This window comes from Pelmatolapia mariae, linkage group LG7 (assembly GCF_036321145.2).
Source record: "Pelmatolapia mariae isolate MD_Pm_ZW linkage group LG7, Pm_UMD_F_2, whole genome shotgun sequence".
NCBI classification, from domain to species: Eukaryota; Metazoa; Chordata; class Actinopteri; order Cichliformes; family Cichlidae; genus Pelmatolapia; species Pelmatolapia mariae.
This window is the reverse complement of record NC_086233.1, coordinates 40,777,949-40,918,545: the sequence shown is the minus strand read 5'-3', so window position 1 is coordinate 40,918,545 and position 140,597 is coordinate 40,777,949. Positions and strand designations below refer to the sequence as shown.

Here is a 140,597-nt window from a genome sequence, read left to right as displayed (position 1 = left end):
TGAAAAGGTTATGACAAGAGAGCAAAATGTCATTATGAAGTCGTGTCCTAAAATGTGTAAATGAGTTTAAGAAATGGTAGTGATGACAGAGGTCAAGGTAATGTCTGAAAGACCAAGAAAAGCCTCAGAAAGAACTGATCAAAGGATTTCTACAAAGGCACGTTGAAACATTTTGTCTGGAAAAGATGTTCAGGATGATTCAGTAGAGTGAAGGTGGACTGTTTTACTGTCATTATAAATAATAATGAAATCTCATGGGGGTAGGATGGAGACAGTTTCATAATGGTGAGTAGTGAAAGTGTGTGTCCATATATATTTTTGTATTCTGTTAAAGAAGAAGAGGGAAAATAATCTCAAAAAGAAGACCAATAACTGACCCTCCAAAACTCGCAAAAATATGGAAAGATGTGCATGTTTTTATTTTAATGGCATTATTACGCACTTTCTAATATTTGTAAGGATGATCAAATTCTCAAATTTTCCAAGAGCCTTTTATCCACCAAGCTTGATTTTTTATTTTACTTTATATTCATGGGGTGATTATTGACTTAATCTTTTTTTTTCTTTTTCTTTTTTTTTTACGTCACTGTGAATTTTTTCATATTTAAAGTTTAACATTAAGTCTCCGCTGTGATATTTTTGCAGCTGACACTGTTATGGCACATAAACACAACAGTAATGCCGGTTTCATCTCACAACACTGACAGCTGTCCAGCAGTAAACACGTCATGTTTACTGCTGCACCAGCACCAAGCTCTAGTATATTTTGGTAACAGAAGCATATCAACTGTTGCCGTCACAGAGAGGTAATGTAAAACACAAAAAGGATGTTTACAATGTCAACAACGATCCTCCTGAGTTATGTAATATCACTAGTGTAGTATAGTATGTAACCTTTGAGGAGTGAAATTACACTATGTTTACCAAGAGCACATAATAGAAAAACCTGTGTTTAGGTGCCAGCGTACTATGTATCTACTGCCGTGCATTCTTTAATTCTGTGTTCTAGTGAAAACAGGAAGAGTCACACTAAAGGGAGTCCTTCGAGAGCATGTGTGCAAACAAACAGACTTGCTGGAAGCAGACAGTCATGAGGAAAACAGGAAACACACATGGGGAGGGTACGGAGACTCAATACTGAGCTGTGAAAGTGTGTTCTTTGTTTTGGTAGCATTTCCATATAATTCCATATATTTTGTGATTCCGTTAAAGAGAATGAAAGACAAGAATCTGGAAAACAGAGAAAAAGCAAAGACAAAAGCAGAAGGAACGATTCTGACAGAATAAATGAAACAGTATGGGAGAAAAACTATGCACTCGAATAACAATTTTTCCAAAAAAAAGGCTATCACTCCTGCATGGATCCACTTTTTGTCTCTTAAATATCACTCACATTCTTTTTTTGGCCCACTTGAAGGAAGAGGGTCTGTTTTACTTTCTAAGCAGTTGGATAGGCATTTAAAGTATAGCTGTAAGCAGTCTACCATCAAAACACCTTTATGCGGTCAGCCTATGGGCAAGTAAAAGCTCTAAAACTTCTTCTACAGTCACCTGGTCCCCTGGTCCCCTGGGTAGGAAAGCATTAACTAGCAATCTGTAACATTTGCTCCACAATGCTTCACAGTTGTTATGAGTTTCCTCTTCTGAAAAAGTGTCCTTATATGTACTATGTACAAGGATGTGGGTAAATTCCTTTCTGAAACAACTTCACTCCTGATTCCAACCACTCCTAAACACCTGGGATATCATTCATAAAACAGACTCATGAAAACCACCTATAACTACGTATTTACTTTTTAAAAAAGCAAACAAATAAATAAATAATTGGCTTTAAAATGTTATAATCAGTGTTAACACAACTGACTGTCATGTTCATTATGTTGGGGGACTGCAGCTATGGAACCACATATCTCCAAGTCTGCTGTGATCATTTGGTTGCTGCACATAGGGAGCACAAATAAAACAGAATGCACTGTTCTACAAAGAGCATTTAAGAAAAAATGAGGCAATCGTCCCTATTCTTGTTTCAGTCTTCCTTTACATTGCTGTGTTATTGTCTTTAAAAAACAAAATATCTATACTAGTGTTGCAAAGATTTTGGTCAAATCCCCTTTTAGATGATCTGAAATCAAATAATAAAATAATTTTATTAAATTATACTATATGCTATAGAACCAAAGAGAACACCAGGCCATCCATGCAGATATCTGCAGATATCTAATGTTATGTATAATGTCTACATGTGATCTACAGGTTAACTTAACTTTTTTTTTAAATTGCAAAACATAAATACAAAATGACAATTTTATATGTTAAAATATTAAGTGCAAAAAAAAAGCCAAAAAGCCAGCAACTATCATGGGAGGCATTGCTATACGGCTATACATACAAACAGTTAAACTCCACATGACAGCAGTTGAGGAGATCTGAGCTTCTTGGTATCCAGCACCACATGGCCTCCTCTCGCCTTTCACAGTATCCCAGAAATCTCTCCCCACAAAGGAAAGCAACCGCACGTCAGGAAATGAGTTGAGACACACAAGTTCAGACAGGACCTTTCAGTCTGTAACAGCTGTTTCAGTCCTATATACAAACATAGACAGATACTGTCGCGTTGGTTTGGAGCTTCCCATGCAAGTAAGGCTAAAGTATGGGAGGAATGTGGTAAACACTGAGAAAGGAAGAGGCCCTGAAGCACCGTCAGTAATGACCCTACAGAGCAGAGGATGATGGGATGGCGAGCAGGATAAGAGTAATTATGTGGTTGTTTGTTGGTAATTTGCTGGTTGCTGTGTGACCTTAAGTGAGGAGGCCCCTGTAATTGGGCTCCCATTACAGTTATTACTATCAGAGTCAGGGAAACCTGCGTGAGGACTTTGTGCATTTAGAAGTAAGCTCATATGGATTTGAAAAGAAGTCAGAGTTGGAATTTGAAAGCAGATGTTGTGCTAGTATGAAATATGCACCTTCAAATTCAACTTTCATTTTAGTTTCTCTTTTTTGCTTATCATATAGGGTTTCCCCAAGCAGCACTCTGAAGACTGTTAGGGTTTGGGCACACCTGTAAGCCTCCATGCACAGCATAAATAAATTCTGTCTCACTTCCTCCTAAGATCAACACTTTTAATATTTCAGTCAGCTTGGGATTTTTCAAATCCTATAATTATCATAAACCAGGTGTAACCTTGTTTTTAATTTTGGTCTAATTTAATTTTGTTACAATATGAATTAATGTTGAATTTTTAATTTTTTTTTAAAATATTGTTTTATGACTTTCCACAACTGAGTTTGTTACTCAGTTAATTACTTCAACATACTTCTTTCTAATTTTATATGTAACATTTAGGTTACTTAACATAGCCCTTATAGCTGCTACCTGCAAGCTTTAATGGTGGTTAATGTTCTGAGTAACATGTGCATTAAGGAAAGCTGAGCACACACTCAGTGCACACGCACTGTCCTGTCGTGTTGGTGTTTTATTGACCCTTCTATTGTGTTGGACTCATTTTCAGTGTTTATCAAAAGATTTTTTTTTTGTTGAAGATTTATTATTATTTCAGCCTGAGACTCCTTGTCTGTGGCTCTTAAAATAACATGTTGTCACTGACTTCAACCTGTAATGACACTTACCATCTATGAGCTCCAAAACAAATCCTTAGAGGACAAAAAAAGAGAAAAAAACACTATCACCCAGCATCCATAACCAACCACTAGTGACTGGATGTAATCTCCTGGAGCCAGATTAAGTTAGATGTTCAGCAGTTGAATATGGGTGTAATATTCAGGTGTCCACATATTTTGTGTCATGTAGCTTTCACAGAATGTGGATTTGACTTGCAAATCTGTAGTTTTGATTTCATTTTCAGCTCAGGCTCTGAGAAGAATAGTAGGTCTTTCAAAGCTGCATAATGTAAAATTTTCCCATGGCCAGGTTTTTTTTTTTTTTTTAAATTCCTTTTCAGCACTCACCGTATGCCTGTCAGCTACAGGCGAGTGATGTCAAATTATACACAACGTAGCCATTTGTTATAGTTTGATTTGCACAAGATCAATAACAAAAATTATGGCCTATTAATACTGGTTCATTGGGCTAAAGTAAGAGAATCACCACAACTCTAGAACAGAGCTGTCAGAATATGTATGCAAGATATGCAAGATATAAAGATCATTAGGAGTGGTGAACTAAACCTCTTTCAACACTACGTCATATCCAACTTAAAACTAATTTTTTGGACCTTTTGTGTATATGTGTACTCCCCTCTCAACCCTGCGAGCGGTCTATCCTTCAAGCTCAGGTCCTCTACCAGAGGCCTGGGAGCCTGAGGGTCCTGCGCAGTATTTTAGCTGTTCCTAGGACTGCACTCTTCTGGACAGAGATCTCCGATGTTGTTCCTGGGATCTGCTGGAGCCACTCACCTATCTTGGGAGTCACCGCACCTAGTGCTCCGATTACCACGGGGACCACTGTTACCTTCACCCTCCACATCTTCTCCAGCTCTTCTCTGAGCCCTTGGTATTTCTCAAGTTTCTTGTGTTCCTTCTTCCTGATGTTGCTGTCATTTGGAACTGCTACATCTATCACTACGGCCGTCTTCTTCTGTTTGTCTTCCACCACTATGTCCGGTTGGTTAGCCACCACCATTTTGTCCGTCTGTATCTGGAAGTCCCACAGGATCTCCCATTTTGACCTCGGGACTTCCACGCCATACTCGGCACAGATGTTTCTGTATACTATGCCGGCCACTTGGTTATGGCGTTCAATTTATGCCCTGCCAGCTAGTATCTTGCACCCTGCTGTTATGTGCTGGATTGTCTCAGGGGCATCTTTACACAGCCTGCACCTGGGGTCTTGCCTGGTCTGATAGACTTCTTTCTTGGGTTTCTGCTGCCTGGGGTATTCACTGAGCATGTGGTCAGTTGGGGCCATTTTCCTGATGTATTCGTGGATGTTCGCTGCCTCATCCTGGACTGTGGTGCTGACACTCACCAGTCTCCAGCCTCCTTCCTTCTGCTTAGCATACAGCCTCAGGGTGCTGGATTTGGGGTGAAACCCTCCATGCATGATCAGGAGCTTCTTGGTCTTGATGTCAGTGGCTTCTATCTCCTCCTTTGGCCAACTTATTATCCAAGCAGGGTACCTGATCACAGGCAGGGTGTAGGTGTTGATAGCCCGGATCTTGTTCTTACCAAGGCTGTGAGTCTTTGCTTGGGGGTTTCCAGGGCCTCAGGTATGTACAGCTTGCTATACTTGTTAGGCACCTTCTTTGTCGCAACTTTCTGCAGCTCCAATAGTTGGCTAACCTCCCTCCGTGCTACTTTGATCTTGGTCTCTAGTCTCCTTGTGGCTGTTCAACTTGTTCACAAAAACTGTAACTATTAGAGAATCAGATATTCACAACCTCAGATGTGCCATTAAATACAGCAACTTTAATAACTGCTGTTATTTACCAAATTTACCAAAATCATTTGTCAATGTGCCTTTTAGACCCACTTAACAAGGATTGCTTAAAGAAGTTAAAACATTAATTAATGCATCACATTTAAATATGATGAATCTCTCTTCAAACCACATACCACAGGCTTTTAAGGTGCTCATGATTAACCATTACTTTAAAAGCTCTTACTTGATCAGGCTGTCTTTCTAAATATAAATCAATTTATTCAATTAAAAACTTTCAGTCAGGATTAAGAGTGCATCATTGCACAGAAACAACACCAGTAAAGGTTACAAGTGATCATCTTATGGCCTCTGACTGTGAACTGATCTCTGTGCTTGTCCTGTTACACCTCAGGGCACCATTTGATACCAGTGACCATTTTACTACAGACATTAGAACGCACTTTGGTATTAAAGTAACTGCACTGCAGTGGATTGAGTCATATCTATCTGATAGACTCTGATTTATGCATTTAAATGGTGAGTCTTCCTCAAACGCAAAAGTTAATCACAGAGTTCAACGTGCTCAGACAAATACTTTTAAATAATATAATGATAATTTTTGATCATGATATATTCATCAACATATTAAATAAATATGTTGGACTGCTGTCTTGCAATTATGCAATATCTCTAAAAATTGTGATAATGATAATGTGATAAAGAAAATCTAGTTCATGCATTTATTACTTCATTATTATTATTATTTATTTATTTATTTCTAGGCTGGACTATTAAATGTAATTCTTATCAAGTTGCTCTGTATGCTCCCTGAAAAGCCTTGACCCAAAATACATGACTGTTGGAATTTGTTTCTAATATGACTGCTGTTGTGAATTCGTGTATATAAATAAAATTAATAGAATAGAATTGAACTGTATTGAATTACAGAGTTGAGTTTATCAATAATGCAGCATGGATCAAACTATTTATTAATAAATTCCTAAAGAAGGAAAAACAGAAAGAGAGAGAGAGAGAGAGAGAGAGAGCAAGTACGCGAATATCTTAAGGCAGAGAGAGCAGGTGGCATGAAGGTGAGTGAGAAAAGGAGATCATTGTTAAAAGCTGCATACAGTAAAACAAGAAGAGATCAGTTAGTCAAGGGCAACCCCAAAGCCCAGACACTCAAATATATGGTCTTGGTAGATCATACCAAGGCCATATATTCTATACTAGCATGTGTGTTTTCACAACTAGTATGTGAAAAATCTTACACATGCTTCATATTTATATATTTCACAGTTGGCAAACTCCAGAGTGCACTCAACTGTCCAGTGACCCTTGACAAGAGTCTCAGGATGGTATTGGGTACTCTGCAAATATTAGCAAAAAAAAGCAGGGGACTGCTCTGCACACCAAAACAAGAACACACACACACCACCACCACCACCCACCCTTCCAGTGTAGCGCGGCTGTGGACCACCCAGACTGTCACACACACAGACATACACATACACTGGCTCACTATTGTTCAGATGTCTGGAGTCGATCCAGGAAAACAGGCCTCGCTCCACTCCACCTCCTTTGGAATAATTAGCACAAGGAATGGCCTTTGACCCACTGAGCAGTAGGGAAGAACTGACCTTTGAGGAACACACAGGATCACGAAGCCCTGAATTGTACATGCCTCTGAAGATAAACAATAACTCGGGTTTTAAAGAAAGTGGTTAATTAGCTTCTGTAAAGTAAATGACTGATCTCCATTTAACTATATCAAAGAAGGTATTGGAATATTTTTAGTGAGAAGCTGAACTTTGAACAACTTGTTTTAGGAAATCTTTGTTCAAAAGACAGCAGTACTGTCAACAACTTTATTTATGAGGGTTATCATAAACTGTTCTTCGCTGTCATTTTGTGGTGGTATTAGTCTGCTGGTATGTTTATGTTATTAACTACACGTTCTCAGTTCAATAATTTTGAATGAAATAACGCAAATTATGAAAGTTTTTCATGAGTAATGTGAAGACTGTAATCTAAGATACTGAATATTTTAAGTAAATAAATTGACCTTTGTCATTCTTTGCATAATATAATGTGGATTATCACACATATCACGCATGAAAAGAGGAATTTAAAGAAACTTCACATTTGAAAACTATTTTAAAAAATTAGGTCGGGTTCACCTTAGGTTGCACTTTCTATTACAGCTTGATAATGTGGAAATTAAAAAAAAACAAAAAGGTAATAATATGGAACTTTATCAGTGGTGGATAAACCATTTTACTGGCAAAATGTATCTATTTTAAAAAAGCACCTTATGTGCTCAAGTGCTCTGGCTTAAAGATTCACCAGTTTGGCTTTGCGTCATTTTATCAGCTGAGACCTGCAGTATGGTCAGTTTAAATCAGCTGACAGATTTTCTTTCAGTGCTTCACCAGCTGTGACAGTGACACAGAGTGACAGTGAGCAGACGGACGCTTTACGCAAAGAGCAGATAGCTGTTAGCCAACAGCCTGGGATACAGCGATTACCGCTGTCACTGCTCCACAACCTGGGCCACCAACTGTCACTATATTGAGCTACATCACACACAAGGCAAGGCGGCACGTGCCTAGTTACACATGCCAATCTGCAAAGACCTATATACAGCCCCTCATTACATTCTTTACATTAAACCCAAACAGAGCATTTTTTCATATATTGTACCATATGGATGGAGAACATGTACCATATTCTTTCATCCAAGGACAGCCATGTACTTGATTTCCTCTCTACATTTTTTGATAAACACACATCTCCCACTCCTGTCCTCATCTGTGGTGCCGTCTGACCCAACCATTCTTCCCTGTATGAATGATATAAACATGGAGCAAGTCAGTGTTGGTAATGCTGACAGACCAAGTCAGCACCCACACATCCAGTTGCTCACTTTACTCTCCACTTCGCAAACCCCAGTACAAACTAACCCCCACCATAGCCAGCACTCCCTGGCTCCCTCAATCCCATCATCCCTGCGTAGGGCCGGCTGCCCACAGGTCTCGTGCATGGCTATGCCGTCTTAAAGGATCTCCCTACCGTTAATGCCACTTAAGCACAAAGCACTTCAGCTGAGGAAGGCTCAGTGCCGACAGTGCCTCCCTGTAGATCAAACATCACCATCCCACAGCCGGCTGTGTGCTGGCTGGCCCTTTTCCGGCTCAGCATGCTACAGCAAGCTGCTGGAACAGGAAGGGTGGGGGTTACTGTACCACAGCCTGCAATGACTGTAAGGGCTATGGGAGTTCGCCAGCAGCAGAAAGAACAAGGGAAAGACTGAAAGTTAATGGGATTTGATGTGACCACACAGAGATCACACAGAGGTCCACCTGCTTCTTTTGACTGATGTATATGCACCTTTAGACATTTCTGGAAATCACGCTGAATCCTGTTTTAAGAATATAGTGGCTATGTAGTATTTGTTGTGACAGCGTTACTCACAATGTCAGGTAATGCAACCCAAGTAACTAGACATGTTACACAGAATATCAACTTAAAACAAATTTGAACGATATTATAAATAACCTGTAATATTACTCTGTTCTATTACAAACCAATGGCAGATTAAGCCAGATATCCGCTGACTGGCTGATACCTCAGAGTTAGGTGTTAAATATTACTGTATGGCAGCTATCTAGCTGACACAATGTCAACATGTCATGCATGTGCACTGTTTTAAAACTAACAGCTTTCCAAGGTTTGTGCCATTGCTGCTCTGATTCACTACAGCGATAAACAGGAGGAACAACTGGCTCACTGAGGTGGGAGAAGTGGACTGTCTGGAACAGCCAGTCACACAGGAGCGCCTGCAAGTCACCATAGCAACAGGAACTGCATCTCTGAGGTATATCTGTGTACTGATTTTCAGTCATTACATTTTGTTAAATTTGGTTCATAAACTGGTGACATGATATTTAGCGCCCTCCTTCAAACAATTAAAAATGCTGTGTTCAAATGAAATTACTGATTACAACATGTGAAATCTTGTACGCTAGTACTCAAATAAAAAATTCTAAATTGTGAAGAGCTCAATAAATCAAAACCTAATGTTGTAGCATAAGGAGCTTAATTTTAAAATGAATGTAGGTATTATTATATGTTCCTCTCCCAAAGTGATTTTGAGCAGTTGGTCCACGCTTTTATGCCAAGCAGGTTAGACTACAGAATCACTATTCCTTCCATTAGTTCATAAAGCTGATTCTGTCCCCAGAATCAGATCTAAGTGTACTGAGGGAGTTTTCAATTACTGTGATCCTGGTTCTCTGGAACAAGCTGTCTGCTGACCTGAGGTCAGTTACAACAGTGTCTACATTCAAAAACAGACACAAAACCTTTTGAATCTCATAAGCCTACACTTATTTGCTAAGTGTGTATGTTATCTTGTACTTATTTGAAAAGTTTTTCCATTTTCATTATAAACCTAAATATGTTTTTGTCGTCTGTGTTAAGCACATTAAACACACAGAGTTTGAGTACAATGAAATGTGCTATATAAATAAAATTGCCATTGCAATGAGGTGGTAAAATAATTGTCCTCAGGTAAGCTAAGCTAAAACAGCAATAGGCAAACTGTCCAGCTGCATGTTCATTAACCTGTCTTTTTGTTAGTGCCACTGTCTCCAAACAATACATCATAGCAGATCTGACTAACGTCTTATAAACTTTCCCTTTTCACGCTTGCTGCTGTCTTTTTGTCACAAATCACCCCTTGTCTCCACCCACTCTACTCTGGCTGTACTCCCTTTTTCTTGGGTGGTTGACCCCAGGTATTTAAAGTCATCAACTACCTCTCTTCCTTGCAGCTTCACCGTTACACCTTTCTCTCATTCACATGCATGTATTCTGGCTTGCTTCTGCTGAGTTTTAATGCTGCTGTTTTTTTCCAACATGACAGCTGCACCTTCAAACTCCAAATGTTTTGACAAATTTCAAAGGTTACTCAGTGTTCCTCTGTGTTTTCAGGTCTGACACTCTCTCACAGCATGATAAAGAAGATATGGAAATCACTTCAGTTTGTCATCCAGTAAAAGTGAAATTCACTTCACTGACTGAATAAGAAATTTTACTGATACACAGCAAAAGAAGAGCAGCTGATCAGTTTTCTAATCTGTGTTCTAGTAGCAGCAATTCCATTAATATCAAACATTAGGAGCAAACATAAAAATGTTTATTTACATATATATTACCTTATGAGTACTGATGTGTGAAGTGAAAAACAATGATTATCTCTTCAACATGGCGCCTGTTAGTGGGTGGAATAGAATAATATGGAGGAAGTGAACATTTTGTCCTTAAAGTTGACGTGTTAAAAGCAGGACAATGGACAAGTGAAAGGTTTTCAGCAAGTTTGACAAAGTTCAAATTGTGATGGCTAGATGACATGTTTAGAATACCACCAAAATTGCAGCTCTTGTGGAGTGTACCCAGTCTGCAGTGGTCAGCATCTAATAAAAGTGATCCAAGGAAGAAACAGTGGTGAACCAACAACCGGTGGTGGGTGGCCAAAGCTCACTAATGCACGCGGACAGTGAAGGCTGGATCTTGTGGTCCAGTCCAACAGATTGGTTACTGTAGCTCAAATTGCTGAAAAGGTTCATACTGGTTCTGGTAGAAAGGTGTCAGAAGACACAGTGCATCACAGTTTGTTGTGCATGGGGCTGCATAGCTGCAGACCATTCAAGGCCCCCGTGCTGACCTCTGTCATGAATAAGGCGTGGTCTGATGAATCATGTTTTATACCACGTCGTTGGCCGGGTGCGTTCATTGCTTACTTGGGGAACACATGGCACCAGGAAGCACTATGGAAAGAAAACAAGCCAGCGGAGGTACTGAGACGCTTTGGGACAATCTTCTCCATTTCCATTTATTTAGTTGCACTGCAGGCTGCATGATGTAACTTTGAAGATAAAGTTTGGGGCTTGGGTGGATATTCACAGTGACTAGAGCTCATCAGAACTGCTGTGAAATTATTGTTACATGCTTGTCTTTATTTTTTTTTGCCTCTTTATTTCGTTTATGTGAGCAAGCAGTTGTACAACTTGCTTCAAAAGTACAGAATCTTTAGTGTTTATGTAAAAAAAACACTTCCTGCCTTCCTGGCGCCTGCTCCTGACTTAGCCACAACACAGCCCCCCCTCACCCCCCACCCCCTTCACTGCTTAGGAAAACCGTCTGTGAGGTCATTGGGTTACAGTGTGTTTAGCAGAGGGACAGTCCACAGAGACTTAACTGAGCACTTCTGATAGAGCATGACAAATTATTCACAAGTTTAGATCCAATACTGCAAGCTATGCTCAAACTTCCACAAACCAATCCATATTTGCATTTTACCTAGGTATATAATAATAATCTTTCATTTCTATTTTATGCTTCTGTTTTCACAGCGGCAGTGAGGTTTAAATCTGTTGTGCATTACAACAATGAGTTGAGGAAAATGAAAACTCTTATATGGACATAAAACAAGATTCCAAGAAAGCAGAACCATGTTGAACCACCTCTGAGTTCACAAAACAAGAAAATAATGATAATTTTAAAAAAGAGTTCATGTGGTTGACCGTTGAAAGGTAAGGGGCGAGGCACCGCTGTGGATGGAATGGAGAGCAGACTTAATGAAATCAATCAGTTTACCAAAGAGGGATTCCCCTCTTTTAGTCACTACACTGATAGCTTTCCAAATGGGTGGAATCTGTTTTATGCTATTAATCTCTGATTGATCTGTGGACCAGCTCTTTGAACTAAAGAACAAAGGCTTCCTATTGGGTTACACAGGTCAAGATTAATGATGCGTGAAATCAAGGCTTCAAAGCGGTAAACCAGGAGAAGACACTTATTATCCCATGGGAAGATTGATGTTTCTCCAATACATATCTGTGTGCAAAATTTCTATGGAATTTTGACATCCTTTTTGTCTACAAATAATAGAAAATAATCAGATAAAAACTGAACTTCAACGTAGAGTCCAAGGTTTAGGTTCCTCTGTTGTTGACTAAGCAAGAACAAAGGTTTTTCCTGCATATTTAGGGCACCTGACATTTACAACTTCAGTCATTAATCAGTACAGGAATCATACAGTAATATTTCTGACAACACAATTTGCTCCTCTCTTTCTGTTGTCTGTGACCACTTTCTTCTTGGTCACAGACAACAGAGGAGAGACACTGACAAATGGATGGAGAATAATTGGACGTAGAAGAGGGAGGGAAACAGGAGTGCAGAATGGAGAGAGAAAGGTGGACCCAGAGGGAAGGAAGCCACAAAAGAGACTATTTCAATTCAATTCAATTTATATAACACAAAATTGTAACTAAACAACCGTCACTTCCAGGCTGTTTAAATTGTATATTGTATGGTAAAGTCCGTGGTAATATTAGAATAAAACCCCAGTAGTCAGACAATTGCCTACATGCAAGCAAAAGCTGAAGGGAAAAACTCCCATTTAACAGGAAGAAACTTATTGAGGAGCAGTCATCTGCTGTAACCACCTCAGGGTTAGGGGAAAGTTAAGAGAGCAAAGAGAGACAGGACAAATATACATATATGGGAGAAAGCCAGAGTTTAATGTTGATTACAAATGATAAAATAGTGGTGTAAAAACATAAAAAAGTAAAAGAGGTGACTGAAGAAGAAAAACTCATAAGCTTCTTGGATAGATGAAGCTGTGTGTCATCTGCATAGAAATGAAAATATGCGCTTGGTCAAGTAAAGGCCTTTTAAGTGGTGGTTTAATTACTGCCACCTAAAAACCCTGTGGTACGTAGCCAAATATGTTGATGGAATTACTGAATACAAGTTAACTCAGAAAGATCAATTGGAGATAAAGAGTCTACATAAATATCAGTGGTTTTAAAGGTTGATGTGCATAATGGTGTCTGAGGAATGGCTGTGAAATTTTTTTCCTCTCCTGCTTAAAATTTTATTAAGCACGTCATTTAACTTAAAAAAAAAAAAAAGAAACTAGTTATTGCTAGTTTAGGTTAAACTCAGCTCAGCAGAGCTTTGACTCGATTCAGTGTGGCTACGGTGTTGAATTACACCCAGAGAAAATTATAAACTTCGACATTGTTTGGCAAAATTGCAAACTGACTCAAAATTAATTTTAGTGACCTTTGATTGGCACAACTGTGTGTCATTACTGCTCAGATGAATTATGATCTTACCAAATCTACATTTACCCCTAGCCACCAGTTTCAGACCAGTGTCACCTGCTCTGGCCCCAGCAATATAATTAACTAGACAGATACCCTAGAGACACCCACTGGTGATATCTCTAGTTTCAGTTTTCTTGAGTCACCAATGACCAGATTTTTGTCCTTGTAAGTAGTGTCACAAATGTGAACATATCAGTGGTGTATCGGGCACTTCAGTTTCAGTCAATGCCTCCTTTCACCCAGCCAGGTCTGGCTTCCCAGCTGCTTTCAAACATCTGCAAGGGCCAAGCTACTTTTGCCTGTACCAACTACAAGGGCCTAGCTACCTAGAGGGTTATTTTCAAAGGTGTGGAGCTGTGTCTCCAAAGAACTAAGCCTGGCCTCTAAATCTATAACCTGGCAACATTTATTACAAGTTCCATTAACATTAAAGGAGACAGAGGAGTAACTAAACATTTGACAATCTGAGCAGGAACATGCCGGCGAGACAGTTGCTTGTGCAATGCTGCGGGTGTTTCGATTAGGATCTAAGCTAATAGCTACGCTAAGCTAGTGAATCCCTAAAGACAAAATGAGTGAGTATGTATATAATTTGCTGGGGACTTAAAATAAAGTGAGCACTATGTAAAAGTTAGCAATTTGTTTAGCAAGCTACACAAATTTCACTATTGAAGTAAAGTGTTTCCTACCGCATCAGGAAACACTTCCAATATACAGGGTGGGCCATTTATATGGATACACCGTAATAGCATGGGAATGGTTGGTGATATTAAAGTCGTGTTTGTGGCACATTAGTATATGTGAGGGGGCAAACTTCTCAAGATGGGTGGTGACCATGGAGGCCATTTAGAAGTCGGCCATCTTGGATACAACTTTTGTTTTTTCAATAGGAAGAGGGCCATGTGACACATCAAACTTATTGGTAATGTCACAAGAAAAACAATGGTGTGCTTGGTTTCAACGTAACTTTATTCTTTCATGAGTTATTTACAAGTTTCTCTTTGTTCACAGCCATTGACATGTCGAAGAGGTTAACACGTGAGGAGCGGATCGAAATTGTGTTGATATCTGGTGAACGCAGTAACTGGGTCATTGCAGCAGATTTCAATGCAAGACACCCTACGAGACCACCCATCTCCCATGCTACAGTTAGCAAACTGCTTGCTAAGTTTCGTGAAACTGGTTCAGTGTTGGATTTGCCAAAATGTGGACGCAAGAAAACTGTCACTAATGAAGAAACATCGGTGGCTGTCCTAGCTTCATTCAGCAAGAGCCCACAGCGTAGCACTCGCCGCATGTCACTGGAGTGTGGCATTAGTCGAACATCCCTTCGGCGGATATTAGCTACTCACAAATGGCACCCTTACAAACTCCAGCTACTGCAGCATCTCAACGAGGATGACCCAGATCGGCGCACAGAATTTGCAGAATGGGCAAAACAAAAATTGGAACAGGACCCTCAGTTCACGCAGAAGATTTTGTTCAGTGATGAGGCAAACTTTTATGTGAATGGTGAAGTTAACAAACAAAACCACCGCTATTGGTCTGACACTAACCCACATTGGATGGATCCCTCCAAGACTGTTGGAACAACAAAAGTGATGGTTTGGTGTGGTATATGGGGTACAACGATAGTGGGTCCATTCTTCATCAATGGAAACCTCAAGGCCACTGGATATTTGAAATTGCTACATGATGATGTGTTTCCCTCTTTATGTACTGAAGCTGGCACGTTCCCTGAGTTTTTCCAGCAAGATGGTGCACCACCACATTATGGGTGCCAGGTCCGAGCATTCCTAGATGAACAGTTTCCTGGAAAGTGGATTGGTCGTCGTGGGCCACTTGAATGGCCTCCAAGGTCTCCCAATCCGACCCCCTTAGACTTTTATCTTTGGGGTCATCTGAAGGCAATTGTCTATGGTGTGAAGATACGAGATGTGCAGCACCTGAAACCACGGATACTGGATGCCTGTGCTGGCATTTCTCCTGTGGGGTTGCTATCAGTGTGTGAAGAGTGGGAGAAGAGGGTTGCATTGACAATCCAACACAATGGGCAGCACATTGAACACATTTTATAAGTGGTCAGACACTTGTAAATAACTCATGAAAGAATAAAGTTACGTTGAAACCAAGCACACCATTGTTTTTCTTATGACATTACCAATAAGTTTGATGTGTCACATGGCCCTCTTCCTATTGAAAAAACAAAAGTTGTATCCAAGATGGCCGACTTCTAAATGGCCACCATGGTCACCACCCATCTTGAGGAGTTTGCCCCCTCACATATACTAATGTGCCACAAACAGGACTTTAATATCACCAACCATTCCCATGCTATTACGGTGTATCCATATAAATGGCCCACCCTGTAGTAGCGCAGTTAGAGCACCACCGAGCCACATTAGCAACTAAAAATGAAAATAGTGTTTCTTCTTGCAGGCAGTAGAGTAGTCTGCAGTGTGTGGGCCTTCACCAACACCTGGTAGGGATTAGATGAAGGATGATGGGTGGGACTAAAGGAAAGACTCTATTGTTTTGGCAGGTTGCAGATTAGTGTTTGTGAGGAAGAAGGGTTTTTCCAAAACACTTGCTTTGAAGGTTCTATTTCTTAAATCTATAAGATTTTCTTAACTTAGTAAACCCCAAATGAACAAACACACTCACACCTATATCTATATGTGGGACTTAAACTTGAGTTTTATGGGGTTTAAGATATTTAGAAGAGAAAACCTTTCAAGTTAAAGCAGAAAATTAGGAGCAACTTTGCTATTTGACATTGAGTGAAAAGGTAAAAAGAAAACAGTGGCATGACACTAGGGCTTGCTTATTAAAATCTTTCCCTTGAGTATTTAACTCTGGCAAGCTAAATCAAAGGGTGAAAAAACATGTATGGTGAGCTATAAAATTGTGTCCAACACTTGCAATTCTGCTTTTGTGCAGATGGTTTGTTATACATGTGCAGCTGTTTCTTGATAAAACACTGTTTTGTGCAATAGGAGAAAGGCTTTAATTGCAGGGCTGACAGCTAGTATTACAGTTAGGATTAAACTGCCTTATTCATTATTATTATTATAATTATAATTATAATAATTATTATTAATATTGTTGTTGTTGTTATTGTTGTTGTTGTTGTTGTATTTTTAGTCATTATGAACTGTCAGCCTGAGCTTTAGATTATGTAAGGTTCCCCAACTTTGTGGGTTTTTGTTTGCAGTATTAACCACATGAATCACATCCAGACCTCTTAAGAGAAAAGCTCTGATGACAGCAACGATGTCTGTTTTCTTGGTTATGACAGTGTCAGGGATGTTTATAAATGTAAATCACTTCACCCTTATTTTTGTGTTAACCCATATTTATACTGTATGTAAGAGTATAGTGTAAGTGTAACAATTAACAGTAGCAAAAGTGGTGCATCAACAGCAGATTGAAAGGCAGGCAGGTGCTCTGTAAATCCGGTGAGTAAATATAACAAGGATGGAAGGATAAGATAGGGTGAAAGGGATCAGAGGAGGAATGGAGTCAGGAGACACTATTGTCACGTACTCGGAAGCGGGCAACACAGTGGTGCATTGTGGGAGTTGACACAGAGGCTCGAAAACGCTGAATAAAGAGCTTTGGTTTGGTGCTGTGTTGAAAGCACTAGAATGTAAAAACAGGCCAGAAGCATCCATTCAGAATAAAAAAAAACCTTTTACTCTGTCCTATTAAATGCTTTAATTTTGCACTCTTAAATCGTATTGACTGATTTTTCTGCCACTAAGTAAGCATGGAAATTTAAATAAAAGTGAATACATTACAATTATTTTGTTAATCATTGATGGTCTAAGATGACAACTTGCTAAAGTCTTAGCTGCTTGTCAAGATTGCTGAAAAACTGTATTTTTCTTAAAAGTTTTAGTGTAATTTGGGGGATATTTTTGAACATGTTTTCTACTGAGGATTTACATTTTGTACTGCAACCTTTTAGGCGATATGTGTTTATGTATAGTCACACTATCACTGTATGTTTAAACCAAAAAATGATTGCCATTATACAGGAAACATTTGTCCTTAAAATAATTACAGGTTGGTACTATAGTAAATTTCCCCCACAAAATGTATTCCATTAGCTTTGATAAGAAACTTGTTGTAAATGATGAAATTCTAATTTAAGTCACCACTTCAGTTGAAAGGTTTAAGTTGTGTTTTTCATGTACTTTCTTGCACTCTTTTGTCATGCTTCATGTTAACTTTCACACACTGAATCAGATGTGAAGCTTGAGAGAACTTGACCCAGTGTGACAGGGAATGTGGGATGTCCTGGCATCTTCAGGGCCCGGCTGTGACAACAGGCTTAGAGAAAACACTATTAACCAGGAAAGGATTCTTGAGTCGCGAGCCAAACACATGACTAAAGAGACACATGGAGAGCTGATGGGAAAGGAGTAGTGACACAGTTACCACATGAAGAGAGCATATCACACTTTCAGGATCTGCTAAGCTGTCTGTCAATCTCAAAGATAAAGACAACATGTGAGCTGTTTGCTTAAAAACTTAAAACAAGAAGCTTTTAATTACACTGGCAGTGTTAAAAATCTTTTCCTTTAACTTGTAATTCACAAAGTAATTAACTGCATAAGCATTGCTTCTACTATTCAGTTATGTCTGCCATATAAATAAAATAAATATTACACTACCAAATCAGGAGTAACACAGACTGTGTTTTCTCTGGCGGATAGTAGCTAGCTGAAATGGCAAAGGGTGGAAAAACCAAAATAATTGTAGAAACTCTGTGTGGTAAAACAATAGGGAAAAGGTGAAGGAGGAGAGACCAAGTAAATCAAGAGTAAACCTCAGACAAGTATTCATTTGGATGGAGCTTCAGATTCAAAAGCAACATTTGGTTTCTTATATTTAAATGTAATTCAGCCTACCTAGACAACTACAACTGGGTAACCGTCACAACTTTCTGTATTTGGCAGTGTTACAAGTACCAGCATGTACTCTGTTTGAGATTATCAATGGCAAGCTGCTAAGCATGTCTACCTGACCCGTTAAGCTTCTTATGACATCTGTCAGCTAACAGAAAGTGTTCCTGGAGTGCTGTAAATCACTAGTTTAGGGCTGCATGTGGGGATTCTTTTAGCTATTAATATAATACTTCTTTCTTTTCTTTTTTTTAAGTAAAGCAAAAGTCAGAAAATCCTGAAAAATCCAGAACTAAAGATATACATATATATATATATACATATATATATATATATATATACATATATATATATATATATATATACATATATATATATATATATATACATATATATATATATATATGTATATATATATATATACACACACATATATATATATATATATATATATATATACACACATACATACATATATACATACACATATATATATATATATATATATATATATATAGATATAGATACATAGTCGCTGCTTAAGTGTGCTCACCTTCAAGGCGTTAAGTATAAGGTCTTTGAGTATTCTTCTGAAACACTGACAAAGTGCAGTGCTTTTCAAGAGGTGTGTTTTTCCTTATCAAAAACATCAATGTAGAGGTTGAGATATGAAAAAAATCCTGCCAGGAGGCTGAAAAAGTCAATCAATGTTGCATTTTTAAATCATTTTTATTAGTTCAAATCAAATCAAATCACTTTTATTGTCACATCACATGTGCAGGTACACTGGTACAGTACATGTGAGTGAAATTCTTGTGTGCGAGCTTCACAAGCAACAGAGTTGTGCAAAATACAATAATGTAAAACAAGCAAAATATAAAAATGGCTAATCTAAAAAGTAATAAATATATGTACAATATGTAAAGGTATATACATTACTGAATGTGTATACTAAATATGTTTTTCTACGTGTGTGTGTTTGAGTGTGTATATAGTATGTATATACATGTTTTACAAATGAAATAAAGTAAACAATAAAATAAGATATATAAAATATACAGAGGTTGGTATGTGCAAAACAGTGGTATTTATATACAGTATGGAGTGCATAATGTTGAAGTTCCAGTAGTGAGGGTGAGGTGTCTATGAAGTGTTCAGCAGTCTGATGGCCTGATGGAAAAAGCTGTCTCTCAGTCTGCTGGTACGGGACCGGATGCTGCAGAACCTCCTTCCTGATGGAAGTAGTCTGAAGAGTTTATGGCTGGGGTGACTGGAGTCCTTGATGATCCTCCCCGCTTTCCTCAGGCACCGCTTCCTGTAGATGTCTTGGAGGGAGGGAAGCTCACCTCCAATTATCCGTTCAGGGCACCGCACTACTCTCTGGAGAGCTTTGCGGTTGTGAGCAGTGCTGTTGCCGTACCAGGTGGTGATGCATCCAGTGAGGATGCTCTCAATGGCACAGCGATAGAAGGTCCTGAGGATGCGGGGGCTCATGCCGAATCTTTTCAGTCTCCTGAGAAAGAAGAGGCGCTGCTGCGCCTTCTTCACTGTTTTGTTTATGTGTACTGACCACGTAAGATCCTCAGCCAGATGTACACCAAGGAAGCGGAAGCTGCTCACTCTCTCCACAGCGGCGCCGTTGATGGTGATGGGGGTGTGTACTACTCTGCACCTCCGGAAGTCCACTATCAACTCCTTTGTCTTTGCGACGTTGAGGGTGAGATGGTTGTCTTGACACCAGTGGGTCAGGGCGCTGACCTCCTCCCTGTAGGCCGTCTCATCCCCGTTGGTGATAAGACCCACCACTGTAGTGTCGTCCGCAAACTTCACAATGATGTTGGAGTTTCTAGTGGCCGTGCAGTCGTAGGTGTAGAGTGAGTACAGGAGAGGGCTCAGTACACACCCCTGTGGAGCACCAGTGTTCAGTGTGATGGGGGATGAGGTGGTGCTGCCCAGTCTGACCACTTGGCGTCTGTCAGACAGGAAGTTAAGGATCCAGCTGCAGAGGGAGCTGCTCAGTCCTAGATCCTGCAGTTTCCTGTCCAGCTTCGAGGGAACGATGGTATTGAATGCTGAGCTGTAATCTACAAACAGCATTCTCACATACGTGTCTCTCTTCTCCAGGTGTGACAGGGCAGCATGGAGTGTCAGGGCTATGGCATCATCAGTGGACCTGTTGTGGCGGTATGCGAACTGTAGAGGGTGAGTGAGTCGGGTAGTGCAGAGCAGATGAAGTCCCTGACCAGCTTCTCGAAGCATTTGCTCACGATGGGGGTCAGGGCTACGGGTCGCCAGTCGTTCAATGAGGAGATGGTGGAGGATTTGGGTACAGGGACGATGGTGGCCATTTTGAAGCAGGCTGGGACTACAGACAGAGAGAGGGAAAGGTTGAAGATGTGTGTAAACACTCCAGCCAGCTGAGCCGCGCATGACTTGAGGACGCGGCCGGGAATCCCGTCCGGACCAGTAGCTTTGCGTGCGTTCACCCTCCTGAAGCACTTCCGCACATCCTCCTCAGACACAGTGTGCGCACTGATGTCATCCGCGGTGCGCACACTGTCCGGTCTCGTGGTGTTCGCTGTGTCGAATCTAGCGTAGAATACATTTAGATCCTCACACAGAGAGGCCATGGTCTGCGGTGTGCTGGTTTTCCCTCTAAAGTCTGTGATTGTGTTTAGTCCCTGCCACATACTCCGAGGGTTGTCAAACTGTTGCTCCACCTTGTCCCTGTACTCACGTTTGGCTGCTTTGATCGTCTTCCGGAGTTGGTAATGTGCGTGTTTGTAGTCCGATGTGTTCGCGGAGGCAAAAGCGGTGCTCCGTGCCGCCAGTGCTGAGCGAACATCTCCGTTAATCCAGGGTTTTTGATTTGGGAAGGATTTAACTGTTCTGGATGGGACGACATCTTCCACGCATTTTCTGATAAATCCGCAGACTGAGTCTGTGTACTCATCAATGTCTTTAGCAGCCACGTGAAACATTTCCCAGTCCGCGTGATCAAAACAGTCCCGCAGCGTAGACTCCGATTGGTCCGACCACCGGTGCACCGCCCTCAGGGTTGGAGCTTCCTGTTTCAGCTTCTGCCTGTAGGCGGGCAGGAGCAGGATGGAGCGGTGATCTGATTGGCCGAATGGGGCGCGGGGGAGGGCTTTGTATGCATCCCGGAAAGAGGTGTAGCAGTGGTCAAGAAGCCGGTCTCCACGAGTGCTGAAATGGATGTGTTGGTGTAGTTTTTGTGAGACTTTCTTCAGGTTACCCTTATTAAAGTCCCCGGTCGTGATAAACGCCGCCTCTGGGTGTGCGGTTTCCTCACTGCTGATCGCGCTGTACAGTTCCCTGAGTGCTCGGTCAGTGTCGGCTTGTGGGGGAATGTAAACCGCCGTAATAATCACTGCTGTGAATTCCCTCGGTAGCCAGAATGGCCGGCACTTAATCATCAGGTACTCCAGGTCCGGTGAGCAGAAAGATTTGACCGGGTGCACGTTCGCATAATCACACCAGCTGTTGTTGATCATGAAACATACACCACCGCCTCTGCTTTTCCCAGTAAGCTCCTGTGACCTGTCCGCGCGGTGCACAGAGAACCCCGGTAGTTGTATTGCGGAGTCCGGTACCTTGTCCGATAGCCAGGTTTCTGTGAGGCAGATCACGCAGCAGTCCCGCATCTCTCGCTGGAATGAGATCCGTGCCCGAAGCTCGCACAGCTTGTTCTCCAGAGACTGCACATTAGCCAGTAATAAACTGGGTAACGGTGGTCTGTTAGTGCGCCGTCTCAGTCGAACCAGAACGCCAGATCTTCTCCCTCTGCGTCGGCGTTTGCGGCCTCCACGGGCCCAGAACAAAGGCGTCTCAGGTGAGATGAATGGGGGGTCTGCAAACGGAGGGTCCGTGTTGCAAAACTTGAACTCCGGAAAGTGATGAGAAAGTCCATCTTTTATGTCCAGTAAGGTTTGTCGGTCGTACACAAGGAGACATGTGCTACTCGTGAAAAAATAAAGAAAAAGTAAAATTAAACACAAAAAACAGCTGTTGCTTGGGGGAGCTCGCGACGAGGCTGCCATACTCGGCGCCATCTCGTCTCATAGATATATGAGACGAGAAAGGGAGGAAGAAAAATCTACTACAGCTACAGTGTTGTTTCACTGAGATCAAACTGACATCAGCAGAATACATCATGGTGGAAATAAACTGTTACACTTGGCTACAGCAGCACTGGTAGATATTGGCAGGTATTATAGACATTTCAGGCTAATGATTCATGCAGAGAGGCAACATTGCCCATTTATGGTAAGACTGTGAGAGAGATTGTGTAAATTGAGTTTTGGCCCAGTCTATATTTGTCCCTTACATTGTGGTGTATCTAAACCAGCCTGTAAAAGACTAGACTCCTAATATATTGTATGGACCATTCCTCGCAAGGTGAATAACACAGCCAGAAAATTATTGTATTTAGTGTGTGTGTGTGTGTGTGTGTGTGTGTGTGTGTGTGTGTGTGTGTGTGTGTGTGTGTGTGTGTGTGTGAGAGAGAGAGAGAGAGAGAGAGAGAGAGAGAGAGAGAGAGAGAGAGAGAGAGAGAGAGAGAGAGAGAAGGGTTAATAGGATATAGCAGTCAGAGCTGCTACCCACAGCCCAGATGGCACTTCCCATAAATCTGTGTTCCTCTACATGTGTGCGCACACACACACACACACACACACACACACACACACAGTTTGGAGCAAGTCGCTGCTTAAGTGTGCTCACTTGCAGATCCTCTACTGGAACTCCAGAACGACAAATAGTAAGTCAAAAGACAAAGTGGTTTCTCTTGAGACAGATTAAATGTACTCTGGAGGCTCACCAAGTCGGTTGAGGCAAAGCAGGAAGGATGCGTGTCCCACTAGAATGACCTTCAACCCACATGGCCCAGGAGCAATAACACCCCATGATGTCAGGAAGTCCACCGCTTCCTTATCTGAGGAACTGAGATGACCTGTTCTCACATTGTGTCCCTTATTCCAAAGAAAAAAGAACCGGGGGAAAAAAACCGCTGAAACGGAGCCACATCGGAAGTCCAGCAGGATTTGTGGGAAGGGAGTTGGAGAGATTTATATTCTGTTTTGTTTTATGGTTTTTGTTTTTTTCTTTTAGTTTTCTGGGAAGTCAAAAAAAAAATAAGCTGAGTTTGAGATTAGCCTGATAAGGCAACTGTGAGGTACTCAGAGTCTTCGTCTCAAATTATGATTCCTGTACTTTACAACGCTGAAAGAAATCTTCCTTCGCACTGCCAGAAAGTAGATCTAACAAAATGATGTTAGTCCCGTGTTTTTACAATTATGCACACTCAATATTGAGATTAAGGTTGCATTTGGAAGTCATAGTTTTTTTTAATAGATGAAAACAAACGTTCTAAGCTGAAATATTCCTATAAAGTTTACTTCTTTTAATTTTGCATTATCAGCTATTTAAGAGAGCTGTTCCTCTTTTTTAGCTGCACAGTGTGTTTACAGGCAGAAAAAAAGAAGACAACTCCTGTTTAGCAGTTAAATTGAAAGTCTTAACCCAATCTGTGCAAGTACTTAAGAATTCATTATTATGTTTTTCTCTCAAAAACAGTCATAAGAGCTTTCATTATAATTGCATTATAAAAGCACTGTTGAAATAGTCACCTGTATTAAATATGGGATAAAAATATGTCATGTAAGCACAACTATTTAGGATTCAATACACGCTGTGCCCAGGATACAGGAAGTCTGAGGAGAAACAAATTCCATTTTATTGGCACACAAAGGAATGGAAAAGGCTGAACCTGCTGTCCGAGTCAGAGGCCTTGTGTACATGCATCTGCGCTTCTCGTAAGTGAAAAAGAGGAACAGGAAGGCTGAAAGACAGACAGAGAGAAACTTAGCTTAGGGATCAAATGACAACAAACAGATCTACCAGGGCTACAGGTCGCTTTGAACCTTCTCAGTGCGGAAGTAAACCGTTTTTTTTTTTCTTCTGAGCTCTCTTTTTTGATTACGTTTCTTTTTGCCCCCCTTTCCACCGGAGATAAGCTTTAACATGCTAAACCCTGTAAAAACAGGCCTAAGTGTTTAAGCTGAGACCATTCTGCAAAGGTATCCTAATTTGTGATGCTGCATCAAGCTGCTGAAGTGTGTGGCACAGGGGGGAGATTCCTAGTTGCGTGGCAGATATAGACTGCAAATACATATGGCCTTGTTTTAAAAGATGACGGCCCCAAAGGTTGGAACTCACACTGGAATTACTATTATAATCAAATTTTACTTGTGGCTTTATTTCCATCAATCCAATGTCTCTGTTGTGACCTCCAGCGTAAGCAACCACTTAAGATCACTTCTTTGCATATCTGTATTGCCAAGACGTATTCCCAAATATTTATGATTCCTTATAAATAAAATAATGAAAATAAACAATTAGTCAAGGTCAGTTCAGAGAATCTTTTCAACACTAATGTTTTTAAAAACATTTTTTTTCATCTTCCTACCAGCAACATGTGTCCTCATTTTTAGATGCTGAACCAAAGGCAGTGATTAAGGGCTGTACAAGTGTCACATTATACAGTAAATGAAGTAGCATGAATATCTTTCTGTACATGTGCATCCTAAATAAAGTACAATCAGTAACAGTTAAAGCCATATGCTGAGACCAGTGAGAGCCAATACTATACTGCAACTTAATAGGCGTGGGAGGAGGGCCCCCTTCTCCCCCGCAGTCTTTCTTCTTTTCTCTTTCCCCTCCTTTCTCTTTTTTTCCTGGCCTCCATTTATCACCTCATCCACCTCGCGTGGGTTACCATGGAATGTCTGAAAAGACAATCCCATGGGGTTTTTTTTTTAGAAATGGTGTAGAAGCAGTAAAATAATAAGAGAAGTTGTTCAGTTGGGCGCTAAAGGTGTTTGCTTTCCAGCTTGTGCTGGGTTTGAGGCAACAAGCAGGTTTACCAGGTAAAATGATGGTACATGAAAAAAGGTTTGTGGCCAAGATTAGCATCTGGAAAACAGAAGAGTTATTATAACAGCAGGGCATATTTTAAAGCAGTCCAAAAACAGAATTATCTTGTTGACATTCTTGAAAAACCTGTGAAACACAGGTTTTCACACATTTGATCTGTTAAACTGCAGGAGAATTTTAGGAACTTTGTTCAACTTTGAGTTTTATTGATGTTTCTTAACCTCCTAGGACCTGGCGTCCACATATGTGGACATCACATTTTGGGTTGTCTAAACCAAAATACTAAATTTTGCTCTACAAGGGCCTGAAATCCACCTACGAGGACATTATACTGCCTCTGTTTTATCAAAATTTAAAACGAATATCCTCATTTGTGGCTCTCATTTTTCTTAGAAACAAACATCGGTAAAAAAAAAAAAAAAAAAATCTGGTGATTCTTTGTTTTTACATTCGTCGGGTCCCAATATGCCCAAATATCAAAGAGAAATTAAAAATGCATGCCGTGGAAGAGTTCGGGTCTTAGGAGGTTAATGTTAAAGAAAACAAGTGCAGTGAAAACTGTATGTTAGATGTTTCTTAATGTCAGCTTTCAGTGCTGTAAACCTAACGCCTCTGTTTTGCTGGGGTTGACAGTTTATCTTTTAAATTCCACACAAATAAAGACACCAGCTTTGAGAGATATCCTCAAGGTAAAGAGAATTTTTTTCTATTTTTATTTTGGGGATTTGGGTTGACAGAACCTTAAAAAGATAAAATCTGAAGGATAAAGATTTACATCCCCATTTTAAATTAGCTTTACATCCTGTTTTTCTTGACCGGCCACCGTATTTACAGCAGACAAAGACGAGCAGATAAGGCTCATTTAATAATATAGTCAATACTGGTTTGACAAGTCCTTCAAATAGGCATCAGAGCATTGCTTCCGCAAATAATTCCATGGCTAATTAACCGAAGGGCATATGCGTACACACACACAATCATCATTCAGTAGTAAACTGTGACCGTGCAATTGCCTGGTGGCAAGTCCGGTTGTTAGAGCTCCTTCCTCAATATAAACAGGAAGCCCCTCCTCTAGGAAGCTATTAACATGTTATGGGATCATGTTCACAATGCACTAACAACACACACAGCACTTATGCTCACTGTAAAGCAAGTTCTGTGTGCACTTAACAAGATCTAAGTGGAAGTGAAGGGGGAAGCTAGTCATTAAATGTTTGCATGTGAGTCTCCTGCTTCAGTGCACAAAAGATTTTGTGACTGCGTTTGTTGGTTTGTGTGTTTTCACTTATACAGAGACAAAGTAATGAGAGTTGCAGGCTGTGAGAGCAAATTTTAGCAAAGTGAAGTCATTTTCATCAGCCCTCTGGTTCACAGTTTAGAGTTACATTCAGTGTTAGGCATCTGTTTAAGACCTAATGCATTTCAAAGGAATCACCACTCAAGAGCCACTTTCTTGCAGTTCAGGAGCTCTTGATCATATTTCATTGTCTTCATTTTCCATTTTTAGCTGTCATGAAACTGAAGATTATTTTAAAGGACTTAAACATTCATCTTCTTGATGAATCACACACTTTTCACAAATGTGTCAGTGAAGGAGATCGGTGAGTGTATAAATAGGGATTTTTACTGGTGGGTGTAAAAGGACATTTGAGAAATTTACAGGTGGATAAGTACTGAGCAAAACTGGAAGATTTTTCATGTAGAAGTCATTTTACTTCAGATTTCATCAGCACCTATGATACAACAGGATTGAACAACAGGATTTTGACCACTGCAACACTTCACTGTGCTTCAGGTAAAGTGGACCTGGGTTTCCGCGTTATGTAACTGGAAAGGAGAACAAGGAGCAGGAGGATGAACACCAATGAAGCCAAAGAGGAAGCCAAGGATGTGGTGGAGGGAGCAAATGGCAGCCTCTGATAGCTCCCTCTTTGTGTGGCTTTTTTTTTTTTTACTGCTTCCTCCCGTCCCAGCCGCATCGCTCACTGCATGGCCTCCGCTGGAACAACATAAACAGCTAGAGACCATAGACTGGGCGAGAGCAAGCCAGAACATTTCAGGCACAGTGGCACATGGAAACAAAATACAGGAAGGGCTTTACCACATTTATGCATAGTAGATGAACTGAAAGTAAATTATTTTTCAGATACAAGGTTAAAATCGATTAATTATGAGTATATTAATTCAAAAACTTTCAATAGTAAGAAAATACTAATATAAAATCTTACTGGTTACATATAAATTATTGCTATTTAATATTTGGTAGTACTACGAATGCATATAGTTGACGAGCCGGAAAGTTCTTAAGTGGCATACTTTTTGAATAGTATGACTGTGTACAGTCTATAGCTGGTAAATATACATTTTAGTCAAGCTGTTAAAGATGTCTTGTGAAATTATACATTAATCCACCAATAGGCCAAATATCCCAGCTTTCCACTAACAATTGAATGCACCATGCATTTGAGGACTTGTTGCGCTAAGACAGTAAAGAATCAGCACAAATGTATCATCCATAGATACATATCAAGTGCACCTACATTTCATGATGAAAACGAGAGGAACGATTAAAAAAAAAAAAAAAAAAGGTATGCACGGGAAGCATTTTTGAAAGTGAAACGATCAGTTTCTTTGACACATTTAAAATGTGCATCTAAACATTTATAGACTTTTATTTGCCTATGGAAAACAGTTTAACACATATCCCAACTGCCGGATATTTGAGTGGAGATTTAACTCAAAATTGAGCACATCATGTTATATTTTGGTCATCTCAGTTTTTATTTTTGACCATTTTGAGGTTCTCTCAGTACAAGGCTGTCTCCTTTTGTAAGATAAGATAACCTTTATTAGTCCCACACGTGGGAAATTTGTAAATTTGTTGTCTGGATACAGTAAGTAATAACCAATTAGTGCAACAGGGTGTACTATTTATTCATAAAAATTAAATTTATATTACATGTATTTTAGGAAAAATGCACACAGCTTGGGGTTTAAAATGGCATTTACAATCAAAACAGATGTTATTCTTGAAGCAGTGAACTGCTAAAACACCTGCAAATGAACAGGTAAACACACACAGGCAGCGGTCATATAGCAGACAAGCACTTTTTTTTTTAATACATATATATATATAGCTGCAGCTCTTCTGTGCAGCTGGATGTCTTTAAGCGGTACCGAAAGGCATGGAAAAACTATGTTGGTACTACACACGTACAAGCACGCAGACACACAAACTCACTGCAACCACTGATCGAATCCTGATTGACCCATTGACCTATGAGAAAGACCACCATGGAGGGCATTTAAATTGACACACACATACACATCTGGCAGTCTGGGGGCTTAGCAGAACAACACACTTCATGTCTTTGCCTCGTCTCAGACAGCAGCACAAAGTTGTCCTCAAGTGGAATGAACAGGAGATTCATCTGTCCCTTCGCTCTCTGTCCTCCGCCTCGTTCTAGATGCTCGCAGGTCTTTCAGAATCTGAGACTGATGGCTTAGACACTCCTTCAACTTGTCCTCAGTCAGGGTGAGACGCTCTTCCAGCACTGAAACAGTCTGCATGAGGTGAAGCGGTGGGGGTGGGAAAGCATGATAATTACAGAGAAGTCAGAGAATAATTATACATGTAGAAACTAAGCAGAGCAAAGTTCAGTCTGAAATCAATCCTTTCCCAATGTAGAAAAAAACCCCAAAAAACACAAAAGTAAATGAGAAATTATCATGGCTTTCAAATTATCATCAATATTATTATTATTCATTTTGGCCTTGATGCATGAGATAGTCGAGATAGTAGAGAAGGCAGAAGTGATTTAAAATTAAATATTTATATTACAAAGATTATTTGATAGTTCATTAGGTGTCATTTATTTCTGGGAATCAGAAAATGCACCAAATATTTCTTATAGATGATAATGTCTGTGAAACAAAGTACATACAGCAGCACATTTTTTATTTCTGGAGCCAATTTTCTCATAAAACTGCAGAACTGAAAATGTGTTCAATTTTTTTCTTCTCTGTCCGCAAATGTCATAAAACATAAAACGAGGTAATGTCTCTGTTCATCTAATGGTGACACTTCTCAAACAGATGAAGAAGTGGGCAGCTAAATCAAATATTCTCACTCCACCGTTTGCTTTTCTTTACCTTTTATTAGACTTGTGCAAGTGGAAGTTCTCAATGTCTTTTTGCTTCTTCAGTAAGAACAGAACATAGCAATGTTGAATAGTAAACAACCTGATGCTGGGCTTAAACACTTCAGAGGGAAAAAATTGTCTGTTTTTCCACTGCTGTCGATATTGTGAGTTGACACATAAGCTTTGCCTGATAACTGACCTGCGTGAGAATATCCAGCTGTTGAACAATGTGCCGCAGGGTAGAGCTCACACTTGATGGATGACCAGAGAGAACTTCCAGCAGGTGTGTCTGCGCCATCTCTACTTCTTCCTCTAGTCTTCCTTTTCCTTCTTTTCTGTTAGCCCTCGTTTCATTCTCAGCAGTCGATTCTGCCCTACTTGCACTTCCACCCTCGATCCATCCGTCCAGTCTTGAATTGGCAACATGACATGCTGGCAAACCGTTATAGTGGTGACTGTTAGCAGCAGCAGACTGCATGGGTGTCAAGCGGGGCCAACTGTTTAAGAGCTGGAGATGAAAGCAGGAGAAAATGCAAACTGTGTGGATATTGTTTTGTTCCATTTATGTTCCAAATGCACTGTATCACACGAGAAACCCATATTAAATCAAATCACTCATTGTGACTCTCTGACATTTAATTCAGAACAGGCCACTGAAAACAAAGAACTCTTAAAAAATACAAGGTGTTTCCAAGTGCTTGCTTCAGCATCCTGCTGGAAAAGCAAAGGAGTCAGAAAGAACTAGAAAACAGTAGAAGAAACATCTGAATGACGTTAAATGTCAAACTGTTAAAGGAATTAAAGTTTCAGTTTGCAGTGAAATGACTGATTAAGTCACTTTTATTTTTAAGTCTGACATGTAAGCTGAAATCAACCTGATAAAAAAAATAGGTTCAGGCTGAAATGAAAGTCTTGAAAAATAAAGGCTGGGCCTCCTGGAACTAATTTCATGTGGGAAATTTATTTTTAAGTTGAGAGTTGTTAAGATACCTTTGTATCACTCAATCCTCATAGTAAGAATAAAGTTCAACCAGACAAACGTTTGTGGTACAGGGGATGGTTTAACATTAATTATAGTGGGCCTTATCTGGGATGCATCAGCGCACTCAAAGAATACTATAAAGCATGTCAGAATTACATTATCTCCCATTATTTGACATCATACACAACGTGGAGTGTTCTTTCAAGCAAATTAACATTTGGTCTTCGTTAGTCTTGGCAGTCCATGGAGCAGCTTTTTTCCCCCTTATTTTTGTCTTTTCCAAACACTGTTGGTACCTGGCATCTTCTTAATGATGCTGAACTCATGGCAAAAATTGACTGGAATATGAATTGAAGTATTGGATGTTACCAAAGTATCAACTGGAGTTTAATTGTAACTACTTTTTGAACTTAAAGTTGATTATAAACAACTATACTAGTAGATTACCATGTTTGAAATATACATGTATCAAACAGTGACAGAAAGAATACATCAGAGGTTTTCATGATCCTGGATGATATGCAATCATAATACATAACACTATGCAGAGATAGCCAACATGCTTCCTATCTCACTGTTCTGTCAGTGAAGTAGGCCTTGAGCCTGTTGCAACTTGGCAGACTGAAGTAGGTGGATGACTCACACTACTGGATTACTGACTGAAAGGCAGACTTTGTGACCGCCTGACTACCTTGCTAGCTAAAGACAAGTCCATAGGCTGTTTGCACTGAAGAGCTACAGATACAGAGCAAAGCAGAAAAAAAACCTATTTTGTTTTTAATGCGACCTTTGTTTTTGTATGTAATGTATTTTTTTTCCTTTCACAAGAAGAACATAACAAGGGAAAGAGAAAAATGAGAGAGAAAAAAGAAGGGGGGGCTCATTATATTCAGTGTAATCAGAGTCAGAGACAGTGCATTCATTACAGCAGAGGCATTTAACACAGTAGCTATACAGCAGATAAATATCTATTCTAAAGAACCAATCATTGCTCAAGGACAACTATCCTAACTTTTAGGAGGTCGGGATTCAAACTAGAATAAAGTGAAATAATTCCACAAACACATTTAATAAACTTTCGCTTAAAAACTACTATAGCTCCGTAACCTCTTTCCAAACATCTGCAGATCACATGCCTTAAGGGGCTAGCAGTGACATTTAGTAACATCAAGTGATGATAGGCAAAATAGCTCCTGGTGACATGAAGTGGGCAGGTCCCTAGTTACAAAATTCAGACGCAAGCAACTGAAGCAAATACCAATTAGAACGAAGGATTATGTTAATTTGCCTCGTAACAATGAACCATCAGTGACCTGGGGCAAGCGAATTGTTTCCTGTTTGTTTTTTTCAATAAATCAACTAATTTTAAATAAAATGTCCATACCTCAATCCATATTCTGAATCACTTATCTAGTTCAAGGTCACAGGGGGAATGAAGCCTATCCTACAAGTCATAAAGAAGAGGCTGATGTTACACCGTCAACAAGTTGCCAGTCTAAGACAGGGCTTTAAACAAAAAACAAGCCCAACCCCCCCCCCCAAAAAAAAACCAAAACACACAACAAAAAAAATAAATAATAACCCCCCCCCCCCAAAAAACAACAACAACAGTTAAAGTTAAGTTCACTCCACAACTAAAACTACAGCAGTAGCATCTTAAAACTGTTTGGTCTTGACAACCAACAGCTTTGGCTAAATAAATATATGAACTGATTTGTTGCTGGTCCAAACAATTATTTTGCAGAATAGATATTGCTTAGCCAATCACATTATAATAAAAGAAAAACAATAATCCAGACAAAATGATGAGAAGTTAAGTTGTACGCAATAATAATGTGATGCATGGGTTGTACCAAAGAGAACAAAAGGAGGGGGACGGGGAAGGCAAGGGGATAAATGAGAGATGTTTTAGGAAGATCAAGACAGGCAGGAAGAGTAGGGTTAAGAGGAGAAGGAGGATGTCACACATTCCTAGCCCAATGCATGGAGCAATCGATTCCGGCTTACTTCCTGCATACTGTCCTCACTTCAAAGAGAGTATGGGGACGCAGGAGAGGGTGGAGGGAAGAGAGGAAGAATATACCAGGATGTGTAAAGAAAGAGAGGGTGGGTTAGGAGGTGAACATAGCTGTCAGTGTGTGGATGGTGAGTCTCGTGGAATCTGGAACACCTTTTCACTCCTCGTTGATACATCTTGTCAACATCTGCTCAGCTCATTTACAGTTAACATCCCTCCACCCCCTCACCCACCAGGCAGTTTGGATACAATTAACGTATAACAGGCAAGGCACTCCAGTGTGCCAGTCAAAACACACACACACACACACACACACACACACACACACACACACACACACACACACACACACACACACAGGAAATTGCTTCTAACTATAATTTGTTAGAAGCATGTTAAAAAGTGGTGCACGGCATTATCAGGTATCTAAAAAATATACAAAATCACGGAAACATGGATTGTTTAATGTAGAGGGGTCAGTGGAGCTAAAAACTCACAGTTTACAATAAGGATAATTTCAGAGGTTAAATCATGTCTACTACACTTTGTGGAATGTCAGAGGTCAGTCATGGCAGGAATGTTGCAACAGTTCTGCTGGCAGTGTTTTTTGTTTGATAGGAGTAGCTGGTTGGGTTTGGTTGGTCGAGCCAAGCAGAGCAGGGGAAAAACTAGACACTATGATAATGAGGTGGCAGACTGTGTGAGCTGAGTGTGCTCAAGTGTCGATAGGAAGGCAAGAATATCAACACAGCCTGTACTCAAAGTACATGTGCTTGTCCAACCTATGAAGTGCTTCCTAATTTGGCCACAGTTTACTCCACAAGTAATGAGATGCAATATAAAAGACACAAATGTGAGTGTCTAATGGCAAACCAGCACTATTAAATGCTAATCATTGATTATTCAACGATATTGTTGATAACTTGACTGCAGCAGATTTACTTAAAAAGGGAAGTTCATTAGAACCACAATCCAGGTTAAAATGCTAACGGCGGCTGTGATGTTTACGATCAAAAGGATCCCCAGGAGAAAACAGATCACAAATAGCCTCACCTCCGCTTCTAAATCAAATCACAGATGTCTGATCAAAAACATCATTTCCATGAGCACCAGAATTAGCTGCGCTCTCTATTGTTGGCAGGAAACCTCGGGCATTGTGACCCTTGTATAACAAGCCATTTGATCTTAATTGGAGGGCCTCTCTGATGTTCCTGCCCTTACCACTTGTGAAGCCACAAGCGCATCTTCAAAACCTGCCTGATGTTTATTAATTAACATGGAAAATCCTCCTTATGAAGTAGGCAAAGGTTTCTCCAAAGCGGCACTGTAATTGTTTCACCAATATTCAATCCACCAGGCAGTTTCATAATAGCTGGAAAAGCACTAGCTAACCTCTTCCTCATTAAAGCTCACCGCTGCATCGTCATCACACAGATGTAGGCATTTACACCTGCTGTTAAGGCGCAAGAATCTGCTGCGTTATTCTTCTAAAGGATAAGTGTCGCCACTCAGATAATATCGAAGCACACGCACGGATATGGAGAAGAAGACAAAAACAAAAGCCAAGACACTGAAAACATGAGTTTTTTGGAAAGAACTTTGGAAAAACAAAACAAAACAAAAAAACACTTGACAAACAGTTGCAACATCTCCCTCTGTGTCTGTCTCTAAGATGGTGGTAAAAACTGGCATAATCTTACACTCGTCTTCAATCCAGGTATGACAGGGGTTGCTGGAAAAATCCCCCCCCCCCAAAAAAAACCCAAGAGGCGCACAACTGGCTGACGTGCCACAAAGATTGTGTCTCATGACACATGGATGTGAAAATTGTCAGGCAAGACCAGCGATGGACGAGCATAAAAAGAACGTTAGGATCCCGTTTTGGTTCAAGGCTCCATTCTTCAAATTTGCCAAGCATGACACATTCACTGGCATTAGTGCGCCCAACATCAATGCTGAATTTGTTGCACATGGATCAAGTTTTAGAAGAGTTTCAACATCATCTGCATCTCTCTCATTAGTTTATGACTGCTGTTTTGCATGTACACACTCTCACACTATATATAGCATAACATGTGAAGTTGGGTTTTAAACTGACTGTATATTTGTAGTTATTAAAGCTTTTATCACCAAGCTGAGAAATTTTAGGAAAATTGTAGACAATGGGAAAAAGTTAAACTATACACAAAGCTTTTTGTCAGCCTTTACAAATCTTAAAAAAAAAAAAAAAAAAGAAAGAAAGAAAAAAAATACAAAGTCTTACTACGTGACATTCGACAGAGTACATCAGTACCTATCATGCAACATTGGCACTCCTTTCCTGTATCACACAGTTTATGCACCACCGATATTTTTCCTGTAATGAAAGGGAGCATTCTCTAGTCACAGGATGCCATGTAATGCAGTTAATAAAGCAGACTCCATGGCAGGAGGAAATCCTTAACCCCCCTCTTACCGTCCTCCACCCTGGTTTCACTTTTTTCACTTTCACACACACAAGCAAATGTTTTGCCTCTGGATGCATTATAGGTGGCACGTACGCACATGTAGACCAGCAACTGTTACCAACTCACGAAGATACAGTCACTCTCCAGAAGTCTTCCCTTGACTATTAACGTTCCTGAAATCCTTGAAATGCAGTGGAGTTGGCACATTGCTATATAATAATAATCAGAATCCTGATTATGGTTTGATATACTCAAGACAGCTAAAAACAACACTATATATTGGGACCAAAGCCAAAACAAATGTACATCTTTTATTGTAGAATGATAAATGTTAATTGTGGTACAAATCCATGATTCAATGGACCGACTCCATTTAAACAAAGAGGCTTTTTTATTTTATCTTTTATTTTTTCATGTCAGATTGCTGCTGGCCTGAATGTGGCCTTAGCCCTGTGTGAAAATCTCATCTTCTTCATTTGAATGAGGCCAGCACATTGACACAGTGAATGCAAAGGATTCTTAGCTTTTTCAATAATGACATGAAAATACACACACAAAATAACTCAGTGAAAGGGCGCTGAACTAGCTAATCAAATATGTGGAATTACTACAATTTTGGTTGTTCTGTAATGTGAAGGCTATATGACTCCAAGACAACTGTGAAACCTTTTTCCAGTGATTTGGTTTCTAACAAGCCTTTAAAGTCAGACTAACAATAGTTATTGCATCAGATTTAGTACTGATTGCTGAAAGTGATATGAAATTATTGATTTTTTTCCCCCTCACAAAAAAGAAAACCACTTTTTTAGAGACGACAAAAAACAGCTAGTCCTCTTCCCATCTGCCCCTAACATTTAACCTGGCAGGTCATCTGAAGCCTCCATTTCATGTTGGTCCTGCCAAGACACCACAGCAGACGACTCATTTTCCTTTCATCTCTGTCACCCCTAACTGTCATCTGACAAGGTGCTCTATACCACACCCACAAAACGAAATTGTGTCTCCTCAAACAAAATTAATGAAAAAAAAAAAAAACAGTTAAGTACGTTCACATCCACCTATGAACACACAGTGACGTGTCAAAAAACACACAGAGAAAATAGGCAAAGCACACGGTCACATGAATTAGCACAGATGTTTGTCAAAGGTGTGGCGACACTGATGTTTTTAAAGCACAGATGAGCAGGAAACAAGAGGACGTTCATGTGGCTTTGAGGAAGTGCATATATCCACTTGATTTCTCACCCTCCCCTCTCTCTCTCTCTCTCTCTCGCTCCTCTGTCTGCCTCGAACATCCGCACAGAAGCCACCCACACACTAACGAAAATATCCTGCTTGCCATTAGATGCAGTGTTTTCTGTCCACATCACACACGCATAAATGGAACTGTAAACACCTCAACCACAGCTAATAGAAAAACAGTAGCTTCCTGCCATGTTTCAGTGGCAGATGACCCAGACACACAGAAGCTAAAAGCACTTGAACACACAAAGCGGGGTAATGTGAAGAAAAAAAAGGAATAGTTATGCTGTTACAAATGAAAGCATACTCATTCTCAGAAGACCACACACACACACACAGAATAACATGGTTAGACCCATAACACCACACATAATGCACTAAACAGCAGTTTGAAAACTGCCTCACACCAACACATATCTTAAATAGAAATGTGTGATATACACACGGAAGTGATTCTTACAAGAAATGTTCCATGTCATAGCTCAAGCATACAGTACAAGAAAAACAAATTTGATATAATCGCTCTCACACACACACACACATTGTGTTATTAAAACTGGTGCTGAAATGAATGTGTGCAGTCCCTTCAAATGCAGAAGTGAGAAAAAAAAAAAGGAAAGAAAAAAATCATCAGTAAGAGAAAAGGAAATAAAGTGAAACACACAAAAAAGGTGAACAGTTCTGGCTGAATGCTCCTGATAAAGAATAAACAGTTTAAGAGTAACCAGTATAAATACAACGCTAGACTGGCTGAATTTATGATGTATTATTTATGGAATAGCAGAGTCCTTAATAGAGCTATCAAGATCTTTGAAGCTGCACAGACAGAACTGACATGGAGCAAGCAGTTCTGGGATCAGATTTCTCTCAGAGCTTGATAGAGATCAAAACTGAACAAAAAAGGAGGATGAAAAAAAAAGTAAAGGAGGATGAAAGGATCTCAGAAACATGGCACGACATGTGTTGATATTGCTTCACTTCAGCTTACATACTCACAAAACCGTTAATGAGGCAATATTACAAAAACATTGCAACGAAAATGTATTGCAATGCCCACAGTGGACAAGGAAAACAAAAAGAAAAACAGAGTTGAGCTAATTAAGAAAAATAAATAAATAAAAAATAACCTCACCAGCTCATGAAAATCTCACAAATATTATGCAATCCAAACCTTCTGTCACTTATAAGTTGTGGATAGGGTTTGAGAAGTTTTAGTTTTGTTAAATGTGAAATATGTAGGAGTTGCTTAATGGGTAAAGCACAGCACTCATATGAAAAGTGTTTATAGGTTACCACTCATGCTAAAAGTGGATACAGTGGTATCAGAGGACTTTTCATGAAAGCCTCTACCAAAAAAGGTTGTTCAGTGTTCATTAAATATGGTCAAGCACTTGCAGCGTAGGTGTGGAAACAGGCTTTGCGCACCATGAAGCAGATGTTTTTTTAAACCACAGCACAACAGCAGCTTTGTCACCTGATGTCTTCATTTTTAAGGGTAATGAGTCACAGAGTAAAGCCCTCATTATCATTATCATTAGTTGTGTGGTTCAAACATAAATAACTAATTACTTGATGAATGGACTAAAAACCCTTGACTGGCTTTATTAAAGATGTGTCACAGCAGCAACTCAGAGACAACCTGCAATTTTGTGTTTCAGTGGCAGTGGTTACATGTAATCCTTTGTCTGCCATGTTTTTAAAATATAGTGCTCAAAAACATATACATAGAGTAGCAAATGGGATTGTAAATCAGTTTCAGCTGCTTTGGTGTTAATTACATTAACAGGTACACTAAAGGGGCAACAATGAGACAAGGAATGGTTTTACAGGAAGAGGCCACTGAGATTTTTTTCCTCTCCTCATTTTTTCTGATTGCTTTTTTTCCCCCACTAGTTTTACATTTGGCTAGGATCAGTATCACTACTGGCAGCGTAAGGCAATACTTGGAACCTATAGAAGTGTAAAAACCGGTCTAACTCATCCAGGATGGCACATCAATACATGCCATTGCCAGAAGGTTTGTCATGTCTCCCAGGAAAGTCTTCAGACCATGGAGATTGAAAGAGACAGACAGTTACTGTAGGAGAGTCTGACCAGGTCATTGAAGGATGAGCACAGCCAGATCCCATAAAAATGACCTCCAGCAGCCCACTGGTGTCAATGTTCCTGAACAAGCAGTAAGAACATGAGGGTGGCCTGAGGACCTGACATCCTCTAGTGGGCTCTGTCCTCACTGCGGAGCACCATTAAGGTTGACTGGCATTTAAAATAGATTACCAGAGTTGACATGTCTACCATTTGCGCACTGTGCTTTTTACAGATGAGAATTTAATCTGACGTGAGACAGATGTGAAAGGGTCTGAAGAAGCCATGGCCACGTCACTGCTAGCTCCTTCCTGTGTGGTTCCTCTATGATTTTACAGTCACCATAATGTTCTTCTTGGCTTCTCCAGACCCTTTCACATCTGTTACATCTGCTCAGGGTGAACCTGCTATCATCAGTGAAAAGCAAAGTGCGCCAGTAGTAGGTTTTGATGGTACAGCGATGCTAAGACCTCTACAGGCTAGGCAATGGCACCCTGCCTGACATTAGGGTTCAGGATGAAATCTTTGGACCCACTGTGGGACCCATTATGAGACTCAAGGCAGGCAGTTCCTGGAGGATGAATGAACTCATTCCACTGACTAACCCCAATGTTCACCTGACCTAAATCAAATATACACCTCTTGGACTGATCCCTGACTGTCTGGACATGGAACATCACCTCTCTGGTGGGGAAGGAACTTGGGCTAGTGTGTGAGATTGAGAGATACGAACTAGATATAGTCAATCTTACCTCAATGCGCAGGTTGGGTAATGGGACCAGTGTCCTGGACAGGGGCTAGACTCTGTTCCAGTCTGGAGTTGCCCTCAGTAAGAGGCTGCAAGCAGGGGTGAGTATTATATCACCTCGGTTTGCTTCCTGTAAAACGACGCGTTTGCAGCTGAACCTGAGTGGTATTCTGTTACTGGATTTCTATGCAAACACTTTGTCCATAACAAACACCATGTTCGAATATAAGGATCTCCATAAGTGCACGTGGCACTCGGACACCCTAGGTTGTAGGATGATGATCAGTTTTGTAATTGTATCTTTGGATCTGTGGTCATATGTTCTGGACACTTGGGTGACAAGAGGAGCTATGCTGTCAACTGATCACCACGTGGTGGGGATTTTGATCAGGTGGCACAATGGAGGATGACAGACAGCCCTGGCACACCAAAATGCATTGTGAGGGTGCGCTGCAAAGCTCAGCCAATCTATGTCTCCCCTCTCCTGTGGTCATGAGCTCTGGGTAGTGACTGAAAGAATGAAATCACAACTACAAACAAATGAGCTTTCTCCAAAGAGTAGCTGGCATCTCCCTTAAAGATAAGGTGAGGACCTCAGCATCTGAGAGGGGCTCAGAGTAGAGTCACTACTCCTCTACATCAAAAGGAGCTGGCTGATGTGGTTCAGGCATTTCATAAAAGCGACTCCTGGATGAGTTTTATCAGGCATGTCCCACTGGGGAAGACCCACGACACGCTGTAGAGATGACATCTCTGGCTGGCCTGATAATGCCTTGGTGTTTCCGTGGATAAGCTGGACGAGGTGGCTGGGGAAAGGGAGGTCTGTGTCTTTGGTTAGGCTACAACACCTGTAGTAGTAGCCTCAGATAGTCGGAAGGATGGATGGACGGACGGAAGGATCTAGACAGTTTTGGTCATTGGTCATATTAGCTGTGGAACTTTAAACCATTAGTGACGCCATAGAATCATGCTGAAAGAAGCTGGTACTTATTCAGAGGCTGCCCATGAGCTGAAGCAATTCAAGTACTCTGACCTGGCAGCTGAGTGCAGGTAGGCCGGCTGTAATGCTGTAGTATTCCCAGTGGAACTGGGGTGTCGGGCTTTGTCAGCTTCTCAACTTCAAATCTACTCCACTTCACAGAAGCAGGACACAGAAGAGTAACCAAGGAACTGGCGGAAGAAGCAGAAAAAGCTAGTTTCTGGTTGTGTTTAAAGAGAGGCAGCAACAAGGGGTGCCAGGAAAAGATCCTGGTCATCACTCTACCACCAGGAGATGTACTGAGGTTAAAGCAAATCGTAATCGACTGGTGGTCCTCAGCTGATGACCCAATCAAGGCCCTATAGGTGTTTACCATGGCTCCCCCAGGGTAGTCCCGTCAAAGAGCACTGTTGGAGGTGCATCAGGTAGAAATGTCCAGCAGGCGTGACACCATCTTGTGTGTTGATCTGTTTGTATTTTGTATCTAGATATAAACAGTGATGTACCCAAATTTTGTCCTGTAATTAAAGGGGTTTTTTTTGTTTTAATTGGTCTCATCTAATCAAAGTACACTGTTGTAGAGGTTTTGCGATTTGTTCAGAAGAAAATTTGAAATGCTAAGCCATGCTGTTCTATTTGGAGAGTAGCAACTTTCTCCTGGATTTTTTTCACCTGGATTTTCCTGCAGTTTCTCCAAGCAATGTATGGTCTGACCTTGGGGTGAATTTCACACGACTGTATACAGTTGGTTATTTAATGAATGTATTTCAAAGATGAATGTATTCACCTGTCAAAGGAAAGAAATTCTTGTCATGTAACTGGTGTATGTGTGTGTTTGTCTGTGTCCATATTCTTGTCACCCATGTACCAGTAATACAAGGGTGGCATGCTGTAGCGGAAATAGACAAGCACGAGTGGCAGCCTGGCTACAATGCATGCGAGCAGGAAGCTATTAACATGGCATTACAAGACAACCAAGGGGCAGGAAATTTAATTTTGCTGCCTCTGAGAAGGTCATGTCCAAGCCCTCCCTTACTGTGGATAACTGATTATTAGTTAGTTTTCTATCCACAGCTGTTCTACCTCTATGTGTTTTTATGCATTCTTTTGAACATTCCAAGTTCCCTACATTTTTAATAAAATACCTATTCATCCTCAAGTTTTGAGTATAAAACACAACTCTCGCTCTGTTTATGGTCTGTATTAAAAGGTTTCTGCAGGTTTCCACAAATTGAACAGTTAGCAAGCAGATAGTGTTAGTGTTACAGGTGTTACAGTGTAAATAATTTTACTTTCTAGTTAAATAGAGGTTTAAAAAAGAAAAAAAAAATATAAGTGTAACATTAAATAGCACCACACTGCCCTAAAAACTGCTGGTCGACTGGGCCTAATGGTTTCCCTGATGAAAACCCTTCCTACTGAGTAAATAATGTTTAACATGAATCTTGTTAATCATTAATGCCGAACACCATTTGGTTCCTGCCACGACTTTCTTCACACCAAGATAAGACGACAAAGTAAACATGACCTCCACTCAACTGAATTATAACGACAACAACAGAAGGGCACTAAAGGTTTTACACCAAACAGTGTTGATTTTAATCTACTGAGTCAAGGTCATAACAACATAAAAAACACTGGGTCTGTTTTGGTTTTGCTCTTGTGGAGACGACCTCCAATTTATGCTATGATAAAGGCAGGCAGGAACATGTTTTCTTGACATGGCTGTAATTCACTCTCAAATGCCCACATAGTAAACACGAATCTGAAATGAGCAGGACTCGCGCACCATTTGTGATGCTTTCAAAATTAAGGCATCAATGGACAGAATCATAAATGATCACACCCATGCAAATACGCCCACACACCATTTCAGTTCTTGTCTTCATGCCAGCAATTGTTGTTGCTGTCGGATATGAAGGCACTGTTTAACTTTTTCACTTAATAAGTCCGTTTTTTTGTAATGGCTGAATAAGCTCACCCATTACATAACACCTGTAAACATGGTTGAGAGAATTTTTGTCAGTCCATGCATTGCCACTTATCTGGCTCCAGGCTGTATGATGAACAAACTAGTCAGAGACTAAATACCAAATTAAGAGACAGGCTGATAGCTATAATACAAAAAAAAAAAAAAAAAAAAAAAAAAAACCCTCCAAAATTGACAAGACAACAATTTTAAGAAATAGAGTCACTGAGAACAGGGCTGCCCTTTGTCACCGGTTCTGTTCATAATTTTTATGGACAGGATTTCTAGGCGCAGCCAAGTGGCGGAGGGCTTTCACTTCGGTGGCCTCAGAATCTCATCTCTGCTTTTTGCGGATGATGTGGTTCTGTTGGCTTCATCGGGTGAAGGCCTCCAGCTCGCACTGGAACGGTTCGCAGCCGAGTGTGAAGCAGCAGGAATGAGGATCAGCACCTCCAAATCTGAGGCCATGGTTCTCAGCCGGAAAAGGGTGGAGTGCCCACTCCGGGTCGGGGATGAGTTCCTGCCCCAAGTGGAAGAGTTCAAGTATCTCGGGGTCTTGTTCGCGAGTGATGGGAGAAGGGAGCCGGGGATCGACAGACGGATTGGTGCTGCGGCTGCAGTGATGCGGGCGCTGCACCGGTCCGTCGTGGTGAAGAGGGAGCTGAGTGTAAAAGCGAAGCTCTCAATTTACCGGTCGATCTACGTCCCTACCCTCACCTATGGCCATGAGCTGTGGGTAGTGACCGAAAGAACGAGATCGCGGATACAAGCGGCAGAAATGAGCTTCCTCCGAAGGGTGGCTGGCCTCTCCCTTAGAGATAGGGTGAGAAGTTCGGCCATCCGGGAGGGGCTCAGAGTAGAGCCGCTGCTCCTCCACATCGAAAGGAGTCAGTTGAGATGGTTCGGGCATCTGACAAGGATGTCTCCTGGGCGCCTCCTGGGTGAGGTGTTCCGGGCATGTCCCACCGGGAGGAGGCCCCAGGGCAGACCCAGGACACGCTGGAGAGATTATATCTCTCGGCTGGCCTGGGAACGCCTTGGTGTTCCCCCGGATAAGCTGAAGGAGGTGGCTGGGGAGAGGGAGGTCTGGGCTTCTCTGCTTAGGCTGCTGCCCCCGCGACCCGGCCCCGGATAAAGCGGATGAAGATGGATGGATGGATGGAGTCACTGAGAGTTTAAATATATTAGTTGTATGAGCCCAAGTTTTCTATGAATCCCAAGGGATTCACCACAACTGAAGCTTTTAGATTACAACTGACGCTCAGTCAGTGGCCTTTCCGAGACCTCAATATTCATCTCTATTAATTCACCAAAGATCAATTAGTAATAAGTCAATTTTTTGTTTTCCCTAGCCCTTGGATACTGTTCTCATTTATGTCAATTTGAAAAGCAAAATCCTGTTTTGAAACTGCTTCCCCTCAGGAGATTTGAAGCCAACAGCAGTACCCATGGGGAAATAAATAAAAATAAAAAATAAAAATCACCACTTTGCTTAAGGACACTTCTGGAGGATGTTTACCGTCATGAGGGCCAGAACATGAAACATGGCTCTCTGGGTTCACTTGTAGACAGATTTAATCAATGCTGCACATGTGGATATCATTAAACAGAGATCTTTTTGCCAAAACCTGAGGTAACAATGCATCGCCGGGCTGAACAGGAGGTACCAACATAACCCAAGGCACACTCATTTAACGAAATCAAATTAAAAAACAAAAAAACAAAAAACTATTTACGTCATTGATGTAGATGCCAGGGAACAGAAAAAGTCAATTTTCTACTTTTGTTTTACTTCCAGTTCCTTACTTTTCATTGGGTCTTGTAGATCTTATGTATGGGGTGGGGTGGGGGTGGGGGGTTGTGTTGGGTTTTTTTTTTTGTTTGTTTTTTTAAAACTGGATTTCCTCTTTATACTTCCACTTTTCTCTCTGTTACGTGCCAAATGGCAGAGTCTCTGCTATCTGATTATATTGGTACACCCTATACAAAGATCTGACTAAACAGTGCAGACACTAAAAAGGACCACAAACAGAAATAGTGAGCTCTGTCTGTTTTGACAGTTTCATCGCAGCAGTCAATGGTATCTTGAAAAATCTTTGTATGCTATGATTCATCACCATCTTAAGTTTCGAGTTTACTCTAAACCTATATTATTTTAATGCCAAAAATAACATTAGATAAAAATAAAATAACAAATCTAGGAAAACCACTTTGCAAACCAATCTGAAAACTTTCCATCCTGATGACATACACCTGCAGCTTTCATTTAAATGGCTTTGAATAGGTATACATCACAGCAAAGGTTCCTAAGAAAGACTCTTGTTAGAGAGGAAATTAGCCTTTCACTGAGAAGTTTAGAAACTCATATCCTAACCAGAGGATTGCCTTTGGTTTCTTTCCCACCAAAGTCTCAAGAGGAGGCGAGTGCTTTCACAGCGGGGAAGTGAATGAGCGTCATTGTGGCTTTGCACAGGATTAGCCCATTTTAAAGCCCCTTAGTAAGATTTAACCACATTATTCACATTTTAATGGCCATTCCCACCCACACATACACATGCTGGCTAAAATCACAAATCCATAGGAATGAAATAAGAGCAGAGGTGTAACGCAAAGGAGGAAATACCAATGTTCATTGATCTTACTCAAGTGTAAGTATTGTGCAATTGAAATTAGAGCAGTGAAATCATCGAAATGGAGAGGTGTATAAATATTGCAACTACTTTAATCAGAAAGCATAACCATAACAAATGCAGAGTAAACACCAGAGCAATCATTCAGGAAGTGAGGATATATGGAAGCCAAAATAGTTGAGCGCAAATCAGGTCCTTGGTTAAACTGAATGACCTTCTACAATGGCAGACACCCTCCCCACATGCAGATGGCCTTTCCACAGAAATTCAAAGGATGTGACGTTCATGCTCTTGGCTCTCTTCTGCTCCCTTACAGTTGTGAGCAAGATTAAAACTGGCCAGAGTAATCCATTAACAGTCACAAATGACTGGCTGACGGCACAACACAGATTCCACTCAAGAGTAAAAAGGACAAAAACTTAAACTGAATGTGGCTTCAAATAATACTGACAATAAAGTGTATTGTACTGGCAACAAAAAAATAAATAAAACAATAAAAATGTCATTAAAAATGCATCATGTTGAAAAACAGTTATTTAAAAAACCCCAACTGCCAAGGGGAAAAATTCATTTTTGAAACAAATCTGAGCGAATCGCCTTCACTCTTTATCTGAGTGAAGGTGAGTGTAGGTTAGCTTGACAGATTACTTCACCAGTTACCAATATCAAAGTTGGTATTTTCTGTCTAATTTGCAATGGTTTGGGGGTTTTAGACATCAATAAATCCTGTAATGACACAAAAACACATAAAACTACCACATGCTAACATCAGCTGAACACAAATACAAGGGTGAGGGAGGGGATCCAAAAAACAAAAATGCTGCAGTCAGAGGAGCCTGAAATGTAACCTTCTGACTTCGATTTATTTCTTTATTCATTTTATTTTTACATTGGAGGTTTACCTTTAAAAATTTGGCACATTTTTAAATGAGAACCCAAGATTGTTATATACCTAATATAATGTAACAAAGTTTAACTTGATCCCTTTAAGAAGTATAAAGCTCTGAGTTTATTTGTACATCCATGCTACATGGAACAGCTACTGAACAGAAAAAAAAATCCTGCCCATTACCAGTAATGCAACTGATTACAGTTGCTTTAGTTACAATCACAGATGACAAAGCACAGGACAGTATTCAACAAGGCTATGCAAAGACTTGACATTCACCTGAAGTACTGCTATACTTCACTGAAGCAGCAGTGTTAGGTGAGAATATAAAATTTAATGGTGCTGTGAAAATAAAAGCTAACGTCATCTAATATAGCTCAAAATATTGGGCTTGCTTATTGAAATGTCAACAATAATTCACATACAGCTCTAACACTATCTACCCCCTCCAAAATGCCAACCTGTGGGAAACACTGATAGCAGGTGGCTAAATGAATGACAAGAAAGGCCAGCTGATTGTGCTGGAGAGGTCCTCAAAGAGGAAGCAGCTAGTGCTTCCATCAATGTGGAGCAACAGAGGGAGCACTCAAAGAAGGTGGTAGAGCTAGACTGTTTTACTGACTGCTGCAGCAGCAGGGGGTTAGAGGCCGTGCTGTGCCTCTGCCCTTAACGGTACAGGCAGGAGGGAGCAGAGCACTTCCCCAGGCACCGGCAGCCACAGGTGGGCTTTGTGGTTTGTCTTCATGAGCCCTGTAGCACCCAGCTGCCTGTCAACCCTCTATCAAAGAGACAAACAACAAGCAGGCCTTTTCTGTCCACACATGTGTCCATGCATTAGTCAGTGTGTGCATCTTCACAGCAGTCTTTCTTTAAAGATTAAAATTAGCTTCAGTTTTTAGGTAGATGCTTAATTTTTTGACAGTGCACCAGAAGATCAGCAGCTTTAAGACGACAAACCAGGATTTGAAAAGGTGGAGGAGGGACACATTAAGGTGAACACAGTAAGCAAATAGTGTACGTGTAAATTTGCCGTACATCTTCAGCTGTCTTTTCAGGCTAAAGTCCTTTGTAGACATATTTAGGCTGCTTTTTGGCTCACACAAAAGCTACATGTTCCATACTGTTTCACTATTCATGCACAATATATGGACTTATACAGGATCCTGTTCTGGAGATTGCTTATTGCAATATGCTATACAAACATTAGCCATCTCATACAGCCATTCAGCTAACACAACGTTTAATAGGGAAAATGATTTTTGATTGTTTTAAAACCAACAACAGTTGAAAGTAAACTGTGTTAGTTTGTAACATTTTCCATGTTCTTCAGCTTTAAGAACTTTTTACTAAAGTACTAAAACATTCAAGGTTTTTATTATTTAAAACAAGTTTAACAAAAAGTAGTCAGACACCCTGTGACCTAAAATAAATAAATACTCACTTCCTGGAAAATATTAAACTTCAGATCCCAGTTCAAATAAAACTTCCTCCTCTTTAACAATATTTAATCTGATTAATTTGTCTGTAGTTTTTTAATGAAGCTCTGTCTGCCAGCTGGTAAGCCTGCATTCTATGTGTTTTAAAAGGTTGCCAAAGCACAGATTAGTAACTTGGTAGTGTTCCCAAAGCTGATTAAATTCAACAGCAAACATACTGCCTATTTTTCTAAGTAGAACATTGCTTCCGATTCCTCCAGCTACTCCAGACAAACTGAATGATATAAAACTCAAAACTTCCCAAGAAGTGAGCTATGTATTAATTTCTCAAAAGCAGGAGCAGTACCACAATTGTGCAGACAAATGTATAGGTGTGCTCCGAGTTGAACAGACCTTAATGTGGGTGGAGGAGGTGGGTGAGCAATAAGAATGTGCTTCTTGAATTTCTGAAGATGTGACAGGATTTGTTGGCAGCAGACATGCTTATTTAGTAACCCCAATGACATTCCTGGGTTCACCCAACTCCTCTTAACATCAAAGCCAGGTTTTTATGTAGGCGTCCAGTCTAAATACCGGAGCGGATGGTTACATCAGATTCTGTGTGTATTGCTAAAATGTCTCGTCCACTTCTGCCTTTAAGGCCAGAACAAAAGGTTCTCAGGGTTAGCCTGGTTCTCTGAAAATTTAAGCCTTGGCAATTTCTAAATCACTATTTGATGAGAAATTAATAATTTGACCATTTAAAGTGTGAATTTGAGTGTGTGAGTAATAATACAATGTAATTTTTTATTTTAGGAGGTGCCAGTTATTCTGCCAGAAGGTACGCAAATGTAAGGCTTCATCCATTGCAGAGGAGTTAAATGACTCCAGAGGTAGGAACGGTAGGGACAAGGAAAAATTGTAGACAGTTGATCCTTTCTTGTGATTTTATTGTACCACCTCCACATGGGTCAAATGTTAATGTCAAACTAGCCAAACCTTTCAGCCCACTCTCTCCTGCGAAAGGTGATTGTGGAGACCATCAAGTGTTTCCTCCTGTGCAATCCCAAACACCAAAGCTATTGTGTTCTGCAGTGAGTGGTAGGAACAAAGGAAACATGGTGTATTGCCAAGTTAAAAGTTAAAAAAAGTTTTAAAAAAAAAAGAAAAAAAAAATCAAACTGCATCAGGCAACAAAAAGCAGGAGAGATATTTTCAGAGAAGAAAAGGACAGGAGCAACGAATGAACTGATTTCTGCACTGCTGAGAGTGAACCCAAATGTGCCACAATTTCTCCATCTGTACAGTTTGTTCAGTCTAACTACTTAAAGCAGTTACTACAGTAAGAAGCCTGAATACCTTTACACAAATAACTCACAGCTATACCAGATAGTTTAACTTTGATTTTGTGGTTTTGCTTCAGTCAAAACTACATTTTTCAAAAACAGTTAATCTTCTAACTGTAGATTAACAGACTTTATTCACAACCCCATCAATCCAACTACCCACGCTGCTGCCACTGTACCAGGCAGCAGTACTGACACCATAATTACTATCATTGCAACTGTGGTGCTGCTCAAAGATGGAGCGCACAAGTCACCAGATGTGTCTATACCGCATAAGTTTACCTGGTGCTGATGGTAGTTAACAAGCCTTAGAACATAAAACACACAACCCTACACAAATTCAAGAGAATTTGTAAAGCATTTTGATTTTGAGGAGACTTCTTGTCAATTGGCTTCACATGAGCTTTTCCAAACATAGCTCCTGATGTGTGTCACAAGATGTTCTTGACAAGGGTCCTGGATGTCAGTTTAGACTGGGGCCTTTGAAGTGGTGCAGCATTGGGACTTTCTAAGAATAACTAACTGTGGAGAGGAAATAAATGGGCAACTTCCCTTCATTAGGCTCACTTATGAGTCCATATATAGCTGGTCACAAGGGGACTTGCAGCCAAAAAGGTGGCATGTGGACAAAGTGAGGACATCTATGCTTTTGCTCAAATTAAACAGTTTTATAGACTCTTTTTAATACGGCATTTGTTCATAGATTATGAATTCTATGACACTGAAAGAATAAATTTGAGGATGTTATAAAAGCACTCTGAAAAGCAGTTTTAAATTACTGCTATAAAAATGTGGAAACCATGACGCCATGAGTAATTTTAGATCCCAATTTTGTTGAATAACACACACTAAAAATAAATTATAGTTTGGATGTGCCTGCTGTTATGTCACAGAACCTAATTTCAACTATAAGACCACCTCACCACCTTACCATCCCAAGAGATTTTCATTTCTTCTCTCCCTTCTCTCCCTACACTGAACCTCAGCAACAACAAAATCCCTGAAATATCACAGAAGACAACTAAGTTGTCCCATTAATTTTGAACTTCTGAAAAAGCACTTTAAGAATTATAACAATGTTTGGACAAACAGTTTATGCAAACTTTTTGTAAAACCCCTTGAAATGATGCCCCAAAATCTGCACTTTAATCACATATTGATTGTTTAATTTGGAATCTGCTGGAGCACAGAGAAAAACCAAAAACATTGGTACTGTGTCCCATAATTACACAAGAGACTATAATTTCAACAAGCAGCTCAGCAAGCAGTTAATTTAACATCTGTGTTATAGCTGAGAACATCAAACACTGGAATCTGAAAACACCAAAATGGATGAAAAGCCAAGTAAAAAAATATGAGAAACATTTTCTAAGATGCTTCATAGCATCACTTAAACTTCAACAGTTACATATTGCTTGCATGTAATAATGACACATATCCCACTATATATCCTTTTACATCTTAGAAAGTCAACTATGCAGTTGAAAGTTAGAAACCCTGGAGCACTAAAAGCATCATACTGCTACACACAATTCACACAACTATTACAACTGCCATTTCAAAAGCTACAACTCTCACAGAAACAGCCTAAGCAGATGGATGTCCACGAGAAAGATTTGATTGAACTGCCTTGCCACATAAATGCCTGCTAATCAGCTTTAGCTCTTAAGCTAATACCAAAAGGACTGCAAAGCACCTATGGGAAAGGCATTCGCCATTCAGAACAACCTCACAGCTAATTGCTCATAGTCTCGTTGTAAAACAATGCAACCTCTCAGACTATAGTGGCGACCTAACCTTTCCTATGTTCCCACACATACTGTGCGCTAAGCCTCCACAAAATACTTAAGCGTCTTTAACCAAAATCCCTGCATCTAAACTGTGGCAAACAATTAAAGAAAAATAATAAGATAAATAATACAGTAAAACACACAATTCAACAATATCACTAATAATCACTCTAAAGAAACCACACAGTCACAGCTTTTAGCTTTTAGCTGTTTGGGTTTAAATTTGATTAAGACATGACTTTCTCAAAAGATCAAACAGGTATCCCCCCAAAGTCTGGATACAAAGAGCCAAACAATCATGTGCAACGTGACTGCTGCGAGTGAAAAACTCTGTAGCAAAACGTGACCGGAACGGACGGCAGCAAAAGTTGAGTTAGAATCATCCTGATTACTGGACAAATCCCTGAACCATTTGTCTCTCTGAGGTTTTTACGCAAGTAAAGTCTAATCCATTTCCATTTTTTTAACATGTTTTCTGAGTGAATTCTGGAGTCAGTGCTTGTTTTCCTAAAAACACCCACTATTTTGCACTGTAGTGTGCATGATTAAAGATGTTCTACCTCACATTATTTGATAGACAGAAGTGGGGAAAACAAATGTAAACGTATAATGTGCGTGAAGATGACTTAAGAGGAAACTGGACTTATGCAACAGATGTGAATGCTCAATATATGAAATGTCCATGGAAGACTGAGAAAAAAAAACCGACATATGTAGAACAGTAGTACATGGAATAGTGTATAACAGCAGTATTAAGATCTGAGATTAGGTCTGGAAAAGAAAGAGGAAGAGAAGGGTTACATCAAGCAATAAAAGCCCATTATTGGCATCAGGGGCAACTGTGGTCAGAGTAGGGGGATCCACTTATCCCTCTCCTGGGAGCAGAGAGATGAATGACTTCCTCACAGGTGGACTATGAGCTTAACAGGAGGGGGGTAGCAGTGAGAGATGGTGGGGTTTAACCTGGGAGTGACGAGGTATTGGGTTACAGCTGCACCTCCGGAGAGAAACCGTGACCAGTGGCTTTCTCATCTCACAGGAAATGGATTTGTTTTCTGAGCCCTTTTCATTAATCCTCCCTTGCAGACATATGCATGGGTGTGCAAACAATTGCACAAGGGTTCGCACATACAGAGTAATGCGCATACACACCCATGTGTGAATAAAAGACTGGCGCACAGCCACTTTTACAAACATGTCATTCCAAGTTTTAGAACGTTTCTGAAGAACTAGTGACGTTTGTTAGGAATCACTACCTTTCCACTGCAAGGATCAAGTTCCAGGTGAATTATTTTTTCCACCATAAAGTCCTGAATCAGTCCTTATGTGTAGGGCTGATTCTGAGTCGTGAAGTAGCCAGCTTACAACATTTTAGTCATTTCTGCAATAGCTGGTGAAAACCAGTTTACTTACTCTGAGGTATACTGCATAATTGTCAGTTACTTTTTGTAAACACAGGATTCAAACTTGGGATGTCATATCAATGTATGTGTGTAAGAGAGACAGAGAGACAGTTATAGTAGTAGAGTGAGCAACACGGTGATCTAAGAGGATGAGGCATTAATGAAAACAGAAAGGTAAATAAGAAAATGTTCTACTGATATATTTTATAAACCACCCTAGAAGGTACATTTGCTTTGAGACTGTTGTAAACAAAAGCAGGCTTCACAAAAACACACCATACTGATTCAGTTAGAGCATTATATTGGGTTTTATCTAAGCAGCCAGTGCCTAACACATTTAAAAGTCAATTTCTTAGAGTCCATTCAAAGCACAGTCCTGTTTTAGCTAACCTTGCCCCTAGTCACTCAAGGTCGGCAGGTAGATGCCTCTCAATGGTAAGAAAGAAAAAAGAAAAGAATATAAAAAACTGTTCAGGAGAAAAAAAAAATCAATGTCCACTTTTTCTGCAAGCCTAGATGAGTTATACAGAAATAAACTCGGCCAGCAGCAGAGCCATGAGGCGTCTGATCTGCCTACACAGTTCACCAGGCCACATCCTCTCTGCCTCCACTCAGGGAGAAAATAGCATCAACGTGCAACACAGCCAAACATTAAGGTAGCCTGTTATTTCCACAGACATATGAACTGGTTCTCTTAAATGGGTTAGCTGCAGTTGAGTCCACCACTGTTTGATGAACTTAAATATATTAGATACATTTGTAGCCTGTATTTTCAGTTAAAGCAAATGTGTGAGTGCACATTAGATTCAAGTCAAAGTATATTTCCTTCCTTCTAAAAATCAGATATTATTAAACTTTAAATCAATTTTAAATCAAAATACCGATACAATAATCACCTACAACATTAAAACTACCCACTTGACACATCTAGTGAAAAAACATTTTTCACTAGTCTGTGCATCAGCACATTGGTAGTGGATTGCTTGTTCCTCACTTTCCAGGGACACCTGACCGGATCAAGTGACACCTGTATAGATTCCAGTTCATGGCCTTAAGTTTTTGTTAATTTTCCTAAAGCTGTTTTACAATGTCTTGCTGCTGCCATAGACAGTGTGCTGGTCAAAGCAATACCAGTGTCAAGGAAAACCCACATGAATGCCTGGACCCAAGGCTTCCCAGCAAAACACTGTACTGCAATAAAATATATTCAACAAACTGTGAATGAATCCTTCCTTATTTAGAATTAGCAAGTTTGGAATTATTAAAAAACAAACAAAAAATAAACATAAAGCCTAATAAAAAGTGTAATTAAAGTGCAACTAATGTTTCATGTTGTGTTTCCTTCTCCCTTCTGGCCATATTCTCATTGGTAAGATGACATCATTATCAAATTTGTCCTTCTTTGTCTCATCCAAGTTCTATTTTTATCTCTCACCTTAGCCTCCATTTAATTCTCACAACAAGCAGGAAAATAAAATGCAACACATCTTTGCCTTTCAGGTGTCCTGGTAATACTTGTAATAGACCTCACAGTCTATTCTTAGCTTACTGCAAGGACCGATTGTCAGCACGTTCCTACCAGTGGCACCTGAGGATACTGCTGTAACCTTCAGAGAGCATTCAGAGAGCAGGGAGTTAGTCAAACGTGAAGAACTGGTTGAGGTAGGTGGCAGAAAAGAAGACATTTCAAATGACAAAAATGAAAGTTCAGAAATAGTTGTATTGTCCTTGTGGAAAAACGACAATTATAGAATTACAGTTAATTTAATAATAGCAATTTGTACTACATGGATTCTACACAAAATCACCCTTGAAAACGATTATACTGAGAGCAGATATAAACTAGCATTTTACAGATGTTGGCATTGGAAGTAACAGGTTTGTGCAGGGAATCATCTTTTTAAAAATGGATCTATATCCAGGATGTAGTTGTGCTGTATTGGTATCATACCTTCATTGTACAAATTCATCTTGAACAAAATTAGCCTCTAAATGAAAAAAAATAAATAAAGGAAAACTTTTGGAGAAACACTGCACAACCGTGTTATGAGTTGTTTCATAGTTTGTCCACCAGAGGGCACTCTGCAATGTTCGTGTTGGCAAAAGGTTAAGAAAGCCACAAACAAAACAACCAGCTGATCCAAACAGTGTTGGCAAGTCACTGCCGTATGCGTCAACCCAGCGGTTACATTTCTTTGGAGGTGAACCTCAGGTTACGTAGAAGACAACGGCGTAGGGTACAACAGAGTTCCGGTTATAGTGCAAGTTACAACGTAGATCTGACACAGAAGTGACAAAAAATCCAATCAGAAGGACACCTTACTTAATTCAGATGATAAATAAATGATCTACAAGAAAAACCTTTTGCCCTGGTAAGAATCTGAAAAGTCAGTGCCTCGAAAAACAAAGAGAAACTGTCAATAAAATAAACCTAAAGTAAGTCTAAATACCAAGTAATCGATAATGTCCCAAGCAATATCTAACAATGAAATATCTTATGCAATTAGTAAGGCAGATATCAAACTTACTCACTAAACTCCAATGACACATACCGCAACTAAATGACCCATCCAATCCATGAAAAGCACACAGAGCTGAAAATTATCTGACGTAAGAGTACAAAGATATATATTTTTTAAAAAAAAGAAAAAGAAAAAAAAGAATGTTGATTTCTTCATTGAAACCTATAGGAGGCAAAGTGTCAAAAAAAGTTCACATTGTAAGAGTAAAGTGTTAATGTCTTTACTCTATCACTGTCTATACTCAGCCACATAGACAGTGATTCACATAGTGCCACACTATCTGTCAAACTGTTCATGTTGGAAAACAACTGTTTGACAAACAGCAGTAAACTGATCATTACATAAGTAGATAGGTTTTAGAGAACGTCAAGTTAAAGCGTGAGCAGACCGTACACACAGTGGCCTTTTTGACAAAAGCATGTAAATGCTATCCATAATTGTGGTTATGCAACATATTTAATCTAAGAAACAGAGAAGCAACACCATTTTTATGCACAGCAATCAAGAGTTACAAAAAAAATGTTTCTTTGTTTGGAGGACACCACAAAGTGCTTCCTGTAAGTCGGTGTTGCGCAAGGTTGAGATTAAAGGCAAGCAGAAAAAGGAAAGAGGGAGGAGGGAAAGAGGAGAGGAGGGGAAAAGGACAGATGTGAACCTGAAGAGAGAACCTCGTGAATTAGTAATAAGGCTTGCCCTTCTCTTGTATTTTTGATGAGGAGGATCAAGTTTTGGGACACTTACATGCAAGCATCAGATAGACTGGAAGCGCCATGGGGAGTCTCGCAGCATTATGTGACGTGTACAGTGTCTGAAGAAGGGGTTCCGCTGTGACTGCATGGAGTCGTCATATGCTCAGGAAGCCTTAAGTAATATTTCACTTGCACAGACTGTGCTCCACTCTGTGAGCTGCATTAGGGAAACTGCTGCCCATATTTGGCCTCTCAAGGCTAAATATGTGACTCCTTAATTTTATGACTATTAATAGTGGTTTACTGACTAGAAGACAGAACAGCATTTAAAAACAAAACATAAAAATTAATAAATACATAAAACAGGTCAGTATACGATTTTAAATCTTTTTAGCTCATCTCTTAAGAGGAATGCTCCTGTTTACATCATGTATTTAAAAACACTGGACAATATACTTGACCATTTTACTCAACCAAAACAGATAATAACAGAAGGCCATCTAATTCATTTTAAACACAGTGCTAGTTTACATATGAATAGTGCTTTGTAAAAATGTGAAAACTGCAACCAAAGGGGCAAAAATTTGCACACCTGTAAAGTTCTTAAATTACATAAAATCACACAAATCAAATAATCATTACATGTAAATTTATATTAGGTGCATAAATGTTCTATATTCCTGCATTTTTATCAGTATATCCCTTCATAACCATGTGAGTAAAAGACAGTGTGAACCAAACAGACTATGGGAGGATATAGTATGAATGAAAGCGCTTGGACCAAGTGTACAAGAGCACGTTTGCCCAAGTGCAGCAGTGTGTATTTGTGTGTGGGTATGTGTGAATGTGAGGCTGTTATGCAGCCTCTGGGAGTCTGTGTCCTGGTGGAAAGTGAACCCCTCCTCCACCCATTACTATCTTTAGCTCATTTCCGTCGTGTCTTGTCACTCGTGTTCTCCTCTACAGCACTTAAATCTGGTATCTAAACCTCCGGGCCATCCAATATCCTGTACTTCCCCTACACAGAAAGCCAGAGAGGACTGTAGCGAGGCGGGGTCTTCTGTGTTCTATGCAATCACACAAATGTACATGGCCAACATGTTGAGAATTGACAGATGTTCCTTATAAATTAACATACTATCAATACTGCACACTTATTCACATAGAAGTGTACCATACATGGCTACAAAAGAGGCACATACCCACACAGATCAATGGTAGGGGGCCTGTTAGTAGAGGACACCTTGTCTGTTTAAACTGGTATTGCTAACGTCTGCAGGAACACTAGAGTTGGCACAAGTAACCAAATCAAACCTTCTGCTTTCGATTAACTCTTAAAACATACACATGCACAAAAACTTGCCATTCATTGTATTTCTTTTACTGCTGACTGGAATCTGTTCAATGGGATGGTAAAACTCTCCATGTAATATCTTGTGCTGTATTTCCACTTAACTATAAGAGACGCAAGGAGGGACTGTGCTACATTTAAAGAAACGTAAAAATATACAGCTGCACCATGCAAGGTAGTTGCAAGAGAAGTTCAAATAAACTGACAAGAATGGATAGCACAAATGAGTGGTTTTATTCAGCTGCATCATTCAGTTTCATTAGACTTTCTAACTCCCACAGAGATGTTGTCACATTAACAAACAAGGGGCCATTAACAAACAAAACCAGAGGCCTCTCAGTGACCTCTGTGGTTTCCAGACAAATATGAGACCCAGTTCCTGAACAAATTCCACGTTTAGTCAGAAACGTAATGGATAAAGTTACCATGTTAGAAACAGAACTTTGAAACAAGATGTTCATACTTATAGCCTCCTCAATCATACAGAGACAACCAGCAGATGGCAGCTGATGATGATTAGATACATCATTTTGTGAAACTGGTGTGTCTATCAAAGTTTTTTAATGTCAGCTGATAGTTGCTACAAAACAGAGAACGGCCCAGATTCTGACTGAATTTTTGCTCAAAACCTTATCCTGCTAGTGCTGCTAGCTCAGCGCTCAGAATTAGTCATGTAAAAGAGGAAGACAAAACAGCTGATGCCCCAGGAGAGTCATCATGTCATTACTGACACCTGCACTTCCATACAAACATCCTGAAGGTAATCATGCAGAATTGTATAGTTTTGTAAACACTTTTGCAAAACTACAAACATTTTCACCAGTTAAAAAAAAATATTTAGAAAGAGGGGAAAACAACAATGTTATTCACACTTGAATGTTTGCAGCCCAGTCAGATTCTCTCCAGGGAACTAATACACACTCAGAATAAAAGCAAACCAAAGTGAATACTAGCAGGTTTAAAGGCCATTAGTCAAAAAAGCTAATAAAGCATAAGTGATAAGAGGAGATGGCCCTAAATTATAGACAGGGAGGTTACCAATGGCAGCAGGAAGGCCAGAGTATAGCAACCTTCCCATGGGGCCACCCATGTAGCCACCTCAGGCAACTTGCATGTCCCAGTCGTTTTCTCTCACTCTCTCTCTCTTGTTCTCTCTATTTTCGTTTTTACTTGGGCCCATTAGGGCAATGAAGGGGAAACATGGACACAGAGCGGAAGGGAAATCTCTCTGAGGACATCTACAACAGTAAGAGACCAAAGAAACTAACCAGAAGGGAAGACGAGAGGAAAAGAGGACAAGGCAGAGGGGGAGGAAAGATGAGGTTTCTAAGAGATGGCTATCAGGAGATGAGAGCTGACAGGAGGAGTAGCACTGAGGGCTCCCTGCTCTGAACCAATTTAAACAGGAATGACCCTCACACACATTATACACACACACACACACACACACAGTACTAGTGACTCATGTCATGTACAAACCCCTGAAGCACGACCACAAACACACACAAACAACTGGGAAATCACTAGCACATTCACACACTGTAAATGCTCATTCAATGCTCATAAATATGCATATGCATTCATGCAAAGACAACCTGCAGAAGCCACTGAAAAGTGATGATATATTAATAATAAGTCAGAAGCTCTGTCTGTGTGTGACATTCATTCATCTTGCCATTTTTGGCAACGATAAAACTGACGTACATGTATAAATTTTGGGTGACATCATGGTGCAGTGATTAAAACTAGTGCATAATAATGCATGCAATGGATTCAGAGAATTGAGGAAGAGTCATTTTCTTGGATTCCAGTCTAGAAATTAAATTTCCTGCCTTTAAACTATTCTGTCTGAAATCCACATCCAATTCTCACAATAATCTAAAGCCTCGATTTAAAATCAAGCACTGTGCAGTCTTTGACATAACAGTGGATAAGGTATTTTGCCACACAATCAAATCAAAATCAGTCGGTCTCAGTTCTGTGAAAATGTGCATTACTACTCATCTTCATTAACATTTCTTCCCATTTATGCCGGATGTGTGTTTATGAAGTAAGTGGATACCTTGATACATGATTTTCTACTCTAGTTCAAGGCTTGGTCAATGACCCACATGAGCCTCGAAACAACAATAGATCACAGGAATAAAAACATGAAAAAATAAAGTGGGATTAACAAGAGAGGAAAAAAAAAACCAAACAAACGCAAACAGGACAGCTGAAAAAGGTGGAGCGATACATATATGGTGGCAAAAAGCGTCCTGCAGCGAACAAAAATGTATCCACGTATCTGACAGAACCACTGAATGGCAAACACAGCTAGTGGCTGTATGTTATTAATGACAAAAATCAAAATTCCCATAATTTATGAGGCAAACAGACTGAAAGTAAACAGAATTGAGGAATCCTAAGACAAACATTAAAGAGGAGACATTTCACTTTGGCCCATGATTTTCATGCTTATCAAACTGGTATGCAGCCATTACAATCAGGAAGCCTCCATTTAATCTACAGTTTATTTTTAATCATGATATTAACCTACTTTGTCTACTTACAGTATTTGTGTACACTGCACCATTATACTACAGCCTGTTTATGAACAGTTTACAGTCATTCTAATCGTAAACACAAAGCAAAAATAAATAAAACAATGATATACATCACAGCATCCTTAACATCCACTGAAGCAAGTTTTAGAAAAGCTTCAGGATTTCAAAACTAAACACTGGTCTGCACTGCCACCTGGTGGTGATACGAGCATCCCCTCCAAATGATACAAGTATGAATTAGTTTAAATCGTCTATAAAATGTTCTCATAGACACTATAAGAACATTTTTCATCAGTATCTTGAGTAGTAGTTAAATATTACTGTTTCTGTACTTCAATATTTTTGTGTTTCAAGTCATTTTTATGCACACACTAAATAATAATCTACATAGACACCCGATTGAATATCCTACGGTTTAGATGTGTTGAAATCTGCATTAGCTTACCATGTTGCCATGGAAAGACTGTCCCAGCTGTATGACATGTGGCTCAGTCGATCTGGTGTCTTTTACTGCTGGACTGACCTGGCAACAAAACATGTAATTAAGCAGCAAGCACTGTGCCTTCCAAACAAAGTACAATTTTGAAATGTTTACATCTGCTGTTTATATCGAAATGGCAAATGCCTAAAAAAATGTTTAATAGCACAGAGTTTTGATGGTCCGTTAGTATTAATGAAGTGAAACAAGACTGACCTGAATGGCTGTAGGCTGTGGGTGATGAAGGTGTGGTCCCCTGGGATGAATGTCAGACAGGTGGGGTGGGGGATCTGGTGTCGACCTCAGGCTGTGTTGAAGTAAGACATCCTGATATGACCTGCTGTCAAAGTTAGTCTTCCACAGCAGCACCTAAGCAACCAAGATGCAACCACATGACCCAAATTCAGCACATTTTCCAACAGTAAAGATATGACCTCGAATGATTTGGGTAATTCATTGTTTAGTCATCCTGCAGAACCTGACTGTCAGCTCCTCCTGAGGCAAAGACATCTCCAGCCCTGGAAAAGGCCACAGTGATCACAGCACCCTAATAAAATATATTAAAGAATGTCAAAGACTACAATCAAACACTATGAAGAACTAATAAAGTGGACATTTCTTTAAGCATCACCTTGTGCCCATGAAGAGTGTAGATCAGACGCCCTTCCAACAGGTCCAATATCTTAATAGTGCCATCATTCGAACCACTTATCACATAGTTGTTGGATGGGTGGAAGGAAAAACTGTTGATTCCTGCACTATGAACTGATCCAATTGTACAAAAAATAAGCCACAACCACAAAAATACACATATAAAATTGAATTTTAAATGAAAACTTAAATTAGGTGAATTAATTGCATACCTAGTAATCTAGGAATGCAATAAAAGTCTTAACTGTAGGATATTTCAGACACTTTTTTACACGGGATGAAAAAAAAAAAAAGCATTATCGTACCACGATAATGCTGAATAAGCTTGTTGGTCCGTAAATCCCAGATTTTCAATGTACTGTCAGCTCCTGACGATGCAATACAGGTACCACTGGAGTTGAAATCGACAAATGTCGCTGATCTGGGGTTTAAAAAACAAAAACAAAAAAAGAAGTCAATCAGTGGCCATCAAAAGGAGAGCAAAAGTAGGTGGGTTAGTTTTCACATCAAATTACATCTAGTGATGTTCTGGCCTTTCACCACTTTACAATCCAGCTTCTAAATTTTCAAACACAACCAATATCCTCAAATCGGGATCTCTTCATTAAGAAAAATATGCAGCTTAATACATTTCTGAAAAGTGTATGCGCAAAATTTGTCAAAGAGAAAATGCGACTGTATTAATACAACGAATTGAATTCTAAATTTCAAGTAACTGATGCACAAAACTTATATGAAACATACTGAGAAAAGAGAACACTAGATCAGTTTTTGGAGAGATTTTACCCTCCACAGTCGGTCAAACAGTTGATGCAGTGTTTGGTAGATGTGTCCCAAAGCCGGACAGTCCGGTCATCCCCACAGGAAGCTATGATCCTGCCATCCGGAGAAAATCTACAGGAAATAAACACACAACGATAATACAGAAAAAGTCCAAATCTACTTTTTGCAGTACTGTGCTCTTTCACACTCATATAGTTACAAGCGCTCAGTTGATCAGTGAGTTGTTTATACAGTTATGATCAGACGTTTGCTCAATTTTTTTCCTCAATACTCTCAATTCTGGGTTTTAATGTCTGCTTTGAACTATTCTTTTTCCAGGGTGGAATGATTGTACAGCAGACAGATTAAATTAAGGCAATTATCATCCTGCTATGGGGCCGTTTTGCTGCCGGTTGTACTCTTAGATTGCAAAAAGTAGATAAAAGTAAAAAATGAAGAAGGAGGGTTACCTCCAATTTCTGCAACTCCACAATTAGGTATTCCAACAGGAAAATGATTGCAAACACACAACAAAGCTGGTTTTGGAATGGATAAAGAAGCCAACATTAAGTCACGACCTCAGTCCTACTGAAAGGTTGTCACCTTCCCCTAAAAATCCAGGTCTGTGCCAAAAAACAAGCAATTTAAATGGAACAGAACTCAGGAAGAGTGGTGAAACATCTTTGTTGATGACTACCAAAAATATCTAGTTGATGTGCAACTTTCTGAAAGACATTTAAATAAATATTGGTCTTCTCTAACCCTGAGTGGATTGGGAAAAAGAACAGTTCAAAAAAATCACTAAAAGACTAAAAGGTTTGCTGAGATTTATGCCAATGGGCTGTATGTAAACTTTTGATCACAACTCTATGTAACATATTACCTTTGACTATATTGGAAATTCAAATGAGCACAAACATACAAACCAAATGTCAAGTAAGTTCTAACACAACAGCATGAAAATAGACTATAGGGATTTATGTGCTCTTTGGTACCTAGCACAGCGCACCCAGTTAGTGTGCTGATTGAGGGAGTAGATGAAGCACTGCCGGTGAACACTCCACACTTTAACAGACTTGTCATCTGATGCTGTCACCAGTCTCTGGCCATCATGGGAGAAGGCAACACTGCGTACAGCAGCTGTGTGGGCTTTGAACACTGTCGACTCGCCTTTCCTATGAGATGCACATAAAATAACCAAATACAGCCATTTTATTTTTGTTGCCAAATCTCTGCAAGACATTAATTTATGCACCAAACTGCATGCTATTGGACCACGTTTTAATTCACAGGTTAAACATGTCCTGGATAAAATGACTGATGCTTACATTGAAGGTGTCCACAGTCTGACTGTTCTGTCCTTGGAAGAAGAAGCCACAAGATTGCCAGATGGAGAGAATTGCACCCCAGTGATCACATCCTGGTGCCCAACAAATTGAAAGGCCCTCGCTTTGGGAGCCAAATTCCATATCATCAAGTTTTTATCTAATGACCCTGAGGCTGGAGGGACAAAAGGTAACAAAGACACATGGAGACATTTCAAACAAAAAATAGATCATAAAACTCCCGTCAGTACAATCAGTACAGATGGCCTTTGTTAGAGAAATAATGCAAAAACATTGGAAAAATTGGACACTTGCAGGTTAAATGTCCACCCATTAAAACAGCCCTTTTTGGAATACAGGATAGGTGGTTTCAATATTACTTGCCTAGTTCTAAAAAATAGCATAAATCTGTTCATTTTAATTCAAATATTATCAATAAAAATTTGAAATACCTAGCAATGTCAACATGCTCTTTCTCTTTTTTATAACGTTATTTCAAGGTCAAAAGAATGACACAAGACTACAGCAAATATATGCATGATGTTAAAAGCATGTCTGCATTTGAAAAGTAAGGGTTACCCAGTTGTTTGCGGTTCGGATTGAAGTCTGCACAAGTGACAGCATCTTTGTGTCCCTTAAAGTGCCTCTCCAACGTAGGATCCTCCTTCAATTACAATGCTCAATTAGTGTAGAAAAATCTGCGTGCATAGTTTAAAAAAATCATCTTGACAGGAAAGTAGGGTGTGTAAACAATAAATCAATTCTAACTTCATCGAACTAGGAAAACTCAGCGATTATAGTAAAACATTTGACTCTGATTTTCGAATGACACTCTGGCGTTGCTCTGCTTCATGAACACTTTCACTCTTTTCGTGTAGTTAGGGCCAACTTGCTAAGACTCAAGTCTACTGCTGGATAAGCGTGGTAGTCTTTACTTCCCTGCTCTGCTCTGCTGCGTGGTCGTCCGACACTACAAACATTACGCTTGGCGAAGCTGAAGAAAGGCAGGTGTAAGCGATGCTTTAATAAGTTAATATAGAGGACCCCGTGTGACAGCCCAATCAGTAAATCCTCTTAGCAGACGTAGCTAAAAGAAACTTGCCGACTCGGCTAATATTAGCGCCATATGACGTTATGTACACAAAGTTTCGCACATTTCTTTTAACGCAAGTTTTAAAACAAATATACTTACCATAACAGACGCCATTGTGTGTGTTGAGTAAAAGTGCTAAAGTTGTCTGAAGGAAATTTGAACTAACCCGCTCATCTGCACCTCCATGACTGTCAACACAGCACTGCACGTCCAGCAACTCGTTCAGACCTGGCTTATCGAACTCAGATATAATAGCTCAACACTTTTTTTCGGTAAGCTGAATTCACGTCGTACTTTACGGTTTCCGAGGTCAAAAATAAACAATGAGTTTCGTTAAATGCATAACTGAATTGCACCTTTCATCTGCAGCGTGAAGCTAAAACGAAAACAAATAACAACCCGTGTTCTGTAGCAAAGACTGGTGTTGCATTCATGACACATGTTAAAATGGTAAACGTAAAAATCTTCACTGGAAACCATCTTTACAAGATAATACTTAAGCACAGAAACCATTCACAAATACAGAAAAATCACTCAAAGTGAACAAAATAGTATTGCTATTATTACTGAATTATTCTATTCAAACTCTGGTGTCATATTAAGGATTTAAGGGCTTACTGTAATTATGTGTCGTACAAATATAAAAAAACGAGCATAGCATATTGTGTTAAACAATAAAGAGGAAAGACTGCGTAAAAATATCGGGTAGAACATACCAAATTCACAAACCACGGAAATATTCTACAAACTGTAATTGTGTTGCGCCTTTAACCTAAAATAACGAGACCCGAACGCGGCATGTCATGGGTGGAGCGTCTTTGGCTGCTAAGCAACTAGCCAAACCACTATGTCGACAGAGCGCCAGAGTATAACCTTACCTGATTGGTCGGTGAAAAAACATTGACGAATCAAAACTGAGATTGTTAACCTTGAAACTGGACTTTTGATATTGCGGTTTAAAAAGATGTCGCTGAATCGGAGCATCGGCAGCGCAGAGGTAACGTTGGGGAAGAAAAACAGCACTGGTTATTTTATTTACACGCTAAGTGGCATTACTGCACTGTCGAAAAATCCAGTAACTTAATGCGGCTACAGCATGAGCAACAAAAACTAATGTAGCGATCCAAAGAGGTAGCTAGTCGGCTATATTGGTGTCAGTGTTACCATATCAACGGTAGTGCACCTGTTAAAATGACAACATTAGTTAGATTACTCACTACTATTGAAAAGGTGCTCTTTATTCTAGACTGTACGATTTGCGTTTAAGCCATCACAGCTAACGCAAACTGGTGTCGTTCTTTTCTCCCTGCAGTACATGAAGAAAAAGATACCGAAAAACGCAAAGTATGAGCATGTGAAAACGAGGCTTGACACAGGTACATGTACAAGATTTACGTGACTGTGTAGCTTATTTTGACACACAGTTTGAATGCTCTTTAACTTCCTTATACATGTTAATGTCACGGTTTGTTTCCCAGGATGTAGTCTCACGAAGTATATGGAAAGACTGGAGGAGATTAAAAAAAGTGAGTAACCTGTCTTTAAGAATTTCGTGCTTGCAGTATCCTTATAAGCGTTCTCATAAAACAGGAACCAAATTTAACTGCGTAGCAGTGTGCATCAATATTAAAAGCACTCTGAATGATTCCATATGTGATCCTTTTGACTGCAAACCATGAAAACAAGCATCCATGCAAAAGCCTTTCTGGACAAACAAACACCCAATAAAAGAACAACAAAAAGGTATTAAACGTGGATCATTAATGCTCTGATACATTTATCTGGCTTCTTAATGACTACCAGTCACTCTCAGTCCTAAAACTCACATGTCAGTGTTCCTGCACACAAGTACTCTGCATAGACTGAGGTGTGCACCTGCTTACTCCACTGGCCCTAAGTGAAACACAAAACATCTGTTCCTCCAGGCAGCTGGTCATAATAGTACAAAATCCCTGTTTAATGTACCGCCCCCTTGTGCCACCTCCCACACAGTTGCATCAAAAACAACAGCTCTCTTAGGAGATAATCAACTATACTTATTCCTTACTCTTTTATTTTCTATAACCGAGATCTATACTTTATCTTTCTCACCAGTTACAATAAAAATCGATTCTTTTTACAGTTTCAGTGTCTTCCTAAAAGATACTTGACAATGGCAACATTTTTGACCCAAGTAGTACAAAACAGTTGTTCTGCCCACTGGGCTGCTAGCCTGCTACTTTAGACTATTGGTCATGTAACATCAGTTCAGCCTTCTGGCAACTTACAAATGAGGTCTTTTCTTTATAAAGTGAAAACGTGGCTCAAATAGCACACCTTGGCAGAACTCTAAGATCCATGCACTTTCCTTAAGTGCACAAGACCTGTTTACTGTACATTCAAGGCAAGATTTCCCAACCTGGCACTCCCAATTTCTTAATGATCAATGGGTGTCTCCTTGCTCTCTGTGTACTGTCAAAAGGTAAAAGAGTGAGCTGCTAACCTATTGATATATCCCAGTTTAATAAATCAAATTTGTGGACAGTGATTTTTTTCTTTCTAATTTCTCAGGGATAAGAGACACTGATTCCTCCATTCTCTGAAGCAGATTGTACCACTGTTCATGTTTTTTTCCTCTGTGGGACTGAACCCAGTCTTAAGGGACATACTGGCAAGGTGCCAGCAAGGGTCTTTTGTCAGAGTGTGAATTACTGAGGTGTGAATGGTAATAATACCAGCATTGGCTGCACTGATAAAAACAGGCTGAGCAGTTTGATTTGAGTGCTGGGGTGGTAACTGTAGTGGTAAGGTAGAATGGAAACAGACACGTTAGAGTTGTGGCTCTGGCTACATCCACACTAATGCGTTTTTTCATATGAAAACGCATCGTTTTCTCTCCGTTTTGGCCTCCCGTCCACACTGAGACGGCATTTTTGCTGAAGGAAAACGCAGCATTTTGAAAACGCTCTCGAAAACGCATACATTTGAAGACGGTGCTTTCGCGTCACAGTGTGAACAGCAAAAACGAAGACTTTTTGAAAACGATGACACATTTTAGTCATGTGATGCAGTCATGTGGCCAATTAAACGAAGATAGCGGAGGGCATTATACAGCAGTTGTTTTGTTTGCTCTCAATTTTGACAGCCCTATTAAAGATTAATATCAGTTTGTACATGCTTCAGATAGCTTTTCTTCAAATTCTTTAACTCTCACTCGCTTTTACAACTTTGTACTTTTGTGTTACTCGCAGCAATAACTCCACCTCATTGTTAGTCCATTTAAAGAAATTCGGTGCTTTTCCTCAACATTTTGCTGCAACATTTCAAAGAGCCGGAAAGTAAATAAATGGCAAACAGAAATGAGGCAGGCTGAATCGTCTTGCGTTTCACGCATGCGCAGTACTGGAACGTAAGCGTTTTCGGCCGTTTCAGTGTGGACACACAACTTTGTGAAAACCACTGAAAACGCTAGTGTGGATGCGGAGCGTTTTCAGACGAAAACGCCGTTTTCAAATCTATCCGGTCCAGTGTGGACGTAGCCTCTGTGAAGCAATGGAAGGGGATAAAGAAATACAGGACCTGATAGACCCAGGTGAATTTGATCTACTAAGGCTGCACGCGGTGGCTAAAAGTGCTATTATACTCTTTTGTTCAGCTTATCAATTACATTAGACTTCACAGGAAGCATTTATGTTCATCTTCAAGGGTTATTCAAAAAAAGCAGCTATCATCAAGACTGTGATGGTTTTCAGCATTGCATATATATTAGATTCATGCATTTGTTTTCTTTCCATTTAAGATTACAGGTATCGAAAAGATGAAATCTTCAAACGATTAAAAGTGACAACATTTGCACAACTGGTAAGCATGAAAATTGACTTTTTCCAGAACTGTAACATTCTGTAAGTTTGGTGTTGCAATCAGTGGAAAGTCTACCCACCAACTTGATCCATAGATGGTGATTAAACAAATGGCTCTCTGTTTATTGATATTTTTTCTTTTATTTTCCGCAAGCTTCAGGATGTGTATTTCTTTTGTTACACTTTCATTTATAATTTTGTTTAAAAAAATTTCTTCTCCTTTATCTTCAAAATGTTCTTTTCCACACCAGATACTGCAGGTGGCCTCTGTTTCCGACCTGAATGAAAATGAGAAAGATAGTGAATCTCACAGTCCAGAAGGTAATAGTTGCAGTCAGAATTACTTGTTCACTTAGCATGACTTACTGACAGTAGCTGACAGTGTATTGTAATGTATGGTTATTGATTTGTAGATGGCCTGCGGTTGGAGTCTGGAGGAGACTCAGAGTTTGCGTCTGAACACACCAATGGCTCTTTGCTGACATCAGTCCTGTCAGACTGTCAGGAGACAGGAGACGCCAATGAAGTCTGCTACACTGCTAGGTCAACTCTTCTAAGGTCATTTACAGCACTCCGTAAACCTTTACAGAGTATACCATACTATTTGTATTGGGACAGACAAACTTTATTATGACAACATTTACTATTATTATTACTGTTTATATTAAAATGTATCCTAAGGCAACAGTAAATATCATTACATTGTATTTCCTTTTTAAAGATTTTGAAACTTTCTCGATGCAGTATCTGACTTCTATATGAAGTCAATTTTCTTTTTCCAGGAGTCTAATTTGTATTTGCAACTGCACTAGCAGATAGATCAGATCTGGATGGGTATTACATTGTGAGTTCACCCATTTCAAGATGTCTTTTGATATCTACCCACATGTATTTCATGGTTAATAGATGGCTTATAAAGTCGTGAGAATTGAACTTTCTATGGTGGCCTTGAGAGGTCAAATGGACTGCAACAAAACATTGAAATAGCACACAAAACACAACATAAGTTGAATAAAACATAACGGAAGTAGAAAAAAAAAACAGCAAAAGTTGAATGAAACAACAGAAATAAAAAAAAATGCTTCGAAAGCTAAAACATTCCAAAATAAAACTGATGTGTTTCTGGGGACACAATAAGGTGACGGATGAGATACAGAAATAGCAGAAACAAAAACATGCAAAGGATTGCACCGACACATTTTTTTTTTAAAGTGATAGGTTCGTTGTCCTTGGATGCCTCCATTTTTTTTCTAAGTGATTTAAATATTGACTTATGTCGTTGTTTACATTTTGCACAACATCCCAATTTTTTCTTCTGGGAAGCGTTTTGTAGAACGATACAAAGAGTGTTTGTTGACAGCCAACCTGCGTTACATTATCAGCCTCTGTCACACCCAGCACATAACAATCGCTACATTAACCCCAAGCACACCTGAAACTTACACCCACTGTTCATTATCTGTTTACATACAACATGCTTTTTGCACCTAAGGGCATCTGTTTGTCCAAAAACCCTCACATCCCTGTTTATTTCACACTTAATGACCTCTCTCACTCTGTTCTTAGCATCCCATACTCTCCAATTATCATCATTATCATCATCGTGCACTTTAAATAGGAATCCCACAGGTGTAATTCTATCAGGGCCTCTCTGAAGGGGACAGACTGCCATTGTAATGGGAGCCCTTTGGAGCATACGTCACCCTGTGCTTGGGGACAGATGGAGACAGAAATAAGAGCAGCACTGGGTTAAACTTGTGATGCGCTGTTTGACAAACTCTCATTAGGCCTTCTGTCCTTTGTGAGACAAAGTGACTACTCTACTATATTGACTCAACACTGCTGTCACCAGGCTTTTATAGTCATATGTCAGGAGAAGTTAAATGAGTGGAAATGATTTGTAGCCCGTGTTAGACTAAAATTAACTGTAGATGGTGTCGGCTGGGTGAACTGGGTGAATCACATCAGGAAAAAAGTATAAAGTGTCAGTATCAGGTTTTAGTCTTTGCCTCAGTGTACACATAATAATGTGCTCTGTCCACACAATATATACCTTCGATCTTACAATTAAATTATCCGTTATTTTCATATGTTGGATACTCAGTTCTTTAGCATCCCTGAGTTATAAATGTGACAGTTGCCAGACTCAGAAAAACTACAATATAAAATGCAAGAAGCTGCAGACAGTCTGAGGCTCTCCAATCTTTGACCTTTCAGTGTCATTAGTGGTGTGGGAGAGCTGAATATAGACAGGAACAATCAAAAGATGGCAAGTGAGTTGGTGTCCAGCCCAGAGCCAACTGACAGGCCCTACACCGATTGCCCCTACCTGCTGCTGGATGTGAGAGATCGTGACGAGTATGACTGCTGCCACATCATTAGCGGTAGGTAATCATGAAGCTGGATCATTGAACTCCTTGTACAAAAAAATGACATTTTTAATTTAAATTGTCTGTCTTTTGTGCAGCACACAGTTTTCCCATTGCCATGCTATCTCGGACAATGAACCCCTACACTAAAGAAGTGCTGGAATACGTATCCTTTTATAGTCACATCACAAATTCGGCAGCTGTTAATCTATTCATGTTACAAATGTGAATAGCAACACTTAACTACTGACTGTACCTTAACCCACCAGCGGTGTAGAAAAATGCCCCAGGGAAGATCATCATTGTATATGATGAGGATGAGAGAATAGCTAGCCAGGCAGCTACCACCATGTGTGAACGAGGGTTTGAGAATCTGTTTATGCTCAGTGGAGGTAAGCTCTAATATGACTGGAGCCTTTTAAAGTACTTTCTCTAGAAGTAATCTGTTTCATAGTGAACATGTGATATGTGTCCAGGTGTGAACCTGCCAAGCATATATGTTTTCCAATGAACTCAGAGACTGTGGCCAAAATGCACCGTCGCCCCTTTCTGCAGCAGCTCTGGGATGTAAACACTAACGTCTACAATTATTAAAAATAAGTTTTGTAAAAATTTGGAGGACACAAAATCAGTTCATCTGCTGCAGAAAAAGGGCGTTGGATTTATGTTCATTTTAATTCAAAATTATAATCAAAATCAGCGAGTTTAAGCTTGTCCTGTTAGTTTGACCAAGCCTTTGTCTTCATGTGTCTTGCCTTGCCAGGTCTCAGAGTAATCGCTCAGAAATTTCAAAGCGGTATGACAACAGGCTCCATCCCCGCCTCATGCCTGTCCTCTCCTACATCATCAAAAGGGAAAAAATGCAACGCGTCACAGCATCCGGCACAGGCAGCAGAGAAGAGGTGGCGGTTCACATCAGACGAGCTGGCCAAGATCCAGGAACAGCTGGAGGAAATACTCATCCCCAGTAACTCTAACAGTAAGAAGACACTGTTAAAGATTTAAAATCCAACTGGAAATCCAATTTGTAGAACACAGCAGTTGGCAGCCACTTGCTGCATTTCCAGAATTTTCTCCTTTTAAACTATTAAAACAACGGTCTTTGTTCCTGTATTACGGTATTTAAAACCTTATGTCCCATATGCAGTATTTTCTATTTCATAGACTACTGAGGTTGAAGCTAAATACTTATTTGATTGTTCCAGTTGTTGTTGTTGTTGTTGTTGTTATCATTTTTATTATTATTATTAACAATAAAAATAATAGTATTACCATATTGCTTCCATAAAGTAATGCTATGGCTCATGTTTACTGCAGGTCGAATGTCCAGTCGAATGTCAACCAGCAGTGCCCGATCTACTGCATCAAGTCGTCACAGTTCCTCTACAAGTGGTAGAGGCAGTGCGCGAGTTCAGAGCAGTAGATCCTGGAAATAACCCCACTCCTTTCTTAACCACAGATGTTAACAAATATACCTCTAAATAAGAGTCCACGTCTTTCAGTTAAATCTAGCATTCAGCTGGATCAAGTATCATTTGTGGAAAAAACTAAATAACTAAATAAAAATTCAGCTTTGCTCCAGAATTTTCTCTGAATGCTAACATTTCCCTTAAATATATTTCTGTATGTTGGAAATGTCATGCTAATCACTTTACAACCAGCACACTAGTAAGACGTTCACATCTGGATAGTTGTGTGACTCTGCATATGAAAAATATGTTAGGAACAACACAGATGTTTTATTTGAGACTCTGAATGGTTTCCAATGGATTTCTTAACAGTGCTTCAAAGTGAACCTGAGATCAAAGGACTTTTGTCACACTTATAACACTATTCATCAGTTTTCACCAGCTAATAAATCTGCACAAATAAATCTCTGCATGGTCTGGTCATATTTGGTATTTCTGCTGGAGCCAGGAAAAAAAATAATGTTAATATGACATGAAGCATATGCTGGAAATCTCTTTATGAAATGAAGTGTAATGTATTGCACAAGTGATGTTATAGAGTTTAATCCAGTTTGTTAGGTTTTGAAAAGTTGTGCTGTATTTTTGTAACTTTTGTCTTTCTATTATGACAGTTCACCAACAGTCTTTAACTGCAGTTTCAGCATTTTAGTGTATTTTTTAAATCTTTTTGTGAGTTTGTCAAAAGTACTGTGAAATGTTCACATTGTGTGATTAATGGAAACCTTCACACTGACATGCATGACACAGATCAGTCACTAAAGAAAATATATGAACGTGTTTGTCGTGGCCAGAGCATATTTATTACAAGCATTGCCTACATCTTAAGAGCAATATTAAAAATAATACTTTTTGTGGCCTGTTGTTTGCATGTTAGTGACTTTACATGTGCTTTCCCTGTCAAGTGCATTTTTTCTAACCCATCTTTTCACCATCTGTCTTAAATTGTTTACATGATTTTATTTGTAATGAATATCAAATAAAGGGTAAAATGGTTTTCCTGTATCTTTTTTGTTTGTTTATTTGACCCACCACCTACTTTCACATAGGTACTTCTGTGGTTTCATCTGAGATGCATAAAATTACCTTTTGTATTTAAAATGTCACATACATTATATGTACAACTGCAGTGGTGAATGTTTATATTAAATATGGCCAAATGGCAATGACGACAAGGTTCAAGCGAGTCTTATTCCACACAGACAATAATGCATTCTTCACTTCAGCTTAATGCAATGTGTTCTTCTTGTGAATCTTCATGATGCCGGTGATTTCAGTGTTTGATATGACCATTTCAGGCACATGTCTGAATATGGGCATAGTTTCTATTTGCAGCTTGTAGCCGATAACAAACAAAAGAAGTGATCCCACAGGTCCTACCTTGTAGGAATCCCTTGGGTAGAGCCTCGAGGGCAAGCATTAGGTGCCTGGGCCTTGGCCCATGGGGACTGGCCGAGCTCAGCCTGAAGAAACTACTTGGGTCAGTCCTGCTGTGAGTCAACTACCTACAAGAGTGGACATAGGGGATCGGTGGTTTGTGAATGGGGCGGCAGTCAGAGGTGGAAGTCCTGGGCCTCTGTTCCCCGGTTTCCAAAATTGGCATGTGGCACATGGAACATCACCTCATACAACTAGCCTAGGGGACGTATTCTATTTTAACCTCGGGATTTCCAGGCCATACTCCTCACTGATGTTTCTGTATACTATGCTAACCACTTGGCTAAGGTGCCTACATACATTTTTCATGTATGTCCTGCCTGCTAGCATCTTGCACCCTGCTGTTATGTGCTAAATTGTCTCCGGGCCATTGTTGCACACCCTGCACCCGGGGTCTTGGTCGATGTGGTAGAGCACAGACTCTATTCATCTTGTGCTTAGAGTTTGTTGCTGTGCTGCCATGATTAGTGCCTCTGTGTTGTCTTTCAGTCCAGCTTTGTCCAGCCACTGGTAGGAATTCTGGATGTCAACTGCTCCTCCTATCTGACAGTGGTGCATACTGTGCAGGGTATGTACCACTGCACGGTATGTACTCCTATCTGACGGTAGACTAAAAAATGTCTGAAGTATTTTTGTGCCAAAAACTCTGACCAAGTAAAGATGATTATTTCTGTCTGAAATTGCAAAATGTGAACATGACCTTGCAAATATTAATTGCGATCATATTACATCAATAGATAATTTGGATCTGTGTTGTTATTCCACGATGACGTTTTGAGTGAGATAACAACTAAATGTGTAAAAACAAAAAACATCAAATGCAAGCAAAGGGAGACAGCTTTACCATGGTTAAACTTAAACAGAAATAAGATTTTGCTTTAAAAACAGCATTGACTACCGAAATCAACACTGATCACATGATATATAAAAGCCTGAGAAATAAAGTAGTCCTGAAATTATGTAAAGCTAAAGCTTTATATTGCACTCCTCTTATAGAAAAAGCTAAAGATCATAATATTTCACTTTGGAATCACTTAAATAAGTTAATAAATAGATCATCGAGTCGGAAGGAAATTAAGGAAATAAATTTAAATGGTACAGTTATTACAGATAAAGGTTGTTTCATTAAAAGATACAGGTATTTACTGACATTTACAGCTTGAAAATTTGTCAGTTAGAAATAGAAGATGAAAATGAATGGAAAGGGGTATTAATTACTCCAGTTTTTAAAGAAGAGGACAATGATTTGATATGCAACTATGATCCAATTTCCATACTTCCTGTTCCGTCGAAGGTACTTGAGAAAAGTGTCGCTACATACAGTTGATCAATTAGAGACTATGCGACATCTTCATCCAATGTAGTTTGGTTTTAGACTAAAATGTTCTACAGAAACTGCAAATTTCTACTTTGTTTAAAAATATTAAATAATTTTTAGATGATGACAGTGTTGTGGGGGCAGCGTTTCTTGACCTAAAAAGGCATCTGACACTGTCAGCTATGACATACTTTTCTCTTAATTGTTTTTAATTTGATTTATCAAAACAAGCAGTTTATTGGATTGCATAATATCATCACACAGGATAGCAGTGTTTGAAGGTTGACCAAGAAATGTCATCTTTGTTGGGAAATAAAATGGGTCTTCTCCAAAGATCACTCCTGCGTCCACTGGGGGGGGGGATTGTACTACTAGAAGGCAACATTGCAGACACTGAGGGGAGCTACAAGTATCTGGGAATCCCACAGGCAAATAGGAACACTAAAGCAGCCATTGGGAAAGCTGCATCCACCAAATACCTCCAGAGAATAAGGGAAGTCCTGAGGAGTCAGTTGCATGCAAAGAACAAAATCTGGGCAATTAACACCTACACCCTGCTTGTCATCAGGTACTCTGCTGGGATAATAAGCTTGCCAAAGGAGGTGATGAAAGCCACTTAGATCAAGACGAGAAAGTCCTTATTATGTATGGAGGGTTTCACCCTAAATCCAGCATCATGAGACGACACTCACTAAGAACTAATGAGTGTCAGAACCACTGTCCAGGATCAGAAAATAAAAAAAAAGTACATCAGGAAGTTTGCCACAGCTGACTGTGTGCTTAGTGAACATCACAGGCAGCATAAACCTGAGAAAAAAGAGGAGCAAGGGGGGGAACCATCATGGAAGACAGGTCCCTGCACAGTATGTACCACCGTAAGATAGGAGGAATGGCTGAAATCCAGAATTCCTACCAGTGGCTGGACAAAGCTGAACTGAAAGACAACACAGAGGCACTAATCATGGCAGCACAGGAACAAACTCTATAGCACAAGATCAACAGAGTCTGTGCTCTACCACATCGGCCAAGACCCCGGGTGCAGGGTGTGCAACAATGGCCCAGAGACAGTTCAGCATATAACAGCAGGGTGCAAGATGCTAGCAGGCAGGACATACATGGACCTCCATAACTGGAGGCTGGCATAATATACAGGAATATCTGTGCCAAGTATGGCCTGGAAATCCCAAGGTCAGAATGGGATATATCCCCTAACGTTGTTGAGAATGACCGAGCTAAGATCCTGTGGAACTTCCAGTTACAGACAAAATGGTGATGGCTAACTAACCGGACATAGTAGCGGTGCACAAATAATCAGCCTTAGTGATAGACTCGAGTTCGAAGGATATGACCATGTGGATTTTCATTTTTTTTCCCTTAATATTAAACACCTTCATTTAGAAATTGCATTTTGTCTTTATTTGTGTTAACTTTGTCTAATATTTAAATTTGTTTGATGATCTGAAAAAATAACGTGTGACAAACATACAAAAAATAGGAAATTGGAAAGGGGGCAAACACTTTTTCACACCACTGTAAATGTAAAATGCAGTTTAAAAAAAGGTTCAATAGTGCCTTTAGTAATTGTAAAAAAAGATAAATCTTTCATAAATATTTGTGCAATAGAACCTAAATTAAATCATAATACATGTAAGTACCAATTTCAATGCATGATCATTTATTTCTTTGTAACTTTCACAATGGCTAAAAATCCACTGAATATAACAACAGTGATTTTAGTCTTGAAGATGATGCTTATTAAGTGGTTATATTTGTACACAGATCAGTATGGGTTCTTGAGGGTGTGATCCATGATGGTCATCAGAGCCAGCCAAGTCTCCTGAGCGGTGGGGATGATCTGAGATGCAGGGAGGAGGAAGCCATAGCGGCCGGTGTCCCTCAGCTCAAAGGTGTACGAGTACTTGATTCCCTGGTTGTAAGCCCAGTCAATGCTCCCACCACTGGCTTGGTCTACAAACAAGCAGTTTTACCATAAGTACAAAACAGGGATTTTTTGATAGCTAAGTCACTCGTTTTCAATATCTACCAATTAATTTACAATTAATATCTTTTTGATTTTGATAGCAGTAGAACACAAGTAGTAGTAGTTTTGATTGGTAAGTGTTTTCCTTTCACCAGTCATATTGTAAGACAAAAGTAAGCAAGAAAAAAACATAAATATTCAGTGTGGTCAAACATGTCTCCCTTTTAAGATGTTTTGCAGACACTTACAGATGGCGTTGATGATGCTGCCAAATTTGTAGGAAGTACCATACAGGGACGCCAGATCAGTGACAGCCTTTTGTGCTAGGTTATCCTATATCAAGAGACTACCATCAAACTTTTTCAAATGAATGTTATACATATTTACATTACAGGCAAACACAAGGTCCAAGAGGTTAAATGACTGGTACTAGACCCAGTTTGATCATGAAAACATTTTTAAGGTTTTCTTTTTTTTTTTTTACCAGCTCAGTATAGTCCTTGATCCGAGTACTGGTGTAGCCATAGGGAAACATGAGCAATTGAGAATAGGAGTGGATGGAGATGAAGGCCTTAATGTTGTGAGAGTTCACAAATTTCACAATGGAATTGACCTCAGACTCAGACTGAGCTCTGGGTCCACGATAGGTCTGTGAACAGGGGTCGCCACTGGAACCACGTCCTACACATGATGATGAAACAGAAAAAAAAGAAACTATCTTAAGAACATCTAAATTTGGGTCACATCCCAAGTTTAATGGGCTTTAAAACCTGGTATAGAATACTCTGCAAAAACACCAAAACTTAGACACATTTTCATCCATTAATAAATTCAGTGCCATTTTCATATTGTAAATTATTTTAAAAATATTTTTAAATAAAATACTAAAACAAAGCTGAATATATCAAAACCAATTGACTAACTAAATAAACAAATAAGTAACTATTCCCCCTGAAAAAAACCCCAATGACAATGTCATCTCACATATTTTTCCCACAGTCATGAAGGAATTCAAATACATGCACTTCTTAACTCCTTTCCCTTTACTCTCTGGTCCAGCTCATCCCAAAAAGTTTCATATGGATTCACGTTAGGTGTTTTGTAAGGGCTAGCTCACATGATACAGTGCTGTTTCCTGCTGGTACTTTGGTCATAGAATGAACCGTTCAAAGTCTAAGTTTCCATTGGCCTAATTTTCTTTCTTGTATTTTTAGCTTAAGCAGCACTTGGTTCCCTCAGCTAGGATTTGTTTGCATGGCATGATTCACAAAAAGAAACTCTGGAAACTCCTTATGTGTGCTCTAATCTGAGCTGGTCTGTGCTTTTAATTGTAAAATTCTGGCTGATATTGCCAATGAACTTATCCTCTGCAACAGAGGTCAGCCTTATTCCTTTGCCTTTTCCAGGGAGCCCCTCTTCAGAGCCAGTTTCATCATAGCATTCAAATAAGTGGTAGGGCTTTACAAAAATTATATATATATTTTAAAACAAATCTGATAAACATTATCTGAAAATCATGTCCTTAAGAAACAGGAAGAAATCAAGCAAAGACCTGACATAGGACATGAGAGAAGCACTTGGCCTTTCAGTTCATAGTTCATTAAAACCTCAGCAGAAATGGTCAAATTGGAAAGGTATATTGAAAACCCATTGAGAAATAGAAGAAGGAACTATTCCTCAAGACTACTTAAAGAAATTACAAGAAACTTTGGCTAAGAAATGTCATACTGTGTTAAACAGTGATGGCAGTCATACCAAATATTGATCTTTAAGCTGTTTTTACCATATATACTGTATGTCCGCATAGTGTGTGTTCAATAAATCACTGCACCTATTTCCCACTTTCCTATAAAAATATGAAGAAATGAGTTGCATAGCACTGTAGTACATACTGAACTATGTGTTGTAATTTGCTGCAAAGACATTGTTGTTAATCAAAATAAAGAAAAAATTATATGCATTGTATATGCATTTACTGGTACTCTATCATTTACGATACTTCATTATTTGTATAGAGTATATTTGCTGACAATTTGTACAAAAAAAAAAGAAAGACAAAACTAAGAAATACGTTTTAAAGTCACTTTCTCTTTGTCTGTGGGGTTTTATTAATGTATTGATTTATTTATTTCCATCTTGAGGCTGGAAAACAGATGATGTTACTAAAGTTCAAAGTTTTTTGAAGAACAATACTGAGGAAGTCAGGAATGCCTCGCTCTGAAATGTATTTACAGTAAAAGAAAAACTGCAATAACCTGTAACATGAAAACATGAATACATGCATATTTAGATAAAAGATATACCTCCAAAACCAGCTTTCCAGTTCCTGTTGGGATCAACACCAACACAAGGGGACCCGGGATTAGGTTTTCTGGTTTTACGCCACATACGGGACTGGAAACATCAAAGCATCCCAATATGTGTGGGTTATTAGTTTAATTGTTAGGTATATTTATGTTAAGCTTTGATTTAACTTTAAATAAACACATCCATTATCCATTCAGTCATCTATTAATACGGTGCAGTGGTTAAGACTGTTGCCTCACCAAGGACATTCCTTGTGTGAACTTTACGGGCATTTCTGTGTGGAATTTGTATGATCTCAACTTTCAACTTTTGCTGATTTCTGCTCCAGTTTCCACCCAAAGACATGTTCATTTGTTTAACTGCAAATTCTAAAATCCTGTATATGTATATGTGGAGTGTGTTAGACAGGTAATACAGTAGCTGAGCCCCTCATGAATGACTGAGCTTCTCAGCCTATCACTAAGATAAATCTGCCCACGGTAGAAACATAGAGTGGCAGCCTCATTTTTAAGCTCAGCTCCTTCTTCACCACAACAGACTGCACCAGTTCATATGTAAACCTCCTGCTTCACCCCACATCATAAGACCCCAAGATAGTTAAACTGTCCATATAAATTGTGAACAAAAACTGTGACAGAGGACAGCAGTGCTGGTGTCCAATATCTGCCAGGAATTGTTTTTGGGTTTTTTTTAATTATTGCTGTATTACTGTCAATACAGACCAAGCTCTCACTGTGATTGTACAAATATATAGGATATTACATCTTCTGATAGTACAGAGTTAGAGTTAGGGTTAGAATCATTGTGGTGTCCTGGACTTTACAGGGTTTAAACAGCTAGTTTTTGTTTGTTTGTTTGTTTGTTTCTTCTAATTATTATTTTTTTTTTTTTATAGAAGATAATATTGTAAAAATGTAACAAATTCATGTCAGTCCCTGAAAATGAAACTATGATGTGAAAAGTCTAACTATGACAGACTCACATTGGTGTGGGTGAAGACGTAGCCATCAGGGTTGGTCACAATCTCCAGAAAGATGTCCATCTGATTGAGGATTGCGGTGAGTTTAGGGTCACGTCCAAAATCAGTCACAATCTAACAATAAAAATCAAAAGGACACAATTTTGAGTGTAATCAGTTAGCTGTTGGAACTGGAAGAGACAGAGAAGATCAAACAACAACAAAAAAATTATTGATGCTAATAGCCAGACTGCCAAAACACCTTCTTGGCAAACCATAGTCCGCTGGCTTGGGTGACCCATTCTCTTGAGTGGATTCCAGTATCAATCCAGATGGCAGGGCGGTTGGTTCCACCAGTGCTGAACTAAAACATGGGAAAGGAAATGAGGTCCTTCCATCCATCCATCCATGCACCCAGCTAGCCATTCAATTCAGTTCAATTCCATTTATATTTATATACTGCCAAATAACATCGACAGCAACCTCAAGGCGCTTTATATTATAAGGTAAATGCCCTACAATAATAATCCATTCATTTGTAAAGGCTAATAAATTTAAAGGTACTTGTTGTAATTGCAGGGTGTTTGTTCTTTTTAAAGAGCATGCATTCATTGCATGATGTTCATTCAGTTCTTTTTCAATAGCAGGTTTACCTTGAGCACATTAAGGGGACGGTCCTCATAGCTCTGACCAATCACTATCTTGCTCACCAAGTTGGGGTTCTCAGCCACCAGCATGTCCTGAAAGGAGTACATCTGAAAGACAAGTGAAGTCTTAATAGATAAGCATCGGGTAATTGTTATACAGTGGTCCCTTGTTTATCGCGGGAGATACGTTCTAAAAATGACCCGCGAATGATAGGTGAAACCCGCGAAGTAGCCAACTTCATTATTATTATTATTATTTACATTTATTAGATGTTTTAAGGCTGTAAAACCTTTATACACTTTTCTCAGACAGGCGTGAACATTTTCACACTTTTCTCTCCTGTTTAAACACTCTCAAAGTTCAAACCTTCATAGAAAAATAAGTCCAGAATGAAACCAAAGATCAAACCCTGTTTCCAGGTCCAGAACATGGGAATAGAGCAGCTGCGAGAGAATTCAGTATTAATGAGTCAATGGTACGGAAGTAGAGGAAGCAAGAAGAATGAGTTGAGTAAAGTTTGACTTATCTGACTGTTTGGTTTCGCTTAATGGGCCTTATAATCCGGTGTGCCTTATGGTCCTTCCTTTAGCATGTTCATAAGACCTTCCTTCCCTCCCCATCTCCAGCGGCCTCCCTCTTCCCGCTCCACCACAATCACCCACACATGCAGGGCCTTGGGGTAGGGGTGTGTCACCAGGGTGCAGAGGAGACATCCCCCCCCTCTGTCCCCTTCTGGCTGCCTCTGCCTCAATTTTATCCCACAACTTAGACATTCACATTACTCACACTCTCATTACACATACATATAGGATCTTGGAGGTGGGCACGCTACACGGATTCCAAACTACCATCAGGGTGTACACCTCACCCCTGGCGTCGTTGCCCACCTCTCAATTTTAAATACATGTAGACATTGAGGGCTAGCAGGAGGGGCTATATGCTTACCTGCTGCTCTGGCAGGTGGCTCCATGCCCTCCTGGGTTTTAAATGCACCTTAGAACACACATACATCAACAGTACATATGAGCGGGTGGAGGGAGGTTTGGAGTCTTCCTTAGAGTACGCTTGGGGAGTGTGATTGTGTGTACAGCGTCTCTCTATGTCTGTCTCCACGTTGGGTGAGTGTTGAGCAATTGTATATGAGAGCATGAGGGTGGGAATAGATGTTTGTATCTGTGTGTGCCTGTTTGTCTGTGTCTATATGTCAGGTTGGGTATCAGACGCCACCTCTCTGAGGACATCTCAGGCCCTCCAAGGTTTGGAGGCCCATCTCCCCCCACCACTTCCCCTGCCGGTGGCGGACGCCCTCAGACATCGGTGCGTTGGTGGTTCTCTGTCTCCGGGGGTGGGCGCCCAGGTACCCACCGGCTCACTCCTTGGCGGCTGCTTATCGGGGCCTGGAGCCTGGGGCTCGCTCGGGCCACTTTGGGGATGGGGTGCCCTCGGCCTCACGGCCCGGGGCTCGGCCACTCAGGCACAGCTGGCTGCCGGCGGAGCTCACGGGCACGTCACTGCAACCCCCCCTGGCTTCTGCTCCGCGGCTGCTGAGTGACCCCTCATCTGGGACTCTCCTCAGCTCTTTCTGGGATAGTGGCGCGGCTGCCCCTCTGTTGGTCTTCCTTGGTCTCTTGTGTTCTGGGGGCCTCTGGATGTCTGGAGTCTTGATCTCCTCCATACCTGCTTCATGCCCTGGAGGTCGGGGCAGTGGCCCCCCACACCCTCTAGCAGATCATTACATGAAGGAACCTTTTAAAAACAAGCGCGTTCATGCTCACAGGTGTACACACGGGTGATCACACACACAAATTACACCCTTTTTGGCTCCTACCTCAAAGCACACTGTGCGCTGTCGATCTCACGTGCTGCACAATAATGTTTAATATTTAGTATTTACTGTCATATTCTCATATATCATTGTGATCTTGTTTATTACTCTCGTTTTCTTCTGCTTGCTTTCTTTTTTCTTTCTCAACAGGTGATCCAGGTGATCGATATATGTATTTTTTGTCTGCTTATTCTGTTGGTTTTTGTTTTTTGCCATTTTTCCCCGTCCCTCTTCTCAGGTTTTTTTCTTTCCCTCTTTCTTTCTCCACATTCTCTCCTCCAGTCAAGTCTGTCCCGTATTCAGCAAGTGAAAATAAAATAAACAATAAAAAGTTGAATCAAATGGACCATTACGGCAAGGCTGGGATGGTCCATTTGGTAAAGTAAATCCGTTGGGCATCTTTCTTCGCCTTTAGACAATAATTCTGATGGCAAAAGAACCAAACGGGACAGGTTAAAAAAAAAAAAAAAAAAAAAAAAAAAGCATGTTCATAAGACCAACTTTTTGTCCGATGGTTAGCATCTTCCTCTGTCTTTTGGGTGCTACCACAGGTGCCTTTGACCGTGCAAAACGTTTTGTCGACATTGTTGTGTTTGTTGGGGAGAAAACTTACAAACATACAGTACAGCACTTCAGAGTCACACTGCCAGCGATCGAAGATTTATGTAAATTTGACAAGCCGAACGCATTCTGTACTGTACAGGAGACACGGCACGGAGGAGACCTATGGGAGACTGATTGACAATGGTCTACAGCCGATCAGGACGCAGAACACAATGCACTGTAAAAAACAAACAAACAACCAAAAGCATGCAAAATTGCACAAAAAATCCGCGAAACAGCGAGGCCGCGAAAAGTGAACCGCGTTGTAGCGAGGGACCACTGTACATAGCTCAGCACTCAGAGACTCCACTCTGTGACTTTATGTGGTCTTTCACTTTGTGGCTGAGTTGCTATGCTTCCTAAATGCTTCCTCTTTACAATATTATCACTTATCACAACAGAGAATAGGACAGGAAAGACATTTTACAAACTCACAAATGTTTTAAAGGCAGACTGCACAGCTAGGCACTTGATTTAATACACTGGTGACAGTTGGAATGAAAACGCCTGAATTCAACTATTGAGCGAAATGACCAAATATTTTTGTCCATATAGTGTATATGTTGAGAAAAATATGGTAAACATAGGTGAGTAACAAAGTTATTTGCAAGTCTGAAAAAATCATACTACAATAATAAGCAGTTAACGTCACCTTTTGAAAAATCACTGGGCTCCAATACCTGTTATTCTCAGACATAGTACTCAATTAAGAATATATTGCATATGTTATTGTATATAACCAAGAAAAAAAAACAATACTCATCACCTTTAGTGCCAAGACTAAGGTCAAAATTCTTTTTAAAAAGTTGCTGTCTCAAAATATTTGTAATTATCCTTTTACTTTTTACTTATGAAAAGGAAAAGTGTTTGCTGACCTCACTGAGGTTGTGGTAGCTAGAAAAGTCAAAGTTATCAGTGTTTCTGGGCTCAGGGACACGGGCTGAAGCAGACTCCATTGCTTTTTGCTCCTCGTCCAGCAACACCTGCAGGACAGTAGCATAGTTATATGACCTCTATCAGAGAGGTACTCTCAATCTCAAATCCAGGTGCATGAGTTAGTCCAGGTTGATTCCAGGTGTCATACGCTACCTGCAAGTCTTTAATCATGGTGGAGAACTGTATGTCGTAGGTCTTCAGGTAACGTTTGACCATCTTTAATTGATGTACTGGAACTCTGATATCCACAGGAGAGCCCACATCACTCACTTCCCTCCAGATGTCAAGCTAAAAGAACAAACAGTCATTATTCCCCAAACTGAGTTGAATTGCAATCAGTTTATTAGAAAAAAAAGGCTCGGCATAAAAAAATGGCGTGTCATGTGACATAACTGAATCTGTTCTTTCCATTTAAATTTTTTTTAGATTTGTCTTGACAGTGATGTCATGGGTGATAAATAACCTCCAGCTCTATCATGTTGTCCAGGTCCTTGATGAGAGACAGATGGCCATCACTCTTTGGAACGAGTCGAAGGACCTGATGCCTGCAAAAAGAGAACCACACTGTTTTACCGTTTTTTACTCAACTCAAGCATTTGCTAAGAAATTGGTACAGAGAGGGTGAATAATGGTTTCTCAAGCTTGGTGGGTGCTGCTTCTTCAAAAGTTGAACTGTGAGAAATTGTCGTTTGTTGTTGTTGTTGTTGCTGTTAGTGTTTTCCAATGTCCTAGGCTCTTTCAAGCTGCCATTTTGTATGAAAGGTGCTCTTTAAATAAAACTATACTGATTTGAATGGGAATTCATGACTTTCCAGTGTTCAGCTGATTGCATTAGGTTATCAAAGGGAAAGCATTACACTTTAAATAATTAAAATTTACAAATATACATGTAATATAGCTACAGTACTCTATTAAAGTTTTCAAACGCAAAAATTGCACAAGTGTACCCAGGAGATGTGTTGCTGTTTTAAATACAGTGACTAGTCAGGGTGGTTTAAATCAAAAAATGTTGCTGTCATTATTTTTTAACACGTCCTTACTTTACTTTTAATGCTCACAGCTTTTACACATTGCCATGTATACAGCTGACTTTCACCCTGCTCCAACAGCAGCGAGAGGTTCGGGCTGGCCCACTTACCCATTAAAATTTTCTTTTCCAAGAACAGCCACAAAGAGCACAGCGAATGCGAGGAGCTTCCTCATCGTGGCCAGCATTGTGCGACCAGTTCAGGGTTTAACACCATCTTTTTAAGTGTGCAGGATCATGTGATTAAGCCACAGTCTTGTTCAAGTTGATGGTTATATATGTTTATCTTTGGCTGACTCACAAGAAAGATTGCACCATGGATTTTGACACAGTGAAGTTCTGACCAGTTTGAAAAAAAGGGAAGATTACTCTGTTGCTTTTTTCATTTTATTTTGTTACAGACAGCTTGTGACGTACTACATGGATTATGTGGAAGTCAATCATTATTGATTAATCTGTGGATAAATCAATTATTAATCAGCATCCTGAAATTGCTCATATGTACATCTGAAAAAACAAATCTGACATATCTTGTCATATCTGACAAGCTAGACCCAAAGATAAGCTTTTTCAGTAGAAAGCTATCTAGCTATACGATTAACTAAATAATTAACAGAAAGATCTGCATTCTTTTTAAAGGCCTCTTCATTGCATTGACATGTGGAACAATTTGCAAATCAATCAATAGATTTTTGTTACATGTTTCAGAATTATTGTTGTTGCTTTAATAGAATTTATCAAATGGATAAATGTATTTAAATGCTTTCTTTCATGTGTCAGAATATATTAACAGATGGCATTCATGGGTCTGCCATAAAACAGCAACAGTTTTCGTAGTTCAGAATTTGAAAATATTCTGTCTAGAGCTCAAAATGTAAATAAACTGCTGACCACAAAAGTTCCTGTATATATCTTATGTTTCATCTTCCTTTTTGCGATGATCACGGTGGCGCTGCAGTTTTGTGTGAGAGACATAAAGTGCATGAAAAAATACTCTTGTGTATGGGTTGGATGGTGGTGTGTGGTGGTGTCTCAGCTGCAGAGGGAGAGGTGGAGTGGAAGGTTCAGGGAGCAGTGGAGAGCCTGGCAGGCACAGGTGGGATATGTTTTCTAATTCTGCCTCTCCTATTTATGCAGTAGTGCCCTGGGACCAAGGCGGTACAGTATGCTGAGCAGCTGGCAATGATGCTGCAGCTATGCTTTGCAACGTCTGAAAAGTCACATTGAGAAAAATAATAAAAGAAACACGCAACCCAGCACACAGTGTTGGGACACTCCTGAGGCCTGAATGTGCTACAGTGCAAGCAGGATCACAAAGAAATTCAGCTTTGATTTTGGATTGTGTTTATTTGTCTTGTGGTTTTGAGAAAGTCTGAACAGCCCTCGATCGTGATGGGTCTGAATTACTCTTAGGATGGAAAAAAGGGGTCACATTTCCCAAATGTAGGATTTCCACTTTTATACACGCACACAGATCAGTATGGGTTCTTGGAGGTGTGATCCATGATGGCCATCAGAGCCAGCCAAGTCTCCTGAGCGTTGGGGATGATCTGAGATGCAGGAAGGAGGAAGCCATAGCGACCCTCATCCCTCAGCTCAAAGGTGTAGGAGTACTTGATGCCCTGTTCGTAGGTCCAGTCAATGGTGTTACCACTGGCTTGGTCTAAAATTAAAACAGGCATTGTTAAAACAATGAAACAGTACTGTAAAAAAAAAAAGAAAGAAAAAAACTGAGATCCTGAAAAAGCTTTTAATTTCAAGGCAATAATGTTTAAATAAAAAAAAAACCTTGCACCAGTTGTACGTTTAATTTTAGCACAGTTTATACTTATGCATGAGTGGTGGTTGGTTGGTTCATAAACACCAAAAAACTGTCTGAAGTACAGACCTGTGTCGTTTTACTTTTATAAAAATGGCTACAATTTAAAGCAAGTTTGAGATCCCTGCCACAAAAATTTTTTGTATACACTATTTAATACCACTATATTTGCATTTGAAGAAATTAAAGTTATAGGAAAAGAAGAGAAATATTCATATATCTGGTCATTATTAGGCAAAATGATGTAAAAGATGTCTGTACTGGTAAGCAGTGTTGCTTAAACTTACAGATAGTATCAATGATGCTGCCGTATGTGTATTTGGTACCATACAGGGAGGTTAGATCACTGACGGCCTTTTGAGCCACCTTGTGCTGTAGAAAGAATATTATCATACTTTTTAATAAGGACTTTTGACAGAGCCCAAAGAAGATATAAGAACTATCATAAATATTAGAACTCTAAAGAAAGAAGTTAAATCAGAAAGATCTTTTTTATACCAGTTCTGCCGCGTCATTGGCAGGAGTTGTTTTGTAGCCATAGGGATACATGAGCATCTGGGAGTACGAATGGATGGAGATGAAGGCCTTGATGTTGCCATGAGACTTCACGAAGTCCACAATAGACTTGACCTCAGACTCAGAGTGTGGACTGGGTCCACGATAGGTTTCTGAGCAGGGGCTGCTGCTGGCACCAGGTTCTATTTATTAATATAAAGAAAACCAGACAAACAGACACTGTGGTAAAGCATTAGAACGTAAAAATATGATTTTCACACACATATACACACACACATATATATATATATATATATATATATGATCATTATTATCTCATACAGTGGCTGTTAGAGGCTTTAAATACAAGTGAATGGCAGGGGAAAATATTACCTCCAAAACCAGCATCCCAGTTCCTATTGGGATCAACTCCCACACAAGAAGAACCAGGATTGGGCTTCCTGGTCTTACGCCACATACGATTCTGAAACAGTAATGTTAGTCTTTGCTTAAAGAAAGATATTTTAATCTATATGACTCTCAAAATTTTATTCATTGTGCAAAACCGACTAAATACACCATTACTAATTCATCTGTATCATCTTGTCAGCTTAAGCTAATTGGGATAAGCCCTGAAAAAAATGTTTAAAAGTAAAATGAAGGTTATAAACAGACATTTGGTTGTACAGCAAATTACTCTAAAATAAATCAGACAGTAGACAATATGAAAGACTCACACCACTGTGGGTGAAGGCGTATCCATCAGGGTTGGTGGCAATCTCTAGGAAGATGTCCATTTGATTGAGGATTGCGGTGAGGGCGGGATCCGTTCCATAATCAGTCACAATCTAATGACAGAAAAGCAGAGGACACAATATTCAATGCAACCTGTAAGTTGTGAGAAGTGGCAGAGACACAGACAAAAGAAACAAATGTTAATAATACTATTAATGAAAATGAAAAAAACAAACAAACCCCACCTTCTTAGCAAACCATAGCCCGCTGGCCTGAGTGACCCACTCTCTGGAGTGGATTCCAGTGTCGATCCAGATGGCACGACGGTTGGTTCCACCAGTGCTGAACTACAAGACAGGAAAGGAAAGTATAAAACTTCATTACAAATAAAAAATGGAGAGCAGCATGAGAGTGAAAACTCTTGCCAGAAGAGTATAGGAGGTTTTGCCTTTTTTTTTAATTTTAATGTTCGTTCAGCTCTATTGTGCAGTTGTATTTTTGCTTGTTTTGTTTTTCTACCTTGAGCACATTAAGAGGACGGCCTTCGTAGCTCTGCCCAATCACTATCTTGCTGACAAAGTTGGGATTCTCAGCCACCAGCATGTCCTGGAAGCTGTAGATCTGAATGAAAGACACAATAATGCATAAGCATCAGTTGAGTGCGACATGATTCTGTACCACTGTCTGGCCTCAAATGTCATGGGGATTGCAACATGATGTAGATCAATAGGGAAATGCTAAATGCTAGGATTGCTATTAACGTTCAGTTTAAATGTCACTGAAATATTGAGCACCTCATTTCTAGTGTTGGCACATTACACACTGTACATGGCACCGTACTTTTAGAAATAAATGTCCTTTGTTGTTCTTCAAAAATGTAATTGACATCATTCACATGAACAGAGTACAAGTAAGTTCCTCCCACAGTGATTGGTGCAGTAGTTAGTACTGTCGCTGCACAGCAATAAGGTTCTTGCTTTGAACCCCAACTGGGGTGTTTGCACGGCCTCCCTATAGATATTCTCGATATGCTCTCTATATGTTAGCTAAATTGATGATTCTAAATTGGCCATGAATGAGAGGTACAATGGTTCTTAAAATGTATAAGGCATTGTATTAATGCATGGTTAAATGTGGCTTGTAATCTTAAATACTCTCAGTGGTCTCTAAGACCAGAGAATTGCTATAAAAATGCAAGTCCATTTCCTTGCACTTCCTTGTCAGTCATGCCACTTGCTAGCAAAAATACTGCACTGTGGTAGAATGAAGTATCAGGTTAAGCTGCTTAGCCAAAGATGATAGCTTTTAATCAGACAAAAGGAGATACTGGTAATAGTGTGTGAAGCATCAGAAAGAAAAATGTCACAGCTGAGGGATCCTGACACTCAGTATGCCCAAAGCGTTTATGTAGCTATATTTTATTACAAATTTAGCACATTTGAAAAAAACTTTCAAACAGTTTATTTGCTTTTTCTTACTGCTTTGCATGGGTTAGTGAAAGAAAATACACAGTTGGCTACAATCTATTCACTGGATAACAGTAGCCAGAGGAGTTTTGTGTACTTACCTCTTCAAGGGTGTGGTAGTTAGCGAAGTCGAAACTATCAGTGTTTTTGGGCTGAGGTACACGAGCAGCAGCCATCTCCTTCTGCTCCTTATCCAGAATCATCTGCAGTACAATGATAGATGTTATAATATTAGAGTTACTGAGCAAAACTATTAACAGAAAAAACTCCAGGGTGTATTCTAATCTTATAAGCAACCTGGAGGTCTTCAATCATGGCGGAGTAGTCAATGTTCTGTGTCTCAAGGTAATCTTTGACTGACTTCAAGACGTGGAAGGGAACTCTGACATCCACGGGATTAGACACAGTAGTCACCCCCCTCCAAAAATCCAGCTGAAAGAACAAAAATATATTAACCAAAGCATATAAAAGAAGTTTCTACTCAATTTAGAAAACTTATAAAGAAAAAAAATAGAGCTATTAAGGCATTTTTAAAAATTTGTGGTTTTGTTTGTTTTCTTCTTTCTTCTTCTTTTTAAAGTTTATTTTAAACAGTGATGGCTGGTGATGTCATTTAGTGGCTGATAAATTACCTCGAACTCCATCATTTCCTCCAGATCCTTGATAAGAGACAGCTGGACTTCATCCTTGGGAACAATTCGAAGCACTTTGTGCCTGCAAACAGCAAACAGCTAAGTTTTACAGCCTTCTACTCAGCGTATCTTGCTTGTGCAGAAAAAAGTCATTTATTGTGAAACCAGAGTTATCAGTTTAGGTATCTTAACCAGTTCTCATCGGCAGGCATCAACTGGATGCAGGAACAGTCCAGGTTTTCTAGGCACTGCATATTAGCTATTTCACATGTATGTGTATATACTATGTAAAACTGCAAGCAACTTTAGATTTTAGGGTTTTATTCATCCTGTAGCAACAGAGGGGTGTCGGATAAATTACATACATACAGCACTATTTTAAATAACAGGAAGTGAGAGGCCTTTAGCTTCATAAAGTTGGAAGTTATAAAAGACTGCTTGCCAGTGTTTCCTCTATAAACTATTTTTCAGTTTGAGAAAAGAACTGTTTGTCATTCCACACATTGCTGGGACTGATAGCATAAACCCGAATTCTGTTCTCTGATCCACACTTCAATCTGTGTGAGTTTGCAGGCTGAAAAATTGGTTTTCGGATCTCTACACATGCATAACTGTGTGTCCTTATCAAAAAATGTATGATGCAGCTTTTTTTTTTTTTTTCAATCGGGAGTGTCCGAAAGTAAAAAAAGGAAAAAAGGAGGAAGTTGAAAGTAAAGCGCTTGGTCTTTCACAGGGACAGCAGCTAGCCACAGCTACAGATACATAGATGACACCTGGGTCAATATCAAAACCCAAGAAGTAGAAGCATTGCTAATGACTGATTAATTCAATCATGACTAATTCATAACTCTTCTTAAGGAAACTGATGATAGTGCCAACGTTTGCTCAAAAACACTGATTTACTTTAGTCTTTACTTAGTAGATAGTCTTAGATTTAGTCGACAGGTCCACTTACCCCTCAAACGTCACTTTGCCAAAAACTGCCACAAGCAGCGCAGCGAACACGAGCAGCCCCCTCATCATGACCAACAGTGTGAATGTTGGGCCAGAAACAGACTTTTATGGCTGCCTCTGCCACCTGATATATACCCAAAGGTTGACCTTGCCAGAGTTCAGAGAGCTCTGTCACCGGCTGGTCCTTTTCCCACACCAGCCTAGAGATACCAGAACCAGAAGTTGCATCATACACATATATTTTGAACAAACTGAATTTATTTTTAGTTTACAAAATAAAAGCACTGGTGCTAAATTTAATCTTAGTCTGACTAAAAAATGTTTTTTAACATGGGTCCTCATATGGGGACATTACATTTAGGCTGTTCTGCACCTCCTCCTTCATTCTGCTCAACGAAGTGTTTAATACTTTGTTACACAATTGTCCCCATGATTTTTAAAACAAACAAACAAAAAACCGTTACCGTTTCAAACCGTTTATGTTCTCACAAATGCTAGCAATACACATACACACACACAAACACACAGACACACACACACACACACACATATATATATATATATATACTGTATATATATATATATATATATACTGTATATATATGTATAACTCAAGAACTCAAGAAGTTTATTGTCATTTTGTATGGTGTTACCCAGCCTGAAACGAAATACTGTTTCTCACCAGCCTCTACAGCTTAAAAAGCAAAAAAGCATTATAAGAAAAGCAAATAGCAAATGGTCAAGAATTTTGTTTCATGGCTTAGTCGATGTATTAGTTGCTTAAAGATTTAAAAAAAAAAACTGTCACACTTTTCTTTAAGAGATTTTAACAAGATATTTGGGAAATAAGATAACTTGCTTTCTCATGAGAAACAGTGAAGATAGCCAGCTTAGCTCCTCCCATAGTTGCTGTATTGTTGTCATGCAATAATTGGGAACTATGTGCACACACTGCATACGGTCAGTGTGCTTTTTTAACTTCCTGTTCAGTTTCCTGCATGGCCTATTTATGCTCTGGTTTTGTTCATAATATGCAAATAGAGGTGATGCTCAGCAGATTTTGTTAACTTTTGATGGAGCAAGGATAGCTGTTTCCACAAATTTATTTAACCGGTGTTTATGATATAAACTGGCAAAAACTGATTTCATCAAACACTAAGACATCATCATCAGAATATACGGCTTTAATTTTGCTATGAAAATTTATTTATTGATGACTTTATTGTTGAATAATATATTTATACAACCATATTTAGTCACTGCATCCTCATTGCTTTTCCCCATTTTATTGTTTGAAAAACAAAAATGGTACTTTATGTGAAATAGACAGATTATTTGGCCGAAAAAACAATGAAACATTAATAAATCATAATCCACTATTAGCTGGTATTAAATGGCTGGCTTAAATGCTGTTTACAGCTCAGGAAGGAATCTCATTGTTCAACTGAGCTTCCTCTCTCTTACTGGTGGAGCAGCTCCACAGATGGACTGCATCAATGAGCTAAATTCAAACCAGCTGCCTGGACACATGTACTGTGAACCCTGCATGTCAATAAAAATATTTCCAGACATGAGATAACTTGTTTTGTAATGGTACAAAAACTTTACATCTGGCGTTTTAGCAGGTGTGAGGCATTAAAAAAAAAAGACACCTACCAAATGTTAGTTGAATTTTCCCTGTGAAGACGGGAGGCATCAAAATCATTTTTTTAATATGCTGGGCATCAATACCCAGCTTTTGTCTTGTTTTCTTCCCTTACAATGGTCACCTTTAGTGGATGTAGTTCTTGGGAATGTTGACCTATTGAGGAGTAAGTATTGAACAGCTAAGACATTTAGCAATTTGAAATGCCTTTAAAATTCCAGCATTCTAGCATCTTGGATTCCTTCTTAATGCCTGATTTAAAAGATATCTATGACATACTTGGGAATTTAAGAATTGAAAGGAAATTTACAAGGTAGCAAAGTAACGTTACTCACTAATGCCACCTCCCTCCATTGGCTGTCTTCTGTCTGCTATCTACAAGTTTTTCTTATGCAACCAAGCTGATAAGCTCAGTGCAGAGGAAAAATAAACAGTAAAACGCATCTGCAGAATTCACAGAGACTTACAAAAACAAAGCAGGCAGTATCTTTGATCCATGTGTCTGTTAAAGTTTCCTTGAGCTGAACTTAGCCCCTACCAAAGTTTAGAGAGATAATAAGTGCATGAAATGTGAACTATACAAAAGAGTGTAAAATCTGTTGAGGTCACAGTGATGCAGCACTTTGAGAGTGTACAGCTTCCTTGTTCTTGTATGTTAGGGTGGGGGGTGCTGAAAATCAGCATGGGAGGGTAAGTACTCCTTCCATGCATCCATACAGTTATCCGTAGAGTGAAAGGTGGGGCACAATCATTTGAACTTTTTAACTTTAGTTACTCTCTCATTTTATGTGTGTGATTTTTAAAAAGTATTATAGTTGGTGTATTCTGGTTCAGGGTCACTTTTAAGTGACCCACTTCCCATCTTGGAGTCACACATTTAACAGCATTGTGCAGGTTCTTCGGACATGATGCGATTTTATTAGGGTTTAGATACAGCAGACTGAATGACGACATCCACTAAAACTGTTGCCTGAGAGTTTACAGGCATACCAGAAAGCATAGTTCAGACATCACAGTGAATGAGCGCATCGGCGAAAAAGCTGCATCAAAACGCAGCTCTTTAACAGTTAACACGACAGATCAACTGGCCGGGTGTGACAGTGCTGCTTCCACTAAACCAACACACAGGAAGTTGATAACGACTATTGTTTCCTGTCACTGAGTCAAAACTGCAGCTGTTTCGGTTCAAACCACAAACATTATTTCCCAACACGGACCAGCTGTAAGTCTGCGGACAACGAGTCCTAAGATTATTTCAGTTGTTATATGTGATTAAAAATTAATTTTCTTGTCTTGTCTTCTCTTGTCACAAACAAATTCCCACACCGTTATCAATGTATAATTAGATAATTTAATAATTTAGAATGCATTTAAACATAATGATGAGGGTCGGAGGAGGGGGAAAAGGTTCGGAGGAAAAACCGCAACTGCAGCAGGTTGAATGTGTCAAATACACTCACATCCTTTGTTAGGTAAAGACACGCCCGTGTCGTTTCCTGGTTGGCTACCCTGTCCTCCAGTGCCTCTTTTTGTACTCTTATTGGTTAAGACGGAAAATCTGTCAAAACGGAAGTCCCACCCTGTTCAAACATCAATGAAAAGTGTACGGGACCTCCTGAGTGAAAGTAAAGTCAAGCTAGAAAGGAAAGAAAGAAGAGATGAGGCAAGTCCGGAAGTAATGAAAGTGTTTTTTTCACAGTAAAAGCGCCAGATGAGCCCAAATTGTTGGAAAAGATTAAGTAACTGCAGTGTCGTGACTAGTTAACACCAGGCTCCAAGTAAGATAGTTAGAGCAGGTCTTTTCATCACAGTGTATCTTTTATATGTCTTTGAGGATTACAAATTGATAGACATACTGATTTTGACCAATAATAAGCATACCCAAGTGTTTACAGGTGTTTACAATAAATACTCTGTTTTGGTTAATTAATGTGATTACTGTGCCCATGTTTATTATTTCATGCCAAAATAGCCATAGTCAACAGAACCAATTATTATTTGTCCAATACCTCATTTTCACTATCTTGGTGATCTGTGATGAAGCAGTCTCATCAATCTTTAAAAGTAAATATTTTTGTTGAGTTTGTAACAGTTGCTGTTGTAATGCAGTGTATCACCACATGGCGGCGCCTCCTGTCTCATGACTGGTGTGTCACCCCCTTTTTTGTTCTTCTTCGTACTCTCCTTCTAATGGATGCTCCCGTGTGTACGCGGGCTAGTGTGCTCTCGAGTAATGTGTGGTAGAGGTAGCACTTTTATTTTTGATATTCTAAATAAATGAGTACTTTTGGAAAGTCAGAAGCTGTTGCTCATTCGCTATCCACCTGCACACCTCCGCGGCTGGCTTCATCTCCACCGCACGTTACAAGTTTTCCTTTTAAAGTCCTTTCTGAGACCGCTTTTCTTGGTTTTACTTCGTTGTTGCTTTGGAGTGCCAGAAAGAAAGAAATATATACATTGTTAAATAATTATCTGAATGTGTCATTAATTCATTAAGATGGAACTGTCACTTCAGCAGTTGAGCGCAGTGACAGTTTGATTTGTTTGTCTAAAAACACAGATCCCCAGGCTAATTTTAAAACTTCAAATCACAGCTTAATATTTTCACATGGAAAACTAGTGAATGGACGACGTTGCTTACTTCACACCAGCACTGGCCACCCCACAAAATTAGGTAATCATTTTAATAAACATGAGCGCAAGAGAGAGGAAGACACTCTACAATGAGCTGAAACATTCACTTCTTATTAATTCCTGCATATACAATTTTTTAATCATTCATGTTGTGTCATTTTGTATGTCCCTCGTGATTTCCCGTCATCACCCCCTTCACTCTGGCATGTGCCACTGCAGTATTTTTAGTGGCCACCCCTATGACAAAATCCTAGAGGCTCCCCTGGAGTTTAAAACAAAAAGTCAATTTGTAATTTCTCACATAGATTTTGAAAATACATGCACAAGTATTTAAATACTTCATCATACCGACGCAAATAAGACCTGACTCATTAGTGGGCAACGTGCATGTTTTATTTTGAAATGCCCAAACGGAAACTATCGACTTAATTCCGGCGAAATTACCACCTGTGCGGAGTAGAAGCAGGACCCCCAAAGGGAAATCAGTGAGGGCAGCAGGATTTGTTTTACATTTTTCCGGCGCGATCTCCCTGTTGCCTGTGTTTGGATTTGACAGGTTTTTTTTTTTTTTTTTACAAGAAGCACGTCTGGAAAGAGAAAACGTTTAACACAAAAATGGAAATAGAGAGGGAGCTAAAGAAGGTAAGCTTTGCCCCCGTGTTCTTCGTGGATATCTCGCACAGTCCGGGGAACGCCCTTAAGGTGTGCAGAGCAAGGGACAGGTGGCAGAAAAGTTATAGTACTGTAGGTTATTTTAGAGTTTAAGTTTCGGTTTTAATTTCGAGATATTAATGGTCTTTATTTATTTATTTTTTCAATTAAAAATCTACTTAATTCGCTTAAATAAGCTTATTTCACATCCTTGGGTAGTTGATATTGCTGGAACAAACTCACGTCGATCGGTTTACAAACTTGGAAAACGTAGGTCGCGCCCTTTTTAGTTACTTCCCTTTCAGAATAAGTTCCGATGTAAGAAACTGCGTTTGAAATGTGACAAAGTCTTACTCTGCGTATCAACCAAACCCCCAACCTCTGTAACTTAATAGCGGAACAGCTTGACCCATTAACGGACCCATTTTACGTACAAAGTCGTCCTCCTCGTTCAGGGTTTTGATACTGTATTAATCCGCGGTGCTCAGCGTCCTCAGCTCTCTATTAAGTGGAACAAATCACTGTGACAGTAAAATGCAAACCAGCTGTGATAGTTAATTTGTCCATAAGTAAATGTTGCCGTTACAGCTGCCGAATTGAGTGTTGAACTGTCAGCAGGGTTTCAGGAATATTAAGGCTCATGTCACTCATAATGCGCTTGAGACTCTAAGCCAGATGCTTCAAAATCTAATATTTTTTAAATAGAGTTTGGCCATCCAAGGGAGAAGACAAAAGTTAAGAGTCAGGACAGGCAGGAAACCCTTCTACAGTACACGCTTTGTCTAGTGAATAGTCATTCATTCCTCATCAGGGGCCACTGTAGATACTCGTTGTTGGCATTCATTAGATTCCTCTTATGCACCCCTTCTGCTCAGTTTACTTATGGTCCATAGATAATCTGTATAAATAATTCTGTTCGAGAAATCCAGGTTTATGTAGTGAATACACATGAATATCAACCAGTCAGCAATTTCCATAGAAGCTATTATAACCTCTTAAGTAGTTTAGGAAAAGAAAAAATGCATTTTAACATCCGTTAAAGCTTTTGTAGTTATCAGAATCAAACTATATGGATTATTATTATTGTTGTTGTTGTTATTTATTATGGTTATTGACAAGTTTGTACACAAACAAGGATTATGTTTTGGTGGCATGGTGCAAAAACATTGGTACTGTACTGTTAACTTATGATACTAAGTTAACTTGAGCTTTGGGGGTCCTTGCATAGACCTGCAGAGATTTGGCAGCAGTGAAGGTGGTTACACAGACTGGTGGTTTGTTTTGTATGAGTTATTAAGCTGCAATTTTAATGTCTTCAGCCACTTGTAGAAATATGGTTTAGATTTTTCCTGCATTAATAATCTTTTGTACACAAATTTCAGAGCTTTCAGCTTCACTCTGAAAAATTGACTAAGAGTGAGAATTTTACAGGGACAAACTGTTTCAGTGAAGACGAAGGAATCCCCTGCTTAAATAGGTCTGAGCAGCTGGATAACCCAGACAGACAGTCTGACATCTGCCTGTAATCCCTGGGGGAGATCAGCCTGTCACAGCTGCAGGGTTTCTGTCTGCTAGAGGCTGCAAGTTCACAGAGATGCTGCTGTGATCTGTGTTGCGCTTGTTCAGGAAACATTACCATTGTGTTTAGGTGATATTATACTCAATTAAGCTGCTGCATTCTACTTAACAGAACGTCTGAGGTAATAGGCTGTGACTATAGGGTCGCGGTGTACAGCACTGCCATTCTGCTGACTCTTAGAAGTCTGTGGAGGTCTGGCTAGGTTTATTTCTTATCTAAACACCTAAACCATCATTAAAGCTTTCATATGACTTTGTGGTAGAAATAGAATCAGACCAAAGGATTTCTCTATTTGTTTAAATTCTGCAGTGATTATAGTGTTATGAACTCAATTTCAGTTCAAGCCAGTGAGTCATGAGACCAATTAAATCTTTGTCTAAAACAACAGTAAGCGAACTGAAAAATAGTAATATTTTTTATGACCGTATTCCACCTTTACAGAGGAAAGTTTGCCTTAAAAATAGAAAAAGTTGTTCATAAATTTTAAGGGTGGTTTGACTGAAACTTCCTTGACACCGTCTGTTATTTAAAGCATTAGAAACAAGATGTATACATGTAAGTAACTGAACATTCTTTTTAAAAATATGTGTTTTACATATTTTACATCATCTTCATGATGTTACAGAAACTGTGTCCAGCGTCTAAAAGTAGCTGGTCAGCTCCAGCTAAAGTGACTACTTTGCTTGCCACTGGCCTGCAGCTCTGCCCTTCTCCATTAAAGTGACTCATGAACTATGAGTCACTGGACCTGAATCATAGACTTTGTGTCTAAACTGGCTTGTAGCAAAAGTGTTGTCACCAAAATTAATCACCCCACAGGCTTAGTCATGAAACAAAGTCATTGATTAACTTGAAGTGTGAATCCAGATGGTGCAGCTGCCTTCCAGGGAAGCATACATACATGCTGAATGAGCTCTGCCAAAAACAGTTGTCCTCCCTATGCTTGAGATAAATATTTAGGCTTTCAACCACTTAGCCTGTCCGCCCTTAAAGCATACCAATAAACGTTTGCATTTGCGAAGTTGAAAATGATGTTTTAGTTGGTAGTGTAAAATGACACTTTAAATAATTTGTCCTTTTGTCTCAAAGTTGAAGTACTTTGTCATGTCACACCTTAACAAGAGAACATCTGCAAGAGCCTGAACATCTTTGTAGTACCATCTGAAACCCCCTGAGAACCAAGGACTGGAAGTTAGCAATGGATACCTGCACAACTTTGTAATCTTGTTTACTTTTTCATAATTCAGGTCAAACTTTTTATTTAGACAACACTGCCTTCCACAAAAATAGTATCATTTCTGCATCAGTATTAAAATGCAAGTAAAATCATACACAGTCCTACCCAAAATGAATCATGCTTAATTACACAAAAACTCTCATCTTTAGTTCCATGTGACAGGCTACTCCAGGCCACTCCTAAAGTTCTGTTTAAGCTGCACATTGCAAAAGACACAGGAGGCGAGTACATCTTACAGTTTAACTAAGATTTACTGATGTGTTTGGTACTTTCTAGGATCACCACAAAGCATGCTGGAACAACTTATAATTGGGCTTCTTAACATCTCCCAGAGGACAAACGTCTCACTCTGGAAATTGTGATTAATGTTAAAAGTCTGGCATCAAAGCTTCACTTTTAAACAGGAGCCACTGTCTGTCTGCATTTCTCACTCATGTCCACCTTAAGCCATTAGGATGGTTTGTGACCATATATAGGCAGCTATTCAATAACACTAAGAGGCTGGTGGGATCCCATCAGGCACCCTGCTGTCAAGAGATGTTTTTGACCCAAAAAGACATTCTCTGCTGAGGAATGCAGGCAGACAGACAGTGACTGCTGTTTAAAAGTGAAACTTGCAACAATTACCAGAGTGAGACTTGCTTCCCCTGGGAGATTTTAAAAAGCCCAATTTAAGTTGTTCCAACATGATTTATGGTGGTACTACAAAGTAGCAAAACGTAAATCTCATTTAAGCTGCTCCTGCTCTGTCTTCAGTAGGAATCCCTCTGCACTGGGATCTACAATCTTCCAAGACCTGAAGTGGGCGTCCAACATAGACAAAATGATCAAAAAGGCCCAACAGAGGATGTCCTTCCTGTGTTAGCTCAGGAAGTTCAATCTGCCTCAGGCACTGTTCATCAAAATGTACTCTGCAATACAGAAGTCTGTTCTTTGCACATCAATCACTGTATAGTTTCAGAAAACAAAACTCTGACAGTACGTGTCATTTCCTTTGTGTGCTTTATTTACAGGTGACGCTTGGCCATGAGTTTGGTGCTGGAGCCGCCTGTTTGAAATGCAAGGACAAGTGTGAGGGCTTTGAGCTGCATTTCTGGAGGTTTGAACAGTTTCTCTGCACATCATCACAGTTTCACAAGTTTCCTTTTCTTTGCTTCCTGTGTCCAAACTGCTGATTAAAGAGTGAGTCACTGTTGTCTTGAGCAAAGCTGTGAACTCTTCAATACAACTTTAGTTTAACAAAAATAAACAAACAAAAAATAGTGTTTAATAAGGTTCGGCCAACAAATACCACATTTTAGTGGTTTTTGGGCTGAATGATAATAAACAAAATATACCTCCTTATTTTCATGCAATGGGTAAGATGTCTTAGGCAGTAGGCTGCCATTTTCAGGAAACTTAGCAGGAGTATATCTCTTTCTGATAATTATTCTTTCTGATAATTATCATTCTGATAATTAGTGTTTGACTTCTGAAACGCTTCTCTTGCATTGAAGGATAATATATTTCCTTTGAAATGGAGTTGTTCAACCTTGAGAACTGCAGGCAGCGTATTATTTATAGTGGATGGTAGCTGACACGCCTGCTAACAGACAGGAGTAAGAGCTTGCGCTGAAGATAAGCGCTGCTGTGGTCATGGTCAGCATTTTAGTCATCTACAAGAAATAATTACTGCTTTAGCTGTATCCCATGTTTGCAACATTTTCAGTGCTTTATGTGCTGTTGGAAAACAAGCAGCATTGCTCTTGTAAAAGCTGCCAAAGTTCTTTGACAAAACATTTTTACCTCATAACAACAAAGAACTTGCTGTTTATTTTTGTTGTTGGTTTACTTTGGCATTTATTAAATTCTCTCAGATCCAGACTAACATGTTAAAACACATCGGCACACCAAAAACCCCAGAAACTACTCTTTGTAATGTAGAATCTACTGTTTTAGTCAAAGGAGATTGGTGGCTTTGAAATTAGCAGTTTCTTTCTTTGTTTGACTTACACAGTAGAAATGACATACTCTTTGTCAACTGTTGCCATACTTGTAATTATAATATTTACTCAGAGCTTAACTTTGAAGCTTAGTTTATTGAGCTTGCGGTGCAGGAGGGCAGTAAATAGAGATGGAGCTGCATGAGATGGTAATTGTAGTAAGAGGAGAAATGCAGACTCTTTACAAAAATTTTGAATCAATATTAAGCTATATTTATATAAAATATTTACTTTCCTCCTGTAGCTTATGTAGAAATATATCACTATATATTTTAAAACTCAACTCAGTAATGTTGAATACCATTATGAATCAGAACAGTCATTTAAAAAAGCATGCTTATTCTGCATGACAACAACATTTCACTCATTGACCCAGTCTGCCAACTTCCCAGCTTGCTTAATTAAAAGGATTCCTATAGCAGCGGGAGCCATCGGCCTAATGGGAACATGCTGTTCTTGAGAATAGACACTTCTCATGTTTGTTTTTGGGTACAGAGTTCCACGTCCCATTGGCTCATTCTGAATAAACTTGATAGCAGTGGTGGAAACATAGGCCAGTGAATTTAGTCTAATGCGGCCTAATAATGCGACCTAATAATACAGCAGTCCTCTGACACACTTTTTTTTGCATCACTGATGAAAATACCTTTCATTTTCTTTAAAATATGTTATTTATCCCAAAATTGAGAAGCTCTTTTTCTTCATCAGTTTTAAAATTAAGTTAAAAAAACATAAAAAAAAGAGAAGATATTTTTCTATTTCTGTGTTACAGAGCTTTCATCTGGTTACCTATGAACAAAATAAGTGCTTAGAAAAGACAAAGCCATCTGCCATTTAAAAGTGGCCCAATGACATCTTAACATAAATGCTGTCATTATTACACATTAAACTGGCTTTATTCAACTGAAAGTATTGCCTATTCCACTAAAATTCTGAAGGCCTGTTTGGGCTGGAGCATGCCTTCTAGTTATAAATTATGTCATAGTTATATCGAAAGATGTGTTGAGGCATGATAAAAATGCTGGTAGTTCAGTTTTAACACAGAACTTATTATGTTTTTATAATGGCGTAGGAGTTTTATTTAATATTCTAAAAATAGAGGGAGGTGAATGAAGTGAGGATTTATTCAAATTTATCAAATATACCAGCTATAAAGAAGAATATGTAGTTAAAAAAACTGAGACATTGCTTGTTTAGTTTGAATAAAGCAATGGTAATTTATTAGTATCAATGTTTAAAAAGTCAAAGTCCTGAACATTTTGTTAAATTCTTCTTTGCAGAAAGATATGCCGAAACTGCAAATGTGGCATCACAGAGCATGATGTGGCGATGAACTCGGAGGAGAACAAGAAGGTAGGCAAGCTGTTTGAGGACACCAAGTACACCGGCCTCATCGCCAAGCTGAAGACGGATGGGATCCCCAGCTACCAGGGCAACATGGTGACCATCACTTTGCCTAGCCCTGCCACTGCTTACACGGTACCACCCAGTGCGACCTCTACTGTTGTGCCCCCTTCTGCCAGAGCCGGCTCTGTATCCCCGTCTGCCACAGCTGGTTCTGTGTCCCCGTCTGCCACAGCTGGTTCTGCACCCTCAGCTGGAGCCTCTGCAGGTTCGACAGGCATTGGGGTTCAGGGTCAGGCTCGGGTTCAGCCTGTACCAGCCAGTGCCACACCAGTCAGGGCTAGCAAAGTGCCAGTCACTGTCAGTGCCACATCAGCCAACGTAGTGCCAGTTCCTAAAGATGTACCAATGAAGACTGTCACCTATGAGTGGGCACCACCAGTGGCTAACAAGTACCTGGTAAGAGTTCATATTTATTAGAAAATAATTTTTCAAGTCTAAATTGAGTTGGGTTTTTTGGTTTTTTCATTCCCCATCCTCATAAAACCCCCAAAAAGCATTTAAGTATTATCATATGGTAAAGGATTCATTGGTATAAAAAAATTAACATATTAATAGATAATATTCCTGCCTTGATCAGGAAGTATTGGTGGTATTGCATCATTTAAGATTTGGTAATAGGCAAAAACACATGAACCATAGATCGATGTAGGTGTAGTCAACTAAAAAATAACTTGCCTCTTCCTTTATGATACTTTCCTGTAATCTTGTGCTTGTCTCCAAAGTGAAATTTAAGGCAAGATGTTACCATTTTAACACACTGGAGGAGTGTAGATGGTTAGAATTAGACTTCCTGGCATTGTTCAGGTGCACAGAGAGAGACGACCTTGAAGGGGAGATTAGCCGAATCATTTTTGCGTGTTTATGCCTCCTAAAGTTCAAGGCATTAGAAAACCCTTGGCTAGCTACTACAGAACAGAAGGTCTGCACATTTGATGTCTCTGAATCAACAGTTTTTTGTTTGTTTGTTTTTGTTTAGGTCTTTTTCTGTTTAAAAGGTCTGTTTCTTCTCAGTAGCAATTTTTTTTTCAGAAATATGTTACAAAATGTTGTTTTATTCAGTTGTCTTAAATGTGTGGCGGGGACTTTTGAAGCACTGGTGATTACAGTAAAGAGGATGTCATTTTTAATGCCAGCATCTCTCACCACCACATTAATCTTATGTTTGACATTAACTCAACTTTCTCGTCTTTTGTTTAGTCTGTTTCTGTATCTGTCCCATGTATTCCTTGTCTTCTCACTAAAAAACAAAACTTCACTTTCTTTCTGGTTAGTCTATATCTAATCTGTCTCTCTGGTCTTCTTCTGGTTGTCCTTCACATTTTTCTTCATTCCCTCTGAGGTGACTCTTTTATTGTCTGTCTCTCTGTAGGCTGTGCGTTATATTGAGTTGCTCCCACCAGAGAAACGCCCAGTGGCTGGTACAGAGGGAGCTGCTTACCGTCGGCAGCAGATGGCCCGACAGCTGCCTGAACACGACCAGGACCCGTCCAGGTGTCATGAGCTGAGCCCTGCTGAGGTCAAGCAGATGCAGCAATACGTTCGCAAGTACAAGGATGAAGCCCTGGGGGTTGGAGATGTCATGCTGCCTGAAGAGATGGCTCTGGTTCAGGCAGGAGGGCTGGGTGGATCTGGTGTTGGGGTTGGAGGGGCACCTAGTGCAGGAGGGGCTGAGTTTGGACCTAGAGGTGGTGCTGCTGCTGGGAGTATTGGTGGAGGTGGAGGTGCTGGCTATAAACCAGAGGCTGGGGTTGCTGGAGTTGGATTTGGTTCAGGGCCTGGAGCTGCAGGACCTGGTGTTGGGGCTGGAGGTGGTGGTGGTTTTGGAACTGCAGCTGGTGCAGTTGGAGCTGGTGGTGGTTTTGGACCTGCAGCTGGTGGAGTTGGAGCTGGTGGTGGTTTGGGATCTGCAGCTGGTGGAGTTGGAGGTGGTTTTGGAACTGCAGCTGGTGGAGTTGGAGCTGGTAGTGGTTTGGGATCTGCAGCTGGTGGAGTTGGAGCTGGTGGTGGACCACTTTCAGGGCCTGGCGTTGGACCATCTGCAGGCTTTGGGCCAGCTGGAGGAGCCATGGGTACCACTGCCACCGCTGGAGCCATGAGTGTCCCTGGAGCTCAGCAAGCTGGACTACCACAACAGAACTTTGTAAGTTTTTTTTCCCCTCAGTTCACTGACCATCTGCACTAAAGTTAAATTAAATAAAAATGTATATAGTAAACACATGACATGTCACACTATAACAGATGGGAGGAAAATATACAAAGCAAAAAAAAATCCTCACTCACAGTTTTGCATAATACAAGATGAAAGTCTTTACCAATAGAACAAATTCCAAGAACACGATAATATGTTTGACATCTAGTTAATAGGTGGAGACAATGATTTTAAGAAGAACTTTATTTTAAAATAATAATAATTGTTATTATAATATCATGAATAAAATAAAACATGGTCAGAATACCTGTTCCCTTCCTATCTTCTAGCGTAGCCTCAAATGGGGGAATTACACATGTTGTAGTTTCATTTAGTGGTTTTCCTGTTTATTTCCTGTGTGTAAGTCAAACTTAGTTTCATAATATATTTTTCCTTTGGTCAGCCACACTCCTCTTACAGTTGTTCTAGGGCTCATCGGGAAGCCCGTTCAACACTTATATAAACCCTTGAAATTACATAGCGTCTACTTGTGACCTTCACATCTCATAGCAGTTGCACCCACTCCACACTGTAATACAAATCACCTATATATTCACCTTTATAATATAATGTTTCTATACTTTCACATTTCCTTCCCTTTCTGCTCATCCCATTCATCTGGAAACCCTTTGATGTCTTCAGCTTAGAAATCATGCACAAAATGTTTCTTTAAAGATGTGATGAATTGCTGGTAATATATGAAAAATAGATTTTTAATATAATATGTAAATTGCCATAGTTCAAGTTAATACATTTGACTAAGTTCAAATCTATTAACTCTAACTTTTGTATGACATGGTTTATTTATCAGTTTTCAGTCATTTCCAAACTTAACACTAGGTGGAGCCATAGACCAACCATCCCATTTGGGGATGCTGGGTTCTTATTTAATGCAGTAGTGCATGAGTCACGGCTCAAGTTTTTCCCATCATTACCATGTGCAGTTAATTCTTTTTGTGGATTTTTATTTCATCCTGCTTTCAATTTTACTACAATTTATGTAAAATAAAAACAAACCCAACAACATTCAAAGAGCAAAGTTACCATTCATGGAAACTTGTTATGAAATACTGTGCAGTGATAGTTTGTTCAAATCAAATGGGTTGTAATAAAATCTATTCAGGACAGGATGTAACAAACTATTCTGAATTTTTCTTCTATATAATAAAATATCAATAGAATATATTTTCATAATGAACTATACAGCCATACCAATGTACTGTACTTTCCCTTAAAGTCATGCCATCAGTGCCAGCAGCCCATGCGTAAGGGTGAGCCAGCTGTCTATGCTGAGCGGGCCGGTTATGACAAGATGTGGCACCCAGCATGCTTCGTCTGCTGTACCTGTAGCGAACTGCTGGTGGACATGATCTACTTCTGGAAGAAAGGCAAGATGTACTGTGGACGGCACTATGGAGACAGCGAGAAGCCACGATGTGGAGGCTGTGATGAGGTGAGATGAGGATATGATCATTTGCTTCTCTTTTGATTTTGGTTAAAAAAGATTTTTGCATTACATACGCATCTGTGTGACCATTCATAGCTGAGAGTTTGTTAGCACCGTTGATGCTATATTCTGATGCATGTCTGTTTACAGCTGATCTTCAGTAACGAGTACACTCAGGCTGAGGGTCAGAACTGGCATCTGAAGCATTTCTGCTGTTTTGAATGTGACTGCATTCTGGCTGGAGAGACGTATGTTATGGAGAATGACAAGCCTGTCTGCAAGCCCTGCTACATGAAGAACTATGCTGTGGTAAGTCTTTGTTGTTGTGGGTTTCTTTCTTTAATTGGCTCATTGGTTTAAATACACCAGTGATCCATAACATTATGACCTCTCAGAGATGCATGTGATGGTCTGGGATACAGTAGAACATAAGTGGGTAGTCTGTTTGCGTAATCAACATATTGAATATGGCCACTAGTCAGCAAGTCTGATATGCAGAGGCTACAGCTCATTATATACAATACTATAAGAATAATTATGGTGCTGATGTCTTGGTGCCATGGGGTACCTTTGAAGTTCTAGAGCAGTGAGCTGTTTTGTTGCACACAAATGAGCACACCAGGTAGAAGGTCATATTGTTTTGGCTTATTAGTGCAATTGAACTTGAAGGATTTGTTAGCAGGGAGCTGCAGCCTTACCAAAATTCAGATTCTTGACTGCATATTTTTGGCCTTAAACACCCTAATGAGCTCTAACAAGAACAACAACATCATATACTGGACTCCACAGTGGAATGTTATGGTTTGATCTAAAAAGCAAATGTTAAAAATAGAAGATTGTCACATTTCACTCTGATCACTTTCTTTTGGAGGCCATTATAACATACAATGATTATAACATTTTACTTGTTACCAAAGCAAATTCCTTAGGGATTCTTAGGGCTTGGTGCAAAATCGTCTCATCCAAGTCACACTTTGTGAAAAATTGATAGGGGAATATATACTGGCCACCGTAAGCCAAGAATGTGAAGCGCTCGGTGTGTGTTAACTGTGTTTTTTTTCCAACATAATCCACAGCAAAGCTTATGTTTTCATATAACCAAATACTTGCCTTTGCTTGTAAGAGTTGAGGAATCTCTTTTTTGTTTGAGATAGTAATTACACTGTGTTGCCAAGCATTTTTTAAAAGTTTCTAAATGAAACATATTTCAACGTGTCAGGTATTAATTAGGCACCATGAGGACACCTTATAGTTTAAACCACATACATACATAGTTTGACTGCAGTGGAGGCCAAAACTGTTAGGGGAAGAAACTACATAGAAATAATATAGAAACTTGAAGAGTTTGAATAATAATTTTAAAATGAATTGTGGAAAACCTAGATATCTGAAACTTAACTTAAAAAAAACTTGACATCATTATTTCCTACCTCTTGCCAGAAATGCTCATCCTGCCAGAATGCAGTGGAGCCCGAGGCCCAGAGGGTTTCCTATGGTGATTATCACTGGCATGCCGAGCCACAGTGCTTCAAGTGCTCCGGCTGCTCCAAATGCCTGATTGGCCAGCGCTTCATGGCAGTGAAGAACTTCCTGTTCTGCTCTGTGGAGTGCAAGAAGAAAATCATGGCTTAAAGGGCCAAGACAAGTCCCTCCTCTTCTTCATGATCACTTGCGAAACCAGGAATCGTACAGAGAGAACACTGGTACAGCTACAATAGTCTGTTATGGTTCTTTTAACAGAAATAGTGCCTGATCTCTGTAGTATGAAGATCTACTGTAACAGTGAAACCGTTTGAATTCAGGTACTTATTGTAAGTCCAGAAAGATCGCAGCACTGATATATCTTGTAGACTCAGATAGTTTTAAAAAAGGGGGTTTCCACTTTTTTTCCAACCTTAAATTTCTTGTTTGCTTTTCTTGCACTGTTATTATTTACAGATGAGATTTCTTTCTTGTTAAACCTGTGACCACTAACCTATTGCTGGGTTTTTGTTTGTTTTGTTGTTGTTTTTTGTTTTTTGCCACCTTTTTACTACTTTATATAAAAACTACTGACATTCCCTTTCCATGCAGCAATGTTACTGTCAGTGTTAGCCAGATTTGAGCTGGTTGAAAGTAAATAGTCAATGTAATATCAAACTTGCAGTCTGTAGCTAAATTTGAAGTTTTGATGAATTAAATTTGTGCTTTCAATGAGACATTAAAAGTAAATTCCTCCATCTCTGTCTACAAATGGCATATACTGTCTTGTTTTATTGTCAGCCAGCAAGGTTATATCATAGTATTTTCATACTTATATCAAGGCAACAAGGTGTTGCAAATAGCTCCTTATTAGTTTATTTGTGGTATTAAAAACAGGTTTTTCTAAAATTACTTCTCTCACATACAACAAAATACTGAAATGGTTAAATTCCTGCCTTTCAAGGTCTTAATAGGATCTCTACAAATATAGTTACAGCTTTAGCCTTTGATTGTTCTGCTGTTTCTTCTACCTGGATGACCTTGGATGACCCCACAAATGTCTCAAAGGATACAGTAATAAAGTGTTTACACAAATGAATTGCAGCTTGACTGGTTGTCAGAGGCATAAAGCTTTTAGGAGATAAAAATATCTCCAGAAACTCTCATTTGTAGTGACTTCATACCTTACACTGAATCTCTGACGTGCCTTTGTTTGTTCACCTCCTACTGTTATAGGGAAAAAAAAGCAGTTTAACCAAAGTATCCAGGCTGCAATACCCAGAGGTTTTTGCATTATACTTATCTTGTCATGGAAGGGACCTCAGCACCAGGGATTAAAGTGGGCTGAAACTATCTGGAATGACATTGTGACACCTTCAATTAACCAGCAATTAAATCAGATAGGCAGGGTACTGTCAAATTAGTTAATTTTAATGTGCTGCAGCCTGGTGTTTCTTCCAGTGTTGGCATGGAGACGCTTGCTCAGTAATGAGAATATAATAACATCATTTGTTATCCCTGTGATGCATTCGTAGTATAGAAAGTCGCAGTACTTCAGCCATCTAGCGTCACAGAAGAACAGCATGCATAAATGGAGTAAAGTATTTTTAAGTGGCAGATAACAAATATCAAAAACCACAAACTGTTTCTTGTCACACAATGTGTATGCTAGATTATGTACTGTTGCCATTTTGCCTACATTGAGGGAAAAAAATGTTAATGTTAAAGATGAGATACAATGTTCAAAGGTAAGGGCTGCTCTGCAAGTAAAACTTTACAGAATGGAATTTTAAAGCCTACATGCAATGGCCCATTTTTTTAGAGCTTTTATGTCAGATGTTGGATCTATGATGTGTTACTGAATTATGTTTTTGTAAGAGGTCTTGCGAAACTATGTGATGTATAGTAATTGTATGTTATTTAAAGAATGCAGGAAAATGTACTGGGCAGTTTTGTACAGCTTAGTGAAGGCTAAACTGGTTAGCGTGATGCTGACAGTGATGTTGGACTGGTGCAGAGCAGGGTGTGTTGTTCAGTGTTACATTATTAACCAGTAGCAGACATAAATGTATCTTTAAGGTTATGTTTATTAGATTTACTCACCAAATGCTTCCTTTTATACTAGTTTTAAAGTCTCTAGGGGTCAGCTATATAGCTTGTTAAACATCTGCTTATATTGTTGAACTGGGAACCAGGGAGAAAAGGATAATGTATGACTATATGACTGACCTGGACTGAAAATCGGTGGCAGCAGGTAAGAGTGATCGATCCAAATTTTAAACTTTTGGTTCAAATCATTATGACATGTATGGAGGAGGTCAGGAGATGGTGCTTACAGCTATTTGTAACTATCTAGTGCTGCATTTTAACGAGTGGTGTTGGGGATCTTGTCAAAATTGATGGAATTATGAACACAGAAAAGAACAGTCACAGTTTGCACCACCATTCACTGGAAAGCCTCTGATTGACAGTAGGTTCATTTTTCAGTGTGACAATGATCCCAAACACACTGCAAATGCAGTAAAAGCATAACTGGGCAGAAAAACACACAATAGGACACTCTCAGTCATGGGTTGGTCTCCCCATGAGTATGGACCTCAACATTTTCACATCTTCCTTTTCAAACTATAAAGTAGACATGGGTGGCTCAAGATTTTCGCACACTCCTGTTTCGCAGCACTTGTCAAAGGTGCATGCAAATGTCCTGTGCAGTCAGTCAGATGAGACAGGACCAGTGTGTTCAGTTTGTGTGTGTGAGTGGCTCTAAAGCTATATCCCAACTGCATTATAATACATTTTCTGAAATTCATGTGTGAAAATAGCTTCGTACAGCCACATCCTCAAAATTACAGGTTGATCTTTGAAACGTTATATTAAATCATCACAGTGACTCACCAAATGCATCATTAATGCTGCTTACCATAAATTGTCAATTGCAGTGATGCTTTTTTCTGTGTGAAAAGGATCTTTTAGATTTATTGTCTTGGCCTCATGTAACTTCCAGCATGGTTTCAAGTACCTGTGGATGCAGAATTACTCCTGATGAAGATACTGTAAAGGTGTTGTCACTATTCCACACTACACATGCACTGTACACTAAATGCTACAGTATGCAGAGCGTGATCAGTGTACACAAACATTTAGGAACAGTATTTATCTGCTGTAGGAGAACCGGTATGCAATCCAAATACAGCTCACTTTAACTCCTACAGGACCTATGTTGCTCTCTCTGATGAATCACCTGTTACTCTCTGGGAAGTCAGTGGTAGGTTGGCCATGATGGAAAAAACACCACTGAGGGGCTTGTATTTTCATTTACGATATGGAAAGTGTGCACAATTCAAGGAAGTGCCATTTCTGAGGAGGCCCATTGTCTTAAATGGCAGTCGGCCCAGAACTGTGCTGTTATTTCCCCTCTTTCAGCCACAACTCTACCAGTCTTCATGTGACTGAATTGCCTGGCCAGGGTCACACATTCATTACCTCTTTCCAACATCTTCCTGTGACCTTGTTCTGATTTTTTCATTTCAGAGATTCCTTCCATGGCCACTTCTTCTGTCATAGGAAGTCAGGTCATTGTTGGCATTTCATTGAAGTGTTGATCAAGTTTTGTTTTACCTGGTATCTTGAGTAAGGAAACAGTTAAAACTATAAGAAGCAGAAAAAAAGGGGAAGAGTCACCTTCCTGTAATATGTACAGGATGGAAGTTGAATGTGATTTTTTTTTAAATAATAACTGAATTTACATGGTGCTGTCACCAGAATTTGTATTAGTCAGTCTGTGTATAGAACCAGCTGCAGTATACTTTAATAAAAACGTTTGTGTCTCTATAATAACACATTTGTGTGTTGGAGTATATGTTTAAAAGTTGTCATCTAGTTGAAGAAAAGTTTTGACTCAGGTCTGATTTCCATAATTCAGACTGATTGCTTACAGATCATAAATCCTCTAATGCATGAATGTAGGGCAGCATCTATGTCTATCCAATATGCAAACAGTGAGTCATATTCATATGAAGAGAGATACGAGATTGAATCAAGATGAGATTTTATGAGCTTCTTGGAATTGGAGTTTTCTGTTTGTGTAGTTTTTCACCATAGTAGAGCGGTGAGGAGAAACATATGGAAAGCACCAGAGACTGTTTGCAACGGAGTCTATGCATAGATTACATTTCTTCAGTTTCACAAATCGGCATTCTGTAGAATATACTCTAGAGTTATGCTTGAGTCCAGTATCAAATGCAAATAAGCGGGCTCAAGTTTAACATCTCTAATTACTGTAGGGAAGCACCTGCAGTATTTCCATGGAGCCACTTCCATAGCTTATCACAAGCCTTCAAATGGAGCTCTTGTAAATGTTTTCCTTAGCTCAGTTAGATAACCCATGCTCACTCTGTTTTTGTTCTCCAGAGAAATTTGGAGATATATTCAGATGAAATCTTCCTGATTACATCCATATTTTTAATTTCACACCTCAGCTGCACTGGCAACAAACCTTGAAGTCAAATCCAAGTTCCACTGCCTCGTCATAAACTAAAATTTAGGGAGGAACTATATGAAATGTCAATGAGAAAATAACAAAAAGAAAAAATAAGCACCTTAAACACAATGGAGGATCTAGACTAACTGTGTAGTTCACAGATGCCCATCTGGATGAATATCACATCTCAGACAAGTGCTGCTTCTCGTGAGTTTTTTCTTTGAGAGCTAACTGGGACTGCCCCAAATGCACTGAGGTGAGAGCACCTGAAGATCATCTGATCTCACATTCTTTAGTTCATGTTGTGACTGCAAAATAAAAACCAGTCATTAAACTTAAGGATATGTTTGAGGTAGCAGTTTCTGCATGCAAAACATTTGTTATAACTATGATAAAGAATTTGAGAAGATGTGGAAAGAAGAGACATGCAGAGATACACTTTGACACTTTTTTTTTTTCACTGAACTTGTGGAAAAAATATTGCGAGGATATTAAAAATGAGAACGTGAGACCTTCATACTTCCTATTTAAAAAAGAACATCCAGTTGTGGATAATTCAGGTTGAACCCAGACATACTGCACACAGGAATCTTAAAGCTGAAGATGAGCAGAAAAAGCAGCCAGGGCAGGCATTTTAACCCAGATGGTATAAATGCCAGCTACATGAAACTTCGATAACTCACCACCCACATTCCTCCTATGAGGAGGGAGCCAGTGAGCAGGAGTGATTCAGTTTAATGGAATGTCATTATAAAGCAGGCCTGGCATTACAGGCTAACAGCAGCCAACAGGAGCAGTCATGTTTAATGGTAGCATCAGACAAGTTATGTTCATGTGTGGCTCACAAACTCAGACTTCAGTTGAGATTCATTTCACCTTTGCCATTATTTTAGTACAAAAACACAAGATTAAAGGATAACAGGAAATTTGCTTATCCACAAAGGTTATGAGATATCTGCCATTATCCTTGCTATTATGCGTAATAAATAAATCTCATTTAAGAGAAACTATGTTCCATTAAACTAACAAAACAGCACTGATCCTGAATAGGGATTATTTCCATATAATCCATCCAATCCATTTCAGAAAGTAGGTCAAATAATTGGGGAATTGTCAAGCCTGAGTATTTAGTGGCTCGTTGAAGCTAAGACATCCATCTTATTTTTATTTTTCATCCCCTGTTATAGTCATTGCTCTCTTATCTGATCATCCAACCTACAAATCTTCTTTAGTATCTTTGCCACCTTCCATCTGCCCTCTCCATATCTGTCCTTCTTTTTAACCTCTCTCCTGTGGTCTATCTGAATATTATACAGATCATTACCATCTTCTTCATAACACATTTTGTAATCAACTTTCAACATCTTCCTTGTTTTTAAAGTGCTAGAATCCTCACAGGGTTATTTTGGTGTGAATTACACATGCACAGATACTTCCAGATACACAAGTTATATGTATGGCTCACATGGTTCTTCTTCATGCTAAAATCATCCTTAGTAGAGATCCCAGTTGTGATCAGTCTCACTGAACCTGTTCACCAGGGTGTCAACATTCTGACACTATATGAAGGCAATGCAAACAAAGGTAAACAAAAAACAACCATTCAGCTCCAATATGTTTTCTTTGTATAGCTGCTTAGCTATGTTTTGTAGTTACATATTGTTATGCACTGTGACTTACATGATTTTATCTATGAATGCAATTAAAATTGAAGTAGAATATAGAGTTCACTGGTACTATTGAACATTTTAGAAGCTCTTACAAAGAACCCAGATAGAAAGAAAGACAGGAAAGAGGGAAAAGAAGAAAATGATGGCTAGGTGAGAAGGAACAAAGATACACATCTAAACCATTCCTAAAATTAGGCATTTTTCTCCCAAAGGACATTTTAAGAGACATTTATGGGCTAACATTAGAACCAGTCAGTTTTTTGTTGTTTCCAGCAGGAGTCACTCTTCCCTATAGGCTTGTGCTTTATAATTTGGAGTTTCTCTGTTGGACTAACTTTTTGTGTTGGAAATCCTTTCTACAGGGAAGGATTTCAAGACTTCAAAGAATGTCTGACAATGTAGGAGCACCTTTTTAGAAAGCGCTTTCTCTTCACAGCTTGTAACATTATCTCCATTATCTCACCTGCTCATCCTTTTTTTTCTACAGTGCTGCTCTACCTGACAAGCTTTGCTTTTTGTCTCTAAGATAACAAGTAATTCATTTATTCTTTTGTAGAAAAATATAGAGTGGAAAGAGCCCTGCTTGTTTTAGCAGGATTATTGGCTCTCAGCTACTTCACATTGAGTCTGGGTTGCTTGGTTACTGTTTGCATTTCACGATAAGTCACCAGTTAATGATTGTGTCTTACAGCTGGCAATATTTGTTTCAGTTACACATGCTGATAAGGTGTGTTTAGAGCCATCCGAAATATGATTTGCTCTGCGAGGACTCGCATGTCTGTGTTCAAGTGAGTTCATTTTTCAAAATTCAGAGGTTTCTTAGAGTTGGGTGCTCCCTGGCGCCTTCTGTTTCATATTTAGATAAGATCCGTCATTTATTAAATCAAATGTCATGGGACTGTAACACATTGTAAGAGAGAGTAAAAATGATACTAGTGAGAAAGCAGTCATTCGAGTTACTGTGGAAATACTTCAGACAGCAGTATGGTATACAGTGCATCCAGAAAGTATTCAAAGTATTCATAGCACTTCACCTGTTCCACATTGTGTCATGTTCCTCATTTCAAAATGTTTTAAATAGATTTTTCACCTCGAAGTTCTTAACACAATAATACCCCATGATGACAAACTGACAAAATGTTTGCTTAAAATTCTTGCAAAATAAAGACATAGTGCCTGTTAATATTTATGTACGTAAGTATTCACAGGCATTGCTATGACGCACAACAATGAGCTTATACTGTTTCCACTGACCTGTCTGATTGAAGTGACTGGAGTCCACCTGTGGTAAATTCAGTTGATAATTTGGAAGAGCACACACCTGTCTATATAAGGTCACATAGTTGACAGTGAGCACAAACAAAGCCATGCAGTCCAAGGAATTGTTTGTAGACCTCAGAGACAGGATCGTATTGAGGCACAGATCTGATAAAAAAAAAAATTCTGCAGTATTGAAGCAATGAGCACAGTGGCCTCCATCGTCCATAAATGGACGAAGTTTGAACACCAAGAGTTGCCTGCCTGGATTATAGGGTACTGCGTAGAGAGTTTTGAGGTGAAAAATGAATCTAATCCATTTTGGAACAAGGTTGTAACATGACACAATGTGGAACAAGTGAAATGCTGTGAATACTTTCCGGATGCACTGTAACTGAGTGGGTTTGTACTGCAAAACGAAGTTAAGCTGTGCATTTTTTCCACCCTCAGGATAAAGTATAATTAAAACTTTAAGTTATGACCAATTTGATTTACATCTACTTAGATGCCTACAAGAATGAGATTAAGGGAAAAAAATACTAAAAATATAATGAGACATCAAAGTATAGGTTTGCTACCGACACCACATTACAACCAAGAAGTTAACATTTACAGTGTCTCCAATTATTTTAAGCCTGCACTGCCATTAATGTGCCTGATGCCAAGCTTCTCAAAACAAGTTTCCCTTTCCTGCCATTGTTAACCACAGACTTCCTCCTTTCCATTCTGCAAGCTCGAAAAGGCTGGAGCTAAATTCTCACAGAGGTAATCAGAATACCACTCAAGGTTATAGTGCACCATGATGATGGTGATAGTCTTTCAGGATTATAGGGCATTGATCAAAATGATGATTTAAAAATGTTAAATTGAGGGCCATTATGTATTTTCTTTTAATTTCCCTCAACAGGTCCTTATGGGTTTGGCTTTCACATATGCATCAATTTTCTGTCTTTGCTAAATGGCATTTTGGAATTTTTAATTTACTGTTGGATAACAGCAGCATTTTGAGAACAAAGGAAGCAGTATCACGTCCTGACTGCATCATTACTTTATGTGCATGACTCATTTCAACCTTATACACCTGCCCCTCCCCCCCTTAACACTGGCTTTTCATTTAGTTCAAAGAAAGGAGAAAGAACAGTTGACAATCTGCAACCCTTATGTAATAATACCTGCAAAAGTAGTGTCATCTACATTATTTATCTGCAATTTTAAGGTCACGTTTTCCAGTGGGCTGGGGTTGGGAATTTCTCTGTTGATTCCCCAAAAAACTGTAATCATATTAGAGAGAATAGGAAGAATAGCAAAAATGATGTTTTACTTATTTACCAATTCGGACCAGTAAAAGCTGTACAGCAGTATGAAAGACACTTGTCTCTAGCATAATCTACTATAAAGTAGTAAGGCCTTACAGGATTTCATCCCTGCATTTTGCAGATGATGTGGTTCTGTTGTTTAATTGAGTGCTGATCGTGACAGTTTGTGGTTTGCAGCTGGGATAGGAATTGGCAACCCTAATTAGTACTCTGCCAGGAAAAGTGAGAAGTGCTCTCATTTAAAGACAGGATGAGTAGCTCAATGTAGAGCTGTTACTCCCCCACATTGAAAGAAGCCGGATGGATAGGTAGTTGGACGTTCGGCTCATCCATCCATCCTCTGCCGCATATCCTTGTCAGGGTCACAGCCTATCAATTCAATTGAGGCAGGGTACACCTGGGACCGGTCACCAGTCTGTCACAGGGCTAACGCATAGAGACAGACAGCCATTCAGACCTATGGGTGAATTAACCAAACCCAAATAATTGCATGTCTCTGGACTGTGGGGGAAAGCCGGAGTACCCAGAGAGAAGCCACACAAACAGGGAGAACATGCAAATACAACAAAGAAAGGCTCTGGCCTGGTGGTGGAATCGAACTCAGGACACTCAGCCCACTTGATCAAAATACGGTATAAGGGCAACATTTACTTGTGTTCCACTGATTTTGGTCTCCACAACAACTGTTGTCTGCCTGGTACTAACTGGTGCTAAGTAGAGAACATTTGAAATTGTTGCTGGTTTCTGACGCTGGAAACAGCAATGATGAGAACTCCAAGAAGCAAGTTATAAATAATGATGAAAAAAGTGTATAATCTGTCAATACATATTTACAACAAAGATGTTGAACTTTAAAGCACACACACACTCACAGATGAAATGTTGAACCCATGACATAGAACAGCACTGTGATATTGAAGTGTGCCAGTGTGTGGGTGTTAGTTGACATTCTGGTATCTCTTCCTAAACTAGCATGGATTAACCTAATGACCTGCTACAGCATGTGAAATTATTACTTCTTGCACATAATTAAAAATTACACAAATACTGATGATGATTAATGATGCGCACAGACTGGTTGATGATAATAATACTGAGTACAGACATTTGTGATCAAGTTTCTTTTACGCATGCATTGAAAACAGGTTTTCCTCAGTATGAAATATGAATCAAATTTTAAATATAGAAAATGAAGACACTTTAATAAAAAAATTCCCTGTTTTTGTCTATAAGCATTATCAGCTACTGGATATTATGAAAGTGTAATAGAACCCTCAGGCAAGGAAATTTTTCATTTTAGACCAAGATTCCCATTTGTCTATTTGATCCCATTTTGTCTCCACAATTATTTGTTCTTGTTAACCTTTAATATAAACTTACTCTTCCTTCCACTACTCATCATGCTCCCATAACTCCCTCCATATACTATGAAAATACTGATAAGAATTCCTCTCTTCAGTTTTGGCAAGCACCAGGCCCCAGTTTAAGAGCTTGTAAATGTCCGAGGCAGGAATGTGGCTGCCTTGTATGGTCATAAAAGTTGACTGCTAGTTCTTTTTTTATACTCATGTCTTTTTATCCCTCCTCACTGAGGATGGGGTAGTTCTGTTTCACTTTCATGAAGAAGTGGGCCCACATGGGAGGTAAACGAATGCAAAGCAAAGAGGTGTCACCTGACCATTCCCATCACTTTTTCTGGTTATTATATTTATATTTCAAATGAACAGTTAGGCTACCATAAGAAAGTTTTTTTCCCCTGCTATTCCAGTTATAAATTCCATAGCTCTTGCAGTTACACTTATAGGTCTTACAGATTGATATATTTTCTTATTACTTTTCCCATTTTTTTCTCCTTCAGCATTCTTCAGCATCTATTATCCCCCTCTGCACAAGTCCAAACCATCTTAGCCTGCACCCTCTTCTTCACCTCTCTTGTTCATTGCTTTGGTTGATAGTTGATCTCAGGCGTTTAAACTCATCCACCTTCACTACCTCAGCTACTTACAGCTTCACTGTTGCACCTGTTTCCCTCTCATTCACACACATGTATTCTGTCCTGCTTCTACTGACTTTACCGCCACCCTCAAAGGCTTTCTTTATACTCCTCTCCATGATGGTTGCACTACAAATCACATTGCCATCTGCAAACATCAAAGTGCACAGACACTCCTATGTCTACCTGTCCATCACCCCTGCAAACAGGAAGGGGCTCAGAGCCGGTCCCTTATGTAATCTCACCATCACTTATTTCTCCAACCACACACCTCACCACTGTCTTACAGTTTTCATATGCTCTGCACCACCCTCACAAACTTTACAAACTTCTATATTACTCCCTCATGCAGTACCACAGCTCCTGTCTTAGCACCTTATTGTATGCTTGGTCCAGATCTACAAAGACACAGCGTTACTCCTTTCGACCATCTTTGTACTTTGGTGTCTTTTTCATACAGTTGAAAAAAAGATTTGTATAATAAGGAGAACATAACATAACAAGATACCACATACAGAATGTCTAGGACTTATACTATCCCCATGTAACTAAGCTTTATTTATATAGTGCTAATTCACAACAGCTGTTGCCTCAAGGCACTTTATATTGCAAGGTAAAAATCCTACAGTATTGGAAAGAAACCCCAACAATCACATGACCACCTGAAAAAAAAACTCCTGCTGCAAGGGGTAGTTGAGGGGAAAGAGAAAAAGCAGAAAGAGACTGGACAAAAAGACACGTCGCATGCTTTAAATAACACTCACTTTGAACTGGGGTGATGTTGGGGATTCCTAAACTGAAGTGCGGGCCTGTTACTTTAATTCTCAGGTGATTGCCACTCAAAATTATCTCTATTAAAATCTTCCAAAGCATATCCTAACCAATCAAACTGCATCATGCAAACATCACTGAGTGTGGTAGGTGCAGCCAGTCATTCAGTATCAAAACTAAAAACACATTTTCATTCCCAGCTCGTTTTATACTTTTATAAATGTTGCTGGAAACTCACAGATTTGAACAAGATTACTAACACTTGTAAAAGACCCCTTTGTGTCACATTCAAACTACCTGGGTAAGTATCATTTTAACATTTTAAAATTCAGAGCTGCTGTTTTGAGCTAAGCCTAACTAAGCATTTAACACTTTTTGTTTACATGTTTCTTATTAATTGGCAAACTCTTGGAGATTAAGTATCAGAATTTCAGGAGCGGGACCACTCCTCCAAACACGCTCCTTCCGGTTCTCATCTATATAGGTTCCCACAGTTCACCAAGCTGTTCCTTCTCGTTTATGTGTCCCACCTCCCTCCCTTTTCAATTCTTTAACCTCTTCATTTCTATTTAGTATATGGGGATCTGCCAGGCCCGGGAGCCGCCACCAGTCTCCTTCAAGGCCTTCCCCAAACCACAGCTCAATTCATGTCCAAGCCATTCATCTTTACCTACTAAAACACTGTCAAACCTAAAATGAGGATGTGGGCCCAGCTAGTGAAAGCAATATATAATTGGTAAGCACCAGAACCCTGATAAGGAAACAAATACTCCACATACAAATTCTCCCATGATACATTGAGTATTTCCTTTTCAGTCACCTTTCTCACTCAACATGTGTTAATAGACCTCTCTGCTGAGTCATACTTGTTATTAATCTCTGTCTCTCTTCCACAGCATGTCTTTATCCTGTTTTCCTTCTCTCACCCCAGCCAGTCGCAGCAGATGGCCGCCCCTCCCTGAGCCTGGTTCTGCCGGAAGTTTCTTCCTGTTAAAAGGGAGTTTTTCCTTCCCACTGTCGCCAGAGTGCTTGCTCATAGGGGGTCATATGATTGTTGGTTTTTTTTTCTCTTTATGTATTATTGTAGGGTCTACCTTACAATATAAAGTGCCTTGAGGTGGCTGTTGTTGTGTTTTGGCGCTGTATAAATAGAATAGAATAGAATGGAATCAAATTGAATTGAATTGAATTGAATTGTATTGAATTGAATTGAATTGATTTGAATTGAATTGAATTGAATTGAATTGAATTGAATACAGTAGCAAATAGGGATTGGTTACAGTCGGTGCCTGATTTACATTAAAACAACAACAGCAACATGTTTAATATTGTCAATCATAAGAATGCATTTATAGAAACATACCCTCTTTCTGTCTAATTCTCTCTAAAATATTCTGTCCAATTCTTCATCATTGTCTGGCCAATCCTTTTACCCAGCACATAATATGTCATTTATACATATAAGTTAGATGGTAATGAGTGTGAGATGTTTACAGATAACTCCAAGATCATGGCTCCATAACACCTACTTCTCTTCTACTGTCCCTATTTACTTTGTCCCCTCCCAGTGCCACGCATGCACTAAATATTCTGTTCCCTAAAGTGAAGACTTAACACTGTGGAGACTTTCCAGTCCCACCAATTAATCATTTTAATGTGACTGGCCAGTATATTTAGCCTCACCACAGTGAGATATATATACTAGATCACTAACTCTTGATATGGTTCTTGCACAGAATACAGAGCATGTTATACCTGAATCAATGGTGCTATGGATATAGCCATAGAATTTTTACTCCACCTACTTCTGTTTATCCGTTTCCAGATTCAGATGTGTTACCAGAATACCTCAGAAATTTAAGAATGCATTAGGTTCAACAGGCTTAGTCAGGCCAACTGTGTTAATTACACCCATGGGAAACCCCCACCTGAATCCTAACAAGTACAACCATTGCTACAGGCATAAAAGTAACAACATGATCCCTTACACTGTCATCCTGATCGGCAGTGAGAGAGAAGAATACATTATTTTTGCCTCTGCCCGTAAAGGTACAAACTTGCCAGACTAAGATACAGCTGAGAATGGCAACTTAAAAAAAAAAAACTTTTCTAAATCAGCTTCTGTTAAACAAGCAAATGAGATGATACCATGCATTTTTAACAGGAAGGCAGCAGTTGAAAAAAAACTTGTAGAATCTGATCTACAGCTTCTGCGTATAGGAGTTTGTTAAGCCTGTGTAGGCTCCCGTCTACTTATCAGATTGTATTGCAAAGACAGTGGAAACCAGTGTACTATTACATTGCTGTTTTTTTTCCTTTGTTTTCTTTCACGTAACTCCACCATATAAACAGATTCATATAGATTTGTAGAGCAGTTCTGCAATAATCAGGTGCAATAATTTGTTTAAGGGTTATCCCTGCATTTGTCTTTACTTTTACTCTAAAGTGTGTTTGCAATGGTTTATCCCTCTTCACTCGCTGCTTTCACAGGGAGTGGGCCCAGCACTCGCCTTCTGACCTTTGACTACACACATACTACTTGATTCTAACCAATGCCAAAATCTTTGCTGCTAGATTTAATCAGCTCCGCTCTTTGACCCAGCCCACACTAACCCAATCCTTCAACCTACCCCACCCTCTCCACCAATCATTACAAAGCATCCCCTGCAAACCTCCCTCCGGCTGATACAGTTTTGCACTGACCTGCCAAAATCAGACATCTCCTGTTTGAGTGAGTGAAAATTTCCATGGGCAGCCCTACGCTGCTTTCTTCATGAATAGCTGGAGGAAAACCCACATGCACACTGAGTCAAAGGGAACAAACGAGCCATTCTGTGTGCACTTATCAGCTGTTTGTTGGCAAGTGAAGAGAAATGTAGACGCTGATAAGAAGACATAGATTGAACACTTAGCAATGTAATTGCTTCATATATCTCTGTGGACCAGCTCATTTTCCTGGCACAAGTAGTGTCTAAAGTCATATCTCTGTAAGAGATTCATTTTTCATAATTACAGGACTTGCTGAACAGCTTGCAGATGTAGGTGACGTTATCAAAATGATCGACTTGTTTTAACACTGCTCATATTCACGCTTTCCAATGAACAGTGTCTAGATCTGACTTATACTATTTGTTTCATGTGTACCAGTCTGAATATATTGTAAGAATGTTTTCATGGGATCTTAGCGAACACATCAGGTATAAATAACACTGCTTAAGTCAAAAACAGCATCTAGGATGTGGGTTGCAAAGTGTCTTGCAGATGCTGCAGCGACTCCACACAGTCTAAAGCAATTTACATACCACACTCTGAGATTCAACTGAGAAGATGTTTACAACTGCAAAACATTCCCATGAAGCTTTAGTTGTTTATGGGCATACTGTTGCCCTCAAACCTTTAAAACCTGAAACCTGAAATAACTCTCAGAAATCTTTAATTTTTTGATAATGGAGTGTTTGTTGAACCTTTAGATAAAATATATAAAAATACTTTAATCAGCATATATGAGTTTTAATTTGTATCACATTTGCTACATAAGCTATATTTTTGAATTTTAGTCATTGAAAATTTGTCATGTAATTTATATAATTTTTTAGGGTAAAAAAAAGTAACACTGATGATGTAGAAGTCTCAAAAACACATGTATCAAATACGATACGCTTGGCTTTAAAGAGTTAAGGACATTTTTGTTCCTGTGACTGCTGTCACAATTTTGTGGCTAGAAGTTCTCTTGCGTAAGGAGCATGTGAAAAGATTACTGTTGCTCCCATAAAAGACTCTATGGAATGTGTTCCATTATAATGTACAAATTGATATCAAGTCTATATTACAAGTAGAGGGGCCTGAGGTGCTTTTTTTTCACTTCACATCTTTTAAATGTTTCTTCAGTTTTATAAACCGCTGTCACATTGTGGTATTATCTGTTTTGGCACAGATTAGGCTGTTTTGCCAAATACAACAGAAGCTGAATGCTGTACGGCATGAGTCAAGCCTACAGTCTCCCAGATACCAATCCTGCTTTATGAGAGCTCCGTAATCTAAATCAACTCTCACGCAGGAAATTATTAGATACAGATGTTAATTTTGAATAACAACTGAATTATCAGAGTTATGATTTAAAAAAAAAACACAGGTAAAACGCAGATTATCCTCCAAAACTATTTTATTAAAGTTACCAGATGCATCTGAAATTGAACAAGATAGCCAAATAACAGTGTACTCTATGTTTTAATTTAATCACTTCAACTTTTACCTCAACTGTCCGGCTCCTGTCAATTCTACAACTGCATGTTTCCATTCAAATAATTATCAGCTAAGCTCCATAGCCAGAAAGTTTTGTAATATACAAATCTGACAAGGTCGTGTATAGGTGCAACATATACGCACACAAACACACACACACAAGCATGACAAAGAACTAAACATAAACCTTTGAACTGATAAACCTAACTATGTTGCAGTTGTTGTCTCACATTCTTATAATTCTCGTCATGTTTATCCGGTGCTTTATAAATCCATGTGTTTAACACTGGCTGTCTGCATCTGGGCCAACCTGCTCTGCATCATCTGTCAGTGCTTCTTTTTGCATAACATTCATACTCAGCAGGTAAAGAAAGCACTCTAGAGGTCATTGACATAAACACCACGTTTCATACTTGGACCTGTTACCTTCCAGAGAGGAGAGGCATACGGGGAAAGTATATTTACAAAAAACACAGATGTCAGAGTGTGGAACTTCAAGCGAAGACAGTGAAATTCTTAATCTCTGCTGTTTCTTGGCCTGCGCTGATCTCTCGAACAGTTAAGTGTTATGTTTCTGATAAAACTGAGACACATCAAAAGAGTTCCTTTGGCAGCATTTGTCATTTTTCCTCTCATTCTTTGGAAGTTAGGTAATAGTTAGGACACATTCAGGCTTGATGGGCAGACCTGAGCATGTCTTTGGCATTGGGAGTAGACAGACATCAGCTTTAAGTACTCGTTTAGCAACAAAGCTGTTGCAGGGAAGGAAAAGACATCATACCTTAAGAAAATTCAGAGTTTTGGTGTGCTGTAACACTCTGAAACTCACAAGAACATCCAGTACAGTACGTTTTATGGTCCCACTTTCTAGGTACATTTGATGTTGCAAACATGTCACAATTTATATGTAGAAAAATCCATTGTCTTTTACTACTTGGGCTTATTGGCCTTGGGCTTGTTGTATGACTTGAAGGAAAACATAACAAGCTGTCAGGCTTTAAAGTGAAGTAAAAGTTAAAAACACTGTGAGTCTTTTGGAGATTAAAAAACATAATTTATAAAATGATGACCTGGACTGTCTAATAAAAGCAAGATTTGTTTTAGTTTGTTTGTTTTACTTCTAGCTTTTATTGTCTACCTTTCTGAATTTTGTGCTTTTGTAAAATTGTGGACTTTCTTTATTTTCCTATTAAATCTTCATCTTAGAGACTTTGTAACAGCCTTAAATAGGCAGCTTGTTTTTCATTCCTGCACTCTGCTTCTCTGCACTTGGGTCCTCACCTCAGCTACACTCCAAGTCATGACAGTGGAAGAAGTGTTATGGTTAGAGTTAGATATGGAATATAAATAAAAGTTAGAACTACACCAGTTAGATATAAAAACAAAACCATAATTTGTTTGCACTCGGCTGTATTTATATCCTTGATTGCTTAAGTGATTTACCCTTTCTAAATAGATCTCACTCAACACGACAGATTGCTTCACATGTTGATCTGGAGCTCAGATCAGCATCAAGGCAGACTGCTGTGCTGGCTGAGCTATGTGTTTCCCAATGGGTTGTCGACATAGACACCAGCATGAGGCCCTTTAAAGTCCTGTGGTGTCCCTGAAAACAAGCATCTATTGAGCCAGCCGACTCATTTTCCACAACTAATTCAAGTCGAAGTAAGACTCTGTCTCCATGATTGGACTCAATTAAAGTCACTGAGGTATGAAAGCACAGCCGCAGGAGAATGAGAATCACACATGTAGCATAATCTGTAGTGCATTACACAAATGCACAAACACAGACAAGGCAGTCATTGTTGAATTTCCAGCTTTTGCTGTATGCTGTTACTGCTGTACTTTGGCACCATTCCCAAGAAAAAATGTTAGGAAAATGTGTTTACCTCTTTCTGTGATTGTTCATTACACACATTGGTCTTGCAGCTGGTGATTAAAAGATAAGAAGTGTTCAGTGTAATGCACAGGTCACTGGAAAATCCCGTGCAATCTCGCTAACTTTTTAAGAAAGGTATTCCCCAGCCCTACTCGTGCTTTCAAAACCCAGCACACCCTAATCCAAACATGTGCAGAATACCTCTCCCTTTGGGTTCCTCCTTCTTTCTTCTGTCTCCTGGTGGTACTGTGTATTCTTTGCCCTGGTTTAGGGATTGTGTGAGAAGATGAGTAAGACACTAACATATCTTTATCAGCAAGTAAACAACTGTATGACAAAATGCAACCGTTAAGTCCAGATGAATAAAAGCTGTCTTTCTAATGGCCAGCAGGAGGCAACTTCTCTGACTGCAAAAAGTTTTGTGCTTATTTAGGTCACTGGTAAAACTTCAGTTGCAAGTTTTAAATCATCTGTGGATTATTTTGTCTGATTCATCTGCTACCGGTTCACAACACCAAAAGACTGTAACACCAAAAAGTCTCATCTCTAGCTTCACAACAGGTTGTATATAACCAGTGGATGATGTCACAGTGGCTGTATTCATCATTTATTTACAGTTTGTGTGTCGCCTGGAGATTCTGTAAATAAATCACACCAAAAGATAGATAACCTTCATTTTCGCTTCTCTTTCTGTGTGACATACTGTCAGCTTTTACCATTTGCCATAATGTTTTCACTGGCAATGCAGAGATTTATGCCATGAGCCATATCTAAAAGATGAGCATAGCCACCATAGCATTACCGATTAGGTCCCACTTTGAAGCCTTCTTTAGATAAGAAGGATGATCTCTTAGTTAGCGACTTTAACAAGAAGAAACCTCCTGCAGAACTGGGCTTAGGGAGGGGAAGCAATCTGCCATGACAGACTGAGGGTGAGAGGAACAAGAAGAGGGTTTGCAAAGGGAGACAGGACAGTTATTATCCCAACTGTAAAGCCCTTACCATTTCTCTTCAGGCAGTGAGTGGAGCCTCAATATTTCTCTGTGCGGCTGTTGGAGAATACACTTGGCTCCGCTCACTGTAATAAATCCTATCTACTAACAATGTGAAGTACCATGGAGCCATGGAAGGAATTAGTGCTTTAGCTCTTCCTGTGGTCACTGTGGCCACACATGTCTCTGTATTTAGCACTCAGTCCAAGTAGAGTGTGAACAATGTGTTACTGTGTGTGGACCTGTTCACAATAGTGGTAAATAGTGTTGCGTTGTTTCTGCTCACATAAAGTGCACATTAATGTTTGAACAACCTTAGGCTATGTGTGTGTACAACCTTCACACAGATTGTGTATGTGTGGGCGGTTTGACCCAGCTAGCTCTCCACCATTTCCAGATGAACTCAGCAGACTGAATACAAATGTGTATTCCATGATATTATCTGCACTATTGCTCCAGCTGTTTATTTTTGTCTGTTGAAGTTACTCTCCAAAACCATTGCACAGGATACATGTCAAAGAATTTTTTTTACATGGAAAGTTTATGCTGTGTGACAGCTCCTCCACTAATTCCACCTATTGGCCTACAGGGGTCTACTTGTATGTTTATAATAGTGTCATAACATATCATAGTGGCATGAAGAAAAGTAGTTATTACCACCGCCAATGTTTTTGGTAGCCTCTTGTAACACAGTAAGGGGAATTGTTGAAAAGAATATATCAATGGGCCAGTAGGTTCGACTATAGGAGCACAGGGGTGTGTTTAAATAAGACACAGAGACAAGACTGTAACTCAAAAGAACCAGCCGACTTTAGTGAAATACACTATACGGTTGACAAACACAGGTTAACGACACTTTACAATTATAGAAGGGAAACTTACAAAAATAAAAGAAAAGTAAAACACATAAACTACTAGAACAACGACTTGGCCAAGTGTTACTTTTGTTTTTCAGTGTTCGGGTTTCAATGTTCGGGTTTCAATGCTCAGATTTCAATGCTCGGGTTTCAATGTTCGGGTGCACCCTAGTAATCTGACTCCTTAACTCTTATAGAGACAGATTACACAAATCCAATGTACATTCAAATGAAGATCTCACACTCTTTTCACATGTGGAGAATGTTCTACACAACAGCTTATTATTTAAAGTCCCAAATAAAAAATGTCCAAGGGGTAAAGTCCAAAAAATTCCCAGGGTGTGAAAGAAAATAGGGGTGAGAGAATGTCAGTCAGTGGTCTTATGTATAACCAGCTGTTTGTGAAAGTGTGAGTGATACAGTCCTACCACACCGCAAGGTGCAGCAGATCATCAAGTGGAAAAGAAGCAAATCTCAGTCTCTCTAAGTCCAGGTGGGAAGGCTCGCCATCTATTTCGCCGGAGGAATCCACCTCAGGAACAATTCAGCATACAAAAAAAACCTGACCTGTCAACAGACAGGGTCAGAAGAGCAATTCAAATATTAATTATGCTGTTCTAGCTATAATTCACAACTTAGGATTTTGTTGACATCACATTCAACATCAATTTGCAATTAAAATACTCAAATATGCAAAAACAAAACATCTCTCTTACACAAACTATGCATTACACCAAGTAAAGTCAGTGCATATGCGACAACTATTAATCAAACAATTCAGATAAATTCAGTTTCTCAACGATAAAATGTGAAACAGACGTGAACTAACTGAGACATACAACATGTGCTCACCGATCTCAGTGCATCACGGCCGAAGACAATGGTATGGTGTCTCTCGGTCGGAAAATGCGGGGCTCTAAATAACGTAACAGGACATGTTGTTTTTTCTCTTTCATAACAGTAATACGACGTGAAGGAAAATAAACATAAGTTGCGCTTCAAGTGTTACCTTACTTCTGGAAGCAGATTGAGATGAACTTTAAGGCAGTTGATAGCAACTAGAGCTAATGAAGGCTAACAGTTTAGCTCCACGCGGTCCTTTCTAAAGTCGCCAGAAAACTGCAGCATTCGCCTGTTTACTCACTGTGGCTACTCTTAACATGGAAGGTAGCTGATCACCAGTGAACTTATGTGCAGCACAGTTGGTTGCAACTTATATCTAATTCTTTTTCCAGCTCAAAAGCTTCAGACTCTCTTTTCTCCTGCCAGCACGCGACTACCTCCACACATAGCAGCGAACACAGAGCAGGTGGGTGGGACATACAGCGGCAGGCTGCTTTCCCATTGGCCAAAGCATACTGGGACCTGTGCATTTCGATTGGTTGGGCAGGCTGTCCATCTCTCCTCATATCTATCACTCCTTAAAGTGGTACCCTCATTTTATGTGGGTTACACCCTCCCCTCTTGATGGTATGCCCGTCCCTGGGCATCTGCAGTGTGGCATTGAGTTACACTGCTTTTACCTTTCCAACATAATTGCTAGTTGGATCCTCAAATCCATTTAAAGAGCTAGTCAATGCCTCACTAAGGCCTTGGAAAAGAGAATTCACCACTGTTATCAGAGGATTCCCAAGTTTTACATAATGCAATCTCTTGGGCTTTGCATGCATTCTGTTAGAACGACGAAGAGGAAAAGATGGCTCATCATCTTGAAATCCGTTATTCTGGATCGTCACAGGTTCAGGCTGTTCAGTAACAGGTCTGTTCACATCACTCAATCCTTCATCACATGCTGCATCAGAGCTTGCCTCATCATCTGGAGGAGCTTCCTCAGACTGCTGCAATTCTGAACTTTGAGGAAGTCCTTTGGCTGAGTCAAGCCCAGGCAATATGTTTGCTACAGGTGAGTTGTCTTGTTCAGGTACATCCTGAATCACTTCTTCACCTTCCTCTACTACAAGGGATTCAGTGGCAGGAGGATCAGGTGGAAGTGAAACTGTAGGCACCTCTGGTTCTGCTGATTGTCTGACCACACAAGGAGGTTCACTCAACTTGTGAGTTTCATGTACTGGGACATATACGTCGGGCTTTGATGTAATGAGAGGGCGAAACGTCCAATCAGGTACATCGTCCAGATCAGAGGGAATTTCATCTTCACTCTCAACAACGGAACACTGCCTTGTTCTGGGTCTCCTGTTTGGATGGGTTTTGACTGTCTCGGGTTCTGCAGCTGCTGACAGAAATCCACATGGGAGAAGCAAGTCACGATGTAGAGTCCGCACAGGTCCATCTTTACCCTCAGGTTTAACTGTGTAGACCGGCATTTCTCCAGCTCGCTTAAGGACAATGTAAACATCCTCTTCCCACTTATCTGCCAGCTTATGTTTTCCACGCAGCTTCACATTTCGTACAAGAACTCTGTCTCCGGTCTGCAATGTTGATTCAACAACTCGTCGGTCAAATCTGGCTTTGTTGCGACCTGCATTCTTTTGTGCATTACTGGTGGCAATCCGGTAGCTTTCTTCCAAACGAGATTTTAGATTACCGACGTACTGGGAATGAGTCTGCTTAGTAGCATTAGTAGGCAACCTAAAGATAAGGTCGATGGGCAGTCTTGGTTGCCTCCCAAACATCAATTCATAGGGGGAAAATCCAGTCACATCACTCTTCGTACAATTATAAGCATGTACCAGAGGTTTGACGAAGTCTCTCCAGTGGAGTTTATCTGACCGATCCAGTGTCCCAAGCATCTGGAGAAGAGTGCGGTTGAATCTCTCAACCGGATTCCCTCTAGGGTGGTAAGGAGTTGTACGCACTTTCTTCATGCCAGTAAGTTCACAGAGTTCCTTAATGGTCTTTGATTCAAAGTCAGGACCCTGATCACTAAGAAGCTTTTCGGGAAAACCATAATGGACAATGAAGTTGTCCCAGAGACACTTTGCTACAGTCCGTGCTCGTTGATTTGGAGTTGGCACTGCTACTGCATACTTTGTAAAATGGTCAGTTATGACCAATACATCTTTCGTGTTTGAGCGATCTGGCTCTATTGATAAAAAGTCCATGCACACTAGTTCGAGAGGTCTGCAGGTCTTAATGTTTATCAACGGAGCAGCTTTCTCTGGAGGCGTTTTTCGACGGATACATCGCTCACAAGATTTGACCATTTTTTCTATGGTCATGTGCATTTTCGGCCAATAAAATCTGGCCCTTGCCAAGTCTACTGTTCGTTCGACTCCAAGATGGCCCATATCACGATGAAGACTTGTAAGTGCTGCGGCTCTTAGCTCCTCAGGGAGCACAAGCTGATATGAGGTGTTGGGACCATCTTGCCGTTTACGGTAGAGCACTCCGTTCTGCATTTCAAGCCGATTTAACTCCCTGAGTAACAGGGGAAGTTCGGGTAGCTCTAACCTAAGGCTGGGAGGTGGAGTTTCGCCAGTCTCCAAGAGTACAATCACTGCATTGATAGCAGGGTCCAATGTCTGCTTTTGCCTCAACTCCTCCTCAGAAATTGAGTGGACAATTGGAAGCCCATCCACCTGCTCCTGTTGGAAGCAGTCGGGAATAGCTGTGGACTGGTGAGTGAGGGATTCAACTAAGGTCAACCCAGAAGTGGTAGATTCAACATTAGCTACGGCTGAGGTGACCATATGGCGTTCACAAATGGCCTGAATTACATCCGAGGGAACAGTCTCTGGACTCTCAGGGTTGCTCAGATGGTACAGTGTGAACTGCCGGATTCTCTCACTCTCCTTCTTAGATGCATAATCATCCTCTGGTGGACTATGAGGACGGCGCGAGAGCGCATCAGCATCCAGATTTTGTTTTCCCGCTCTGTACTGAAGACTAAATGAATAGGTGGAAAGACTGGACAACCACCTATACCCTGTTGCATCAAGCTTTGCAGAGGTCAAAATGTACGTAAGAGGGTTGCTGTCAGTCACTACTACAAAGTCTGTACCGTATAAATAGTCAGAGAATTTTTCCGTGACTGCCCACTTAAGGGCCAAGAACTCCAGCTTATGGGCTGGGTACTTCCTCTCACTTTTTGAAAGACCACGACTTGCAAAAGCTATGACCCTGGACTGTCCATCTTGTACCTGGTACAATGCAGCACCAAGGCCAATGGTACTGGCGTCCGTATGTAAAACATATGGAAGCTGGGGGTCTGCAAATCCCAAGATTGGAGCTGAGGTTAGCTTTGCTATTATTTGGTCAAAGGCCTCCTGACATTGAGGTGTCCAACGCTGACCAAAGGGTTCCTTTGGGTTGCGATACTCTGAATTTGTGTTTGTCCTTGGCTTGTTGTTCCGCTTCCTCATTGGTGGATAGCCTGAGGTTAGTTCGTTAAGTGGTCTGACAATGACAGAGTACCCCTGAATAAACCTTCGGTAATATCCAGCGAATCCTAAAAAGGACTGAAGTTCCTTAAGATTTGTGGGGATCGGCCAGGTCTTTAAGGCCTCAACTTTGTCAGGGTCAGTCTCTACCCCTCTTGCGGAAACAATGTGACCAAGGTATTTTACCGAGGTCTGAAAGAATTTGCACTTTTCTGGTGCCAGTTTCAAGCCATATGACATCAGTCGTTGCAGGACACACTTCAAGCGCTGTTCATGTTCCTCCAGGGATGATGAGAAGACAATCAAGTCATCAATGAACACCAGAACCTCTTTGAGATTCATATCTCCCACACACTTCTCCATCAATCTCTGGAATGTCGAAGGCGCATTTGTGATCCCCTGGGGCATCCTGTTAAATTCCCAAAATCCAAGTGGGCAAACAAATGCGGTCTTATGCTTGTCTGCTTCCTCCATCTCGACCTGATAGTATCCAGACTTGAGGTCTAGAACCGAGAACCACTTAGAACCTGCAAGAGCACTGAATGCATCTTCCAATTTTGGAAGGGCATAGGCATCTTTGATGGTCTGCAGGTTCAGCTTTCTGTAGTCCACACACAGACGAACAGACCCATTCTTTTTGCGAACGACAACAATGGGGGAAGCAAATGGAGACTCAGATTCTCGTATAACACCAGAATCAAGGAGTTCCTGTAGATGTTGTCTCACAGCATCCACATCACTGGGGTGTATGGGACGCGCTCTTTGTTTAAAAGGTGTTTCATCACTGAGTTTGATATGGTGTTTGACTTTGTCAGTGTGTCCAAAGTCCAATTCGTTCTGAGAGAAGACATTTGGCATGTCGTTTAACATGTTTGTAATTCGCTCCTTCCATTCAGTGGGTAAGGGCGAATCTCCAAAATCAAAGCTCAGTTCTGAAGAGGACTTAGCTTGAAATTTAGAGCAGTCTGGTTCTCTGACAGTTTGCTCTTTGTGTAGCACTTGCACTATAGCATTAACATCTGCCACAGGTGTTTTGGGGGGTATGACAATGTCATGGTTGGTTTCATTTCTCACTACGACAGGGAGAAGACACTGACGTTTGCGTGGTAAAGTGACTGCAATTGCTGAAACTAGCAAGCCATTTGGTAGTGAAGAAGCTGAAGGATGTTCAAGGACAACATCTCTTTGCATGTTCACAGGATTTACATTGACAGAGGCCTCCAGGACAACCGTCTGTCCTGCAGGAACGACTGCAGGCATCTTACCTGTCAGTTTTGCACAACCAAGGCTACCAGAGTTAAAGTTTCTTTGTCGTATCTCAAGTATTTTGAGAACTGCTTGATACCCATTAAACAAAGGCTGAAAGGGTGAAAGCTTCTGGTAATCAGCATAGAGGACATCAAGGGTGTTTGTGCCTATGAGAACCTGCTCATGGGCTGTAGAGCGGAGATGGGGGATAACCAAGGCCAGAGTGTGAACATCAATATCAGAGCCTACAAACTCTTTAGGAAAGGTGATGGTAAGCTCAACATATCCTAAGTAGGGGACAGACTGGCCATTGGCACCCTCCACTTCAAGTAGCTCATTTAAGGGATGAATGGTCAGATCTGCAAGATGTTCTTCATAAAAAGACTGGGGTACAGTTGTGACTTGTGAACCCGTGTCCAAAAGACAGTTTGTGTCTCTTCCGGCAACAGTTACTTGAGCTGTGGTCTTAGTTCCTACAAGGCCATGTGGAAATTTTGATCCTTCCACTTTAACGTTTTTAATGGCAGGTTTCAGGATTTTGGGACTGACATTGTGAGCCTCCACTCCCATATGTCCCTCTATGGAAGTAGACTTCAGTTTAAATGTGTCTCACTTCGAGAAGCATTAGAGGCTTCCCAAGCAGCCTGTTTTTCTTTCAGCTGTTTTTTCTTAGCTGCTACAAGGGAAGGATTCGGCACTTTATCACAAACTGAGACAACATGGCCATCCTCCCCACACTGGAAACAGTACCATGGACGTGGTCTGCTGTTGATTTTAAATGCGGAGGAATGCTGACTGGCCGCTTTTGGTCTCACACCATGGGAGTCAGGTGTGACACACGGAGGCACGGACCTCGCTTTTTGCTGCTTAGGTTGTTTCGGCTGATGATTCTCAGATACAAGACTCTTAAGCTGAATGTTTAGGTCAGCAACTTGTTGCTTTAGTGTCTCAAGATCAGACTTGTCCACCAGATTATTGGTGGTGTGTGCGAGTTGCACGTGTGACATGGCGTGCTGCTTGCTAGAGTTTTGGGCAGACTTAGCATGACTAAAATGCTGCCTCATGCGACTCAATTTTGCCGCCTGTTTATCTTCTTCTGTCCTAAGGAGAAGCAGCAGCTCTGCAAAGGAAGGTGGGTTTTCTTTTTTTTGTTCTAGCTGAAGATCGATTATTAATGTATTCTCCCAACAACCTCGAATGAACTGCTTTAAGAGCTGTTGGTCAAAATCATGAGCAGACACACCACCACGTCTCATGGTTCTACTTAATGCAGTGTGCAGCCTCTGCAGGAAAACAGAAGCTCTCTCTCCATCATTTTGAAATGTGCTCATGAACCTAGCGTACAGCTCATCACCATCTTCGACTGTTCCGTAGGCAGAGTCAAGCAACTCAAGATAAGCAGAGGGTCTAGACTGTGGACTCAGATGTTTAATCATCTCGGAAGCAGGAGGAAGCAGACTGTCTAGTATACGATGTGTGCAGTGCAGATCAGACACAGAAGGATCTCTAATAAGGATTTCAACACTAGCTCGCCACGTATCATAATCTGCCTCATGGCCAGGACGTGGGCTCTTGCCTGAAAAAGCCCTAAGTCTACCAGATGAAGCGAACTGTGGTGAGCTCTCATTGTTGCGCACTACATGTTCAACAACCACTCGCTGAACAGCAGTTGGGTTAACATCGATTATGGGGCTAGTAGTGGCCCCAGAAGAGACTGGAAGAGTCTGTGAGGGGCTGAAATCAGTCAGGTTTTCACTGAAATTGGGAGAAGTAAGAAGCTTACTTGCGTTATTTTGTGATGTCAAAACTGTGGAGTCTAGAGGTGCAACTGCTTGAGGGTCCTCAGAAAATGAAACGTCTCCCTTGCTGGTTAAGTCTTTCTGTGGAAGTGGGCTCTGTACAGTTGAGGATTCTGGACCAGTTTGAGGTGACTGGGAAATAGCACTTCCTGCAGATGAAACCAGATTTTTAAGTTCTTCCTTCAACATCTCCTCTAATGAATTTCCACTCAGTTTGGCTATTTCACGGAGCTGTTCCATGTACATTTTAGTGGCTTTGTTTCTGGCATCAAGTGTATAAACACTTCCTAAGGCCTTTAACTCATACACAATGCCTGCTTGGGTTGTGCTTGGAAGCCGCAAAGGTAACAGTGGCTCCAATGTGTGCATGGCAGTCTCATGTGTAAACTCAATGATCATGTGCTTATGGTAATCTGACTCAGGGTCGTCTAGACGAAAGTAACGGTTGATGGAACCATATTTTTGGAGGAAAATGGACACTTCCTCATCAGTCTCTAATCCTGTAAGCCCACTAACAACTACAGAATTGGGAATTCTGACAGATTCACGTAGTACAACATCCATTTCCTCTCTAGAAGTTGTAGCTCAGATTAAGCACTTAAACACAACACAGAAATTGTCTACAACTTAAACACACACAACCATGCTCCTGGCTGGCTCGCCAGAGCTCTCACTGTAACACAGTAAGGGGAATTGTTGGAAAGAATATATCAATGGGCCAGTAGGTTCGACTATAGGAGCACAGGGGTGTGTTTAAATAAGACACAGAGACAAGACTGTAACTCAAAAGAACCAGCCGACTTTAGTGAAATACACTATACGGTTGACAAACACAGGTTAACGACACTTTACAATTATAGAAGGGAAACTTACAAAAATAAAAGAAAAGTAAAACACATAAACTACTAGAACAACGACTTGGCCAAGTGTTACTTTTGTTTTTCAGTGTTCGGGTTTCAATGTTCGGGTTTCAATGCTCAGATTTCAATGCTCGGGTTTCAATGTTCGGGTGCACCCTAGTAATCTGACTCCTTAACTCTTATAGAGACAGATTACACAAATCCAATGTACATTCAAATGAAGATCTCACACTCTTTTCACATGTGGAGAATGTTCTACACAACAGCTTATTATTTAAAGTCCCAAATAAAAAATGTCCAAGGGGTAAAGTCCAAAAAATTCCCAGGGTGTGAAAGAAAATAGGGGTGAGAGAATGTCAGTCAGTGGTCTTATGTATAACCAGCTGTTTGTGAAAGTGTGAGTGATACAGTCCTACCACACCGCAAGGTGCAGCAGATCATCAAGTGGAAAAGAAGCAAATCTCAGTCTCTCTAAGTCCAGGTGGGAAGGCTCGCCATCTATTTCGCCGGAGGAATCCACCTCAGGAACAATTCAGCATACAAAAAAAACCTGACCTGTCAACAGACAGGGTCAGAAGAGCAATTCAAATATTAATTATGCTGTTCTAGCTATAATTCACAACTTAGGATTTTGTTGACATCACATTCAACATCAATTTGCAATTAAAATACTCAAATATGCAAAAACAAAACATCTCTCTTACACAAACTATGCATTACACCAAGTAAAGTCAGTGCATATGCGACAACTATTAATCAAACAATTCAGATAAATTCAGTTTCTCAACGATAAAATGTGAAACAGACGTGAACTAACTGAGACATACAACATGTGCTCACCGATCTCAGTGCATCACGGCCGAAGACAATGGTATGGTGTCTCTCGGTCGGAAAATGCGGGGCTCTAAATAACGTAACAGGACATGTTGTTTTTTCTCTTTCATAACAGTAATACGACGTGAAGGAAAATAAACATAAGTTGCGCTTCAAGTGTTACCTTACTTCTGGAAGCAGATTGAGATGAACTTTAAGGCAGTTGATAGCAACTAGAGCTAATGAAGGCTAACAGTTTAGCTCCACGCGGTCCTTTCTAAAGTCGCCAGAAAACTGCAGCATTCGCCTGTTTACTCACTGTGGCTACTCTTAACATGGAAGGTAGCTGATCACCAGTGAACTTATGTGCAGCACAGTTGGTTGCAACTTATATCTAATTCTTTTTCCAGCTCAAAAGCTTCAGACTCTCTTTTCTCCTGCCAGCACGCGACTACCTCCACACATAGCAGCGAACACAGAGCAGGTGGGTGGGACATACAGCGGCAGGCTGCTTTCCCATTGGCCAAAGCATACTGGGACCTGTGCATTTCGATTGGTTGGGCAGGCTGTCCATCTCTCCTCATATCTATCACTCCTTAAAGTGGTACCCTCATTTTATGTGGGTTACACCCTGCATGTGTGTGTGTGTGTGTGTGTGTGTGTGTGTGTGTGTGTGTGTGTGTGTGTGTGTGTGTGTAAGCTCAAAAGGTTTTGAGTGAATTCTGATAAAATTTTGTGGAGTGGTAGAGTGGGGTCATGTTAACAATCCATTACAATTTGCCTGATATCCACCAAGGTCTTCAAGGTCCACTTAATGATTTATTGGTCAAAGATTGACAAAAGAAAAAAAGCCCTAGAAACTTCAAGGTCAGCAAATTAATCTCAAGGTCAAAGTGATAATAATACAGTATCGAGCTATTTAAAATGACAACATGTCCTTTTCCACACAAAAGGCACGTTTGACGTGTATGATTTCCTGTTGCTCCATAGATGCTGCCCTGAACTAGATAATGCCATTTATGGTTCAACATCTGGTTACAGAAGTTCATGGTTCGCTCTCTCTTTCTCTCTCTCTGTCTTTATCCCTCTGTCTCTCTCTCGCTGTCTTTTTTTTCTGTTCCTTTAGCCTGAACTTACACAAAAGAAAAGCAGACGTTACCCTGCAGTGGAAACCTCCAAATTAACTCCAGATGCTTCATCGCTAGCTATTAAACAGTATTTGGCAAAAAGGAAGGTCAGCTAGGGACGGCAGGCTGAACTTTGATCATGAGCAGAACAAGATTAACCCCTTAAATTAATTAGAAACCTTGGTTGATCTGGGCCTGAGGCCAGCTCCCCCAGTTACAAGAGAGAAGACCCAGAGCAGATGTGGGCATACCGTGGTCCAACACTGCCAGTATCACAAACTTCCTCATTTACAACTGCAACTGCTCACTGTACAAGTAATTTACAGAGACGCCCTACTGACACAAACTCAAGTATTTCTTAATATGTGAGTGTGTTTGGTATAATCACTGCCCTGGTGTAAAACATACTGCTCTAAAGCCTCTTATGTCTGCTATTTATCCTTATAAAAATTTTGATTGTTAAAAGTAGCTATGCTAATGTTGCAAAAAACTTTAAAAAAAAAAAAGTTTCTTCCACACAAGTATGCTTGTTTAGCTAACAAACATACTTTTAGCTAAATGCAGCATTACTTACTGATTGACTGCACTAAAATAGACTCACAGGTGTGGGGACCTGTTTTCTGGTTGGTTGTACTTCTACAGAGCCCTTCAGAGGATTCCCTGTTTTCAGGCACAAGAAAAGCTTGTCCAATCACATCAAAGCTTTTCTTGGTAATCTGTGGCATGGCTTCCCATGTCAGCTCAAAGGAAAAAGTATACAGTACGGTTTACACCCTCTGGGATCATTTCCTCTATTGTGTTTTCATATTTTCCCTCCTGATTAAGTTGTTAGAAAGAATCCATTAGAGGAGTCTCTGCCAAGTCCCTCCACTGCAGCCACCTCCCCTCCTTCTCCCCCCCGTGGTGACAATACATGGAAGCAGTCAGCAGAGGCCTACTTAGGTAACACAAGAACACTCTCTGGGGTATCATTTTCACATCCAACACTCCAAAACATTCCGTCATATCCTCACTGCTACGAGGCAGCAGACAATACTCTGACATGGGACAAAGTGAGCCAGAGGATAAGGGTGTATGCCTGCATGGCCGGGCTTATGGACAGATTTACACACATCAAGTAAAAGCCCCATTAGCAAAGAAGTGTTCCACTAACAGACTGAGGAAATCCCTGCTCCTGGCCAAAACGTGGTCATGCACACAAATTGTATTCCATCACGTAGTTCGTGCAGCCATCTGGTTGAAGGGTTGTCCTCAGAAATGCAGGGACTGTGAAGTTCCCAATCTAGGCTCTGTTTGGGTTTTTTTGTTTGTTTGTTTTCCTGGGCTTTCCCCTTTAGGTCCACGAATGAGCATGAGGCTGTGTTGGATTCCAGTGTGAGAGCGCATGTGAGGTCACAGGAATGCATATGTTAGAACACTGTGTTTGTCTGTGTGTGTGTGTCTGACTGAGTGAGGGTGTGGTAAGAGGCTGTGGAAGGAATTTCGTGAGATGATAGGGTTTCCCTCTCAGGCTTTTGACCAAATGTACTACATCCCATGGAGTTCCTTTAGATGTGGCAGACAACATTTCTAGTCTTTCTGGCCACTTTTTGTTTTTTCTGATTGTGAGTTAGTTGTGACAAAGCTATGATACTGCAGCCCGTCACCATGGCTCTGAGCTATAAAGACACTGCAATCATTCTCATACTGAATTAGACTTCACTATTTATGGAGCTAATACTTGTAGTTCCAGCATCCACACTACCCTGTGATATCCTACAGTTTGCATCACAAAAAAACCTTTTTCTTGCCAAATTTTAAAGATACACTCGCAATTTTTAAACAAATGCATAAACTGTCAGAGGCTGTCAATTTATTCTGTGGGTTTTTTTGTTTTTTTTTTGATGGCTCGTTTATAAAGTCGCATTTTTCAAGTTATTATAGTAGCTATTGCAGCATTATTTTGACATCTGACAAAAATTTTCCTTTATAACAATCTATCTTTCTTTAGGTTTACAGCTCATTTTCAGTGTGTGTTTTCTATTGCTAAAGTCAGAACTAAGATTTGGGGTTTCCCTGCATGGCAACATTTCTATTCATTTGAAATTGAAATGATCAAAGTAAAGAAACTCATCAAAATCAACTAAAAACCCACTGAGGTTTGTAAACTGCTGCTACAGTAAAACTGTTGCAGTATTTTTCCTAAAAGCATATGTTGAATCCTGCTCTGGTTAAAATACCATTTGAGCCGATTTGAATCACGGTCACAACTATTAAAAAAAAAAAAAAAAAAAAGCAGCAGCTCTAAGCTGTTCATTCATGTTTTCTCTCTACAGAACGTTTTTTTGTCTCTGATGTCTTATTTGTTGCCCATGTTGTCCTAGAGCCCAGTACAGTATCCAAACTTGTCCTGCCCCCATCCAAAATGTAATCTCCTTACCAAAGCAACCTGTTGTCATAGGAACCACTGCTGATGACAAAAAAAAGGAGAAAGGCAGGAGGCATAGCAGGGCAGGACGTACGTCAGCTGCAGAGTATTCTGACTGGCTGCATTGTGGTTTCACTGACTGTGAGCATGTGTGTACATGAGCTAGTGAGTGCATACATGTGTATCTGGGTTACTCATCGAGTAATTCTGTTTATTTCTAAAGGGATTGGCAACGTGTGTTAGCGCACATTTTTCCCTGGTTTTCGTTGTAGAGAATGTGTGTAGGCATGCTCGTACACATGTAGCCTGCTTACCACCCAAGACTCCATAGTGTGGGGATGAGGATTCCCAGTTGGCACAAGTTGGTGAGGGATGAGGAGGAGGAGCTACACATGACCACTGCAGCTGCATGCTTTGTTGAAGGGTCCGTCCATTAACTAGCACTGTCACCTCCATAAAGCTTTTTATTTAGATTGTAATGATTCTGTGGATAGTTATTTCACCAAATTACATACATGTTGTTAAGTTAATCAGTTTTAAATGTTTTTTTAATGGTACGACAAGCACACAAAACACTGGTCAGTCATACAGAGAGAAAGAAGGGAACTTTGTTACTCAAAGGCAAGAATGAGTCAACCCAACTGAGGAGCACCAGAGAGGAAATATGCATTTTTCTTTTACCGCCAAAAATGGCAACACCAAGATGTGTTTAGAGGAAAATGAAGGGGGAACGCTGACACTATCTCGCTCTATTTCTGTTATTAAGAATTTAAGACATGTATATTGTTATATCATAGTAAATTTGTTTTCCTCATATTAACTGTCAGGTCAACAAAATATTATCAAAAAGTTAAATAACGATCATTACATCTTAATGCTTTTAGCTCAAGAATACTGAGACTTACGTTAAGTGGCAACAGAAAACTGTTGCAATTAAGAAATAGGGAGATTGATGAAGTGAGAGAAGGGAAAGCATGCCTGCTGATCAAAATTTGTATTAGTTGCTTGGGTTGAGTATGAACTTGATCTCTGTGTGAGAACTAAGAACACAACTTCTTGTTTTTCTTTGATGGGATACTTAACATTGTAGCTCTGTATTTGCAAACACTTTTACACCTCTATTACAGAAGCTGTTGAACTCCCAACAAATATTCAGTTAGAGAATACAAATCTGAAAAGTTGGGAAAGAAAAGTGATGGAATGGAGAAACACTAGGACTAGAGAAGAGAGCAAGTGTAGTGCAAGACAGAGTGAAGAAGAGACAAGTGAGGAACACCTCCAGAATGTTGCCTTTCCTTCTCTTGATCATTCAAGCATCTCCATGTTCTCACATTATGTCCTGATAACAGAGACGTCAAGGCAGCTTACAAAGGCGTGTGTGTTTCCTCTCCTTCAATCTCTGAATGTCTGCGTGTGGTTGTGTGACCGTGTGTTTGCGTGTGTTTTATTATTGTATCCAAGGCAAAGAAGCCGTCTCTAAGTTTCCATCCTCCTCTTCCTCCTCCTCCTTCTCCTCCTCCTTCTTTGGAGCGGCAATTTCCTGAACCAAAGCCAGGAAACTCTGCGTCGGTCAGTTGGGTTGAGAGGCACAGAGGATTGTGGGAAGGGCAAAGGATGGGCGAGGGAGGCTTTATATAGACACTTCTTTGCTGATGTTAGTGGCTAAGCCCTGAAGAAAGAGGGAAAAGGGGAGAAAGGCAAAGGATGATAGAGAAATAAACAGTAAGGAAAACAGAGCATGATGAGAAGCAAGTGAGCTAGAAGTGCTCTGAAAGAGTGAGGAAATAAAGAAGTGAAAGGTTGATGAATAGAGCAATGGGTGTTAAAAATTGCAAAAGAACAAAACGGCAGCAGAGACAGATTGGCAACTAATGAAGCAAAAGGTGACAGGCTACCCGAAGAAAAACACGGAGAGCTATTAGTGTCCATCAGCTACCATGGCTGAACGAGACTGCCTGACCCCACAACTAACACCCTAAGCATTACTGATGAGGAGCGCTTGATTTATCCACCTCCATCACTGAAGAGCTAATGTTTTCTTCTCCTGCTGTGTAAGCAAAAAAAAAAAAAAAAAAAAAAAGCATTTATATTGTTTTTAGACACACAAATTATCAGAGAGATGCAAAGTCAAATGCATTATATGATTTATAATCATGTCAAGTTGCCTTTGTAAAGCTGGTTAATTGTGGCACTGTTGTTACCTAGCTAAGAGGGGTGATAATGCTCCCTCTCTTTTACCAAAGCTGCATACAGCTGAAATGAGAATGTTTTAATTCCTTGACAAAATTAGGACATCATTATAATACTGTTTTCTCTTCCTTTAGTTATTGCAAGCCAGTATTAGTGACATGACCTTCAGAAGACCTTTACAGCTCTACAGTTGCCTGACCTCTGACCTTTTTTATACAGCTCAATTAGAAAATCCCATCAAATCTTGGCAGACATGGAGACCGGGGAGCTGAGAGGCCAAGATAACGCCTGTAACTTCATGTTCAGCTGCACAAAGAAAACAAATCTTGCACTTCCTGGTTGTTATTAATTAGCCTGAACTTAACCGCTTGTATTTAGTTCATGG

The 140,597-nt window shown here is 39.8% G+C and overlaps 6 protein-coding genes across 8 annotated transcripts; 2 read left to right on the top strand and 4 right to left on the bottom strand.

Moving 5' to 3' along the window:
- Positions 1–28,160: 28,160 nt before the first annotated feature.
- poc1b (POC1 centriolar protein B) lies at positions 28,161–63,322 on the bottom strand. The gene is made up of 12 exons (XM_063480936.1): positions 63,025–63,322; positions 62,412–62,496; positions 61,836–62,007; positions 61,503–61,682; positions 60,532–60,639; positions 60,051–60,166; positions 59,726–59,859; positions 59,573–59,641; positions 59,311–59,463; positions 59,062–59,139; positions 29,766–30,074; positions 28,161–28,988 (listed from the first exon to the last, which is right to left on the bottom strand). Exons 1-12 carry the CDS (start codon positions 63,037–63,039, stop codon positions 28,830–28,832), a joined length of 1,578 nt encoding a protein of 525 aa, XP_063337006.1. The 5' UTR covers positions 63,040–63,322; the 3' UTR covers positions 28,161–28,829.
- A 531-nt stretch (positions 63,323–63,853) lies between these two features.
- Positions 63,854–71,749, top strand: cep41 (centrosomal protein 41). Its single transcript, XM_063480935.1, has 11 exons — positions 63,854–63,922; positions 64,238–64,301; positions 64,404–64,451; positions 66,704–66,765; positions 67,016–67,085; positions 67,178–67,322; positions 68,982–69,148; positions 69,232–69,299; positions 69,411–69,525; positions 69,897–70,112; positions 70,451–71,749. The coding sequence occupies exons 1-11, from the start codon at positions 63,890–63,892 to the stop codon at positions 70,567–70,569; spliced, it is 1,107 nt and encodes a 368-aa protein (XP_063337005.1). The 5' UTR covers positions 63,854–63,889; the 3' UTR covers positions 70,570–71,749.
- Positions 71,750–74,993: 3,244 nt separating this feature from the next.
- LOC134632272 (carboxypeptidase A1-like) lies at positions 74,994–83,871 on the bottom strand. Its single transcript, XM_063480934.1, has 11 exons — positions 83,751–83,871; positions 83,076–83,157; positions 82,766–82,900; positions 82,552–82,659; positions 79,254–79,355; positions 78,863–78,964; positions 78,625–78,735; positions 77,639–77,729; positions 75,820–76,016; positions 75,584–75,668; positions 74,994–75,322 (listed from the first exon to the last, which is right to left on the bottom strand). The coding sequence occupies exons 1-11, from the start codon at positions 83,825–83,827 to the stop codon at positions 75,135–75,137; spliced, it is 1,278 nt and encodes a 425-aa protein (XP_063337004.1). The 5' UTR covers positions 83,828–83,871; the 3' UTR covers positions 74,994–75,134.
- A 413-nt stretch (positions 83,872–84,284) lies between these two features.
- Positions 84,285–91,791, bottom strand: cpa5 (carboxypeptidase A5). Its single transcript, XM_063480933.1, has 13 exons — positions 91,721–91,791; positions 91,397–91,541; positions 89,742–89,940; positions 88,787–88,868; positions 88,452–88,586; positions 88,256–88,357; positions 87,208–87,309; positions 86,934–87,035; positions 86,691–86,801; positions 86,347–86,437; positions 85,957–86,156; positions 85,746–85,830; positions 84,285–85,302 (listed from the first exon to the last, which is right to left on the bottom strand). The coding sequence occupies exons 3-13, from the start codon at positions 89,807–89,809 to the stop codon at positions 85,115–85,117; spliced, it is 1,266 nt and encodes a 421-aa protein (XP_063337003.1). The 5' UTR covers positions 89,810–89,940; positions 91,397–91,541; positions 91,721–91,791; the 3' UTR covers positions 84,285–85,114.
- A 2,692-nt stretch (positions 91,792–94,483) lies between these two features.
- Positions 94,484–107,043, top strand: tes (testis derived transcript (3 LIM domains)). The gene is made up of 7 exons (XM_063479107.1): positions 94,484–94,661; positions 98,500–98,585; positions 100,749–101,271; positions 102,245–103,015; positions 104,301–104,516; positions 104,661–104,819; positions 105,951–107,043. The coding sequence occupies exons 1-7, from the start codon at positions 94,635–94,637 to the stop codon at positions 106,140–106,142; spliced, it is 1,974 nt and encodes a 657-aa protein (XP_063335177.1). The 5' UTR covers positions 94,484–94,634; the 3' UTR covers positions 106,143–107,043.
- An 18,293-nt stretch (positions 107,044–125,336) lies between these two features.
- LOC134631114 (uncharacterized) lies at positions 125,337–132,786 on the bottom strand. Of its 3 annotated transcripts, XM_063479106.1 has the most exons (3): positions 126,438–132,786; positions 126,281–126,344; positions 125,337–125,995 (listed from the first exon to the last, which is right to left on the bottom strand). In XM_063479106.1, exon 1 carries the CDS (start codon positions 131,584–131,586, stop codon positions 126,937–126,939), a length of 4,650 nt encoding a protein of 1,549 aa, XP_063335176.1. In that variant the 5' UTR covers positions 131,587–132,786; the 3' UTR covers positions 125,337–125,995; positions 126,281–126,344; positions 126,438–126,936. The 3 variants fall into 3 exon arrangements, with proteins under 3 accessions (XP_063335176.1, XP_063335175.1, XP_063335174.1); XM_063479105.1 differs by having other exon boundaries at positions 126,281–132,786; XM_063479104.1 differs by having other exon boundaries at positions 125,338–126,344.
- Positions 132,787–140,597: the final 7,811 nt, after the last annotated feature.

Excerpts from the sequence above, each read along its gene's own strand:
- cpa5 (XM_063480933.1), bottom strand. The coding sequence starts at position 89,809 with ATGATGAGGGGGCTGCTCGTGTTCGCTGCGCTGCTTGTGGCAGTTTTT. Across the intron at positions 88,358-88,451 it reads CCATGATTGAAGACCTCCAG|ATGATTCTGGATAAGGAGCA; the intron begins GTTGCTTATAAG and ends ATTGTACTGCAG. Across the intron at positions 86,802-86,933 it reads GGCTATGGTTTGCTAAGAAG|ATTGTGACTGATTATGGAAC; the intron begins GTGGGGTTTGTT and ends TTCTGTCATTAG.
- cep41 (XM_063480935.1), top strand. The coding sequence starts at position 63,890 with ATGTCGCTGAATCGGAGCATCGGCAGCGCAGAG. Across the intron at positions 66,766-67,015 it reads TGACAACATTTGCACAACTG|ATACTGCAGGTGGCCTCTGT; the intron begins GTAAGCATGAAA and ends TTTCCACACCAG. Across the intron at positions 69,526-69,896 it reads TCTGTTTATGCTCAGTGGAG|GTCTCAGAGTAATCGCTCAG; the intron begins GTAAGCTCTAAT and ends TTGCCTTGCCAG.
- LOC134631114 (XM_063479105.1), bottom strand. The coding sequence starts at position 131,586 with ATGGGAGTGGAGGCTCACAATGTCAGTCCCAAAATCCTGAAACCTGCC.
- LOC134632272 (XM_063480934.1), bottom strand. The coding sequence starts at position 83,827 with ATGCTGGCCACGATGAGGAAGCTCCTCGCATTCGCTGTGCTCTTTGTG. Across the intron at positions 82,901-83,075 it reads ACAACATGATAGAGCTGGAG|CTTGACATCTGGAGGGAAGT; the intron begins GTTATTTATCAC and ends TTGTTCTTTTAG. Across the intron at positions 78,965-79,253 it reads GTCCCCTTAATGTGCTCAAG|TTCAGCACTGGTGGAACCAA; the intron begins GTAAACCTGCTA and ends CCCATGTTTTAG.
- poc1b (XM_063480936.1), bottom strand. Across the intron at positions 59,464-59,572 it reads CAGGAGGAGCTGACAGTCAG|GTGCTGCTGTGGAAGACTAA; the intron begins GTTCTGCAGGAT and ends TTGGTTGCTTAG. Across the intron at positions 59,140-59,310 it reads CACAGCCTACAGCCATTCAG|GTCAGTCCAGCAGTAAAAGA; the intron begins GTCAGTCTTGTT and ends TTTTGTTGCCAG.
- tes (XM_063479107.1), top strand. The coding sequence starts at position 94,635 with ATGGAAATAGAGAGGGAGCTAAAGAAG. Across the intron at positions 103,016-104,300 it reads GACTACCACAACAGAACTTT|TCATGCCATCAGTGCCAGCA; the intron begins GTAAGTTTTTTT and ends TTTCCCTTAAAG. Across the intron at positions 104,820-105,950 it reads ACATGAAGAACTATGCTGTG|AAATGCTCATCCTGCCAGAA; the intron begins GTAAGTCTTTGT and ends ACCTCTTGCCAG.